Here is a 144,179-nt window from a genome sequence, read left to right on the forward strand (position 1 = left end):
ACTTCTCAGCATGGTGTCAAAGTTTCTGTTTGATCTTGGCCCGTATTTCCAATCTCCTTTTCCTCCACTCTCAACCAGTTCTAACAGATATCTTCTATTTTATTTAGCAGATACACCATACTTATTTCTCACTTTTGCACTGAATGAGAGGAATAGACTAGGTTATGCTACCATAACAAACAACTCCAAAATCTTAGTGACCTGAGAAAAAAAACAGATTTCTCACTCATCTTACATGTGTATCAGGGTTAATGAAGTACTGTGCTCATCATGGTCACTCAGGGACCAAGAATGACAGAATTATCACCAGGTCTGACATTGCTGGTTGTGTTCTGGGAAGAGCTCTAGAAAGTCTTGAACAAGCTATTAAAAGCTTTGGCCCAGGAGTCATATTTCACTGGTTTCCAACTCATTAGCCTGAAGAACTAGTCAAATGGCTCAACCAAAGTAAAAAGGAGTGTAGTGTTACCATGCCTAGAACGCACTGACTACCACGTGCACTCTGCATGTTCATACCTCTGCCTTTGTCCATGCCCTTCTCTATGCCTGGAACATCCTCCCATGCCTTGAACATCTAAAAAGCTCATGTTTCAAGACCTATCTTATCTGACACCTTCTTCATCCACTGGTCATCATACCACCAGGTTTACCTTGCCTTTGTTTCCATAAACCTTTATACATGTATTCATTAAAACACCCAACATGCATTATATTATATTATCATATGTCTATCTCACTAGCTAGACAAAGAAACCCTCGATGGCAAAGAATACATCTAAGCACCTTGGTACTCCCAGTATTTAGCATGGTACCTGATACACAGATGAGGAAGAGAAAGTTAGGTGCTATGAAATGAAAGATAATACTCAGACACTAATTCGGTGACCATGCAATCATTTACACAATTTATTACAGAAGACGTTTATTGAGCAATTTAAAAGCACTGCCAATTTACTATCCAAAAGCACCATTATTATCCTCTCATCAGGGAAAAAGTACGCCAGAGAGGGATAAATTTTTTTCACAGGTAGTCAATTTCAGAAGTAGGATTTCTGGGGTACAGACTCTGGCCTCTCTCAATATTTCCTCCAACAATAAGGGCATTTCAGTTGCAAAAAGGAAAATTTACGCCAAGTACAAAACATGTTCTGTCACTAGGAAGAAGGGTATCGTCTCCATAACCTTGTCGTGGACTTCTTCAGTCATTTTCCCACATACTCCCTATGGAGCAATATGGAAAAAAAAAAAACTGGGATAAGATCAAATCCTAAAGAATCTTGGGAAGTATAAAACCTCTTTCTGATCAGCAGTCTCTGGACATGGACAGGACTCCTATGCTGGGCAGGGTTTGGCTTTGATGGCATCTAAGGTCACTTTTACAGTAATGATTCTGGGACTCTTCTATGCCTCCTTGAGAACTCATTGAAGTGAAATCTATTTCTTTTGACATAAACTATAACCTCAGGAGAAAAAGAATACCATCTGGCATGATCCAAAGAGGCAGGGCCTAAGGGCAAAAGTATATTTTATAGGAAAATGGATCCTGAACATGTCCCTCCTTTATTCTTTAGGTAACCTACAGCCCTGATATCTCTCTACTGTGCATCAGCAGAAGTTTAATCTGGTTCTGTTTTTACAAAAGATCCATCATGTTGGCCTGGCTTACCAGCTAAGTCAGGCCCAACTTTTCCTGCTCTGCAAGCTAGATGTATTGACATTCAGATCTGTGTACTTCCCATCAAACTGCCTCTATAAATCCAGCCTGGTAAGACCTCTGAGATGGATGGGCCAGCAATCATTCCTTAAGCTCCCCTAATATTTTGGAAAGCCATAGGGACTATGGTTATTACTCAGGAAGGTGAGATTAGAGTGCAACTTTGAGAAGAGTGAAGCCCAGAGAATGGCAGGTTTGCCCAAGGTCATGTGTCAAGCTTTCCTCTCCTATTAATGGACTACAGAAAAACAGGTGTTTGGAAACCCAGTTTAACTTTATGAATGGGAGTATAGACAAGTGAAGCTCTTATATTTCTATACAGAAGAAGCTTAAAGATATTAGGGAAGGCAATCTCATCAGAAGAGGGGTACAGAGTGGGGGATGTCTTAAAGCTGCATTTACCATAGAGAGTTCACTGATTTATGGGGATCTTAGGGAGAAAACAATGGAGATTATGGGAATACTTTTCAAAAATCCTCAATTTTCCTCAGGGCCCAACACTCCCTTCATTTTCTACCCTTCTCTGGGAAACACAGCTCTTCAATCATACTCTGCTCTCAGACAGGTTCCAGGGCCTCTGTTCACCTGAGGCTGTGGTGTACATCATGGCAGTTTGGGTCTCCCCCACCCCTGAACCACTGTCCGATGTTCTAATGTGTTACTGTTCACAAGCATCTGGTGGCCCTCCCTGGAGGAGGATTATATTTTGGACTCCCACAAAAGTATATGCTTTTCAACTTCTGTGTGGCCCTGTGACTCACTTTGACCAATGAAATACAAGCAAAAGTAGGAGGCACTGTTTTCATGGTGAAGCTTTCAAAACCAGTTCATACTTTGCCCTGCTTTCTTTTTCCCTCTTCCATGCTGATTGGCAATGTTCCAGATAGAGGCAGCTCTGTGAGCCTGTGTTATGGGAAGTTCTGGAGGGAAGAAAATGTTGAGCAGAGCTACAACCAGCCTTCATGGACATACCATGTGAGTGAGGAATAAACTTTGTGGATTTAAGCCACTGAGCTTTTGGGGTCATTTGTTACTGCAGCGTAATTTAGCTTTATCAGGCCAACTCAGATATATAGATTACCATACCCACCAACACATCTCATAGATAGTACTAGTTATCTATGCTGCATAACACATTACCCCAACATTTAGTGGCTGAAGACAACATGTCTTTATCATCTCACCATTTCCGTGGGTCAAGAATCCAGGCATGGCTTAGCTAGATCATCTCTTTCAGCATCAGCACAAGACTGTAATCAGAAGGTGTGATCATAAGGTGTAAGATGACTGGGGCTGCAGTCAACACAAGGTCCAACTGAAGCAGGATCCACCTCCAAGATAACTCAGTGGGTATTGGCAAGGTGTCAGAGAAGTGACCTCTCATCACTTTTGCCACATTCTATTCACTGGATCCTGCCCACACTGAAGGGCAGGCAATGCCATGAGGCATGGATATCAGGAGGCAGGGATTAATGGGAATGTATTCGAAACTGTATCACAATGATTGCCAAAAAACGTAAAATTAAATGAACAAGCATTGAGCAAGAACCTAAGCTTGAGTGGTGAGACAAGAAAGAGAACTGTGGAATTTTATCACTGCGGCTCTGAAGCCCAGGAATGTTAACTATCTTGCCTAGGATATGTAGTTAGCAGTAAAGCCAGAATGAAAATTCAGATCAGCGCTCTTTCCACTAGACAGTCGTAAGTGAAAAATTAAATAGCAATACAAGACAAATTGCATTCAACTGAAACAGAAGCTAGGCCATCAGTTGCTAACTGAATTGTCACATAAATCATCCAGACAATGAGTGAATTAAAAGTGCAGAAAGACAGGCTCTTTCAGCTAGGGGCAATCAAAGGTAGGTCATAATATGAGCTAGACTTTGAAGGGTAGAATTGTTTGAGCAGAAAAGAAGGGAAAAGTGTTCTTGGCAATAAATGGCCAAGCTGGGAGTTCTTCAGGGGAACACTTGGGCATCACACAGAAATGCTGACATCTCTACTTTCTCTGTCTTCAGTCTTAACTCATCAGGTGACAGATATTTTCCAAACAGACTATCTCTGGAACATTGTGCATCAGAGGTGAGGCCACAAAGAGGGAACCTTCAATTTACCCTTAGGTAAGTGGTACCCAACCTCAGGAAAAAGGATCAGAATCAACTAGAAATTTTTGCTTGGGAAACTATGTATGCTTATACCCCCCCCCCAAAACCTGAGGCACCAGAATGTCTGTGGAGGGGGGCAGTGGAGCTCAGGTAGCTCGAAAAAGTCATCCCAAGTGATTCTGATATAACCCCCTGGTTAGAGAGTACAGCTGCGGGGCTTTTTGCAGCATCTGGTGAGGTCTCAGGGTGTACACTTTGCCCTACAAAGAACTCCAAGGCCAGGTCTTTTCAGGATGCCAATACACTCCCTCATAAAACATGAGCAGCTCGATAGCTGAACCAGGATGGATTGCTGTCCCCTCAATTAAGGGCTTTCCAAGAGTGCTTGATGTACAAGGATAAGCCCCCAAAACAGTAACCTTAATAGTAATTTAACTTTGGTGAAAGACTCATTTTTACCCACCTTGGGCAGATATTATATTTCCCATTCTATAGGTGATAAAACTGATAATTTAAGTAACTGGATCCAGGTCTGCAGGCCAGTGGGAAGGAAGTTGGGCCAAATTGTTTACTTTATCAAGTTTATCATTGTTTGAGAAAAGGAGGTGTGAAAAGAGGGAGCAAAATAGAAAATAGAACAAAATCTAAAAAAATTTTCAAATATCATAAAAAGATATAACATGATGTCAAAATCCCTATGGTTCCCTGACAAACCATGTCCATTTTTATTGGAAACTGCAAAAATGTCAGGCTGAGTCTCCAAGTGCAAGCTTTGACCTTCCCAATGTGAATGGAACTCTGTTTCATGAGGCAGACCATCAATTTTGCACTGAGGTCCTCCTGTATGCCCCGCCAAAGCTCTCCCAGGAAATCGAAGAAGCCTGTAAGGGCGCTTTGGCTAATGGAAGAACAAAGATCTCACCCTGCGCAGACACAAACCTACCATGCTTCACTGACAAGAAGAGACCCTGACAAGGCATAGCTATTAGCATTTATAATGCATCTTGCCCAGATGCAAATGTCATTTTCTGCCATTTGCACTGCTGACTAGGGTCGCCCCAGACGAAGGCATTGCTGATGGACACAGCCTTTACCCCGTGCCCTGCAGGGGGTTTGGAATGGACTGTAACTGTAGCTTTGCCCATGGCAGCCGTCAGATACCCACAGAGACCAATCTCTCCCAGTGCTTGCTAATGAAATTTCTCCTCGGGAGATGAAAAAGTCTTCAAATGAACCTGTCAAGTTTGTTTTATTTATTTATTTTTTTATCATTACGCTTTCATTCTAGAGCAAGGGTGTACAAAAAAGAGCAAGTAGCCTCCAGATGCCATCACCTGTTTCGCAGGAATCTTAAAATTTGCCGTATGATAATCTAGAGGTCCAAGCATTTCAAAGGGAAACTTTGAAATAATGCTTTGTTCCTTTCTTGTCTATTCTTTCTCCAGGATTCTGCAAAAACACATCTTAGCTCCAGAGGTGTGGACATAGAAGTCCTAAAAGCCCAGTTACATGGGAGTAAATAAGGGTAAGTGAAGGGGCTGCCCAAAAGGGGCTAGGAGACAGGTGGAAACCAATTTTGCATTCAAGACTTCATAGCCCATTTCTCTGACACAGACCCAAGGTTCTAGTGTTATTTACGTGGAAACCCTAAATAAAGTTTCTTAACTGGGCTGCACATTAGAACCACCTTGGGAGCTTTTCAAACAATACCCAGCATCAGCAATTCTGATTCGGTTGTCTGGGGTGGTGCCCAGGCAATGTCCTTTCAAAGCTCCCCAGGTGGGGGGCGCCTGGGTGGCTCAGTCGTTAAGCGTCTGCCTTCGGCTCGGTTAATGATCCTGGGGTCCTGGGATCGAGCCCCGCATCAGGTTCCCTGCTAAGTGGGAAGCCTGCTTCTCCCTCTCCCACTCCCCCTGCTTGTGTTCCCTCTCTCACTGTCTCTGTCTGTCAAATAAATAAAAGCTTTAAAAAAAAAAAAAAAGCTCCCCAGGTGGAAGATGGAAGGCTCTCACTCTCCATGAGCAGAAAGGCCCACCTGGGGCCTAATGCACTGAACTGAGCATTTGGATCTGTTTCCTTGGTTCTAGCCTAGCGGTTGTAAATCCAGCTATCTGTGGGGGCCAGCAAGTAAGGTAAGGCCCAGATACAAGGCAACAGACAGTGGTAGAGCGTCTAGCTTTTCAAGAGGAGATAAAAATTTGGACTTTTACATGAAACTTCCTGATTTTAAAATGTTGACAACTGATTTAAAATGGAACTCTTTGAAGGTGCGTAAGGCAGGAGCCTTGGTTTCCACCCACAGCATTTCCTACACTGGGTCCTCAGGTGACCTGGGGCGGGGCGGGGGAGGGGGATCTCTTTCTTTCTGGGATCAACTAGCAAAACTGAAAAAAAAAAAAGCACATCTGCAGAGCTTGAATTCATGTCCTGGTAAACACTAGCCTCCTGTCAGTTGGCCTTCATCATCATTTACACATGAGTCTTTAACTGACAGACTTGGGTTGTAGGGAGGGCAAGGGAAATCCCTATAAATAAGATGGGTGACCCTGACCCTGAGAGGCTTCACTAGGCCTTAGACAAGAATGTGCCCCTGGGAGGGGCACCTGGGGGGCTCAGTTGGTTGGGCATCTGCCTTCGGCTCAGGTCACAATCCCAGGGTCCTGGGATGGAGTCTCAGACTCCCTGCTTCTCCCTCTGCCTGCCGCTCCCCCTGCTCGTGCTCTCTCAATCTATCTGTCTCTCTCTTTCTCCCTCTCTCAAGTAAATGAAGTCTTTTTTTTTTAAAGTGTGCCACTGGGTCGAGGACTTTGGAGGCAACTCGACAAAAATAAGGAGGGGAATAAGTGAACCCTCAAAAGATCATTGTTGAGGCTTTTCGTTAAGATCACCAATCAAGAAGTATGGTGTACGGAAAAGAGCAAAGGCACCGAAGCCAGACGCTTCCCTGCTGCACAGGTGCAAGCCCCTGTCCTGGCCAACCACAGCGTCTTCCGAGCCCCGGATTCTACATCCATCAAACGGACATAAAAATACCTTCCCCATAACTACAGCATGGAGGTTCCAAAAATAAATAAATAAATAAAACTACCCTATGATCTAGTAATTGCCCTACTGGGTATCTACCCAAAGAATACAAAAACACTAGAAGAATGTAGCAGGAGGGGAAGAATGAAGGGGGGGAAATCGGAGGGGGAGACGAACCATGAGAGACGATGGACTCTGAAAAACAAACTGAGGGTTCTAGAGGGGAGGGGGGTGGGAGGATGGGTTAGCCTGGTGATGGGTATTGAGGAGGGCACGTTCTGCATGGAGCACTGGGTGTTATGCACAAACAATGAATCATGGAACACTATATCTAAAACTAATGATGTAATGTATGGGGATTAACATAACAAAAAATTTAAAAAAATACAAAAACACTGATTCAAAAAGATATATGCACCCCTCTGTTTATTGCAGCCTTATCTACAATAGCCAGATTATGGAAGCAGCCCAAGGGGCCATCTATAAATGAAGAGATAAAGAAGATGTGGTACACACACACACACACACACACACAGGAATATTATTCAGCCATAAAAATGAATGAAATCTTGCCATTTGCAACAAAACATGGATGGAGCTAAAGAGTATAAGGCTAAGCTAAATAAGTCAGTCAGAGAAAGACAAATACTGTATGATTTCACTCACAGGTGGAATTTAAGAAACAAAAAAACAAGGGGAAAAGAGAGACAAACCAAGAAACAGACTCTTAACTCTAGAGAACAAACTGATGGTTACCAGAGGGGAGGTAGGTGGGGGGATGGATGAAATAGGTGATGGGGATAAAGAGTACACTTATCTTGATGAGCACTGAGTAATGTATACAATTGTGGTGGGTTTTTTTTTTTTTAAGACTCTATTTGAGATAGAGAGTTAGAGAGAGAGCATGCATGGGGGGCAGAGGGAGAGAGAGAAGAAAACTCCCCAGTGAGCATGGAGCCGACATGGGGCTCAATCCCAGGACCCCGGGATCATGACCTGAGCCAAAGGCAGACGCTTAACTAACTGAGCCACCCAGGCGCCCCTGTTTACAATTGTTGAATGACTATACTGTACACCTGAAACTAGTATAACACTGTACGTTAAGTATACTGAAATTAAAATTTAAAACTTAGTTAAAAAAAAAAAAAACCTTCCCCATAGAGTTGGAATGGTGAGACAGGATGAATCTGAAGCACCCAACACATGGAATGCACTAAATTCCCAATCAGAAAAGGCATCCGTTTTCATGCCTTGATAATCGAATTAAAACATCTCAGAATTCCTACTGTTGAAAGTTCTTCCAAATAGACGATTTAATTCTAAATTCCCTTTGTTTATCTGCAACAGCAGCAAGCACACTTTCCTTCCACATGTGTGCACACAGGTGACAAATGCCTCCTTCCATCAGAGCTCTTCCTTCCTCCCAGGATTTCAGTACGTGGTCCCCGTCACCCTCTGAATTCTGCCCACCCTTCCACGATACTTCAAGTCGCAGTACTACTAGATCACCTGCCACTCAGCATGTCACAATGCAGAAACACCATGACAGAGTGGTCTGCATATGGTCACCTGACATAGTTACCCTTGGGGCACATGCTACGTGTTATGCATCTTTTCATCTTCTTCAAATATAGAAATGTCACCCAGGAGACCAAAATGTCACTCAAGGCACTTTCTCCCAGCCTCTTTGTGCCAAGCCTCATCTTGCCTCCAGCATCTGCTGCCAGTTCTGAAATCACCTTTCCCATCTCGGTGAGCTTTGCACCTAAAAAGTAGCTCCAGTCATGGCTTACCTTCCTCCACATCATCTGTCTATGTTCAATTTAATTCCACAAACATGCAGGGACTTCTATCTCCAACCACTCTACTAAGGCCCTGAGGAGGAAGAACTGAGCAATACACAGCCCTTTGCCGGAGCTTCCCACAGTATTAAGGTTGTATATCAAGTTTGCTTGAAGGGATGATGACAGCCCATCCATGGTTAGGCTGCTTTTTATTAATATTTCTCTGTTCTGCATCTTTTTACCAAGATATCCACCTGTGATTCTGATTCCCTGGCCCAGGAATGGAGCAGGAATGGCTACTAACTCATTAACTGATTATTTTATACAAAGAGTTTTTATGTCTACATGGATCTCAAAGGAGATTAGGATATGCTACCCCAAAATGTGCCATTCTGGCATAAAGATTATTCAGATAAGACTTTGAGCTGAAAGCAACTGAGAATCAATAGATATAGGATACATCTGCTTAAAAGCAAAGCACAAATTTCCCTTTGTGAAGGTGTCCCCCACCCCCTCCTGTCAGGAAGAGGAGAGTGACCCGTATCATCAAAGATGGAGAGCCAGCAACAACATGAACCTGCAGAAACAAACCTTAATAACATAGCCCTCACCTTGCATTAGTTTCCCCCATGTACTCCCTAGTTGCTTCCACACAATTTATTGTCTGTTGAAACCCACACCCTCTTTCCTTTGGTAAGAAGGTAGATAAGCTCCTGAGTCTAAAGGATTCTTTGAGTTTCATTTTTCTGTGAATTCCCATGCAAGTAAATATTCATAAAAATTGTGTGCCTTTTCTCCTGTTGATCTGTCTATGGTCACATTTGCAGGCCCCCACTCACTGAACCTAAGAGGGTAAAAGAAAATTTTTTCCTCCCTCACGATTCTCTTCAAAGCAGACATTCTCAGGGATGGTATACTAATACTCGAAACTTAAGGGCCTGCAGCCCTTTCTTGAAAGGTTCGCTATAGTTTATCTAACCGTAAACGACTGAACCCTATGCATGCAGGGTTGTTGACTGAGAACTGCCAACACTTATTTGCCCTTAAGCAAGGACTACGTTGCTGGGAGTGGGATGAGGGGACATCAAACTATGACAATCAGTGTGAGATGAGCTTACAGAGGAGGAAAACACACAACTCCCCACACTGGAACTCACAAGCTGGGCTTCTAGTCCCCTTTAAATCCCATTCTCCAATATGGCAGCCACTTAGATCTTTTTTTACATATGAATTGAGTCTTCTTGTTCCCTACTTAAATCTCTGGAAGCCTTAACTTTGCACTCAGAACAATTCCTAATTCCCTTCATGGCCCACAAGATGCACCTGGTCTTGCCACCCTCCCCATCCTCCAGCACTTGTTTTTTTTTTTTTTTTTAAATTTTTTTATTGTTATGTTAATCCCCATACATTACATCATTAGTTTTCGATATAGTGTTCCATGATTCATTGTTTGTGCATAACACCCAGTGCTCCATGCAGAACGTGCCCTCCTCAATACCCATCACCAGGCTAACCCATCCTCCCAACCCCCTCCCCTCTAGAACCCTCAGTTTGTTTTTCAGAGTCCATTGTCTCTCATGGTTCTTCTCCCCCTCCGATTTCCCCCCCTTCATTCTTCCCCTGCTGCTACATTCTTCTTCTTCTTTTTTTCTTTCTTAACATATATTGCATTATTTGTTTCAGAGGTACAGATCTGAGATTCAACAGTCTTGCACAATTCACAGCGCTTACCAGAACACATACCCTCCCCAGTGTCCATCACCCAGTCACCCCATCCCTCCCACCCCACCCCCCACTCCAGCAACCCTCAGTTTGTTTCCTGAGATTAAGAATTCCTCATATCAGTGAGGTTATATGATACATGTCTTTCTCTGTTTGACTTATTTCGCTCAGCATAATACCCTCCAGTTCCATCCACGTCGTTGCAAATGGCAAGATCTTATTCCTTTTGATGGCTGCATAATATTCCATTGTATATATATACCACATCTTCTTTATCCATTCATCTGTTGATGGACATCTTGGTTCTTTCCACAGTTTGGCTATTGTGGACATTGCTGCTATAAACATCGGGGTGCACGTAGCCTTTCGGGTCCCTACTTTTGTATCTTTGGGGTAAATACCCAGTAGTGCAATTCCTCCAGCACTTGTTTTATGAGCATCTGCTAGGCCGCAGATCTCCACTAATCTCATCTGCCCCCCCTGGGCCCCCACCTACTCCCACACGTTTCTTCTCATCTTCTAGATCTTTTGCTCTAATGCCACCTCATCCAGTCCTTCTCCAGCCACTCAAAATAGCTGCCTTTGTTATTCTTTATCACAGAATTCCAGTTCTGGACATGAACAGACATTTCTGCAAAGAAGACATCCAAATGGCCAACAGACACATGAAAAGGTGCTCAACATCACTCGGCATCAGGGAAATCCAAATCAAAACCACAATGAGATACCACCTCACACCAGTCAGAATGGCTAAAATTAACAAGTCAGGAAATGACAGATGTTGGTGAGGCTGCAGAGAAAGTGGGAATACAAGCTGGTGCAGCCACTCTGGAAAACAGTATGGAGGGTCCTCAAAAAGTTGAAGATAGAGCTACCCTATGACCCAGCAATTGCACTACTGGGTATTTACCCCAAAGGTACAAATGTAGTGATCCGAAGGGACACCTGCACCCCAATGTTTATAGCAGCAATGCCCACAATAGCCAAACTATGGAAAGAGCCCAGATGTCCATCAACAGATGAATGGATAAAGATGTGGTATATATCTACAATGGAATATTATGCAGCCATCAAAAATGAAATCTTGCCACTTGCAATGACGTGAATGGAACTAGAGGGTATTATGCTAAGCGAAATAAGTCAATCAGAGGAAAACAATTATCATATGATCTCACTGATATGAGGAATTTGAGAAACAAGGCAGAGGATCATAGGGGAAGGGAGGGAAAAATGAAACAAGACGAAACCAGAGAGGGAGACAAACCATAAGAGACTCTTAATCTCAGGAAACAAACTGAGGGTTGCTGGAGTGGTGGGGGGTGGCAGGGGCGGGGCTGGGTGATGGACATTGGGAGGGTATGTGCTATGGTGAGCGCTGTGAATTGGGTAAGCCTGATGAATCACAGACCTGTACCCCTGAAACAAATAATACAGTATATGTTAATAAAAAAAAAAAAATTCCAGTTCTGTCCCAGCACTTATCACTACCTTGAAAGTGACTCATTTGTTTCCTTGTTAGTTGTTTATCATCCCCCTTAGACTGGAAACTCAGTGAGGGCAAGGATCTGAGCTGAGGAGAACAGCACCAGGCACAGAGTGTCCTGGGAATGAACAGTTGTGAGTGAGGAAATGAGCAGGAGGTCAACCTTCGGGGCAGGCCCACCCCACCTGTCCCTTCATCTGACATGCCGGGCTTGTATCATCTGCACCCAGCCACCCCTCACCTGCTCATGGCTCAGCAGGTGCACATGCTCCCACAGACCCCGGGCTTGTCCAGCGGTGTCTCAGGGTCAACCCCTAGGCAGCTGCATTCCTGGTTCCCCTCCCTTCTCCAGGAAAGCCTGTGGGAAGCCTACTGGGTAGAAATACAAGTCTGTCCCTCCCCCTCCCTCCTCATCCCTACACACACACACACACACACACACACACACACACACACACACACGAAGCACATCTAGGGTTCCACAGAGAGAGACTCAAACTGCCCAAGAACATCTTCTGTGTGGGACAATTTGGCTTTATTTTAAGATCTTGAACTCCTGGTCCTTCATGCCCAAGCTGTTTCCCAAAGGAGTCTATGCTGGGCCTTTGCTCTGGGGCACAAGTCAGGCCCAGGGATGGCCTTGCCACTGCCACCCAGGACATCAGACGTGACCGGAGTGCCCAACAGTGTCAGCGAATGACCGTGGACCACTGGGTGACATCATACATGACCAGCACCGGACTTTCAATGTGGCACATCACAGGCTTAATCATAAGATCCGGAAAATACAGACTTCATGCCTCCAGAACGAAATGGCTAAGATTTCTTTTCCTAGGGATCAGACAGATTGAGCTGAAATGGGTGTTGATAATACCCCCTGATTGCATCTCAAAGATCATTTCCCCGAACTAAGCCCGGGCCTTGCCGTCAGAGAGCTTATTCCTTTATAGCTGCATCCACTGGGGAAATTTTTGTTCTAAGATATATAGCACTGGAGAAATGGAAAAAACCTTTTACTATTGTATAGTGAAGAGGTGAGGGGGTGTGGGGATAGTAACCTCATTAATTTTTAGGATAGCCAAGAGCTTCTTATTCAACAGCAGCCCTGAAGAAAAGATACATTAGTGCTCTTGGAGGGGATGCATTCAATGGATGTGGGCATCAGAACCCAGTTATGGACACTAATAACAGAAGCCAACAGAGCCCCTTACTCTGGGGCAGGCACGGAGCAAAGCAGCTGATAGGCACTTCTCATTTAAAATGGGGGTCAGGAATTATTCTCCCATTTTTACATAAGGAAACTAAGGCTCAGAGAGGTTAAGTAGCCACACAGCTTTGCCACATGCCTCCATCAGTTCTTGCCACCATCACTAGGCTTTTGAACTAGGGGATCAGTGAGAAATCCAGCAAAAGTGACAAGCTTAAAATCCACTATTCACCATCCACTGCCATGTGGTTTTCCCCTGCCCCCATCCAGGTTGCTCTCAAGATTGCTGCTTCAAACTAACATTTGCAGAAGCAGTGAGGGAAGTAAAGAGCAGGAAGGCAAAGCCCCAAGACCCTCAGCTGCTTCCTACTCACACTGCCCCAAGCGACTCCCATCACACAGGACACCCATGGCTTGGCTTGGCTTTGAAACATTAACAGCACTCAGCGTTAGTCACCACATTTTCACTGAACCTGAAAACAACATACTTTTAAAAAGCTGCTCTCTTTCAAAGCTCTACACACAGAACTGAATCTAGTCAGTGTCCTTTAAATACAATTTAGCACAGGTGTCTTTTGTGATAGAAATATTGAATGGCTACCATTTACTATTTACTAGGTGTCAGATGCTTTACACAGATATTTCTCTTAAAAGTTGTATCACAAATAATGTACACTATACCAATATTTTAATAGCTATTAACTTAATAGTTAATGTTATTAATTGTGAATACACCATTCAAGTATTTTATTTATCCATTTTAAATTATTAGCAAAAAAAACAATTTAATTCTTTGACTTTTTAGCAATTACAGTTCAGTATGGGGCCAGGCCCTACTGAGATTAATTGGTTTAGTCCTCCTAACAACGCTATGTTATTATCTCATTTTTTTGAAGATGAGGAAACAAAGGCCCAGAGAGCTTAAGTAACTTGGTCAAGGTCACACAGCAAATAGGTCGCAGAGCTGAGATTTGAACCCTAGCAATCTGATTTCGGAGTCCAAGCTTATGACCTCCGTGCTCTGCTGCTTCAAGTCCTCCATAATCCCAGTGGTTCTTAAGGGAGAAAATGATAACTGCACAAAACTAGTAATTACCAAAAAAAAAAAAAAAAAAAGAAAGAATTAGCAGATTCAGAGAAGAGTCCACCCTTGTGACAGAGTCAAAATCATACACAATTCATAGAAACATACACTGTGTTGAGATCAAAATAAATGATACGTGCTTAATGTTACATATCATAGAGATACTAATTTTTTTAAGATCAAGTAAATACTTAGAAATGTTTACAACACTGACAAGCATTCTTACCTGTAATTTGATAGTGCTGCCATTTATAAATCAACAGGAATGGTTTATAATGGATGTTTATGCAGGCAGTAACCGATCAGCTAAAACCCACATGTAGATGAGTCTTGGGGGAACAGACAATAGCTACATAATTGTGTGTGCGTGTGTGTCTGCCTGCCCCCCCCCACTCTCTCTCTCACACACACACACACACACAGGGGAGGGAGGACACTCAGGTAGAACACATAGTGTGTCTGCTGTCCCAATTAAGCAAGCAGCACAGCCAGGATTTGAAGCAGATCTGATCCAAAGCCCACATGCTTGCTGCCCCCTCCCTGCCTTTCTGAAAGAATGTATGAGAAAGGTTTTCAGTTATGTTTTCCTATAAAACCTAAAATTTAGGTTGAAAGCTATTTCATCAAGAGGAGATAAACGGACCTAAGACTCCTAAAGTATAATTTATCTGTCATTCTTTGATTCATTTTCTATCCTTCAGAAACTTTCTATTCCTAGGATCTTTCATTTATCACCCTATTATTAAAAGGATTATCTATTTAACTGGTTGTTTTTAGTGTAAAATTCTGTGAAGTTTGCTCGAAGTTTGGAATTCACATCTTACATTATTTCTTTTTAGTTTACTGTAAACTAACTATTCCTTTCTCCCTTTTTCTAAATGACTTATTTTAAACCAAAGTATATAGCAAAAGAAACCAAGGAGTTTTGTGGGAAACCTATCTACGGATATTGTTATGAATTTATTGTCTATTGTTAGTCTCTGAAATCATGATCCTGACCACAATAGTGATGGACAGGACCATTCTGGATAAGCACTGTCTACAAAGCAGGCGAGACAGAAGAGGCAGGGAGGAGGAAAATTGTTAGACTTCATCGCAACTGGGTCATAAAGCAGAATAAAATGCCTGTAAGCTGTGTGTCTCCCTTAAGATGCTTTGTTAAAAAGCACATTCTGCATTTCTTTGCCTTTAACCATATCTTCAAGACAAGTTTCTGCCCTCTGCTTTGTTTCAATTGGCTGGCTAACCCTGAGGTCAGTCAAGCTAACCTCCCAAATGTCAGGCACACCAAGAAAAGAATACCGGCGGTTAGGGTAGAGACGTGGTTGCTCCTGCCCAGAACTGACCCGCCTGGAGGGTCGCCTCCATCCCCCACCAACTCGAAAGAGTAAGAGACCCACTTAGTGGGAATGCTTACTCTATTCTTGGTTTTCTATGAATGTCTCGATCTCAAACTACTTTAGAGACTAAGGTTAAGTTTAGGGTTAGGGTCAGGAATAGGGTGAGCCAAAGCAATGCCCTGAATTTTCCGAAGCTAGAGCTACTTCCCTCTTCCTCTGCATATTTTAGTGTTCTTCAGGCATCCCGAGAAACCATAATGGGGTGGGATCTGCCGGACACTGCACTGAGCCTTACCCACATTGCATGGCAACTCTATGCAGGGAGTGATGTCATTTGCACCTTTGCCCAGATAAGAAAAGGAGGTGCAGGCTGGGACTACACAACCAGGCAAGCTGACTCCCGGGCCAACTACCAAGGACACAGTTTTGCCCGCTGAGAACTCTAGCACCCCTGCAGGAGTCTTGGAACAGTTGGCCGAATAATGAGGAAGGGACCTGAGAAGAGAAGAGGAAGGCTAAGCAGGGAACTGAGTGCCAAGGAAAAGGCTCACAGTCTGTGCCATCCTTTCTGCCCTTGGACCTTGAAAGGCAAACGTAAACTTCTGGAACCAACTTCAAGACTGCCATCTGGGTCCTCAGAGGCCTGAAGAGGAGGAAATGGGGCTAAACTTGAATTTCCAGATCTTTTTGAGCCTGCTGAAAGCTAAGAAAGGTCTGCTTGAAGGAGATTGCAGAGTCTCTGTGTCCCTGGAAATGGACTTTAAAGAGAGGACAGTCCTCTCTCCTGGGTATTGGACTTGGTTCCATCAAACCAGGATGTTCTGCTATTGCCCCACCCCCACCACCAGTGAAATCCTCTTTTCCCGTCTGTCCCTTTCTTCCCCCTTCTCTACAACTCTTCACTAATTTGACATTTTGAAATACTCCACCACTTATCTAAAACTCAGTCACGCCATCCAGTAATCCTTGAGTGCTTTGATATACAGACAATTAAATGGTTCTTGGCTCAGTAATAAGACTTACTATGTCAGAATGAAAAAGAAATAATGTTTCAAAACTTCTTGTCCCCACAAATCACCACTCTTTCAAGTCTGCAACAAATGTCTACAATTAAATGCCCATTAAATAGATAAAAATTTTAAAGTTTTTTCTAATAAACCCTTATTCCTGGAGCAATACAAACTGTTCGTGTGGACAATATCCCTGTAAATATTTTTTTCCCTGTTGGTCTTCAAATGTATCACTTTCAATTAAATGCTCAATGTGGGTTCATTTACAGAGTGAGAAGATTTTAACGTCTCCTCTGCCGAAAGACCCTCTGGATGGCTGCTATCTCTCAGGGACAATGTTCATCTCTGGGGAATTTTTCCATTAGCCATGGGTCATCACTACTCTCGAAATTTATTAAGTTTATTTGTTACGTGTGTACGTACATAATGCAGTGCTTTGGCATTAAACAGACGAGTTCAATCCCAACCCAGCGATTCTATTCTTCCACATGTGCATAAAGAGCCATGTACACAGAAGAATATTACACTAGTTTTTTAATAGAAAAGCCATAGGAAATAACCTAAATATCCACCCCTAAGGAAATGCATTGATATGGTGGAATATTACACAATATTTCTGTTCTATAGTTAACAATTTCAAATCAACTCCCATGTCGCAATGTTGGTAATGCTTGCTTGAGAACACAAGAGGGATTCAGTGGAAATCTGTATTACCAAAAAAACAGCTCAACACCTTTGTCTTAGAAATAGATGGCCAGGGGCATCTTTAATAACAGCAGCAACAACAAATGGTGGTTATCCAGCACTTTCCACGTCAGGCACTGTTCTAAGTGCTTTACGTATTTTAGCCCAACATATCCTCCCAACAACCCAATAAAGTTAAGACTATTAGAACCCACATTTCACAGATAAAGAAATTAAGGCACCAAGAAGACAGGAAAGTTGCCCAACGTCACACAACTAGGAATGGCAGGACTGGAATTCAACCCAGCCAGTCTGATTCTAGATGCTGTGATCCTGCCCATTTTGCTGTCTGTTTCTCTATTGGAATCAAAATGGACAGATGCCAAAACAAAATGTGAGTGGAAAAGGAGGAGGATACAAAATTTTCTGTAAGACATCATTTATGGAAACTTTAAGAGCACACATATAATAATACCTATTATTGGCTACTAATACACAAATATACTATGTTAAAGTATCTTTAAGTGGACTGGAAGAAGATACACCTAACTCCTGAAAGTGGTTCATTAGGGAAAGAGGGGAGGAAACAAGTCATGCGGAGGTGGAAATGAGGAAAAAGGTTGAACTTAGTCTCTAATATTTTATTTCTTTAAAAAGATCTCCTCAATTTCGATGAGTATATGAAGTCAATGCATCGCCCTTTCACTTGTCCCAGGAGTCCAACAAAAGGTACCTATTTTCCCCCCATCATTCATATTTGCAAAACCCAGAATCCACAAACATGCTTTAATCTATTAGCATTTGCATTACTAAGATACAGTTTAAATGACATTTACTTTTAAACAAATTTTATTAAGCTGTGCATTTTAATGGTGTGAGTCCATTAGAAGGAAAAAGCCAAATAGGTTAAAACAAACACATTTTACTTTCTTCTGGTAAAAGTGATGCAGGTTCATTTTAGCAACTTCAGAAAATTCTAATATATGCAAAAAGAAGACACTTCACTGATACACCACTGTTTATGTTCTCAGGTCTATTGTTCCAGGGTTCTTCTGTGATTTTTTTTTTTTTTAAGATTTTATTTATTCATTTGAGACACAGAGAGAGAGGGAGAGAGAGAGCATGAGCAGGGAGAGAGGCAGAGGGAGAGGGAGAAGCAGACTCCTTGCTGAGCCAGGAGCCCGATGTGGGGCTCGATCCCAGGACCCTGGGATCATGACCTGAGCCGAAGGCAGACGCTTAACCATCTGAGCCACCCAGGTGCCCCTTCTTCTGTGATTAAATACACACAGAATTTTGATACAAAAATGACACTATGTGATATCCATCTCCATAAACTATTTTCCGCTAATACAGACCAAATGTCTTTACATTTTTTCTGCATTATTTTAAACAGTCGCCTATATTTTATTCTCTCAATGCCTATATTTATCCAACAGTTATTGCCCCCCCAAAAAAGATTAAAGACATTTGCAGAAAAATGAAAGCTAGAACACTCTGTTGCTAGCAGACCCATATGACCAAAAAAAAATGTTAAGGAAGTTCTGTGGCTGAAGGAAAATCATTCCAGATGGAAACTCAGATGTACACAAAGGAAGGAAGAGCATCAGATGGTAAATATGTGGATAAACAACTTTTCTGTTGTTTTTTATAGACATGTAAAAAAAAAAAACCTTAAAATTTAAAGCCAAAAGGAGTAACAATGTACTGTGGGCTTTATAACAGATGTAAAATTAAAAGGTATGACATTAATACCACAAAAGATGGCAGGAGAGAATGGGAGCAAACTGGAGTAGCTTTCTTACGTTAGTCATGAAGAGCTTTAATGTTACTGGTAGAAAAATGTGACAAGATGTGCACAGTAAACCCTAGAACCACTAAATTTAAAACAAAAAATAGTAAATGACAGCAAGTACACAATTCAAAACAACAACTGGTGTGTCGAGGATGGAAGGACCCATTACTGAGAGGTCCAGGCAGACTTCTCCACTACTTTCAACTGCTATTCTTCCAGAAATAAAAATACCCTTAAACAATTCGACTCTGGTCTAATTCCTTCCTCCTACCTTTCAACTCAAAATAGAGAGGAATCCAAATCCACCTGAACCAACTGCTAAAGAAACTGGACATAGACAAATAGTCCACAGAGAGAACTGTACTGGATCCAATCCAAGTACTCTCCTTACAAACATAAGACCTAGCCAGAGAAGATTGGATCCTGACGCTTTGACATTAATCACCCTGATTTCCATTGTAAACATTATCGCTACCAAAGGGACATTTTCAGGGTCACTTTTTAATAAGGTTTGATGTTAAAAAAAATAATAAGATTTGAGGCATAATAACCAAAGTGGAACTACACTGGCATTTCCAATACCAAGGGATCAATCTTTCTAAGACCCAGTTCCTTTTTGCATCTGTGCGTCCACAGACATAGAAGGACAGTGACTTGAGCTTGAATGAGCCCTTTAGGGAACATCCAGCTGTTGATGCCAAATACACATCAGAGTTCCAGCAACAGAAATCAAACCGACTTTCTGAATCATCCCATCCTGCTGCCTGGATACAGCATAGCTCTGAGTGTCTCTTGGCAAGTCCTCTTGCTCAGGGAGATGAAGCCAGTTGCTGAAGGCCTCTGGCAGCTGGGATTTTTAAAACAGTCCTTGAATCTCAACATATACAGTTATCATTCTTAGACCCCACCCCAGACTTCCTTTGTGGCTTTGAGCAAGCCACCTTTCCTAAAATCTTACCTTAGCCACCTGGTAATTATTCTATCACTATCTGACACTTAAGGCTTACTATGTGCCCTCTATGGGCTCTAAATGACTATATGAAGTACATATATATAACATATAACAAAAAATGTTATAAATAAAAGGCAATAATATACATATTCACTTAATACTAACAACAGATAATAAAACAGAGGCAGAATTTGAATAATGTGCCCCCAAATTGTAAAACTAACAAGTGACCGAGCCCAAGACCCAGCTCCAGCTTTTCGCCTCCATACTCTACTCTTGGGAGAGGAATGGTGGGGGACTAAGTCCTTACAACATTAACTTTCTTCCAGGAACAATATCAAGTCACTGGGACAGAACATAATAACCTCACTCCTTGCTCCTAACCCACCGTCCATCTGCTGCCCTCACACACTCCCCCTGACTGCCCCAAATCTTCATCTTGCAAGGGTTTCACCCAAGGGATGGCTGGAGATAGACAGCTCCCCTACAACCACCCTGGAGAGGTCCATCTGCGTGCCAGGTCCCGTTCGAAGTGCTGACGTGTCCAGCCAAGTTGACTTCCTTACCCTTAAGGAATGCATTCATTTGTCCATTCAACAAATATCTATCAAGCACCTATTTTGTGCCCGGCCAGATACTGTGCCAGAGAATGGGAATACAGTGATGAACAAAGAGGTATAGTCCTAGCCCTTGCAGAACATACAACCACGTAAAGAGACAGACGGTGTCTACTTGGAGAGGGGAAGTTAGAGGAAATGTAATGGGAGAGCTCACATTTGAACAAAGTTTCGAGGAAGAAATTAGTTTGTCAGTCAGACAAGGAGAATAAAATGTCAGGCAGAGGGAGAACATGTGCAAAGGAGCGAAAGCGGGAAACAGACCATAGGGTTACCGGTGAGTGACAGCAGAACAGGAAAGCCAGGTACAAACATCAGGCAGACTTCTACTGAAGAGCGGCCAGGGAAGCCAGGAAAAGCACCTCCTCACCCCCGCACACCAATAAGACGAGACGAAGGAGCACGAAAGGAAGAAACCGACAACCACAGAGGTTGTCAATGGATGTGCCAAAGCACTCACGGAGGACAAAAGCGCTGCACAGAATGCTGACCATCACGATGAAGTGGAGCGAGGAAGCCACGCTCTGCGCAGAGTGCTACCAAGGACAGAACCCTTGCCAGCCGGCTTAGCTTGGAGTTTCCCAAAGCAGACCCCGAGGCAAAGACTCGTGTGCAGGGAGTTTATTTGGGAGGTGATCCCAAAATAGCAGAATGACAGAGCGGGCAAAGTGAGATGGGACAGAAAGGGAGAAAAGCCCATCAAGTGCAGTTAATACGAAAGTTCCTGCTGTGGGCCACTGGGGCTCTATCCCGGTGGGGACAAAGGGAAGACTTCAGAGCTGAAGATGTTTATCAAAACAACTCCATCCCCCCCCGGTAGAAGGCTGCCCCTGCAGCAGTAAGTCACCAGCACGTTCAGGCTGCCCTGCACGCTGAGCAAAGCTCCACCAAGCAGAGCCACACAGGTGCCTGAGGGACGAAGTTGTCGGGATCTACAGGAACTGGAACTACAGCAAACTTTGAGGCGGGTTGCGGGGCTGTGGTGCCGGGCATCAGCAGCTTGGCTGCAAAAGGCTCCGCACTCAGTCCCCAGAATGTGTGCAGGATAGCGGCAAGGGGGCAAAGATCAACTGGGGATCAACTCAAATTCAGTTCACCAAGCAAACAATCTCCCATGCATGGTGGACTCTCCAGCCAGAGGATTACCCTTCTCTTGCTCTATTATTTAACCAAAACTGAAACTCAAACATATTCTCTCCAAAATTCAAAAAGGCCTACCAGGGATTATGCCTCCTTTTATTGGTAGACAACGAAAGACACAGCAATCTATTTTTCACCTTGCAGGAGCTGTCTCAGCTGGACGCCTCCCACCCTCACCAAAACGTCACTAAGGAGACAGACCTATCAGTGTTCATAGTCTGGATCTCTCACCCTGTGGTTCACTTATGTCTCATTAAGGCATCTTAAGTCCTTGCTCCTTCTGGCTCATCAGATCTAACTAACATAGTCATCAAAATAGTGATCCAATGGGGCGCCTGGGTGGCTCAGTTGGTTAAGCGTCTGCCTTCAGCGCAGGTCATGATCTCGGGGTCCCGGGATCGAGCCCTACGTGGGCTCCTTGCTCAGTGGGGAGTCGCTTGCCTCTCCCCCTGCTCACTCTGTCTCTGTTTCTTTCTCAAATAAATAAAATCTTTTTTAAAAAAATAGTGATCCATTGTAACCTTGTATGTCAAAATGTCCAAAGTTTTTGTGGACTTATGATAGAAGGCAGGACAGCTGGTATAGTCCTGAGGCAAGATTGAAAACACACTGTTGGTTGTGCTAGGTAAAAGCAAATTGCTTCTGCATGCTCCTGGGTGGCTCAGTCAGTTAAGCATCTGACTCTTGATCTCAGCTCAGGTCTTGATCTCAGGGTCATGAGTTTAAACTCCGCACTGGGCTCCATGCTGGGCATGGAGCCTACTTAAAAAAAAAAAAAAAAGGGCAAATTGCTTCTGGATACTGTTGGTTGCACTAGATGAAAGCAAACTGCTTCTGGGGATACTTACAAATTGGTAAAGAGTAAAAAACATTTTCTGAGCCAGGATCTGCATACAGGTACCAGGGGCTACATTCCTCTGCAGTATTAGCTATTTCCTCCCTCACTTTTTACTGCCACAGTTTGTGCTTCTCTCCCTCATTATGGGTCTAGTGACAACAGGAAGAGACTGGAGTGAGTCTTGAGGACAATAGGCATCCTTTTATTCAGGCAATTTCCCCAACTAAGATGATTAGTCTTCAAGCCAGAGGCTGGTCTACCCAGATGAAGAAAAATAGACTTCTTCTACCACCAAGGCAAGTTCTGAGTAATCGGGGATTCAACACTGTCAGCTCTATCCGAGCCCATTGGATGTCCCCATTCTAAGACTTCCGGTCCCATTCTTTCTCAATGTTCTAACTCTCACAAGAGAGTCATGGCAAGGCTATGAATTCAGTGAAAGTTTGAGTTTGACTTTCAGCAAGATTGCCTCTGTAGCTATAAGAAATAAATTATTTTACGGCTACTGCAGAAGCTCTCTGGGTCTCTATAACTAGAGCTTAGAAAGGAAACATCCTGTCTTGTTTTCTTTCTCTGCATGATCCAAAGTACCCAGAAGAATCCATCCCAGGCTACTGTCCTTTTTTGTCATCAATGTTGCCACAGTGGTCAAGTACGGCAGCCACGCACTCTCCAAAGGTATTGGCTTCAGTGGATACTTCGTCACTATAAACCATACGTGAGAGAGTTTAGAGAATTTGCCACCAAATGGATTTTGACACCAAACTTTCAAAAACAAAGAAAAAAAGTCCTCAGATTTCACAGCGTTGTGATTTTTTAAACTGTAGATACAAGATTATGAGCCTGTGGGGAGAAGGGGAGAGAAACTATATTGAGGAGAGAAGAGGCTGTGTAAGCGAGCTAAAATTTTGATTTCTTAGAGCAAGAATTAAATAGACTATTTCTAAGGTTGAAAAGAAATCATAATGCAAGCACTTATATAGGGATATCACCAAAAGAACAAAACAGAATTGCTTACAAGTGGCTGTCTCTGTGGATAAGGGATGGATGACAAATGTGAATCAGGGGACTATGATGAGCCTGTTCGTTCTATTTCTTTTTTAACCCCTTCTGAATACTATTTGGATTTTTTTTTTTTAATTCTAAAAAATTTAAGCCAGGCCCAGAACACTCAGGGATGCCAAGGAAAGACATTTAAATTTCAAGCCTAAGTGATAGAGAACCAATACTTAGAAGACTGGTATGATCAAAAAGTGTTTTGTTTTTTTTTTTTAAAGATTTGTATTTATTTGAGAGAGAGCACGCACGCACATGAGCAGGGAAGAGGGGCAGAGGGAGAAGAAGACTCCCTGCTGAGCACAAGGTACTCAATCCCAGGACCCTGGGATCATGACCTGAGCTGAAGGCAGAAAGCCAACTGAGCCACCCAGGTGCCCCCAAAAAGTGTTTTTTAAAAAAGGTCAGGGGAGGGACGCCTGGGTGACTCAGTCAGTTAAGCATCTGCCTTCAGCTCAGGTCATGATCCCACGGTCCTGGGATCGAGCCCCGCATCGGGCTCCCTGCTCAGCGGGGAGCCTGCTTCTCCTTCTCCCTCTGCCTGCCGTTCTCCCTGCTTTTGTGCTCTCTCTCTCTAGCAAATAAATAAAATCTTAAAAAAAAAAAAAGGTCAGGGGAGTTGGCTAAGTCAAGAGTGTACAGGACTCTTTAGATCCTATGTGGAATCCAAAAAAGTTGAACTCATAAAAAAAGGAGAATGGTGGTTACCAGGGGCTGAGGGTGGCAGGGAAATGGGGAGACCTTGGTCAAAGGGCACAGATTTTCAGTGAGAAATAAAGACACTCTGGAGACCCCATGTATAGCATTGCAGTCATAGTTAATAATGATGAATTTTATTCCTGAAAATCACTAATAGTAAATCTTAAGTGCTCTCACCTACAAAAGAAAGGAAATAATAACTATGTGAGGTAGTGGATATTAGTTTTTGATAGTGGTAATCATCCCGACAGTATACACATTTATCAAAACATGCTGTACACCTTCAATATATACAATTTTTTGTCAACCATACCAATAAAACTGGAAAAAGATTTTTTTTTTTTTAAGTGTATATCAGAGGCCTACAGGAGAGGTGGGGCACAGGGTTGTATGGAGACCAGTCAGAGGGAAACTTGCCACACTCATGGTTTCCATAGCAGCACAGTTCAGAATCTAGTTCACCTGCAATTTCAAGTTCCAGCAGTGAGGCTACGTAAGCTAATCCCTCACCCAAGTGGACAGCACGCTAATACAGGCCTACTACACTGAGGCCCAATCCGGATGAATCAAGGAGAGAAACTTCCACCGTGAACCAGAGAGACAGGTCAGACAGCTGGGGTTTAACAGCCATGTGACAGGGTCTGAATGGCCAGCACCGGTCTCGTCTGGCACACTGCAGACACCTGCATGCCCACTTCCCTGCTGACACGCACAGGTGAGACTTGCAAGGGAGGTAATCAAAGTTTAACATACTCAGTCTTTGAAATGATCCTGAATTTGCAAATCCTATTTAAAAATAGTCCCTGTTAAATTTTATTCCGCACGTTTATGAAGAATGTATGAATGCAGACAGGAAGGAACAACTTCAAAATGGTGGTTCTGCGTCTTGATGACATGACCAAGGACCCAGACCCTCTCATGGTGCCCTGGTACCTTCAATGTCAGCTTCATCCTCTGACAGACAGCAGCAAGGCTCCGTAGACCCAGAGTCTCATCCCCACATGACAAGATCCAGAAGAACTAAGAGATCAAATGTTCTGGCTTTTCCCTGGGACAAAGAATTATCTCCTAGAAACACCCTTCAACAGATTTCCTCCCATCCCAACCCCTGCGCTCATCCCTGGGAAAGAGAACAAGAAACCTTTAAACCAATCAGGCCCACCCAGAGCTGCGGGCTGATGGCTTCCCTGAAGCACATGGATGCATTTGTAAGTATGAATAACTGAAGAACAAAAAAATTAGAGTTCTGTAGGAGAGACAACAGGGGAACAGATGCTGGACAGATATCCAGTAGCATCCATTATGACACCTAAATTGAACAATTTCCAGACTTATGGAGTCAGGAAATCAAATTATATTAAATTAAAATTGTGGTCAAAAGAAGTAGAGAAAATATTTAGCTCCTGATGTGGGGAGGTGAGGGTAAGGGAAAAAAAGCCAGGTCAACTAATCTTAGACAAAGCAGGAAAGAATATCCAATCGAAAAAAGACAGTCTCTTCAACAAATGGTGTTGGGAAAATTGGACAGCCACATGGAGTAAAATGAAATTGGACCAGTTTCTTATACCATACACAAAAATAAACTCAAAATAGATTAAAGTCCTAAATATGAGACAGGAATCCATCAAAATCCTAGAGGAGAACACAGGCAGCAACCTCTTTAACCTAAGTCACAGCAACTTCTTGCTAGACACGTCTCCAAAGGCAAGGGAAACAAAAGCAAAAACGAACTATTGGGACTTCTTCAGGATAAAAAGTTCCTGCACAGCAAAGGAAACAGTTGACAAAACTAAATGACAACCTACAGAATGGAAGAAGATATTTGCAAATGACATATCAGATAAAGGGCTAGTATCCAAAATCTATTGATAATTTATCAAACTTACCAAAAAAATTAAAAATCCAGTTAAGAAATGGACAGAAGACATGAACAGACATTTCTCCAAAGACATAAAAATGGCCAAGAGACACATGAAAAAATGCTCACCATCACTTGGCATCAGGAAAATACAAATCAAAACCTCAATGAGATACCACCTCACACCAGTCAGAATGGCTAAAATTAACAAGTCAGGAAACAACAGATGTTGGTGAGGATGCAGAGAAAGGGGAACTCTCCTACACTGTTGGTGGGAATGCAAGCTGGTGCAGCCACTCTGGAAAACAGTATGGAGGGTCCTCAAAAAGTTAAAAATACAACTACCCTATGACCCAGCAGTTGTATCCAAAGGATACAAAAATAGTCATTTGAGGGACACCTGGGTGGCTCAGTCAGTTAAGCATCTGCCTTGGCCTCAGGTCATGATCCCAGAGTCCTGGGATCGAGCCCTACATCAGGCTCGATGCATTTGTAAGTATGAATAACTGACTTGCTCCGTGGGAAGCCTGCTTCTCCCTCTCCCACTTCCCCTGCTTATGTTCCTGCTTTCGCTCTCTCTGTTAAATAAATCAATAAAATCTTTAAAAACAAAAATAGTGATTTGAAGGGGCACATGCACCCTAATATTTACAGCAACAATGTTCACAATAGCCAAACTATGGAAAGAGCCCAGATGTCCATCAACAGATGAATGGATAAAGAAGATACATACATACAGTGGAATACTACTCAGCCATCAAAAAAATGAAAACTTGCCATTTGCAATGACACGGATGGAACCAGAATCTATTATGCTAAGTGAACTCAGTCAGAGAAAGACAAATACCATATGATTTCACTCATATGTGGAATTTAAGAAATGAAACAGATGAATATAGGGGAAGGGAAAAATAAAGTAAGATGAAAACCAAGAGGGAGGCAAAACGGAAGAGACTCTTATCTTTAGGGAACAAACTGAGGGTTGCTGGTGGGGGTGAGGTGGGAGGGATGGGGTAACTGGGTGATGGGCATTGAGTAGGGCACGTGATGTAATGAGCACTGGTGTTAAATGCAACTGATGAATCACTGAACTCTACTTCTGAAACGAAGACTACACTATATGTTAATTAACTTGAATTTAAAGAAAAGCTTGATAGGAAAAAAATGCCAAGAGGAAAGACCTGAGACCCACACAAGAAGTATTTCCAGTGATCTCACCAAAATCTGGAGAGAATGCCGGCACTGTGAGAACTCACGGGCAGGCTCTATGACATTTGCAGAGCTCTCAGGAATCCTCCAAAGATACAGGAGTTGTAGGAAGGATACCAGTGCATGCTTCAATGTGTAAATTAATGAAAATAATCATGGACAGCACCTATCAAGTACGTGCTCTCCATTAAGCACTTTACATACATTAAATGCTCATAAATTCCCAGTGAGAGGTTATTAGAAATGAGGAAAATGAGGTGCAGATAGGTTATTTGCCTGATTTCTGACCCTACGAATGGAGAAAGCAAGACATAAACCTAAGTTGATGTGATTCTGAAGCTCATGCTCTTGATCACTCATCTGTAATACCTAGTTTCTAGAGAAATCTAAGAATTAACTAAAGAAATGAAATCACATTCCACATCATGAGTTCAGAAGGATTCCAGTGTAGTTCTGGTAATTTCTTTTCTCCATCATCAACTGATCAACCTTTGCTGGATACCCACTTGGACCTGAGAGATCACCTAGGTCATCTGGCCAACCCCTACAGCCTCTGCCCAAGTGTGGTCCACAGACCAGAAGCACTAGCATCAGTGCAAGCCCATTAGAAATGCAGAATCTCAGGCCTTACCCTAAACCTAGTAGATTAGCATCTGCATTTTCATCTCCCCGTAGTCCCCTATTTCATCTCCCCATAGTCCTCTCAAAGCTAAATACCCACTTCCTCCAGTTATTTCCTAGATCATGCTGTTTGTGTCTCCCATCTCAGTGGTACCCAACCTAAGATGTGCATTAGAGTGACTTGAAAATATCCAAGGGTGGATCCCAGGAATCTGTATTTTTCACATACTTCCCAAGTATAGCCAAGGCCCAGATCTCAGGGCTCAGAATCAATGCCCCGCATGCCCTCTAGTTTCTTAATATTTTTCACGGAGTGCAGCTTGTCTTCATAGAGCTGAAGATGAGGATCAGGCCAAAGTATATGCATTATTATGGCCTGTGGTCAGAGCACACTATTTTAATTAGTGCAACCTAAAATGTGGCGAGCACTTATAAGAGTCTCATCACAGTGAGCGTATATTAAGCTTGTTGATAACCAAAATTCCAGCATCTCCCCCCCCCCCCAACCATATGAGCTGTTTCAAAGTCAGGCTTCCCTAGATCTATACATAAGCACTCTATTTTCCTGAATTTAGATGTAAGACTCTATACTTCTTCCTCTTAAAATTCCACTTGTTGTTTTGAACCCTTGATTTCATCTGCCAAAAGCTCTGAATCTTTATTCCACCCTTTATTGGAAAGCAATGAATGGACTAGGAAAAGTTAGACCCTAGAATCAGACATGCTTAGGTACCATGAGATTTACTGGAGACAAATGGCTCAAATGGTTATGCCCACGACTTAAGAGGTCAGCTCAGTGCTGACAAGAAATGTTCATGTAACAGAATACCTGTTGAATGAATTAATGAAATAATGCCTGATGGCCGGGATACTGGCAAGGAGACTGGCTAGATACTTCTCCATGTGAGAACAGATGGAGGTCTGAACTGAGACTGATTCAGTGATAAAAAAGGAAGATTTAGGGGGCTCTTTGAAAGGTAGAAACAATAAAATGTATTGGGCAATTGCATGTCAGGGTAAAGAAGAATAAAGAGTCACAAGGACACCCACGTCTCCGGGCTAAGCAAGTAGGAGGATGTGGTTGCTGAGAGCAGGACCAAGGGCAAACCACCTCAGCCCACCCATAGGAAAGCCTGAGGGCTCCAGGGAGATAGGAGTGCCCTCCAACACCTGTGTGTAACTGAAACAGGACCGATACCTTTATGGACCTAACTCAATTGTGACAGATATCGTCCCATCAGTAATAATCTCTGGATGAACCTTGAGGACATTATGCTAAGTGAAATAAGCCAGACAAAAATGGATAAATATTTTATGATTCCACTTACATAAGATACCAGATCAGACAAATTCATAGAGACAGAAAGTAGAATAGTGTTGCCAGGAGCTGGGGAAAGGGAAGAATGGGGAGTTAGTGTTTAAGGAGTATAGAGTTTCAGTTTGGGATAGTAAGTTCTGGAGCTGGGTGGTGGTGATGGTTGCACAGCAGTGGGAATGTACTTAATGCCATTGAACTGTATACTTGAGAATGGTTAAAATGGAAATTTTTATGTTCTATTTTGCCACAATAACAAAAATGTTTTCAATGTAATCTCAAGTTATCAACCATCTATGTTGATAATTATTCCCCTTTCTGTCTGGTTAAGCTTGATTGGGACTGAGGAACTGACAAGTCCTCAGAGACTTAAATGCTCTGTTTAATCCACTGAAAAGTTACAGCAAAAGCACCAGGGCATAAAGAGATGATTCAGAAACCAATTCTGTGGAAACAAAATGTCAGGTGCTATTATGGCCCGTTACGTAAAAATAATTTTCCTGCTTTTGCTTCTGTGAATGTTTTTGCTCTGATCTCATTTCTTTCCATCACCTTGGATAAATCTCATTAGAAACTTCTGTTTAAGTACTTTCAGCAGCTAACCTAAAATGAGGCACATACAGAAGTCAAAATAAGGCAAATCTTCAAGGGAGCTGTGAACTGTACCTTCAAAAAATATTTATACAACCTAAAATTTAAGATTTTAAATCCATGCAAGAGTCTTGAAATGAGCGGTTGCTCCATTTTGAAATCCCCTGATGTAGCCTCACCCTGTGAAGAGACCCTCAGCTTTGACTGTACACTGGAATCACTTAAAGGAGCTTTAAAAATTACTGAGAACTGCATCCTAACCTTAGAGTCTGATTTAGTTATGTGGAGTCCCGTGTGGGCATCAGGATTTTTTGTAAGCGAAGTTCCTCAGGTGATTCTCATGTTCAGCCTTGGCTGTGAACCAGTGACCAAGAAGTTAAGACAAATTCATCCCACCCTGAAAATGAGGGAGAAAGACAAATATGTAATGACCTAAGCAAAAATATACAAAAGTGATGCTATCACCAAAGCAGAAATTGATCTTAGAACCCTAACATTTCAGAGCTAAGAAGAAACTTCAAGACCATCTAGAGCCGTTAGTGGTTCTCAAAGCATGATCCCTGAACCGTCAGCGTCAGCTGGAAACATGTGAGAAATGTAGATTCTGGGGCCCCCTCCAGACGGTAGAATCAGAATTTGAGGTAGAGCCCAGCAATCGGGGTTTTATTTATTTATTTTTCTGGCAATCTGTGTTTTAAGAAGCCCTCCAGGAGATTTTGATAGCAGCTGAATTTTGAGAACCATTGTTCTAGAGCAGTGATGGGGAGATTTAAAAAATATCCCAGCACTCTACAAAGATTCTCATTCAGCCTTTTTTTTTTTTTTTTTAACCTCTTCAGCTGATTCTAATGTGAAACCAGGGTAGAAAACTAGTCAAGTCCCACCCTGTATTGAGACAAGGAAAGACCAGCCCAAGGTGAGACAAGTAGTTAGTACCACCATCTGAACAAGAACCCAAATCCCTTGATTCCAAATTGAGCTCGATGTCCAGTAAGCAATTCTAATTCTCGTACTGTGGATACTAAATCCATTCTAGTATGGATTTAAATTATGACTCAGTTCAAAAACTGCATTGTTCTTTTACTTATAGTGCTGTGGTCTAGGAACTTGATCCTCTGGTTCCCTTTCCTATATCCCTCATGTTGGAGAGAGGAGGTTAGAAGACAAGCCACATCAACATCAAGACAAAGCAAAAATAAAAATGCCAATTGCTCCAAAATAAAAACAGAAGCCTCACAAGTACTTGCAAACATCCACAGAATACATGCAATTTGTTAACATTTCAAATGAGATTATAGAAAATATTTTGCATTCCTATGAGAAGGAAGCTACCCAACAGGTCACAAAGGTACCTAAGAAATCCCTCAGTTGGGCCTTCTGGCTCTTGGAACGGCTGTTTTTACATTATCCCCAGTGGAAGACTGTCAGATTTTTTAGCCAGATTTCAATTAAAAGTAACCTAAAATCTTGCTCAGTGACACATTTCAATGATCAAAAGGTTGCAATAAGTTGAGTTTCCCTTGTAGCAATTTTAACGCTCGATCCATCCTCGTTGTGCTGGGAAGGCACGTCCTTCCTTTGAATGTGCCGCTTATTGGAAAGGCAATACCCTCCGTTTAATGTTCAGTGTACATGATATGCTTCACTTAATTTCAGTGTCCCATTGGTTTCATTTCTGAAAAGTCTTCTTTAAAATGTTGGCAATAAAGCTTTCATCATTTTTGCAAATAGAGAGGAACTTATTTTACCCTTGGTCTTGCAGGACATGACACCAGTTAGTATTTGTTGCTACAAGCACGGGGCCTGACTCTGGCAAGTTTATTTTAAAAGGATTGCTGGAAGAATCCAAGATGCCAGGACACCTCACATCCACAGTCTTAGTAACCAGGGTGGTGCCAAGGACACAGAGCAAGAACGAACCAACAGCCTCTAACAGTCCACGGAACAACTCAGGGCCGGCTGTCTCCCATGTCTCTCTCTCTGCTCGAGAATCAAACAGCTTAAGTCAGCCCTACCTCTCCGCTAGGGACCAGGGATCTTCGCTCGACACTCTCCAAGACTGCACAAAACAGGAGAGGGGTAGTTCCCCAAGGAGTACGAGGGGGGCACTTTACTGAAAGACAATGGAGGGGGACTGAGCGGGTGAAAATACCCACCAAGTCACTGACCCATGGCTACGCCAGGAAGGGGCCATGCCGTAGTTGTTTAAGTATTAACTACCCTATTTACTCTGTATTCTATCCCAAAGCCAGACACACCATAGGCCTTCAGTAAATGTTTGTTCATTTGAAAAAAATAAACTCTGACAAAGCTCAAGAACACAACCACCTGGCAAGTGGTCTCCACCTCAGTCTTACCAAGCCAGCTGGCGCATACTTATGTGCAGAATGATGATGATGATGATGATGATGATGATAGGGGCACCTGGGTGGCTCAGTCAGTGAAGTGTCTACCTCTGGCTCAGGTCATAATCCCAGGATCCTGGGATGGAGCCCGCATCGGGCTCCCTGCTCAGTGGGGAGCCTGCTTCTCCCTTTGTCTCTGCCCCTCCCCCAGCTCATGCTCTCTCTTGCTCACTCTCTCACAAATAAGTAAAATCTTTAATAATAATAAAATAGTAATAATCATTCTTAACATACCCTATTTTTTTCTCCAACTTACTTCTAACAAGTAGGTGTGGTTCTGTTTTCTCTTTAAGTTCTCTATTAAATCCCCACCTTCAAAGACCTTTCCCTGCCTCCAATCCTCACCCCTCTCAGGCCACTTGCCCCCATAAGTAGCAGAAATAAAGGGGATCTGGGGAAGTGGAAAGAAAACTTGACTAACTAGACAGAGAGAAGGAAACAACTACTAGGTCAGAGAGGCTGAACTTGGTTCCCGCCCATCTTCAAGTTCACATAGCTTTTTGGTAGCAGAACTAGGGGTTAACTGGCCTTCTCCCCATCTTTCCCAGTCCCTCCACAACCATGATGCCACCCACGCATTTTGTTGAGTCTTCACAACTTGTTCCTAACGTGACATTGTTACCTAGACACAACTTTTATTTATTTTTAAAAATTTTATTTATTTGACAGAGAGAGACACAGCGAGAGAGGGAACACAAGCAGGGGGAGTGGGAGAGGGAGAAGCAGGCTCCCCGCGGAGCAGGGAGTCCAATGCGGGGCTCGATCCCAGGACCCTGGGATCACGACCTGAGCCGAAGGCAGACGCTTAACGACTGAGCCACCCAGGCGCCCCAGACACAACTTTTAAAAATTAACAAGAACACTAGTTTCCTAAACAATTAAATTCTACTGGAAGTTACTGCAGCATCTGAAAGCACCAGAGTCAGCATTACAAATGCAGCAATACTTGTATCATAAACATATGTTTATAGAACAGAATTTAGCAATAGGTCTTAAAAGCCCACATACACTTTGATCCAACAATCTCACTTCTAGGAATTTATACTAATAATCACAGTTATGTAAAGACACTACAAGATATTTACTGCAGCATTATCTGTAATAGTGAGAAGCCAGAGACAACCTAAATATCCAAAAGCAGGGGAGTGGTTAAATCAAATAGGATGGCCATACAATGTAGTATTGTGCAACATCACAATTGTTGTAAATACAGTAGCACATGACATGGAAACATGCCAAGGCATTTACAGGACATTAAGTGAAAATAAAGGTAACAGAGTAACTTTTTTTGTGGAAAAAAATCCCACAGATAGAAAAAAGAATAATACAGTCGATATATGAAATTAGTAATAGTAGCAGCTATCTCTGGGTGGTGAAATTATGGAGAGAGTAAAGAAAGTGAAAATTCTCCAAGTTTTCTAAAAAAAACCACTGTTGGATTTTAAATTATAATTTTAAAACAAATGTCATTTTTAATTATCTTACAACATAGGAGTACGATAAAGCTATTGAAAAATGTACATTTCCTACAGAAACCTCTTGAAAGTAGCCCTAGCATTCCAAAACTGTAACTTTTCACTTATAATTAACACTTGCTGAATTACACATTAAATTTTTGATTTCTCCACCTTATTTTTTTTAATTTTTTTATTGTTATGTTAATCCCCATACATTACATCATTAGTTTTAGATATAGTGTTCCATGATTCATTGTTTGTGCATAACACCCAGTGCTCCATGCAGAACGTGCCCTTCTCAATACCCATCACCAGGCTAACCCATCCTCCCACCGCCCTCCCCTCTAGAACCCTCAGTTTGTTTTTCAGAGTCCATTGTCTCTCATGGTTCTTCTCCCCCTCCGATTTCCCCCCCTTCATTCTTCCCCTCCTGCTACATTCTTCTTCTTTTTTTCTTTCTTAACATATATTGCATTATTTTCCACCTTACTTTTAACAAGTAGTTCTGGTCATGTTCTCTCTTCAGTCAGTTCTCTGTTATATCACAACCTTCTAAGACTTTGTTCTCCCTCAGACAATTTTTTTAAAGATTTTGTCTATTACTTATCATTTATTTATTTATTTGTTTATTGAGAGAGAGAGAGAATCTTAAGCAGGCTCCGTGCAGGCCTCAATTTGAAGACCCTGAGATCATGACCTGCGATGAAATCAAGAGTCGGAAGCTTAATCATCTCAGCCACCCAGGCGCCCCAACCCTTCTCTCTCTTAACCTAAGGAGTAGCATAAACCTGTGATTTGGGTCACCGTTGTAAAAGGAAAAGCAGCAAGACACACTGACATGCTGGGTGCTACAGAAAATTGCCCCTGCCTTGTGGTAAACTCTCCTCCTGAGCCGATTAAATGGCTCTCTAGAATGCTAACACATATCATGTGTTTGATATAATGCTGAAATCCACAATCAAAGTTACAAAGCAGGCAGGCGACCTCTAGAAGCTGAAAAAGACAAGGGAACGGATTTTCCCTTCAGTCTCCAGAGTGAACACAGCCCTGCCAATATCTTGATTCTAGACTTCTGGCCTCCACAACTAGAACAGAATAAACTTGTATTGTTTTTTGTTTGTTTGTTTTTGTTGTTGTTTTTAAGCCACGAAAACGTTACAAAGCAGGTATCTGGAAGAGTGGCTTTTAAGAGGTATCAAAACCTGACATCCATCGGTCCTCCGTGATAATCAACTAGAGAGAGAGCGGAGGTCCCAATCTGCTCACACCTGTTCCCCAGTGTAATTCACAGCAGGGCCTGTTCCCTCCCAAGTATCCCAGAGTGGATCATCAATTAGCTTGATTACAAACCTCACTTGGAATGTACATTTGCCTAGAAAGGTCAGTAGATAGAAATTTCATTTAGCTCCAAGAGCAACTTTATCCTTAGCATTCTGATTCTATATAACAAGAGAATTTGAGGCACATTAAATTTTTTAAAAAATATATTTTTAAGTGTTTGGTGGTATGACCTTTTGTTAAAACAATAATAACCTGGCATTATTAGATACTAATTGTAATTTCTAACATTTGCAAAGAAATGTCATAAATAACCAGAGACCATGATTATCTAGTTCATTCTCTTGCAGTTTTTCTAAATACTGAATTTCAGAACCAGTAATTAAGATTTGTAAGAAATTGGCTTTGGCCAGAATAATCAATCATCATTCCAGGACACCAACGAACACATTTCAGAACCAACAAGGACCATGTGGCCTCTCCCCAAAAAAGTCTTATTAAATCATGGAAAAAGCTGCCATTACCTACCCTTGTAAAGGTCATACCAGCCTCTCTAGTTGTGCCTTACGCATGAACATGCACATCTGGCAAATGATAATTTTACTTGCACATTCAACAACATTCCGCAACGCCTTCTGGTAGTGTAAAAAAATATTTCAACAAATTCTTAATTGAAATTTTTTTCCTGAAAACTGAAAAATACAATTAATTTTGTCTCTTTTATTCTCGAAGTACCCAGAGTGGCTAATTTAGATTAATTTGCTGCATACTTAAGATTCTAAGTTACTCCTATTATCCTGGCTGCAATTCTCATTTCTAAGAACTGAGATGTAGAAAAAAAAAAATATTCTCCCTACCAAACAAAAAGTTCTGTGAGGTGAATGTGTTAAGTAACCACATTGTGGTAAACATTTCACAATATAAGTGTATCAAGTCACACTGTACACCTTCAACTTCCATGGGATATGTCAGTTATGTCTCAGTAAAGTTAGGAAGGGGCAAACGAAAAATGCTGCCTGTTTTGATAAAACAATTTTTTTGTATTGGCTTGACTATGTAACATAATTTAACTATTTTAAGTGTGGTGCTCATGATGATGGTGATCTTTTTAGAGAGAACAATTTCTTTAGAGAGGTAAAAACAGTCCTAAAAAATTCATCAATCTTTGACTTGTTGAGGATTCATAGCAAAGCAGTATTACCTACACTTGATTTTTTTAAAAATTTTTGTTTTCTGACATGGATGTAAACTTTAACTGAAACTTTAATATAATTTACTATTTTAAAATGCTTACCGTGTCCCCTTTGTTGGTTCGAAAACTGGCCCCAGAACAGGGAGGCCAAGGGAGAGATGGGAGAGAGAAGGCGACTCCGCGTTGGTATGCGAGGGAATGCACTTCTGAGCGTGGCCTGCATCCGCCACAACACGAGATCATCTCCACACCCACGAGCCAGAATCTTATTTATAAAGAAGCCTTAACTGGGTTCAGATGGTCTCAACAACACCTTCCTCTCTCAAGGCTATGTTCTTGAAATGGCTCCCCCTACAGGAACAGTGGGTGGGGGAACTTTCCAAGGAAAGGGGAGGGGATGTCCTCTCAGTGACTTTGTCCCACATCCTTCTGAAAATGCAGCCCACGTCTGAACTGTGAGCATTTATCTGTACACATCTCAAAAAATTAAACTGATTTCTGATACACAAATGCTGCCTAAAATTTTTTTTTAAGGTTTTATTTACTTATTTGACAGAGACACAGTGAGAGAGGGAATACAAGCAGGGGGAGGGGGAGAGGGAGAAGCAGGCTTCCCGCTGAGCAGGGAGCCTGATGCGGGGCTCGATCCCAGGACCCCGGGATCATGACCCGAGCCGAAGGCAGACGCTTAATGACTGAGCCACCCAGGTGCCCCAAATGCTGCGTAAATTGAACATGACACACAAAGTTTGAAGTATTAATTTTATTAGGAAAGCACTGAATAGTTGTATTAGATCACATAATCAGTCACTTAATTGTAATGTGGTCTGAAGACATCAATTAAAACATGGATTTCTCATTCACTCAACAAATACGTACGCACCTACAAGTGCTAGGGCCTGCAGGTGCAGGCTGAACAGGATATCCTTGCTCTCAGAGCTTACATTCTAGCAGGAGGGCAATATTAAAGAAATGTTTAGGTTTCTCATAAATATGTAAGACAGAGAAGAAAGTGGCTGCGGCTTTACAAGAGCACAGTGTCTAACCCAAACCAGGGAAGTCACAGAGACAAAAAGGTAAGTGTTTAAGGGAAGGTAGGATGGTACAGGCAGAGGGAACCTTGGGTGGTGGACCCTAAGGTGGGGAGGACTCTACAGGTTCAAGGAACAAGAAATCTGTAACAGCTGGAGCACCGAGCGTGAGGAAGAGTCAAGGAGATGAGGCAGAAGAGGGGATGTGATGGTCACAGTCCTGGAGAGCATGACGGGTCTGGCACTTCGACAGGGAACCAGTGAGACATTGGAGCAAAGGAACAGCATGACCAGATGCACACTTAGAATGGCCATCTTCATCTCACAGTGATGGGGAAGCAGTACTAGCTAAGACTGGATGCAGATAGACCACTTCTAAAGCCCGTGGTGGTGAAAGATGGAAATAATGGGGAATCCAAAAGACAGGAGGCAAAATCAATAGACCTTGATGATTGAATCTGAGATTCCTATAAGACCATCAGTGCAGACATCCAGTAGACCCATTAGATACACAGGTCTGGAGCTCAGGGAGAACAGCCTCAATGCAGGAATCATCCACATTCAGATGGCCACCGAAGCCATAAGGCCTGAAATGACCCAGCGAGAATAAACCAAACCATGAGAAACACCTACATTTAAGAATGAGGAGAGGGCCAGGGGCTGGGGGGAGAGGGAATGGGGAGCTGCTATTGTTTGGAATGATGAAAAGTTCTGGAGCTGGATGGTGGCCATGGTTGCACGACCGTGTGAATGGACTTCATGCCACAGAACTGTGCAGCTAAAAATGGTTAAAATGGTACATTTTATGTTATATATATTTTACCACAATTTTTCAAAAAGAATGAGGAGATACTTTCATGTTATTTTTGTATCTTTCAGAATCAGAATCTATTCATGTTTTACTAATGAAAAATCAGGACAAATGGTGAAGGGAGTGGGAGAGAAATGCATAGAGGAACAGAGCCTGACAAAGGAGACGGAACAAGAAGGGCCAAAGAGGTTGGTGGAAAACCTAGAGTTACAGTCTGAAAGCTAAGGATAGCACTGCTAGGAACAAGTGTTTGACTGCTCTTAATGCCACAGAAAATTCAGTCCAGTAACATCGGGAAAGAACCCACTGGCTTCAGCAACATGGAGGCCAACCTTGGAGAGGGCTGTTGGCAGTGGAAGCCGATGAGGTGTAGGCTGAAGAGAGAATGGGGAGGAAACAGAGCCCCGAGTGCAGACAGCAACAAGTCTGACTGTTACAGGAAGGAGTAGGATGGTGGCTGAAAGGCAAAGTAATAGATGCTTCTAAAAATTATGTGTGTTAAAATAGCATCGTGCATAATCAGCAAAGCAATCATTTCCGTGGAAAAACAACTTTCTGTGAATAATCTCAATCATACCTGGGATTTATAGGTTATGGAACTTTTCATACTTCACGTGGGTTAGAAAGGCTAACTATAAGTTATTCTCTTCATTTTATGGGTGGTAAAGTGGAGCCACAGAAAAATTTCTCTAAGAAAATGGACAAGGAATTGAAGTTCATCAAATAAATATCTTTACTGATTTTTTTTTTTTTTTTTTTTAAAGATTTTATTTATTTGAGAGAGAGAGAATGAGAGAGAGAGAGCACATGAGAGGGGGGAGGGTCAGAGGGAGAAGCAGACTCCCTGCGGAGTAGGGAGCCCGATGCGGGACTTGATCCCAGGACTCCAGGATCATGACCTGAGCCGAAGGCAGTCGCTTAACCAACTGAGCCACCCAGGCGCCCCTTACTGATTTTTTTTTAAGGTAGAAAAGTACAATGCACTGTGTTGAGAAAACAATTTTACCATAATAGCCACATGTTGGAAAAGTCTAAAATTTTAAGGCTACCAGTACATTAATTTTTGGTACACGTCCTATGGAAGACGCCTTATATTCCAGTTACATCCTCAAGATGCCGAAGTCAGTCTTCTGGATTGGTGCGTTGAGGGCCGCACTAAGACTGAGACCCAGCACCAGTCTGGTGTCCACTGGATCAATAATCCCATCATCCCATAGCCTGATAAAAGAACAAAACACAAGTTATTAGGATTCCATCACCGAACAACCATTTACACAATTTATGTCCAGAAACGCTGGGGTTTTTCCTCAGGTCCTAGAGGGATTGACTGATGAGCTTCTGTGCACTACATTCTCACAAAAGAAACCACCTTCAGAGGAGGGGAAAAGAGAGAAAGAAAAACGACAGGACTTTCATCCCAGGCCCTCAGAGAATGTCAGAGTGAGCTTATGGCTTTGGGAACTGCTTCTAGAAACCTCAGAATAATCCTTGATTTTAACATATTTTTATGTATTTCAGGAAAATGTTTCCTGTTCCTCTTCTGCCCACATCCAAATGTACAAGTTGATGTGTCCCTGTTATTAATATGGAGAGAGGCCCATGAACCCAGGTAATAATCTCAAACCAAAGTCTCTACCGGAAAAGGTGTATTCCCCCAAACTCCCAAACTTTCAAGAAACGATGACAATTACTGAAGAGACTTCACTACATTTGGTTAATAAAATACCTTCAATATAAGCTCTTTATTTTTTGCTACAATAGGAAAATAAGTAATTGTTTTAAGCTGCCTACAAAAGAAACTTTGAAGTAGGAATGTGTTTGCTTTTCACTGACAACCTCAATTTTATAAAGAAAAACGAAAGAGAAATACTGTTTTTTAAAGGTCATTAGTAGGTGGCAGTTTGGCTTTCTTTAAACAAACTGCCTTCGGTATCTGGACAATAGCATCAATTATTAAACCATACTTACATCGACAGGCCATGAATCAAATCTTTGCTCATAAAACATTCATAACAGGGACCCTGACGTATCAACAGCCAATAAGGAAAAGGCCACTCTTGTCATGCGTAACCAGGTCAATTGATTACACTCCCTTCTGAAGCCTCCAGCAGAAGAATCCAGCGAGCTCGGCAAAGCCAGGGCCCCTTTGTGATGGTCATGAAAATGACCATTCCAGGTAAGAGGCCCTGATCAAATGCCTGGAAAAGTTCTGATTGTAAAAAGAAGTGAGCAGAAGAAAACAGGCAGGCTGTACCTCTAAAATGAGGGATTAGGAGAAACACAGGTTACAGCAGTGCATAATGAAAGAGCTCTCTGAAAAGACAGGTCCAACCATGGTAGAGCTGAAACAGACCACAGAAGGTTACTGTTAAGCTGAGATTTACTAAACCTGAGGAAGGAACCATAAATTGGCTTGAAAATCCTTTCATCTTTGAAAGAAAATTGCTGTCCCCCTGCCACCAAGTGTTTCAACAGAAGGGTTAAGCATCCTCAGATTAAGAGGAAAACCTTCGTGTCTTACAATATTTATTTCCAAAGATAAATCTATCTGGGCCATTTGCTCTCCTGCCTTGAGTACAGTCCATTAAAATAATAATACTAATGTAAGCATGAAAATAATAAGGGATTCAGTCTTTCTCAAAAGATGACTTAGCCAGGGCTGAAAAACTTATTAATGGCTCACACAAGATACACTATTTTTCAAAGTTTAATATTTCAACCATCCTCGTGAATTTCACTCAAAATCTTACGGAGAAACAAAAAACTGTAGGGGAGCTTACAATTTATTATTTTCTCTTAAGCCTTTTTTTTAGGGTTTTCTATTTCCTCTTTGCTTTTACTGGCTACTATAGAAGTCTGTTTAAGTGATGGTAAACAAGAACATGTTTAGGTCTCAAAAACTATAAAATACGTTGGTCTTAACTAAATCAATCAATGACCCACAACAACAAAATATACCTGCGAATTTGCTGGCGAAAATACGTATTAACAAGAAAAGAAATGGGCCTTTTAAAGATGCCAAATGATGTTATTTTCATCCTGAAATTAAATATGCTCTTGAAAATAAGTATATTCAGCCCTTGTACCCCCAGTGCTAGGAGCAGCACCTGCCACAAAAGTTGTGTTCAGATGACTGAATGAATTCTAATTTATTTTCTTTTCTCCTTCCTCTCCAGCTTACCTTCACCAGTAAATGACATAAATCACAGCATAACCTAATTTTGAAAGACACAAATAGCTATTTTCTTTATTCCATCTGCCCAAGGGATAAGATGAAGATAGGAAGCTTAGATTATTCTTCCGAATGAAGAACATTAAAGTTGCTGAAAACAGAGATCTTAATGCACACACGCCAGCCAGCCTCCAGCCCGGGCAGGCCATGATAATTTATTACCTCATTAAGCGGTGTAAGAAACAAACAGAACCAAGAGCTGCAATGGCGTGTGGGGTGATTACTTGGTGTTGACACATAGACCCTGGCTGTGAGCAATCACCTTCTGAATGCACAAGCACGCTTGTTAGAAGTGCCCACAAATATCCAGCCAATCTCGTGTTTAAAATGGGGTAAACAGGAAATAATCAAAGAGTGATAGGACAAGAATCCACATGTTGAAGCAAAACATTATAAAAGAACGAATTCCTGAAAACAACACAGCCAGGATAACTCTTAACTCTTAAACTTTTCAGCCTCTGTAGGCCCAGACACCTCACCTATAAGTGGGATAAGGAAGAAGGGGGGGAGGGCTGCAGAATCAGACCAATGGTGGTGGGTGCACAGCCCAGCCTGGGAGAAGGGGGTGGTGTTTCAGCAGACATTCCCATTATAGACAGAACAATATGAAATTAAGTGTGTCCAAACGTTCCTTTGTGGTTCCCATGAAGGCTGGACCAACCCAACTGTCCAGATCTCTGTAAAGCTGCCGCCCTGACAGCCCAGATGCACCCATCAGGGAGATGGTTATTCCTTGGCTCCCACCTTGCACTGGAGTAGTAAGGGTCTCCTTCCTCTTCAAACCTCTTAATGATGGGCTCTTTTAAGGCTGCTTCATCAGCACTGGAGAACTGAAAGAAAAAGGACCATGAGTCAGTCCACTGCAATAAAACAACAGATCCACTCAAGAGAACCTCAAGAAAAAAGGGGCAAGCATTTCATGAATAATAATGTTACAACCAACATCTGCACAGTGATATATAGAGATTACAAGTGATGCTTTCACACACAAGATCTCACCTGAGACATGAGTGCCATTGGTGCATCATTACATCTCCCTTATCAGAGAACATCCTGAAGCTGTTTAGTGTAAAGTTCAAAACCAAGGGTATCACATATTCTAGCAGGCTCCAACAATGGATGTGAATTATACAATGTAGTGAGAGGGCAACCTTACATTTAGCAGCTTCTGTTAAAAGTGGACAAGTAGGGAATTTTCATTCAAAAGAGCCAAATTCAAAAAATTTTAAAGCTTAAAGGGATAAAACAACAACCACAACTTGAATAAGTTCAAATAGCTGAGAGATATTTTTCCCTAATTAAAAATTTAGTGGCGGGGCGCCTGGGTGGCTCAGTCGGTTAAGCGTCTGCCTTCGGCTCAGGTCATGATCCCAGGGTCCTGGGATCGAGCCCCGCATCGGGCTCCCTGCTCGGCGGGGAGCCTGCTTCTCCCTCTCTCTCTGCTGCTCCCCCGCTTGTGCTCTATCCCTCTCTCTCTCTCAAATAAATAATAAAATCTTAAAAAAAATTAAAAAAAAAAAAAAATTTAGTGGCTTGCCCACCCGTATTGCCAGAAACAAGTGATAATTAATTCAGTTGTAAAAATCTTTATGCAAACTAATTTTGAAACCCTGAAAAATATTTTCAACTTAAAAAGTATTTCACACCAAAAACAAATGATAAATGATAAATAAATCCAACCTTCTTTTATGTACTTTCATAGTTTAATATAATTTTATGTCAAGAATTTGGAGGGAGAACCACTAAAATCCTGTACTTTCCTTTCATATATAAAAAGAGACAAATCCATAGATTTGTATGTCAAATTAATCAAAGAACAACTATCTAGTAAGAGACTACTGAGCTACGGTTTAAGATAAGTCTTCAAAATATCAGGTAGAGGGGCGCCTGGGTGGCTCAGCTGCTTAAGCATCTGACTCTTGATTTTGACTCAGGTCCTGGTCTCAGGGTTGTGAAATTAAGCTCCACGTGGGGCCCCATGCTCAGCGTGGAGTCTGCTTGAGGATTCTCTCCCTCTGCCCCTCCCCTGACACCCACTCTCTCCCTCTCTAAATAAATAAAATCTTTAAAAAAATATGTATCAGGTGGACTTTATACCCCCACCATCACACACACACATAAACACACACAAATAAACATTTCATTTTGCTTGGATACTAATCAGCACTGAAGTGAATATGAAACCTCAGTTTTAAGTGTGCGGAGTTCCTGCTGCTTAGAAAAGACGACTGAGGATGTGGGGCATGTTTGGGATGCATTCAGGGAGCTAGGGCCCACCCTCCATGCTTATCTTATCCCCATCCCACCACTAGACAGTTGACCAGATGACCCCTAAATAGCAGGAATGAGAGCCTTCAAGGCAAGGCCTCCTCCATGTTATGCCCTGTTATGATAAAACAGCACACTTGAACAATTCCAAGAACATGCATCAATCATTTGAAGGCTTGGTGCTTACACAAAATAGCTGTAAGTTCTAACTAACAAAAATTAGTGAGGGGGCCTCTGGGTGGCTCAGTCAGTTAAGCCTCCCACTCTTGATTTCGGCTCAGGTCATGATCTCAGGGTCATAGAATCGAGCCCTGAATCGGACCTGCTGAGATTCTCTCTCCCTCTGCCCCATCACCACCTCTGCGCTGCTCCCCACCACCCACTCATGCACGTGTGCGCTCTCTCAAAAAAAAAAAATTAATGCAAAACTTCAGAAGAATCTCTGAGACACAAACAAAAGAATCCACTTTAAAAACCTGCAGTGAAGGGGCGCCTGGGTGGCTCAGTTGGTTAAGCGACTGCCTTCAGCTCAGGTCATGATCCCAGGGTTCTGGGATCGAGCCCCGCATCGGGCTCCCTGCTCAGCCGGAAGCCTGCTTCTTCCTCTCCCACTCCCCCTGCTTGTGTTCCCTCTCACGCTGTATCTCTCTCTCTCTCTCCCTGTCAATTAAATAAATAAATAAAATCTAAAAAAAAAAAAACAAACCTGCAGTGAAGAACCTGCCTTAATAAATTACCTTGTTGTTCACTCAACCCTTAGACTGTGAGTTGTCAGCCCCCAGAATGTCAGCTCCTTAAGGGGCAAGAACCACATTTTCTCTGAGTCATGTAAATTTTCTAAGGTGCTTGGGAGCACACTGTACCCTGTGGAGTCCTCAGTACCTTTTGTTTGATGTTGCTGACGAGACCTAAATAATAATCCCTTAAAGTACCTTCTATTAACATGCAGCAAAACTAAAAGCAGCCCCTTGCTGATCTGCCTTTCATCAAGCTGCCAGTGACCTCTCCGTTTTCCTTCATTTATCCATGCACAGTATAATGTTACTCATTCCTCAGTTAGATGACTGAGCCCTCCCACTCAAACACAATCTAAGGCAGAAACTGAAAAAACAAAATTCTGCTGCTTTCAGTCATAAAATCAAAGAAGTAAATCACATTTCTTTAAATCTCACTAATGGCAAATGACTAAGAGCCAAACATCTTTATGCCTCAGGCACTCACAGGCACAGTTTCTGAAGAGTTTTCTTGGAGAGTCGGAAAAATTACAAGAAGGGACCTCAAATAAAGTGACTCTAAGAAGAGAGACACAGCATATGTAAGTCGGTATTTCTCAAAGTCAGCATCTTCTAAATGAAGCCAGGCCCTGGGGTGAGACCCTGACCCATGAACACTGAGAGGTTCTGGGCAAGCTGCTCCCTGCCTCCAGAGTGTTCAGTGGTAAAAGCCAAACCCAGAGAGGCAGAAGAAATGGCATTTACTTGTTTCCCTTCACGTGCTCTTTGGTCCTTTGCTACTGTAGCCAACACATTGGCTGCCTGCTCTCCTCCCATCACTGAGATGCGAGCGTTTGGCCACAGGTAGAGGAATCTTGGGCTGTGCGGGTAGAAGAGAAAAAATGATGAAGTTAATTCACTGTACAACACAGCAATTTTCACAGGCCTGTGTTTACCTTCTAAATTAGTGGTTCTTCATTCTAGCTGTGCATTACAAGGGGAAAACCAGGCTTGGAACCCACCCCAGGCTAATCTCCAGAGGTGTGGCCTGAATGGAGTAGGATTTCTAAGTTCTCCAGGTGATTGTGATGTCTGTTCCGATCAATTTTATTTTTGCATCTCATGTCAATTTACTGGGCATAAAAACATTCAAAATATCCCCTTATTATCTGTGGTCATGTCCTGTTTTCCATTCCTGATATAAAATAAAGCCTTTCTGCTTTATTTTTTAGTTTTACTAGGAGATTATCAAATTTGTTAACCTTTTTTAAACAAAAACAACTCTGGCCTTCCCTGATTCTTCTATCTTTATAATGTCCTGTTTTCTATTTTTCTTGTGTTTAATATGCTGTTCTGCGAACTTCCTGAGCTGGCTCATTGATTTCCGGCCTTACTTCTTTTCCAATATATATATATATTTACGTCTACTACACACGTTCCTCAAAGCAAGACTTCAGCTGCATCACATAAGTTATGATATGTAGTATTTTCATCATCAGCCATTTCAAAATATTTCCTGATTCCCATTGTGGATTTCTTCCAAGTAGCACATTTAGCCTTACACTTCATTTCACTCCTCCAGATGATACAAATTACGGTATCACTGACCAAGATCTGCAAATGTCATTCTGTGTTTCAAATAAACCCGTAACGAACTGACCATTTATAATTATACTTGAAGTGTAATTCTTTGTTGCGGAGAAAACCACGACAACCACCTACCTATATGCTCTGCCACACATCCCATAGTTTCCGGCCCCGTAAGATCCCCCAATGATGACAGTTATCTTGGGCACTTTGGCACAGGCTACGGCAGCCACCATCTTGGCACCATCCTTGGCAATTCCTTCAGCTTCATATTCTCTACCAACCATAAATCCTACAAGAAAGGAAAGAAAAAAAGCCTCTGGATGATGGGATTTATGTGCAGAAGTCAATTCCAACATGGTATTTGAAGGACATCTTACCAACTATATTTTACTACAAGGCCTCTCACTGTAATGAAATATTCATACATGAAATATATCCCCCAAAAAAGTGTGCTGTAAAAGAGAAAATACAATTTTTTAATCATTTCTAAAATTTTCCTTAGAATGGTTCATCTGGATGCACACAAAGATCTTCAAGCGAGATAAGGATGCAAGAAACTTATCTTCAAGAAATTCTCTCAGGACAGCGGCTTGGTGATGAAAGAACGTGACCCGGCAGGCTAAGGACAAAGGGCTGTGGCAAGGCGCGCTGTGAGGCCTCCGGTACTCACGGACCTGCTTCAATACAGAAACTGCTCCTTCGGAAATGCTGCTTTACAACTCGGAAGAAATAAAGATGAATGTTTCATCGATGCTGAGAGCGCCTGCCAGTGACTCAATAGCGAGGTAGAAGGATTTTCCACAATTAACAGGATTCCTCGACTGCCTCAAGCTCCCAGCTCTGCTGAAACTGCTCGGCAGTCACCCTGGGCCTTCCGGGCCTTCCGGGCGCGTTCCTCCTCCCCTCACAGAACCCAAGTCAGGCTTCATGTGGCTCCCTCCCCACCCACCCACTCACTCGCCTGACTGCCACTGTTTTTGCTTTGCAAGTCCCCAGCCACGGAGTCCTCCGATTCCACTCAGTTTCCCTGAGACGCCTGTACGAGCTGCGGCTACAACAGTACCGACGGGCCAGCCCTCCCCTCGCCGGCGCGATGGGCTTCCCTGGGACCCCCGAGCAGGGCCCTCACTATAGGTCGCAGCTCCTCTTTCTGCCTTGTCTGGACTCCCGGAAACATTCCACAGCAGCCGTCTCAAGCAGCAGCCATCTTCAAGCTCTGCTCCCTGAGCCGGCGCCCCACCGCCTCTCTAGTCCCTATAGATTTTGCCTTGAGAAAGATTATGCCGCCCCACTTGCCTTTCCCCAATCCTTCCCAGCATGAAAAACAACATCTTCGTGCTCCCTTCCTTCCTCTACTCTCATCTCTGTGGAAGAAATCAGAGTTACTCAAAGACTGTCCCTGAGCCCTCTTCTCTTCTCTAGGGGTGTTCTCATCTCTTCCCACAGCTTCAAATAACATCTACCTATTCTGAGGACGCCTACATTTTCACCTACAGCTAACACATGTCTTCTGTGCTCAAGATTTATTCAACTGCCCTCTGCATGTATGTTATCTCCATGAGTGTCACACAAGTATCTCAAATGCAAGGTTGCAAAACCAAACTCAACCTCTGCTCTCTGCCCCCAACCCAACTAAATACCAAAGAACAAAAACGTAGGTATATCTTCCAGGAAGAAGGTTTACTTTACTAATGGTTAAGAAACCACGAACCATTATTAGAAACAAGGTTCCTGGACTAGTGAAGCCTCAGAATCCTTTTCATTTGCCCTATTACCAGGTTTGCCACATAGGACCCCCTCAGGCTTCTGTCTGGATAGAATGCCTCTCAAAACTCATCTAACCAAGTATCATAAACTTAAGAGCAGCACCAGATAAAGATGTTTTAGCACCAGGACTATTTAAAGCCCTGCTGACCACCATGAGCCAAGCTCCTTTTTCTTGTGAAGACTTGCCTGATTCTAACAACTAATTGAGAGCCCTCCTTCCTTTGACCCTGAGATAACCACAGATCACAGAAGATGGGGGGGGGGGCGCTTTCAGCTAACCAACATATCTAAGTGCAACATACAATATAAATAATAGAATCCTAGAATTCTAAGAAAAAGAAATCTACAACCAGAAAACCTTACAAATCATTTCATCCACCCTATTAAGATCATTTGTGAAACATGAAATCCAGAGAGGTGATACTGATCACACCATTCTTTGGAATCTAAACTCAAATCCCCAGACTATTGTTCAGGATGTGCACAGACCTTTTATAATATGTCGCTTCAGGCAGAATTAACTACACAAGAAAAGATGAGGCAAAGGGTGAACCACAGAATGTGCATGAAGTCCTTTAAGGAAAACAAAGTGTTAGCTCAGAGACGATGGGACAGACAACGCCCTCAGAGTGAGATCAGAGTGTTCCTGGTAGAGAACACAGCCCTGCTGCTGCTGGAGGGGTAGGTATGCGTGTGGATGGGGAAAGGGAAGCCGTCTGACGGTGATACGGGTAACTCAGAAACTGCTTTATCCAAATATGGATAAACTTCTCATATATTAGGGTTAAGCCTAAAAGAGACTCTACAAAGAGTATCCAATAGAACTTTCTGCTATGACAGAAGTGTTCTAGGTCTACACTGTCCAATACTGGAGTCATACTGGACAATGAGGCTCTGGAATAATGCAACAAGACTGATTAAGCTATTTTCTTACCGGTAATGTTTTGAAGGAACAGCAGAGGAGTATTCCTTTGGCAGCATATCTGGATGAAGTGAGCCCCCTAAGAGCAAAGAAGATAATATTTTTAAAGAGGGGGTTAAGGGGCGCCTGGGTGGCTCAGTCGTTAAGTGTCTGCCTTTGGCTCAGGTCATGATCCCAGGGTCCTGGGATCGAGCCCCGCGTCGGGCTCCCCGCTCTGTGGGAAGCTGGCTTCTCCCTCTCCCACTCCCCCTGCTTGTGTTCCTGCTCTCACTCTCTCTCTCTCTCTGTCAAATAAATAAATAAAATCTTAAAAAAATAAATAAAAAAAATAAAGAGGGGGTTAAGAAATCTGCGTCCCTCATGTATCCTGCAAACACCATACTCGGGTCAGCAGTCAGAAAGAGCGCCCTGTGACTGGCTAGTAACAATACCACCGAGCGCGCCCACGGCCAACAGGACGTGTGACTGGGCTGGCACCGCATGCGTTCTGCAGTCGCCCATGTGATCGCTGGCACACAGCTGTAGGGTGACATCAATCACGAACAGTCTGAACAGCAAGTGAAACTCAAGAAATGAAGAGAAGAACTGCTTGTCAGCAGGAATTCCTGAGCCTCGCCATAAGAGAATTCCTCAGTTTTCTACTTTAAAAGAAAACAATATAAACACTCCCAAGACAAGGATTCTCAAGAGTCTTAGGCTATGTACATGTCATCCACAGCATTTATAATTCATGTATCTTATAAGAACTTTTTAAAACATTGGATTTTTTAAATAGTGCTCTAGTTGGGATGCCTGGGTGGCTCAGTGGGTTAAGCGTCTGCCTTCGGCTCAGGTCATGATCCCAGGGTCCTGGGATCGAGTCCCACATCCGGCTCCTTGCTCAGCCAGGAGCCTGCTTCTCCTTCTACCTACTGCTCCCCCTGCTTGTGCTCACACTCTCTCTCTCTCTGACAAATAAATAAATAAAACCTTAAAAAAAAAAATAAAAATAAAATAAAAATAGTGCTCTAGATAAAACAGGTTAATGTAAAGCTCCGTAAAAACTGTTCAAGCACTAACACACACACACACACACACACACACGTTCACATGCACGTACACATAGTGTTCTGCCTACTAAGGCATCTGGTCAAATATTTTAAAGCTTTTAAATATTTCAAAGTTTTTATGTAATAAACTTTCATTCACTACTTGACCTTCAAAGCAAATTATGTTTAAATTAAAACAGAAAATCTTGAAACATGTTTAACACCACTTGCCTTTTTTGCAGATTCAGAAAAGAGAACTCCATTATTTCCAACGATACCTATGGGGTATCCAAATATTCTAGCAAATCCTCAAAAGAAAATTAAAAAAAGATTTATGTATTTCAGAGGGCTTTTAATTCACAGCTAACAGACATAGTTATACATTCCTTAATTTCAAATCAAAGTTTAAAATGTAGAGATTTTGTCCAGGGTACAGAACAGCTCGTGTCACAGTGTTTTATTTCTAAGGTATTGGAGTCTGGGTGTTTTGCTTCCCTGACAGTGCTCCGTGTAAAGCTGTCACTCGTCTGGTTGGTTTGGTTAGATGATGGGGTTAGGGTGTCAGCCATTTGTTCGTGTAATGTATGTCCGAGTGCCCACTAGGTACCAGACAGAGGATATTCTGAAATGGAAAGAATCACAGAGAGAGAACCCTTTAAAGGCCCATGTTCGGAGCTCTCCACCGGTTTCAGGTGACTGGCTTGCCTGAAAATGCCTGTGGCGATGACAGGCCCTCAAGGTAAAGGGGATAAACTCAGCAAAGGCAGACTTGCTTTCAAAAGCAGGAACACAGTCAAGCGCGGGGATCGTGAGTTTCCAGTAACAAATGCAGCTAAGCTCAGAAGATGGAATCTCACCGCCACTCCCACTCCCACTGCAGACACCCACTGTCCATACACACAGTAAGGGAGAAGGAAGGGAGAAGGAAAAGGAGGATAACAGTATGTGAGGGAGACACCTGAGGTGACTTCAGGAGGTTTTTGTAAACCTGAAAAACTTGGCTAGAGAAAGCTTCCCAAGAGTGAACTTCAACAAGCCTACTTAAGACTCTAAATAGGTGTCAAAGACTTGGAACCCAAGAGTCAACAAACTGCTTGTTGAAGTGGGTCAAAGAAAGCACGCGACCAAAGTGCCCAGAACCAGGCTCTGTCTTCAAGCTCAAGATGCACAGGCCGTGGCGGAGACATCTCTGGTTCTGTGACATAAAGCAGGTACTTGAAAAATTGTTGAAGAAAAATTAATGGATAAGAGAGAATGTCCACCCACGGATACACCAGAACACTGAACGGTTAAAAATTTGTTTTCGTTCTTTACTCTGGCTTTGTCTTGGTTTTCTTGGTCTTTCAGTCCTAAAACCCCGGCCCAAAGCCTATGCTGTCCATCTTAAATGGCACTACCACTTGCGGAGGCAATGCCGAGGGGTAACCTTCCCCAAAGGTCTAGCAATCCACTCAGGAGTTCAGCCTCACCCCACAAAAACAGCGAGGAATCCTGCACATCTCTCGGCAGTGTGGTACTGCCCCTAAGGTATAGCGCCCCGTGAGCTATTTAGACTTTCACCCTTAGCCTGGCCTGGGATCTCCAGGCACAGGACCTGCTAAGTAGGGCACATGCCCCACCGTATTAGGGACACAGAGGAAGTGTCTTCACCAAATTCCTTCGGGCCAAACAGGAAAGCAAAATGTCCAAGAAACTACTAGGGCCTATATAAGGCAAGTACAGAGGCAGGAGGAAACTCTTCAGAGCTGCCAGAGACACCTGATCCTCAGAAAAATCTGTCCTTCTCCCACCCCCGCCAATACTTCCTCATCTCACCACTCCCCATGCCCCTCTTCTTCTTCTCACACCCCTTCTCTTTCCCCAATCTTATTTGAATTCCAGTACAGTCAAGAAGAGATAGAGGAACTACATATATCCTTAGTATTCTAGGGGACAAAGGTACCACAAGTCTTTCAGCAAGTAAGGGGCAAATTCTTAAAAACAGATGACCAAGACAGCCCATCTATCTTTGGGGAGAGAAGGAGAAACAGCTCTGACCTGTTTCAAACTGCTGCACAAGAGGTTACATCCTGAACTATTTGGTCACAAATCCTAAATATATATCAAACAAAAAGCTCTTAATCACTTAAACACCTCAATACAAAAGCATAAATTCCATTCCCACTATGAACCCTTTTGTTGCTCATAAATCAAACCAGGAGAAAAGTGTTGTGATTTATCCTTAAGCCTCAACGTATATTTGCAATTTGGATTTTTGTAGTGAGTTATATCTTTTTTTCCTCTGATATGTTGTCTCCAGGTTACTTACTACATTTTCTAGTTTTCATAAGACCAAAAAAAATTCACAGAATTACTTCTGTCATTTGTCCAAGATAGATTATTATGGGTCTAGCATCTATGTTTCAAATACTTTTCTTCAAAAGCCTACAAACTCAACATTTCAGATGAACGGATGAACTTTTATAAACAGCCTTATTTTGTTTTTTTCAGATTTGGTTTTCTGTCCTGTAGTCTCAATCTAGTGTTTGCATGATTCAATGTTAGACCTACACAGAGGCTATGAGAAGGTGTAACTTACTTAATGTCCTTCTAGGAAGCTCAACATCATATAAAACCTGCTAGTAGAATTAAAGACTAAAGAACCAAGAAAACAGTGCTGAAATTTTCAAAATTATTACAAATTATCCAGAGAAACAAAAAGAACTACAAATATTTCTGCTAACTTTGCTTTGATAAGAAGCTTTTTTTTTTTAAGAGAAGGGGAGAGAAGTGGGGTGAGGGGCAGATAGAGAGGGAGGGAGAGAATCTTAAGCAGGCTCCATGCCCAGTGCAGAGCCTGACGTGGGGCTCGATCCCCCAACCCTGAGATCATGACCTGAGCCAAAATCAAGAGTTGGATGCTGAACCGACTGAGCCACCCAGGTGCCCCAATAAGAAGTTTTTTATACAGTGAAGACCACCAAGCCTTGGACAAGGTCCTATCCAATAGCATCTAGCTGTCGTCATCGTAAACTCAGGACCTATGAAGCTACTCAGCTACACATGACCTTCACAAAACAACTCCTTTTGAACACAGACCCACATACTTGTACCACTCTAAATAACAAAGCTCACGCCAAGTACGTCAATACCTTGAGACAAGAGATCACTTATTTTCAAAGCAATAGAAAATGTTCAAGGGTGCCTCACTGGCTCAGTCGGGAGAACATAGGACTCTTGATCTCAGGGTGGTGAGGTCAAGCCCAACATCAGGTGTAGAGATTACTAAAAAATAAAATCTTTAAGGGGCGCCTGGGTGGCTCAGTCATTAAACATCTGCCTTCGGCTCAGGTCATGATCCCAGGGTCCTGGGATTGAGCCCCGCATCGGGCTCCCTGCTCAGCGGGAAGCCTGCTTCTCCCTCTCCCACTCCCTCTGCTTGTGTTCCCTCTCTCGCTGTGTCTCTCTCTGTCAAATAAATAAATAAAATCTTTAAATAAAAGAAAATCTTAAAAAAAAAAGAAAAATGTTCATATTTTTAATTCTTTGCCTTTTTACCTGTAACTAATGTGTCTCCATATAAGGCTTTGAACTCGTTGAATCTGCTTCCATCCACGATTCTAGCAATGACCTAAGAAGACAAATAACAATGCCCCAGGGAGATTATATTACAAAAGAATTTTTACATTAAAGTTATTCATAAGGAAAACAAGTTCAGCGTTAACTTGTCACTTTCACAGAATTTCACCCTACAGAGTGAGCCTTCTCAGCAGAATTCCACTTTGTATGCAGGGGGAAGGCCCTGACGTCACTCTGGACCCCGGTTTTATACCACACTGTAAGAGCCACAGCACCACGGTACAGACCAGAAAAGCAGAGAGACTGTGAGGACTGGAAGCTGGACTCAGAGCTTCAGGAGCTGCTCAAAATTATTGGCAAAGGGTCAGGGATTCAATCACAAAGCATGATATAGGCTCAGAGTCAGGAGACTTAGCCTCCCAACAAAGGGATCGCACAGGATTTGCGTGTCCTGGATAAAGTCTCAGTTCTCACTTTTGCAAAGTTGGGACAAAGTTGTGAGTATGTGATGAACCTAAAAAAATAATGCTGAGATGAAGACCCAGCTATGACTCCCAGGTCTACTGCTGAGAAACTAGAGTCATAAGCTGGTTACCTAAAATCCTAAGCCTCAGTTTTTTCATCTGATTAAAAAAAAAAAAGATAAGGAGAACCCTCTTGCACCACTGATGGAAATGCAAACTGGTGCAGCCACTCTGGAAAACAGTATGGAGCTTACTCAAAAAGTTAAAAAAAAATGAACTACCCTACAACCCAGCAATTGCACTACTAGGTATTTACCCCAAGGATACAAAAACATTGATTCAGAGGGATACATGCACCCTGATGTTTATAGCAGCATTATCTACAGTAGCCAAACTATGGAGGGAGCCCAAATGTCCATCGACTGATGAATGGATAAAGATGTGATACACACACACACACACACACACACACACACACACACACACAGGAATATTACTCAGCCATCAAAAATAATGAAATATTGCCATTTGCCACAACGTGGATGGAGCTAGAGTGTATTATGCTAAGTGAATTAGTCAGAGAAAGACAAATGTCATATGACTTCACTTAAATGAGGAATTTAAGAAACAAAACAGATGAACATAGGGGGAGGGGAAAAAAGAGAGGGAAACAAACCATAAGAGACTCTTAACAACAGAGAGAACAAACTGAGGGTTGATGGAGGGAGATGGGTGGGGGGATGGACCAGATGGGTGATGGGGATTAAGGAGGGCATTTGTGATGAGCACTGGGTATTGTAGGGAAGTGATGAAACATTGGATTCTACACCTGAAACTAATATTGCACTGTGTGTTAACTAGCTGGAATTTAAATCAAAACCTAAAAAGTTAAAAACAAAAAAAAAAGATAATACTTAAAAAGTGCTAACTAAAGCACACTGCCTAGCCCTCACTGAAAAGTAGCTATTATTATTAAGACTTCAATAAAGGTTCCTTGATTCTGAATCTGATCCCACATATATATACATATTTAATCTAAAAGAAGTAATTACTAAATAGTTTATCCTTGGGACTCATCATATACATCAAGACTATTTCAAAGAGTTCCAAACATATTCCAAATTTCTTCAGAAACTGTTTTAGATGATACACACCATTCTTCTTTCTAGTCCAAACTTCCTTTTTCCTGTTTACCACATCAAAGCCTTGTTTTGTAACATGCAAAGGCTGAAAAATGAGTGAATGCTTCCCAGTATCATTCCTTCCAAAAAGTAAGAGCATACTTGGAATTATTTTTCACTTTCCTAAAAGGTCCGATAATGTAATGGGAATATAAGTTATCTGTTCTAAATGCTATGTAGCTCCAAAACTGTACCTTCTAAAACACAATCAACATACAACCACCACCATTCTTTCACACAAAAATAAAGCCCCTCAAAGAGCACAGCAAACTAGGGCCACTTAGTATGAAGCTATCTCCTATTTGCTTTACGACGACCACCACCCAGCCACATAAGACATATTAACTCATCTTCACAAAGACTCACACTTCAGGAAGCAGACATATCATTTGGTACTATGGCTATTTCTAGAAGTGGAAAGCGATACTCAGAGAGGTCCAATCCAGTACCACTGACGAGGGAAACAAGGACTACAAGCCAGATTTTCCAATGAACATTCCGGTGCTGTCCCCCAGCTCCATATACTAGTAAGACCTCCATATAAGACTTACTTGAAATTATAGAAAAGCATAATACATGATCATCACAATGATGAATCTGAATCAGCAAAAGGTAGAAAGTCCAGGAAACTATTTAAGAAGGTAAAAGTCTATCTTTATAAAAAGACCTCCATTTAAATGAAATGGAACTATCATGAAGGCATGGATGTGCATCTGCTTCACTCATTTCTGTACCCTTGGTGCCTCAAACAGCATCTTCAGAGAGCAAGCATTCAATAAACACTGTTGAATAGATGAAAAAAAGTGGTTATGTTTAACAGGATGAATTCTTAGCCATCTAGAACACTTGGCTATCCACAACTCATTTCTCAAGCATATCAGATTGTTAAGTATCAAATTTTATATGCCTGTAATTAATGAAAAAGGCAAGCTAAAATCCTAATTCTATAACTTACAGTTAACCAAGTCACCTTGCTAAAGTGAAATACCAGTTGGAGTTCCATAAAAATCCAGAATGTTAAGACCCTCCAATATAGGGTATTGCCTCAATAAATAACTGTGCACATCCACAGGTGGGATAGTACATTCATCAATTCATTCAAAAAAATATTTACTGAGGGACACTGGGTTAAGCCTTCAGCTCAGGTCACGATCCCAGAGTCCTGGGATTGAGTTCCGCATTGGGCTCCTTGCTCAGCGGGGAGCCTGCTTCTCCCTCTGCCTGCTGCTCCCCCCACCTGTGCGTGCATGCTCTCTCTGACAAATAAATAAAATCTTTAAAATATATATATATATATTTACTGAGTGCCTACCATGTCACCAGGTATTATTATAGCAAATAGGACCTAGCCATGGAAATGGTTTCAAGAAGAACTTATAAATATTGGAGAAATGTTTATAATTTAAACTGGAGAATTTAAAAATATACATGTGTATGTTTGCATGTACAGACGATCACAGCTACATAAAAATGTATATATATATATATACAAATTACATTAAGCTGAAACACCAAAATATTCACTGCTTTCTCTGGATGGTAGAATTATAAGCAATCTTCTGTTTTTCTGCATTTTCTACAATTTTTCACAATTAGCACACAATAGTTTTATAGTCAAAAGGAAAACTAACAAATATGAAGGCAGAGAAACTGACAGTAAGGTTATTTCTTAATTTAAAAAGTATTCTGTCATATATGGATAGTGAACAAAATAAGCCTACATGCTATATGCAAGCACTAAAAATTATCAATCGAGACCAAAGAAGACCATGTCAGCAATCTGTAACCATAGCAACAGCTTCGAATGTAATCAAAAGTCTAATCTCTGCTAAGGTCATATTGATCTAAAAGGGTATGTTTTTCCTTTCACAACCTGACATTTCCTCCACTTCCCAAAATAAGAGCACTAAAAAGAAATAGATGAAATTTATGAAGCTGCCTACATCATTCCTAACGTCCACAGATATAGGCAGTCCTATTTATGAACAAAGCAAGCTTCATCATTGTGCAATGAAAACTTTCCAACCATTAAGAGGTTTTTATCCCCCTCGCCCTTCTAGTAAGAGATCTTTCCCTTTTATGTCACACCCTACTGAAATCCACAAGAGGCTCTACGCAGGAAGGTATCTGAACAGATTTCACCTTAAAAATGGATACAATCTTAACTCTAGGAAACAAACTGAGATTGCTGGATGGGAGGGGGGTGGGGGGATGGGGTAACTAGGTGATGGGCATTAAGGAGGGCACGTGATGTAATGAGCGCTGAGTATTATATAAGACTGATGAATCACTGACCACTACCTCTGAAACCAATAAATATTAATTAATTGAATTTAAATTTAAAAAATAAACTAAAAAATGGATACACATACAACGAGACTGACAGCATGGTTTATAGCTCGCAGCCCCACTCTACACACCTCTCGAATATCAAAGTGCCTCTTAAGGTTAGTACCAACTATTCCATACAATTCATCAGCAGGAAATAAAGGATCTTCAGAAGGTTCTACAGTAACCTGCAGAAATATAAAACAACCATATTAACCTATTTAAAGATATTATTCAAGGTTACATAAGCCAAAATGCTTTTGAAGAAAATAAAAGATGTAAGAACATAACCAACTCACATCCAATTTCTTCTGATAATTTAAATTCCTCACAATCATCCTAGTTAGGTGAAGGGCATGATGATCATCCAAAGCGTAGTAGTCGGATACTCCAGACTTTCTACAGAGTAAAGCACACTAAAATAATCAGAACAGGGAAAAGGAAAATAAATATCTTAAACCCTAAAGATCTTCTCTCATCTAAGGATGACATCATTCTTACTTCCAAAATACTTTAATCAATGTCATCCAACTTGATTCTCATAATGTCCCCAGCAGAACAGTATTATCCTTATTTTACAAACAGGAAAAACTGAGGTCTACCTATATTAAGTACCCTGCCCTAGGACCACCAGTATAAGTATCCACATGTTCTATTTCTCAATCTTGACCTTCTTCTACTGGACCAGAGAGCCTTGCTGATGAGGACTTCTATTTAATGCTCATCCCATGCACCTCAAACAAAACTGTATATGATAAAGTTCAACAACCGCAGATGTAGTCCATAACAACGAAGTGTCTGTAACTCACTGAGCTCCTAATGAAGATGCCAACTACTGCAGGGAGACTGCTGAGGCCCCAACCTTACAAAGTCACACCTTAAGAGTAAGCATGACGACCCTGTCCCTCAGATCAATGGGAAAAATTAGTATTGATAAAACAGAACTGCGATAAGGGCCACAGAAATTCCTGCTCAATCTCAAGTTCAATGTGAATGAAGCATGGGCTTGCTCTGTTTATTAGCTTTGTTCTGATTAGATGACTTTTTATCTCATATGTAGATATACTCATTCTAGAATATAGTATTTAAAAAAAACCGTGCCTGGGTGGTGCAGCTGGTTGAGCCTTGGACTCTTGGTTTCAGCTCAGGTCGTGATCGTGGGATTGAGCCCCGCAATGGGCTCCACGCTCAGCAGAGAGTCTGTTTAGGACTCTCTCTCCCTCTGCCCCTTCCCCCTTTGTGCGCGCATGCGCATGCATGCTCACTCTCTCTCTCTCTAAAATCAATCAATCAATCAATCAATAACTGTAGGGGTGCTTGACTGGCTCAGTCGGTGGAGCGTGGAACTCTTGATCTCAGGGTTGTAAGTTCGAGCCCCACGATGGGTGTAAAGATTGCTTAAAAATAAAAATTTTTTTAAAAATAAATAAATAAAATAACTATAAAGACAGACAAAAATATGTACCTGAAGAAAATAGAATTTTGGTTCATTTTATGAGTAAGGGCTAATCTGCTGCAATCTAAATTGTGATGTCTTGTCTAGGAAAATGCCAAACCCTTAGCAGGTATTTCTTAGAACTGGGTTCTCAGGGTGGTTTCAGGGCACTCTCCACCTCTGGATTGGCTATTTCTAAATGAGAATAGAGACCGTGTTTACTCCTTGCTATAGCCCCGCAACACTTCGCAAATGGTAGACCCTTCAGTTTTTTTTAACTTAATATGACATTTTATAACTAACCATATCTTTTAAATGCTTCATACATCATACCAGCTAGAACTGCTGACTTCTAGCTACACTGCAGTAATTCAGAAAGCAAAGAGAAGCAGAAGGAACTACTTCCAAATCAGTAAATATTTAAAATAAAATGCTTTCTTTTTTTTTTTTTTTAAAGATTTTATTTATTTATTTGACAGAGAGAGGCACAGCGAGAGAGGGAACACAAGCAGGGGGAGTGGGAGAGGGAGAAGCAGGCTTCCCGCCGAGCAGGGAGCCTGATGTGGGGCTTGATCCCAGGACCCTGAGATCATGACCTGAGCCGAAGGCAGATGCTTAATGACTGAGCCACCCAGGCGCCCCTAAAATGCTTTCTTTTAAAAACTGCCTAATATTTACCAAAACAGCAGGAAAGGGAAACCTTTGATGAGACACTGTATTATAGAAGACTTTGTGTCAAAGTAATTCCTCAGGATGGCTAATCAGAGAGGTTTAAGATATGTATTTACAAAGACCGAAGAAACCCAAAGCAATTTGTGACTAGTAAATTTTATCACACTGTTCCAAAAAAAAGCCATCACCACCTAATCACTGTCCCATGATTTTAAACAGGTTATTATGAATAATCATAACTAGTAGTAATAGGGCACTTACCAGGTACCAGACACTGTGCTATGAGGTGGGATCTATTCTTATCTTCACTTTACATGTGAAGACAAGAGGCTCAATGAAGTTAACTAGTTTGTCCTGTCCAGTCACAAGGGTGGTAAGTCAGGCAAACAGAAGATGAATTCTAGAACCTACACCCCTAACTTGGTATATACTGCCTACAGCTTTTATGGGCACCAGATAACTTTTTTTAAATAGTCAAAATTTTTTAAATTAATGCTCCTCAAATACTATCTTCATCTCCTTGTTAATCATCCACAAACAGTGGCAGCCCACTTTGTCCTGTACCCCACTCACCTTATTCTACCTGCGGCCGCCTCTCTCCAGGCTGACACACCCACGCCAGTCTCCCTGCCACGGTCAGTGCGATCAGAGAGGAACGCAGCGTGGCCACTCACACGCTTGTGCTCACCGTAAATAAACAAGTGTTCTGTTCCACACACACAGAAACTCAGGCTCGTGCTAAGCTTTTCTCCACCAACCTCAACACCACTCCCTTAACCACTCCTCCCTTCGCCTCTAGTTGGAAATCGGAAGCATGCTAGCATATTCATTTTGTAATTGTTTTTAGTTCTTTTCATTTCTCTTTTTACATAATGAGATTATTAATCCTTGAGGGCAGGAACCAGGCCTGAAATTGTTCTGTGTTACTCACAACACTTAGCGCCATCAATCTACCCACAATAAGCACTCAGTGAGAAAAGGAATGAAGGGAAAACTGGGGCAAATGTGGGTCCCTCACATAAGTTTTCTAAAGGCGCAGCAGTGTTTGACAGGAAAGTAGAAATGTTACACCTGTCTCTCCTTTCCTACCTACTAGACTGCTCCCATAGCCACCTGCCCCCCTGGGTATGAGGCCTGGCAGCACAAAGAGAGGTTTATGCACCTGCCAGGCCACAGAGCTCAGTGAGTAGATCGACTTGCCATCTATGCCTGGCTTCCCTGGGTATGGTCCAGGGCCCTCCTCTTTATCTACACTCACCTCGAGTTGAGCTAGCTCATCTATTCCCATCGTTTTAAATTCTAGTTCTATGCTGATGACTCCCCAACACTGATCTGGGCTGCAGACTCTTTACCAGTTAACTGCCTACTCAGCCAGTGTGCCTACTTGGATGTCTCAAGCACCTCTAACTTATCGGGTCCAAAAGGATCCCCCTGCCCCGTTCCCAGATCTCCTCCTCCTCCCATCTTCCCAGTCTCAGGAAGTCATACCTTTTCCACTCATCATCTTTGTCACCTCACTTTCCTAAACCCCTTGGATGAAATCCAAAAGCAAGTCCTTCAAACCTGTCTCTACAGCAGAGCTTGAACCTGGTCACTCCCTCTACCTGCACTACCACCAGAACCATCTAAGCCACCAGCATCTCTCACCTGCTGTTCCTGATAAAACCCCCTGACTGGACAGACTCAGGCCAACCCCCTAAATGTTCTGTTTAGCAGCCAGAGTGACTTTTTCTAATGAAATATTTGATAACAGCATCTCTCTCCTTAAAACTCTTCAATGGTTTCCTAACTGCTCTTAAAAAAAAAAAAAAGTCCACTCTTTAATGACCAGTTATGATAAACAACAACAATAAAAATAATGGCAGTTAATATTTACAGGTACTTATTTAAAGCAGGTACTGTTTCAAGCAATTTACACGTATCATCTCATTTCATTCTCACAAAACTCTAGGAGGTAGGCGGTCTTCTTACCCCTGAACTCTAACCTGAAATGACTGGACCAGTGACGTGATGGAGCCAGACAGAGCCAAGTGTGTACAACCTCTTCCTGCTTCCACACTCCCTGGTCCTGTTGGGACCCTGTCATCAGCCTCAGTGGGATACTTTACACCAGAAGCATTGGCAGATGCCACAAAGCCGGACTTTTCCCCTCCCCAGAGAACCAGCTGTTCTTGAGAGTTGAGCTAAGCTCCTCCATAGTCTGGCTGCCTCTGCATCTACTTTGTGTGGCTGAGTGGACTGCAGGAACCTGAAACCGCCTCCAGCCCGCTTGGGCAAGCGCAGGCGCCAGAGAGCAGCCACAGACTCACAAGCACATCCTCAGTCCCGATGGGACTTCCCCAACAAGCCCTGTGATCAACAGTCTCCTCTGCCTCCCAGCTCCTTCCTGTATGCCTTGCGTGCACTAGACCCACATGCATAAGACCCAGTGTGGAACTGAACGAAACGCCAATCTTTTGGTTTGAATTGACTAAACTAGCCTTAGCCTAGGAACCCCCAAGTGCTCCAATCATGGACCCTAAGAAAAAAATGTGCTCAGGCTCTGCCTCTGTCTGCACTCTGCCTTGAGCTCCCAGCGTGGCCCCTCAAGGCATGCCATGTACTTCCTCCAGGTTCTGTGAGTAATGAACTTGTCCATTTCAATTTCTCCTGTGGTCTGTTGTTGAACCACAGCTCGCCATCCAGCACTCTGTGCTCCACTTAACAAATACTAATTTAACAATGTCATGGGGCGCCTGGATGGCTCAGTCGGTAAAACATCTGACTTCTTGATTTCAGCTCAGGTCATGATCTCAGGGTTGTGAGATCGAGCCCTGAGTCAGGCTCCATGCTGAGCGTGCAGCCTGCTTGGGATTCTCTCTCTCTCCCTCTGCCCCTCCCCACTCGTGCGCTCTCTCTCTCTCTCTAAAAATAAAATCTTTAAAAAAAAAAAACCCGGGGCGCCTGGGTGGCTCAGATGGTTAAGCATCTGCCTTCGGCTCAGGTCATGATCCCAGGGTCCTGGGATCGAGCCCCGCATCGGGCTCCCTGCTTGGCGAGGAGCCTGCTTCTCCCTCACCTGCCTACTGTTCCCCCAGCTTGTGCTGTCTTGCTCTCTCTGTCAAATAAATAAATAAAAATCTTAAAAAAAAAAATTTAAAAAATTTAAAAAATTTAAAAAAAAACCCACAAAGTCATAACACCTGCACACCAGTGGGTTGGATCAACCTATATGCTCTCCCTATACTTCTTTACAGGCCTTATCACACATACACATTAAATCATTTTTTGGTAATAACTTATCACCCATCTCCCTGACTAGAATGTTACGCTCCTTGAGGTCAAAGACAATGTCTATCTCATAATCTTCAATACCTATAACAGTGTCTGCCACACAACAGGTGCTGGACGGATGTTTGTTAAAGAAATGAGAAACCTGTTCTCCAGTCTATCTAGGCAATAACGAACAAGCTGACGTTCTAGCTTAGGAATGCAACCCTACAGTTCAAAGAACTGAACCCTGAAACAGCAGCTCAAGAACAGATCAACTGTGGTTGGATCTGGCAAGTTTAACTCTTAGAAAAAATAATTAAATTTTCTCTTCAACAGACAGACAACAATGAATCCTGGAAAGCAACAAGTGCTTCTGTCTCACCTGCAATGCAGATCAGCACCGCCAAGATCCTCGGCCAACACTTCCTCTCCAGTGGCGGCTTTCACCTACAGCAAGGAGGAAAGTCGGTGGTGAGTTCTGCCCATCAGAGAAATAAAAATGCTTACCTAACATGCATGTCTTCTAACCCGACTATGCCTACCACTCTTTCTTCCACACAGCTAAAGATTTTTGGTTTTTTTCTTTCTTTTTTTTTTTTGTAAAGATTTTATTTATTTATTTGAGAGAGAGAGAGAGAGAATGAGAGACAGAGAGCATGACAGGAAGGAGGGTCAGAGGGAGAAGCAGACTCCCCGCTGAGCAGGGAGCCCGATATGGGACTCGATCCCGGGACTCCAGGATCATGACCTGAGCCGAAGGCAGTCGCTTAACCAACTGAGCCACCCAGGTGCCCCTCTTTCTTTTTTTTTTTTTTTTCATTTTTTAAGTAGACCTCACACCCAGCATGGAGCCCAGTGCAGGGCTCGAACTCAAGACCCTGAGATCAAGACCTGAGCTGAGATCAAGAGTCGGACACTTAACCAACTGAGACACCCAATCGCCCCAAGATTGTTTTCTTATTCCACCCATCCAGCAAACCTAGAAAAAACTGTCTCTGGTTTACAGATGAAAAATCTGAACCCAAAGCCACTAAGGAATTTCCCCACAGTCCCTGAGCAAGTGATGGAACCTGAGTTGAATTGAGGTATTTCTGGTCTGCAAGCCCGCTCTCCTTCTCCTACCTTCTGCACAGTAAAGCATTTGTGTCTGTGTATATGCTGTTCCCACTGCCTGGGCTCCCTGCTCTCTGTCACCCACCTGGGGAATCCCTCCTGATCCTTTAGGCCCCATCTGCTCTATGTGGTTTTCCCTGACCTGCGCAGGCCCTTTCGTCATTAATGACACTCTAGAGCAATACTAGAACAACACCTGCTCATCTGTGGTCCAAGAATACTCCTTGTACACCTCCAACAGGGCACCTGCCAGACTGCGCATGTCAGTGATCTGCAGGTGTCTGTCTCTCTTGTCTCTATACTGGGAGGGCTTGATGGCAGCAACTGTGATGTATTCGTCTTTGAACGCTCAGTAAATTTAATGAATTAATGCCTTTTGTGGCCTATCCTGAAAAACTGCAGTAACTATCACAAACTCTTAAAAGTGCAATACCTTCAAGAGGCCAAAAAAAATCTCTAAGATTACCCACATCTAAGATTCAGCCAAATATGACCAAAAAGAAAGAAACCTCAAGTAATAAACTAAGAATGACTTAACTATTGCCTGAGAAATTCTAATAAGAAAACAGAAAAATCATTTAGTGCCAAATGTCAAACTGACCCCTTAGGAATTGCTAACTGATTCCTACTTCTTTGGGTTGACTGATTTCTTTTTCTTCAAATAGGAAAAACTGTTATTAGAGCAATGAACATTTATCTAAATTGCAGCATAGAAAGGACTTATTATTCACTACATCAAAAGTTGTCTTAAACAAAATATTACTGCACAGAGAAAAGTAATTAAAATTTTCACTTCCAATTTTTCCACCCACAGAACTAAGTTCTCTTCTTCCCAAAATATTCAATGTAAAATAGCATTCAGCCCAGACAATAACTAATTATAAGAGGTGTCTGGATATTTAAAGTTGTAAAAAGGAATAAACAACCGATATACTCTGTTTATTTCCAGGGATCTGACTAATACCAACTGATAAAATAAGGGTTCGTCATTGGTTAATATTTAGTGAACACCCACAACATGGCTGATACTTTGACATGTGCAAGGATGATAAAAATTAAAAACAGCTCATTCTACTAAATATCAAGCTCAGAAGACAGAAGAACAAAAAGCTCCTTCAAAAACTTGTCTTACTATTAGGCATTCTTCCAACCACTTTAAGCAACTGAAAGCTGTAGCAACTCAACTGCACATTATGCATGGAATCTTTTTTCAATTTTCAGTAAAACAAGGGTCAAAATTTAGAACCCTCAAGCAGATGAGACTGCTGCTGCTTCCTTTTTTTTTTTTAAGCTGTAAATATGGTCTTTCAGTGGTAGACAACAGAGCAGAGTTCAGTTCTCTAACAGGACTGCCGACTTCAGCTGCTAAATTGCTCCTAGCTGAGGTACAAGGTAAATCCGCACCAATGACTGGACATTTTGCAACTGCACCCTTCAGACAAGCTCTTCTCTTGGAAACAGCTAGTGTTATGTCAGTATTATGATTCTGCCTACAGTCCCAAAAAGGTGTTTTCAAATTTTAGTCCTATCTTCACTCATTCTTTAAGGAAAAACACCTACAAACTACTGAAAGTTTGTACCCTTCACTTGACAAAGGTAAATTCTAAATGAATTCTCCTCTCATTTACCAATGATAAGTATCACTTATAGCTAGAAATAAGTGTCAAAGAATAATTGACAACACAGGCCTTTTGAATAATGCCTTCAGACTTTCAGGGCATTTAAAACGGCGGCTCTTCAGGCTTACCTGATCTTCAATAAAATTTATTAAAAATAAACACAATCATTTGCAAAATACACATATTTCACATCAAAGCAAGAATAAGCTCTTTTTAACGTACTCTTTTTAATAAATTCGTGTTATTATTCCAAAACCAAAGATGATTTTTTTGACAGACTTTTGAAGCAACAACCTTACTTTTTGAGATAGAATTCACTACCATAAAATTCACATTTAAAGAATATAATTCAGTGTTTTTCAGTATATTCACATGGTTGTGGAACCATCAACACCACCTAATTCCAGAAGTTTCATCACTCCCAAAAGGAAGCCCATACTCATTACAGTCACTCCCCATTCTACCTTCCTCTTGGTCCCGGGCAACCACTAATCTCCTTGCTGCCTCTAGGAATTTGTTTATTCTAAATATTTCATAGAGGCAGAATTATACAGTATTTTTCCTTTTGTGTCAAATTTTTCCTTTTGTGACATAATGTTTTCAAGTTCCATCCATGTTGTAGCATGTGTCAGAACTTCATTCTTTTTCATGGCTGAATCATATTCCATTGGATGTATATTATAGTTTTATAGTATTGTTGACATTCTCCTTACCTAGATAATATTCTTAGATTTCACTTAAGTAAGGGGATATTTTGTTGTAAGATGTAGTCATTACCTGTGTCTTCCCCTACGCTCTCTTTATCCCTCTGGAGCCTGGGCCCAGATTGTGACACACGCATAGCAGAGTGAAGGCTGCACTACTGAACATCACTGGAATGGAGCCGAGCAAAGAGGAGATGGGAAGAGCCTGCATTACATAATCCACTCCTCAGTCCTGCAACACAGGCAGCTCACCAGTGAGGGTGCACAAGGTCCCACTCTCAGAACGGCCCTGTGCTTGGAGTTTGATGCTCAGTGGTTACCCTACTGAAATTCTCATCTTATCTTTGAATATGTGTTCTGCAAATGAAGTCTGATGGGACAATGTGTGTTGGGGTTCAGAGCCTCAGCTCTTAGCTGGTCTGCCTCCCACCATCTTTCTGGAAAGGGTTCTTGGCTCCCTGCTTCCCTGCTAACTGGTACATAGGCCCTGGGCTCTGCCCTATTTGCTCCTCCCCACTCCTGCCTAGGGACTATAACACCTGTCCCCACTGGGGACCTGGCATGGGCAAAGGGAAGATCAGGGCTCAGGCATGCACCCCCTGGTGTCTCAGGGTGGAGCACAGCAGCACCGTCACTATGCTGGGCTGGCGGTGCTGAGGTGTATTCTCCAGCAGATGACGCAGTGGAGGGGAGGTGGTGCTAAAGGATTGCTTTTCGCCCCTCACCCATCCGGATACCAAGCACATCCTGGCATGGAGGCTGCATACCCCTGGGGGGTCATAGGTCCACCAGGAGTTGAACAGTGGGCCCACTGGAAGCACAGATGCCTGAGAAGGGGAGTATTCTATGCTTGAAGGAACATGCCCTTAAATATTTAGCAAATAAGAAACACCAAGACAGTTTAAGGTACCACAGAAGGAAAAGGTTTTATATTTTAGTACCTTTAACAGTACTTGTTCCTCCTTTTTGAACAAGGGGTCTCGTATCTTCAGTTTGCACTGGGGCCTGCAATTATGTAGCTAGCCCTACCAGTGATTCGTAACAATGCTAGGATTAGAAATTTAGAGCACCTCTCATAAATATTCTAACTTGTTCCTTTTTTTTTTTTAACTTAACCTTTTTGAAAAGGTAATGTTTTCACGAGACTCACAAAGTCAAAGGTCTCAAAATGTTTATGTTCAGCACACACATACACACACACACACAAAAGTCAAAGGTCTCTCTCTTGCCCTGTTTCATCTCCTCTGCATTAAAACTATGTTTGCTGTACCTTTTCCAGAGTTTCTTTATGCATATACAAGCTTACAAATGTATAATTTGCCCTGTCTTACAAAAAAGTTGACCTATTATGTGCAAGCACCTTGTTTATCAACTTCTAGAGACCCTGAGACAAACAAGAATGCAACTGAGGTAGAAGAAAAAATAAGTAGAAGTTTATTTCATCAGCCATTCAACAAATGATGCTGGGCCAACTACATATCACATACAAAACGATGTGGGATTCCTTCCTTAAATCCTACCCAAACTAACTCAAAATGGATTACGAACCTGTAAGTAAGAGCTCAAACTACAAAACTTAGAAGAAACCCAAGTATTAAATCTTCACGATCCTGCAACAGGCAAAACCTTCACAGATATGACACCAAAAGCACAGCAAAGAGAGAAAAAAAATGCATAAACTGACCTTTATCAAAATCAAACATTTCCATGCTTCAGAGGAAGACACCACCAAGAAAGTGAAGACAATCCATAGAAAGAAAATATTTGTATCCAGAACATACAAAGAAGTCTCACAACTCAATAAAGACAGAAAGCCCAATTTAAAAAGTGGGCAAAAGGATCTGAATAGAGATCTCTCCAAAGAAGATATACAAATGACCAACCAGCACATGGAAGATGCTCAGCATCATCAGCCATTAGGGAAATGCAAGTCAAAACCTGAATGAGGTACCATCCACTAGGATGGATATCATCATACAGACGCTCAATAACAACTGTCAGCAAGGAAATGGGAAAATCAGAACCCTCACACATAGCTGGCAGGAATGTAAAATATGCTGTGGGCAGTTTGGCAGGTCCTCAAAATGTGAAACTTAGCATTGCCATGTGACCCAGCAATTGTACTCACAGGTCTATAAACCTTATAAAGGTTTATGTAATATGGTTTAGTATACACACACACACACATATATAAACCTACATATAAGCCTTGTAAAGGTTTATATAAAAACTTGGATATGAAGGTGCATAGCAGCGTTATTCGTAATATCCAAACACTGGAAACAACCCAAATGACTATCAGCTGATAAATGGATAAACAAAATGCTGCCTATCCATACAATGAAATATTATTCCGCAAAAAAAAGAAATAAAGTGGTTTCTCAAAAAATTAAACACATAATTATCACATGATCTGGCAATTCTATGTCCGACCATATGCCCAAAAGAAATGAAAGCAGGGACTCAAACAGATATATTCATATACTCATATTAACAGCAGCATCATTCATAATAGCGCCAAACTGGAAGCAACTCAAAGGTCCATTGATGAATGAGTTAATAAACAAAATGTGATACGTACATGCAATGGAGTATTATTCAGCCTTTAAAAGGAAGTTCTGACATACGCAACAACATGGTGAATCCTGAGGACATCATCCTAAGTGAAATATGCCAATCACAAAAGGACAGATACTGTATGATTCCACTTATACAACGTACCTACAGTAGTCAGCTTCATAGAAAAAGGAGAATCATGATAGCCAGGAGCAGTGGAGGTCGGGGAGAACAGGAAGTTAATGTTTAATGGGTACAGATTTTCAGTTGGAGCAGATGAGGAAGTTCTGGAGATGGCTGGTGGTGACAGTTGCACAACAATGTGAATATATTTAATGCCACAGAACTACGCACTTAAAAATGGTTAGAATGGGGGCGCCTGGCTGGCTCAAGCACCTGACTCTCGGTTTCGGCTCAGGTCATGATCTCAGGGTGGTGAGATCAAGCCCCGCATCAGGCTCTGCACTCAGCTGGGAGTCCGCTTGAGGATTCTCTCCCTCTGCCTCTCCCCCTGCTCGTGCTCTAAAATAAATAAATAAATCTTTGAAAAAAATGGTTAGAAAGGTTTAAAAACTGGTTAGAATGATAAATTTTATATTATATACGTATATTTTACTTCAATCAATCAATCAATCAATCAAGTCTATGTTCTTACCAATGGGGGTCCTGCCAAGAAAATGGTACCCTGCTTGCGTACAATGATGTTTTCATCAGCCATTGCAGGCACGTAAGCACCACCTGCCGTACAGGAGCCCATGACCACCGCAATCTGGAATCCAAGCATATAAGACACCCATGAGGTGAGGTTCAGTTAGTTATAGTCTCTGGATCTACAGACCCATAAATGTCGCAGTACCAGAAGACATTACTAGCTGGTCCCTATGCTTCCTTTTAAAAATGGTCCTCTAGGGCGCCTGGGTGACTCAGTCATTAAGCGTCTGCCTTCAGCTCAGGTCATGATCTCAGGGTCCTGGGATCGAGTCCCGCATCGGGCTCCCTGCTCAGCTGGAAGCCTGCTTCTCCCTCTCCCGCTACCCCCGCTTGTGTTCCCTCTCTCGCTGTCAAATAAATAAAAAAAATCTTTAAAAAAAAAAAAGGTCCTCTAAGTGTTTGGAATTGTTCCTTAACTACTTCTATCAAAGCCTTTTGAAGGGCTTAGGTCACATTTTTACAAAAATTTATGGACATTCTCCCTGTTGGAGAGAAGACTGGCCATTTAGAACATTAGCCTGATCGACTAATGGAGAAGAAACTCCACAATCCACGCACAGGTCAGCAAAACTGTGTTGAAACTAATAATAAGTCTTTTCAACAATTGCCACTTACCTCGTGATGGGAATGCTGAAATAATTCTCCAAATGAGTGTTAATACTCGGTGTTACCCTGAATATGGTATGTTCTAAATATAAAACTAACGTTAGCATCGCAGTTGAAAATCGTGTTCAAAAGCAAGTTAACTGTGTGGAACCAGGGTGATGCATGTGTTTAGAGTCCACAGTGCTGTTTTCCCTACTTTTATATGTGTTTAAAATGTTCCATAATAAAGCTTTAAAAAAAAAAACAACACTCCTGCCTAGAGATTAGTAAGACACAGAGAATAATGAATATGGGTTTGGCTGATTACCCCTAGGTAGGAATAAATAATATCAGAGTAAAACAAGAAAAACATGTAACGGACATTTTCTTAAGTTACCACATGAAGGCACTTTTTGCTACTAATTCCAATATTCCATCAGTTTCCTTAGAGTCATTACAAATTCCCTTTCTGAAATAAAAATGCTACACTAGTATTCATCCAAAGATGCAAGGCAGCGTGAGTTAACATTTTCCCATCTAAATGGCCATCACAAAAAGCATTTTTCCCTATTTCATGTATGTTATTAAAAATGGCTGCAACATTTCACTGTCAACATATTACAAAAGTGTTTATCACATATTGTTTTTGCTTACCAATCACCCAGAAGTTTATTTTCAAAATATCTATGGCTAGAAAAACTCTTGTACAAGGGAAGGAGCACAGGAAACATTCATTGTAACAGTGTTCACAATAGTGAAGATATGCAAATAATCAAAATACCCATCAACACTGCATTTTGAGTGGATAAATGAATTGTGAGTAAGCTCTTTAAAAATCTGAGGGAAAGAAACAAATGAAATGCTAACACTTTATAAATCCAAGTGGAGGGTCCATAGTGTTCCATTGTTATTGCACTATTCTCTGTACTTTCTGCATGTTTGAAATATTTAATGGGCTTTTTCTGTAAGGCTTTAGGAATAAAGGACATGATTTCAACTTACCAACCTGTTCTGTGTACAAGAACAGCAGATACAGCTCAAACTATTTCACTACCAAAAAAAAAAAAAAGGCAAGGAAGTAGAGAAGAGTCACAGTGAAGTAAAAATCTAAAAAGGCACAAATTTCAAAAGTAAGATCTACAGAACTAAACAGGCATAGCAGGGTTTCATAACAGCAAATTGAAAGAAAAAGAAAAAAACAGCAAATATTCAGAGACCAAGGATGGGAGGTGAGGTGAGTGGGGGACAAAGAAAGAAGAATTTCAGTGTCGAAAGTCAGGAAGACAAAAATGAGGGTAATGAAGCTGAATGCCATCATGCCATCTCAGGGGGAGAAAACATCTACCAATTTAGTAGAAAAGTTTTACAAGTGAATAGCGAACAAATTATTAGTGCATCTACACCAGGGAATTTTACCATATTCCTAAGGGCACTTCAGATGTGTGGTTTTTTTTTTTTGTCCCCACAGTACTTCCAAAACCAAGGTAATCGGCAATCCACTTCTCTCACATGAACTGAGAGTGGCCCCCGATGACTCCGGGCTCTTGTGATTCACGTCCTGTATATCCCATCCCCTTACTGTGTGGTGGATCTGGTAACATGCTTCTAACACAAAGATTATAACAAGTGTCACTCTTGTGATCCAGTTCGGAGAGACCATGTCTTCCCCTCCCCTCACCCCCGCCAGCCCCCTCTCTTGTCCATTTGCTTGTTCACTCTGATGCAGCCAGCTAACATGTGGAGACTTGCTCTCTACAGCTGCCCACTTGGGAAGGAACCTAGAGATGCTTCCTGCCAACAGCTCCCAAGGAAGTAAGTGAGGCCTGCAGAGAACTGAATCATGCCACGACCACGTGAGAAAGCTGGGGCAGATCCTTTCCAGTCCAGCCTAGAGAGGACTGTAGCCACCTGAGCTCAGCACTGGGGGATCCAGCTGGGGGATCCCAGTCCTGACCACTGGGGGATCCGAGTCCTGACCCACAGACACTGCGGGGTAATAAATGGTGCTTTAAACTACCAAGTTTGGGGTTAATCTGTTCTGCAGTGATAAATAATACAGAGATCAAAAACCATCTACCTTAAGTAACTGCAATGGAGGCACATCTGAAGCCTTGGGACAATCTATGTTTTGGAGTACTCTGTTGTTGCTGGTCTGCAACCTGTCTATAAACCATTCCTCTATTCCAGAGGTGGGAGATAAACCATAAAGAGAATTCTGTACCATCCCAGACAGTAATGAAAAACCAAAAGACATGGGTAAACCTTGAAACCATCATGCTAAATGAAAGAAACCACTTATTATACAATCCCTTTCAAATGAAATGTGTCATAGGCAAATCCATAGAGATAGAAAGCAGATGAGTGGTTGCCAGGGGCTGGAGAGATTGGATAGAAATGGGGAGTAAATGTTAATGGATATGGCATTTCCTTTTGGAGTGATGAAAATGTTCTAAGACTGACTAAACTCTGTGACTATCCTAAAAACCAATGAACTGTACATATCAAATGGGTACACTGTATGGTATGTGAATTGTATCTTAATAAAGCTGTTATAAAACTTAAGAAACAAGAGCTGGAATTATTAAGTATGTAAGATTCAAACTTCTCAAGCTTTTCATCAAGAAGAAACAGGCTACTCTAGTCACAAGTACCTCACAGACACTAAACAATATCTCTAAAGCAAATTCTGATAATAGAATAGAAATAGGATAGAAAAATGAAATTTAAAAGTGAATAAAATAGAAATCGAATAGAAAAATGAAATAAAAGAACAGAGATTAGTGGAGTCACTACTGTCAAAGAATCTCCTCTTCTCATCACTTACTTCTTTTTTTATTATTACGTTATGTTAGTCCCCATACATTACATCATTAGTTTTTGATGTAGTGTTCCATGATTCATTGTTTGTGCATAACACCCAGTGCTCCATGCAGAGCGTGCCCTCTTTAATACCCATCACCAGGCTAGCCCATCCCCCACCCCCCTCCCCTCTAGAACCCTCAGTTTGTTTCTCAGAGTCCATAGTCTCTCATGGTTCGTCTCCCCCTCCAATTTCCCCCCTTCCTTTTTCCCTTCCTGCTATCATCTTCTTTTTTTTTTTTTTACATATAATGTATTATTTGTTTCAGAGGTACAGGTCTGTGATTCATCAGTCTTACGCAATTCACAGCACTCACCATAGCACATACCCTCCCCAATGTCTATCACTCAGCCACCCCACCCCTCCCACTCCCCACCACTCCAGCAACCCTCAGTTTGTTTCCTCATCATTTACTTCTAAGCCACGCACTCACTCATGAAACAGGGTGAATATGCACCAACAAGAGCCCTGCCCCTGTGTCTGCTCCTTCTTATCACAAAGCACAGGAACCCCTGGGCCAAACACCTCCAACAACCTTCCGTGTCCCCAAGCATTCGTCTATGGTACAACAAAGATCTTATATTGAGCCACGCTGGACAAGGGATATGGAACCCCAGAGAGAAAATTCTGCTTTCTCTACTAAGAGGACATTAGAATGACATAAGTAAGATGCAGGAGCATAAACTGTTCTGCACGCACTCAGGGTACAGATTTGGCTTGCACTGAGGCCCAACACGGGCACCAAAGCAGGGGAGACGGGACAGTGACTCTCTTCTGCATCAGAACAAAGAACTCCCAAGAACTCCACTGAGAGGCTAGAGTCCACCCAGTCATCCGTGAGGAGGGCTTCCTGTGACACGGATAAACCAAGAGATCCCTCTTACAGGGTTGATGAGGGAAACAAAGGCAAGAGAAACGTAGCTTAAATTAAATCTCCTTACAGCTTGCAGCCCACTGAGAGATACCTGAGACATGCAGAGTGTGAACTTCCTCAAAGAACTCGTGGCCGCCTCAGTGCCTTAATGTTTATGTTTATTAAAGACTACAAGGAACCTTATCTTAATAGCAGCTAGCCCTCAAGGTGCTGAAAGCCTTGCTTCCCAATTCCTTAGAGACTTACACTATCCTTAAACCCTACTAATTAAAAAGTATATAATCAGTTAGTCCTCACAATCCCAGTGCAGCTCTTTCTGCCCACAGGTCCTGTCCCCGTGCTTTCATAAAACCACCTTTTTAATGAAAGAAGACGAAGCCAGAGAGGGAGACAAATCATAAGAGACTCTTAATCTCAGCAAACAAACTGAGGGTTGCTGGAGTGGTGGGGGGTGGGAGGGATGGGGTGGCTGGGTGATAGACATTGGGGAGGGTATGTGCTATGGTGAGTGCTGTGAATTGCGTAAGACTGATGAATCACAGACCTGTACCCCTGAAACAAATAATACATTATATGTTCATAAAAAAAAAAAAAAAAAGATAGCAGGAAGGGAAAAATGAAGAGAGGGGAATCGGAGGGGGAGACGAACCATGAGAGACTATGGACTCTGAGAAACAAACTGAGGGTTCTAGAGGGGAGGGGGGTGGGGGGATGGGCTAGCCTGGTGATGGGTATTAAAGAGGGCACGAACTGCGTGGAGCACTGGGTGTTATACGCAAACAATGAATCATGGAACACTACATCAAAAACTAATGATGTAATGTATGGTGATTAACATAACATAATAAAATTAATTAAAAAATTAAAAATAAAAAAAATTTAAAAATTTTTGAAGAATCACCTTTTTATACCAAAAAATCTCCAGAATTCTTTCTTGGCTGACGAACCCAAAAACTTCCAAATTTCATCAGGGTGAGGAGGTAAATGGTGATTCAAGACTTGAATCAAAACCAAGAAAGCAGCAAGAAGGCAAAGAATAATGTGTAACTGACCATTACACTGCTTGCCATCACTACCACAGAAGGCACAAGCAGAAATTTTGAGTAAAAGGAAATGAGATGCTATAAAACAGAGTGAAGAGTCTGTGAAAACTTCAGACAAAATTTCATTACCCTCCAGGTCCTGCCTGAACAGAGACTGGCTCTCATTGCACCAAAACCAAATTACATATTGTAGGTCAGCAGCCTGCCCTACAGAAAGGGTCTCTGAGAGAGAGTCAAGAGGTTTTATACCTAATTCTGAAAAGCTGTGTGAACTCTTGACCTCCATCCTTCCACTGAAAAATTGCACTAGACTATCCAGTTCAAAGGCACACTGTGATAAATGTAATATAACTTGGGGGGGGGGGTAGTTTCAGTTGCTTGATGGAAAAGCCATTAAAAATATAGTATGTTTTGGGGTACCTGGGTGGTTCAGTGGGTTCAGTGTCTGCCTTTCAACTAAGGTCATGATCCTAGGGTCCTGGGATCGAGCCCCACACCAGGCTCCCTGCTCAGCGGAGAGTCTGCTTCTCCCTCCCTTGCTCTCTCACTTGCTTGCCCTGTCTCAAGAAAATAAATAAAATCTTTTTAAAAAATTTATACAGCACGGGCGCCTGAGTGGCTCAGTCGGTTAAGCATCTGCCTTCAGCTCACGGCATGATCTCAGGGTCCTGGGATGGAGCGCCACACCCAGCAGGGAGCCTGCTTCTCCCTCTCCCCTGCACTCCCCCTGCTTGTGCTCTCTCTGTCAAAAAAATAAAATCTTTTTTAAAAAGTTTATATAGTATGTTTTTAGGGGCACCTGGGTGGCTCAGTTGGTTAAGCATCTGACTCTTGATTTCACCTCAGGTCATGATCTCAGAGTCATGAGATGGAGCCCTGCACTGGGCTTGGCACTCAGTTGGGGAGTCTGATTGAGTCCCTCTCTCTCTCTTCCCCTCTGTCCCTCCCCTCACTCACTCTCTCCCTCTCTCTCTAAAATAAATAAATAAATCTTAAAAAAAAAAAGTAGGGGGTGCCTGGGTGGCTCAGTTGGCTAAGCGTCTACCTTTGGCTCAGGTCATAATCCCAGGGTCCTAGGATTGAGCCCCACATCAGGCTCCGTCCTCAATGGGGAGTCTGCTTCTCCCTCTCCCTATTCCCCTCCCCCCACTCCTGCTCTCTCTCTCTCTCTCAAATAAATAAAATCTTTTTTAAAAAAAGTAAATGTGGAAAGCAAATATTATCTGTATCATTGTTTCCTTCCTCTACCTATAGAGCCTCCATTAAAAAATAAAAGCCACAAAATACACACATCAACTCAATAGCTGTCCAAAATTTAAGAACATTATCAATTATACTGACTGATCACACTACTGATTCTGGAGTACTCATGCTTATCTGTGCTAAACAGGCTGAAATGTGCAGAGAAAACAAAACATTCACCTTACCCAGAATGACCTGTTTCTTCCTCAATCTTTTTATCAGCCTCAAAGCCATCAGAGTGTTTTCATCTCCCCCAGGCCTTATCTGACTTCATAGACAGGTTGAAGTGCATTTAAAAATAATGAGCAGCTCTTTCTGCCCACGGGTCCTGTCCCCATGCTTTAATAAAACCATTTTTTTGCACACAAACACACCAAAAAAAATAGGGGTGCCTGGGTGGCACAGTCAGTTGAGCATCCAACTCTTGATTTCAGCTTAGGTATAATCTCAGGGTGGTGAGGTTGAGCCCCATTTCGAGCTCCATACTCAGCAGAGAGTCTGCTTGAGTTTCTCTCTCTCCCTCTGCCCCTTGCCCCTGCGCGCTCACTCTAAAATAAATAACTCTTTAAAAAAAAAAGTGATATGCAGTGCGTGTCCTAACTAAGCCCCTCAAAACAATAAACATGCTCTGAAGCAAAGAAAATAAATTTCAAAAATAATGAGCTAAACCAAGAGGGGGGAAGTGAGGGGAGAGAAGGAAAGAAGAAAGCAAGGACACCTGAAATAATTTTAAGTACCTCACCAAAAAGAAGAACAAACAGGCAGAGATGCAAAGAAAACTCAAAAGAAAGGCCCAAGGTGCTGAACCCCCACACGGCTGGATGAATAATGCCTATTTCAGAAGAAATGCACTGTTAGTCACAGCGGAAACATTCTCTTCCTGGTACACTAAAGGATTACCATCTAACAGGACAAGAGGTGATGCAGCAGAGCAAAGATCCATCTAGACCAGGCCACCGCTAATTTTATTTTTTTAATTTTATTATGTTATGTTAATCACCATACATTACATCGTTAGTTTTTGATGTAGTGTTCCATGATTCATTGTTTGCGTATAACACCCAGTGCTCCATGCAGAACATGCCTCCTTAACACCCATCACCGGGTTAACCCATCCTCCCACCCCCCTCCCCTCTAGAACCTTCAGTTTGTTTCTCAGAGTCCATAGACTCTCATGGCTCGTCTCCCCCTCCGATTTCCCCCCTTCATTTTAACCTTCCTACTATCTTCTTCTTTTAACATATAATGTATTGTTTGTTTCAGAGGTACAGGTCTGTGATTCAACAGTCTTACACAATTCACAGCACTCACCATAGCACATACCCTCCCCAATGTCCATCACCCAGCCACCCCATCCCTCCCACCCCCCACCACTCCAGCAACCCTTAGTTTGTTTCCTGAGATTAAGAATTCCTCGTATCAGTGAGGTCATATGATACATGTCTTTCTCGGATTGACTTATTTCGCTCAGCATAATACCCTCCAGTTCCATCCATGTCGTTGCAAATGACAAGATTTCATTCCTTTTGATGGCTGCATAATATTCCTGTGTGTGTGTGTGTGTGTGTGTGTGTGTGTGTGTGTGTGTGTACACACACCATTCATCTGTCGATGGACATCCTGGCTCTTTCCACAATTTGGCTATTGTGGACATTGCTGCTATAAACATCGGGGTGCACGTACCCCTTCGGATCACTACATTTGTATCTTTGGGGTAAATACCCAGTAGTGCAATTGCTGGATCGTATGGTAGCTCTATTTTCAACTTTTTAGGAACGTCCATACTGTTTTCCAGAGTGGCTGCACCAGCTTGCATTCCCACCAACAGTGTAGGAGGGTTCCCCTTTCTCCGCATCCCTGCCAACATCCGTCGTTTCCTGACTTGTTAATTTTAGCCATTCTGACAGGTGTGAGGTGGTATCTCATTGAGGTTTTGATTTGGATTTCCCTGATCAGGCCACCACTAATTTTAAAAATTAATGGTGATGGGAGACCTAAAGAAGACAAAGGTCCCACCTCTGAAGAGAATTAGAAGTCTCCCATTTCAAAAAACAGCAACATGGAGCCAAAATCCAGAAAATAAAAGCATGTTCCCAAGATCATCAAGACATCAGGCACGGATTGCAGAAAGCCCAGGAAAGGTATCCTCAGGACATGAAACTAAGCAAGACCGCCGGACACCAGTATGCCAAGTCTTTAAACATCATAAACAAAAAACAGGTCCTAAAGCATACCAGAAAGGAAGGAAAGATGAAACAGAAGAGAGTACAGAGGCAGGTACCTCATGTAACTGTCTTTTCTCCTTGCAAAAACAAAATTTTAAACCTTCTAGGTCTGTAGGAAGCCATCCACATTTTTACCACTGCAAAGATACAGGAAACAACAGAGATATGATTGTCAAGAGACATGTATCTTAGAAAAAAGTGGATAAGTGGATTTACAGTGTGCAAGGTTAATAACATTAACTAAAGAACAACCTTGGGAAAGAAGGCAGGAACTGAAGGAGTAAGGCAGCTAGTGCTCCCTATCAAAATGTACACATACCGGGCCTCCCTCTTTCGTCTGGGCTGCCGACATGCCATCTGGACTGAGGAAGACCCAGAGACTTCGGGGACACGTGAGCCGTGGCCACAGCTGCATTGGCAAGCACACAGGAGGCCGGAGTCATGCTGGTGGCATGTGTCACCACAGGAACAACTGAGACACATATCACCCAGGTTACTCCAGAACAGTTGGTATGAGACATTACCACTTAAAGAGGAACCAGAGCTTCTGCCCAACTGTCAACCTTGATAAGCTGTGGGCCTTTATCAGTGAGCAGACACAGGGAAATGCCGCCAAAAACAAGAATGGAGCTGCTCTTATCACTGATGTGGTGCGATCAGGCTACTGCAGAGTTTTAGGAAAAGCATTTCTTCCAGCCTGTCATCATGAAGGCCAAATTCTTCAGTAGAAGAGCTGAGGAGAAGATTAAGGGTGTGTGTCCTAGTAGCTTGAAGCCACATGGAGGGAGGGTCATTAAATGTTAACAAGTGCTTTTCCAAAACAAACAAACAAACAAAAAAAACAAAAAAACCCAAAATGCACACATAACATAACTAGAGTTACAAGTGATTGCTTTATATAATAAAGTATATAAACAAAAACTTAAAAAATGAAAATAAAGTATAAAACTTGTTTTCATCAGTCCATCTAAGCCAAAGTTTTAAGTAAATAATAAAGCATACATTAAAATTTAAGAACCAGTACTCAGGGCACCTGGGTGGCTCAGTCGGTTAAGCGTCTGCCTTCGGCTCGGGTCATGGTCCCAGGGTCCTGGGATCAAGCCCCGCATCGGGCTCCCTGCTCGGCGGGGAGCCTGCTTCTCCCTCTCCCTCTGCCTGCCTCTCTGCCTACTTGTTCTTTCTCTCTCTCTGTCAAATAAATAAATAAAATCTTTAAAAAAAAAAGAACCAGTACTCAGTATGTCAGATATCACTTAAATAGTTACGAAGAATTTCACTTTTTTAATAAATATTGAGGTAAGTACCTTCTCAGGGAAATGTATGAGGATATAAACATTAATCTGATATTGTCTCTAATCTCAAGTGGCTTAGAGTCTAGTGAGGGAAATTAGTCAGGATAAATCTAGATAAAAGGAATAAACACCATTAGTAAGGTATAGCTCAAAAATTATGGGAGTTGGGGGGCCTGGGTGGCTCAGTCGTTAAGTGTCTGCCTTCGGCTCAGGTCATGATCCCAGGGTCCTGGGATCGAGCCCTGCATCAGGCTCCCGGCTCGGCGGGAAGACTGCTTCTCCCTCTCCCACTCCCCCTGCTTGTGTTCCCTCTCTCACTGTGTCTCTTTCTATCAAATAAATAAATAAAATCTTTAAAAAAAAAAAAAATTGGGGGAGTTGGGAGGAAAAGATTACTTCCAGGAAGGGATTCTGGGAAGCCTTCCTAGGAAAGACGTCCAATTTGAGCCTGTAAGTACTAATGGGAAATCCACGCAGACGGCGGAACACCCAAGGGTAAGCAGAGGTGCAGCGGGAGGTCAGGAAAGATCATGGAGATGAAAGGTATGTCATGAGCATTTATGAAACCATTAAAGACAAGTTCCTGGGTGGGATTGGGAGGATTACATGGAGAGAGTGGGGGAACAAGGAAAAGCCAGAGGCAAGAAGCCTAAAGAGGATTTCAGGGAAGGGAACAAATGATAAGACCAAGGGGTCATACAGAGTGAGAATCTGGTCTCTCGGAGGCTAGCAGGACCTCCGAGGGCAGTGGGTTTAATGGAGAGTGAGCAGTCGGGAACGGAGGTCCTGAGGCAGTTCTTAAGGAGTCTGCTGATCAGAGGAAGGAGAGAAGCTTCGGGGAACAGGAGAAGCTAGAAAAGGTCCTTTTGCCATTGCTTTTGGTGCTTTTTCTTTTTCCTTTAAAAACAGAAGTCAACATGGTTATTGGCTGTGAGAAAAAAGAAAGTAGATGAGAAAATGTTAAAGTAAGAGAAAAGGGATAGATGATGAGGCACAAAGGAGGGGTTGGCGTGAGGATTATAAATGACAAGTTTAGCTTTGGAGAGGAAGAGGGACAGTGGTTTCTGGGATAAAAGAAGGCAAAGTCGCAGTGTGTTTAGTACAACAGTGCTCACAAACAGCCTGATTTCTTCAATGAAGTATGAAACAACAGCTTCAGTGCAGACGTGGGGTTTAGAGTTCACTTACTGGGGAAAAGATCAGAATAAGCACTATAGAGACTGGTACACAATAGCAGTTAGAAATTTTTCTCCAATTCCAAGAGATTCATAAGAATAGAGGAAGGTTAACCTTTCCCCTAAACTTCCTACTGGAGTGAAATAGAAAAAAGATATGCTAAGAGAAGCGGCTAAGTTAAAGAAATATTGATGTTAAAACTTTTAAGAAACAAAAATAAATAGGAAAAGGGAAAGCATTCAAATGCCCTTCAGACATTTTAGATTTTTTTTTTTTAATCATAGGCAGGTACTACCTATTCAAAAATATGGACACTTTTAATTTTAAAAAGACCTGTTTTTTAAAGCACTTTAAGCTTTAGGTTCCACAGGAGCAGAGACCCTACCTGGTTTAGGTGCTTGGTTTACAGTAGGTCCTCCATAAATGTTTGTTACATGTTGATTGTTAAAAGCTACACGAACAGAAAGAAAGGGCAAATAAGCATGCAAGGGGCACCTGGGTGGCTCAGTCGTTAAGCGTCTGCCTTCGGCTCAGGTCATGATCCCAGGGTCCTGGGATTGAGCCCTGCATTGGGCTCCCTGCTCAGTGGGAAGCCTGCTTCTGCTTCTCCTATTCCCCCTGCTTGTGTTCCCTCTCTCACTGTGTCTCTATCAAATAAATTAAAAAATCTTAAAAAAAAAAAAAGTTTAACAACAACAACAAAAAAAGAATAAGCATGCAAGGTGACAGGTCTATAGTGGGTTGAATGAAGGCCCCCAAAAAATATGCCCACACCTGAATCCCTAGAACCTTTGATTATGACCTTATTTGGAAAAAGAGTCTCTGCAAATGTAATGAAAGTAAGGATCTTCAGATAAGATCATTCTGGATTATATGGGCAGGCCCGAAATCCAATGACAAGTGTCCTTGTGAGAGAGAGAAGAAAAGACACAGACACACAGGGGAGAAGGCTGACAAGGCAGAGATCAGAGTCACAGAGCCACAAATCAAATGAGCACCTGCAGCCATGAGAAGCTGGCAGAGGCAAGGAACAGAGTCTGCCTTAAAGCCTTTTGAGAGAGCCTGGTGCTGTTGCTACCTCAATTTCAGACTTCTAGCCTCCAGAACTTGAGAGAATAAATTTGTTATTTTCAGCCCCCCAGTTTGTGGTAATTTGTTATGGTAGCCCTAGGAAACTAATACAACTAATACAAGGTTAGTACAACTATACAAATTATAATACCAGATTAAATGGGCTGGTTTCCCCTATAAAACAAAAGATCACAGGGTGCCTGGCTAGCTCAGTTGGTTAAGCGCCTGCCTTCGGCTCAGGTTATGATTCTGGAGTCCCAGGATTGAGTCCCACATCAGGCTCCCCGTTCAGCAGGGAGTCTCTTCTCCCTCTGACCCTCCCCCCTCTCATGTGCTCTCTCTCTCTCTCATTCTCTCTCTCAAATAAATAAAATCTTTAAAAAAAAAGATCACAGTAAGAATTTCATTACCAGGTAATGGAAGGACTCTGTGTGCAAAAGTGAGCAAAGCTGAAGTTTCTATTTAGATAAATAAAGCACAGATGGGCAAAGTCACTATATAATAATAAGATACAAAATAAATAACATCTATATCAATAGAAAATAAAGATAAGACACAATAATTGCAAGTGAAGGCTAATTCATTAGACTATTACTAAAAACAGTACAAACTTAAGAAATCCAGTAACAAAACATAAACAAAGGAGAAGCATTAGTATTATGAAATATTTCAAACATGCCAAAAAAAGATTACAGAATAACAAAATAAATATCCTTTAACCTAACACCCAGTCTTAACAAATATTGACATTTGGCCAAATTCACTTTAGCTTTTTTTTTTTTTGAAGATTTTATTTATTTAATTGTCAGAGAGAGTACAAGCAGGGGGAGCGGCAGACAGAGGGAGAAGCAGGCTCCCCACCGAGCAAGAAGCCCGATGTGGGACTTGATCTGAGGACCCAGGGATCATGACCTGAGCTGAAGGCAGCCGCTCAACCGACTGAGCTACCCAGGCATCCCCACTTCAGTTTTTTTTTTTTTTTTTTTAAAGAAATAAAACATTTCAGGTATAGGTGAAGCCTCCTGCCTGGCCCCTTCCTCCTGCCTCCCACCTCAAAGGTAACCACTGTTCTAAAGCTGAGTGTATTATTCCCACGTACATGTTTAAGACATAAGTAACAGATTGTTTCATGTATTTAACATTTACAAACAAAGCAAGTGACTATGCATTTATTCTACTATTTTTACTCAACTTATTTCCTGAGAATTATTTATGTTGATGCATGTAATTCTAGTTCATTCATTTGAACAGCTAAAAATCGTTACTACTCATCTCCCAATAATGGTCACTTAGGTTGTTTGTTAACTTTTGCTATGTTGATGCTACAACAATCTTCCTCGCACCTGTCTCCTCATCTAGACACCAAAGTGCCTCAGAACATAAGTCCTAAAAAAGCAATTACTCAGTGATGGGTATTAAGGAGGGCATGTTCTGCATGGAGCACTGGGAGTCATATGCAAACAATGAATCATGGAACACTACATCAAAAACTAATGATGTAATGTATGGTGACTAACATAATTTAAAAAAAAAGCAATTACTCAGTGCCCTTTCTTTTCAAAAACTCTTTTCCTTTGGTGAACAGCCTTTATGACAGTATAAAACTATGCCAATAATTAAGAGAAAAATATGAATGGAGATAACCTTAAGGCACTTTCTGTGGGGAAAAACCTAAATTCTGTATTAAGTTGCATTTTAAGTCATCTCAGCATACCTAGTTAGCAATGGCATTTGGAGCAAAAAGCAGTACATTTCATTAATGAGCAATTACCTGTGCAATATTTTGAGAAGACATAATTGCCTGGTTATAGAATATACGGCCAAAGTGATCTCGATCTGGAAATATGTCTGCTTGTCGAGGTAAGTTTGCCCCTCCTGAGTCAACTGAAGACAAGGGAAATAACAGAAGTAAGTACATTTGAATGAACAAAATACCCTGCACACAGAGAGACTTGTACCAATGACAACAACAGTTCTTAATCACATTCACAAAAAACTTGCCCTACCGTTCTAAACTATTCTACAGCATCTTTCTCCAGTCCCCCAACATAGCCAAAAAAAATTCACTGTTTTCCTCAAATCCATTAGGATCTCCTCCCTGTGCAAAATTCCACTTGAAACGTTTAGGACATTCTCTCCTTTGAGGACAAGCTAAAGCCCCAGAAACACTGTAAATTCTTAACCAGTTCAGCTAAAAAAAAAAAAAAGAGAGAGGGAAGGGGGCAAGGGGCAAAGGGCGGGGAGGGTGGGGGTGGCGGTGAAGCAGCAGGGCTCAATCCCAGGACCCTGAGATCATGACCTGAGCCAAAGGCAGATGCTTAACCATCTGAGCCACCCAGGTGCCCACAGGACTGATGACTCTAAAAATTAAGAATGAGTTTGTAAAGTTGTTCAGCTTGTGCATGCTCTCTCTCTCTCTCTCTCTCCCCTTCCCTCTCTCTCTTTTAAACCAATACAGAACCATCTACAGAATTCATGTGACAATTCATCACAGACTGCTTGGGGGACTGTTTTTACTGCAGAGCGGAGTGGGGGCTAAGAATGTCCACTGAATGTGGAACAGAGTTTGATGACTTCAGATTGTGTGATTACTGGTGTGTTTCCTAGCCATTCTATGCCTCGCTCTCCTCACCTGTGAAATGAAGGGGACAACAGCAGCTCTCCTAAGGAGCTGTTCCTGGGATGACATGAAATAAGGTATATAAGGTATGTAAGGTATTAGTTCAGCACAGTGTGAGTGCATATAGCAGTGTTACATTAAGTTCCTTCATTGTTCTTTAATACATGACATCCTGTCTCCAATTCATTCAAGCTTGCCCAAGACAGGGACAACATAATACTCTTCACTCCATCCCCTATGGTGTTTGGCATAGCACCTGGAAGCAGTTGGGCCTCATTTGCTGTTTTCTACATACGCAAAAAAAAAGTTCATACTGTGAGTCAAACAAGTAAATTCACTTTTGCAGGAAAAAAAAAATCTCTACATCAGTACCTGTTCAAATACCCACATAAATAAACAATATACATATGCTGGCATTTCACCAAACTAAACCAAAATCCAGGCAGTGCCAATTTTAAACTGCCTTGCTTTTATGTTTCTTTTGAAATATCCTTAGATTTAAATGTATTTTAATTTCAAATATAAATTTACTTGAAGAATTCAATTACTTTAAACTGTATTTGCTGAAATTATTCAAGCATTTAACAAAGTACCTAGCACTCAAGAGATCCATAAATATCAGCTATTATTTTTTCATAGTTTGAACTCATTAAGGTTAAGACAAAAGGAAATACATAGAAGGAAAAAATCCACACGCATGAAGAGGAAAAAAACTGGCATATATGAAAATACTGTCAGAGGTTATTCCTCAGTGATGTTATTATAGGTAGTTCTTGTTTACTTTTTCTTCCAGAGTTTTTAGCAAAGAACACGCATTTTGTAATTACAGGAAAAACCAACAGATTTTAAAAATACCCATTGATAATGTCATATATAATATGACAATACTTCTAAACAGTATTGTATTTTACCAGCTAAAAATAGTTCATTTTATGACTCTTGTGACTTGCCCAAGTAAATGCAGGGGAGTCTGTTTTGCATTGCAATTTCTTGCGCCCGTAAGTGTTTCTTCACAGTCACTGGGTAGTAGGAACCTCCTTTGATGGTGGCATCATTGGCAACAATAATGCATTCCACCCTGAAAGGGAGAAATTTCATTACAAAGAGAATATGAGAGATTCTTCAAAGTTAAAAGGCCAATTACGTCTCCTTATAAGACACTCCAATGCAACCTTCGACTTCTAGTACCTTTCACCACTGACAGTCATTAGCAATCTCATGATACAAAACCAAGCTTTAATCACAGTTCACATACTCACTTATATAATGATCACTATGAACAACTTTACAAACTCATTCTTAATTTTTAAAGTCATCAGTCCTGTGGGCACCTGGGTGGCTCAGATGGTTAAGCATCTGCCTTTGGCTCAGGTCATGGTCTCAGGGTCCTGGGATTGAGCCCTGCTGCTTCACCGCCACCCCCACCCTTCCTCCCCGCCCTTTGCCCCTCCCCCTGCTTGTGCATGCTCTCTCTCTCCCTCTCTCCCCTTCCCTCTCTCAAATAAATAAAATAATCCTTAAAAAAACAGTCATCAGTCCTGTATTAGCAGTGAAAAACTAACAACCTCAGCCACACTTCATAAAGGGTCTTCCAATGAAATGATCCTAGCAAGATAATAATAATACAAAAAAAAAAAAAAATCCTACTCTCAAGGGTGAGAAAATCTCTCCTAATAAACCACCAAGTTTCCTTGTAGAAGGTAATTTGCAAAAAGGAAAACTGACCCACCAAGAGAATTTATTTTCTACATTTTCAAAAGTTCTTCAATGTTATTACCACATGCTTTTTTATAAAACTAAAAGAAGTTTAAAATACGGTATCTATCTTGCTTAAAGTAACAACAGATACAAACTATAAAATAGTATATTGAAAACATAGACTATAATGCATTATCAATGGTACCCTTTCTCATCAAAACCAGTTGGTTGGATGCCATGACCACAAGTAACACACAAAGAGCAGGGTAGTGAAGGCAGAGTACCTGTAAGGGAAACTGCCTGATATTGCCAGGGAGCCTGAAGGTCAGGGGCTGACTTGAAACTTGAGTGAACAAGAGTGTGCTCTTTACCAAACTTTATCTCCTTTATGTTTATGATATTATTATTATTATTTAAGATTTTATTTTTAAGTACTCTCTACACCCAATGTGGGGCTCGAACTTACAACCCCAAGATCAAGAGTCATACTGCTCCACCAACTGAGCCAGCCAGGTACCCCTATTTATGATATTTTTTAAAATCTCAGTTTAGGGGGCGCCTAGGTGGCTCAGTCGTTAAGCATCTGCCTTCGGCTCGGGTCATGATCCCAGGGTCCTGGGATCGAGCCCCACATCGGGCTCCCTGCTCAGCGGGAAGCCTGCTTCTCCCTCTCCCACCCCCCCTGCTTGTGTTCCCTCTCTCGCTGTGTCTCTCTCTGTCAAATAAGTAAAATCTTTAAAAAAAATAAAATACAAAAATAAATAAAATCTCAGTTTAGGGGCGCCTGGGGGGCTCAGTCGGCTTTCGGCTCAGGTCATGAGCCCAGGGTCCTGGGATCGAGCCCTGCATCGGGCTCCCTGCTCCACCGGGAGCCTGCTTCTCCCTCTCCCACCCACCCCCCCGCTTGTGTTCCCTCTCTCACGGTCTCTCTCTGTCAAAAAATAAATTTAAAAATCTTAAAAAAAAAATCTTACTTTATATTCCTTATAATTCTAAAAAGTAAGTCACTGAGTCCCTGTTGAAAATAAAGTAGGGAAGAGCCTCGGAGCAGTGGCCTCAGGTACTGCTGTGCTGCTCACATTAAGGGATGTGGCCAGCAGTGCTCACAAGATAAAAGGGCTCGTCTCCTTAGAGCATCGATCTTATTGCTAGAAAGCACTTTTCCATATTACAGTTAGCATTTTAAAGTGGGATGCCAATTCTTCGTGACTTTAGTAAATAAACCAGACTTCAAAGGGAATTTCAGCTTCTGGCAGGATGGTGGGGCTATGATCTCACACCCCCGGAGTCTATTCATCCTCCCCTGCCCTGGGGGTGCTGCCCTAGAAAAGCTGAAGAAGCTCCCATAGGGGAAAGGGGCTATGGAGTCAGACAAGCTATGGTGAAATTCTGGCTCTGCCGCTTGCTAGACCTTCCACAAGAGACAGAGCCACTTGCTTATTAAAAGGTCAGAGACATGATACAGAATGAAAAATAAAATTAGTCCACAAAAAGACTGCATTGTACATCTATTGGTTCTGCCTACTCAGAATCTATTATTTTGGCAATGGAATTCAACTTTCAGAAAATGACTCTTACCTAATCCATGTGGTTCAAGTGGGACTGACCCCCAAACCTATCTTCAAAGGTGTACATAGGAAGCAGGACTTTCTACCTGGAGTCCACATCGTGGCTCAGTAATGGGCTTGGACTCCAAGCCTAACCCCATAGGAGCTCCATGCCCTCTCTAGGTGCACTACTCTGCCCACATCCCCATGTGTCCACCAACCAGGAAGCTCTCAGAACCCAGTCCTCTTGGGTTTTATGTAGGCTTCACTGCACAGCCACGACTGATGAATTCACTGCCTGATTCAACCTCCAGCCCCTCTCCCCTCCCCAAAGGTGGGGACTGGGGAAGTCGGTAGGATAGAAAAGTTCCAACCCTCTAATAACATGGTCAGTTCTCCTGACAACCAGCCCCTGGCCTTGATTGGGGTCCAAAAGCCACCTTCGTTGATATAACAAAAGACACCATGACCATTCTCAACACTTCAAGGGTGTGGGGAGCTGTGAGCCAGAAACTGTGGACAAAGACCGAAAATCTATGAGGAATAAATTTTGGTCATCTGAATGACCAAATATATCTATCTTACAAATCACAGTATCATAGTAATACAATATATAATTATTATGTATTATTAGTTACTAAGACAAGGTAAAATATATAATTAAAAAAAAGTAATTGTGATGGTCCTATGTTAAGATACAATGGTCAAGGGATGGTAAAAATAACAATAACAGCCCATACTAACATGGCACTTAACAATACACTAGGTGTCATTATAAGGCTTTAGATAATGAGGTATCCCATTTTACAGATGGGAAAACAGGCACAGTAAAGTTAAGTAACTAGCCCAAGAGTACCAACCAACAAGTGGTAAAGCCAGCATTTGAGTCTAGGCAGCCTGGCTCTCGAGTGCATGCTCCTAAACACTGCACCGGGGGAAATATGAATGGAGACCTGAAAGATGAGAAGGAGCCAGCCATTCAAAGAAACCAGGTGAAGAACACCTGATGCAGAGCAAACGGCTCGAGTATAGGCCCTAAAGCAAAAATGAGTTTAGTGCGTTCACGGAACAGCAAGACCAGGATGGCTAAAGTGTTAAGTACAAAGGTAAGGTGAGGAAAGCAGGCAGGGACCATACCACATAGGACATGATAAAAAAAAAAAAATGCGAATTTGCCAGAGAGAAAGACTGCAGCTCAGTTATTCTTCAGCCAGTTACTATTTCAGGCAAGGAGTCCCTGATTCTAAGCTGGTTTATAAATTCAATACAAAAAGGTTTCTCATGGAATTTCTTGGGGTCTATTCCGAACTTACCATGGAGCCTCTCTCAATATACCCAGCACTACTCAAAAATATACAAAAGGAATAAAGGTATAAAAGCTTTTAATGACTTCGCGAATGACTTCGGCTCTGAAGAGATTCCAGACCCTCAACTCTGCCGCCCACAACTGCTACTCTCAGTGGCAAGAGTATCAATTGTATTGTGTATCTCTTAAGGAAGGGAGGATTTCTCTTCCTTTTCTTGTTTCTTCCTCTTGTTTCATGACAACCCTCTCTGTAGCTACTAGGATCATTCCATTTGATCATGAATCATATTTTCCCGATGAAAAAAACCAAGGTACCGAGTGGTCAAGCAATTTGCTAAAAGTCAAACAGCTATAAAATGCTGAAGCCAGGATTCTAATTGAGGCTGACAACTGAACCCATACAATTCCTACATGCAATTCAATTTCCTTCCAAGCTGAGAACTTTATAAACTGAGAACAAGGCACAAAGAAAGAAAATGAAAACGAAAAATACAAAAGCATAAATAAGAATAAAATATTAGTATGTGCACAGGAAAGGTGGAAAGGAATGCTCCAACGTGGTGACCATCATTATCACTGGAGATGAGTTAATGGTAACTGTCCTACTTAATTAGGTTATTTCATGATTATGAATTCAGTTTAGCTCTGCATGAAGTTTCTCATTTTTTTAAAGGTTTATTTTTAAGCATCCCCTAAGACTCCAAGAAAAAAATGTCTTCACACTGGGTGAATATTAAGCAAATCATAGCTGGCAAAGAGCTGTGGAGAAGTGTTGGGGGTACAGGAGGGAAGAAGCAACGATGGCTAATGGCTATAGGTGCACCGAAGGCACGAATCATGGGGAGAAGGTGGAGGAAAACACACCATAAACCATTATGTGAGTCAAATGCAACTGTATCAGGCTCAGAGTCCAACCACCTAAGGTCCAAGCACAGCTTTGCCAGTGGCTTGATCTTAGGCAAGTTATTTACCTTGCTAAGCAGGCTTCCTGACCTGCCTTAATGGTGATGATGACAATTATACCCATTCTCACAGAGCTGTGGTGACGATTAAAACAACTAATCAGTGGGAAGTGTTTACTACAATGCCTGGCAAGCTAACCTGACATGGCAAATGTGAGGCCATACATAAATATACACAAGTAAATTTAACTTCTACCAATCTAAGATTTCCTAAGTCCGGAGTGGTTCTCAAATGTTAGCATTCGAGAAGCTTGAAGGGCTTACTAAAAAAACACTGACTGCCGGGCCCCACCCTCAAAATTTGATTTAGTTACCTTTTTTTTTTTTTTTTTAAGTAAGCTCCATGCCCAGCATGGAGCTCAATGTGGGGCTTGAACTCAAGACCCTGAGATCAAGACCTGAACCAAGATCAAGAGTAGGGCGCTTAACCAACTGTGCCACCCAGGTGCCCCTGATTTGGTTACTTTGTAGGAAGACCTAGTCATCTATGTTTCTAACAAGTTCTCAGGTGATGCTGAGGCTACCTGGGGAGCACACTTGGAGAACGACTCCTCTAGGACACTGGTCTTCCCCCTATATGTGCAAGAGCCCACCTACGGAGCCTTGGAAAATGACATAAACCAAGCCCACACCTGACAGTCGGATTAAGCAGGAACGTTTGGATTCAAGCCCCAGGATTTGTGCTATGGTTTCCCCTCCCCCCCCCTTTGATCTTTGTCTCTAAAGCTCCACAGATAAATCTAATACATGTCGGGGTAGGAAGCCTCAGTCCTAAACAATACAAATAGCATAAAACTTGCATATTCGCCCACAAAGCAGTGATGGCCCATGCCTGTCAGTCTTCTTCCTGACCCACATTATCGAGTGTAAGTAGAATACTCACCCTGATACTCTGCCAATGCCTGTAATAATGCCACCGGCCGGGACCTCCTCATTCATATATAACTGGTAACCTGCAAACTGAGATAATTCCAGAAACGGAGATCTGAAGGGAAGAAAGGATATCACTTGAATTAAAGTCATTTCTTTTTTTAAAACAAGCATATTTAAACAGTTAAATATGGAAAAGATTAATGAGCCAATGTTTCAAGTATGCATGCTGTATATATATAAAATCTACTAAAAAAAAATTTAACCAAAATCTGGGGTGGATATTTTGAGGAATTACACATTATAGCCATGCAATAGAATACTAGGTACCTATTTTAAGAGATGTTGTAGAAACACGTTTATTAGTAGAGAAAGAGACTAGCACCTAACACTAATGTAAGGCCCCATCCTGCGCCAGGCTCTCTTTTTGGAGCTCCAGAAACCTAACTCATTTGTTCCTCAGAACCACCTCCTGAGGTGGATCCTATTATGACCCCATTGACTGATGATGAAACTAAAACACAGAAATTAAGTCACTTGTCTAAGGTCACACAACTAGTAAGGGGCAGAGCTAGGTTTTAAAAAGCAATCTAATCCCAGGGACCAGGCTCTTCACCACTCTATTTATTACTCTACCTTTCACTTACTTAAATGTTCAGGATCCAGTAAGTGGAGGGGGGAAGGGTGGTATAAAACACCACATTTAGGGCACCTGGGTGGCTCAGTCGTTAAGCGTCTGCCTTCAGCTCAGGTCATGATCCCAGGGTCCTGGGATGGAGCCCCACATCGGGCTCCCTGCTCAGCGGAAAGCCTGCTTCTCCCTCTCCCCCTGCTTGTGTTCCCTCTCTCGCTGTCTCTCTCTCTGTCAAATAAATAAATAAATAATCTTAAAAAAAAACACACATTTAGTATGATTCGTTTCTCTTGTAAAAAAAAAAAAAAGTGGCTAAGGAGCACCTGGGTGGCTTAGTCGGTTAAGCATCCAACTCTTGGTTTTGGCTCAGGTAATGATCTCAGGGTCATAAGCATGAGGTCGAGCCCCGAGGCAGGTTCCCCACTCAGCAGGGAGTCTGCCTACCCTCTCTCTCCCTCTGCCTCTGCCCCTCCCCCCTGCTCATGCTCTCTCTCTCTCAATATATAAATCTTAAAAAAAAAAAAAGTGTCTAATATGCATATGCACAAGAACATTCTAGAAGGATATACAATTGGTGTTAACAGTGTTTGTCTCCAGGTTGGGGGTACAGGTGCATGTCATAAAAAATACTTTTGGAGTCCTCGTTCCCTTCTCTCCACCTGCACTCCCAGCCTCCCACGCCAATCCTTCGGGAAATCCTGATGGGTTAGCTCTGTCTTGACAACATGCCTAGAACCTGACATTCTCATCACCTCCACTACACTATCCTAGTCCAAGTCACCACCATATCTCCCTTGAATCACTGCCACATTCCTCTAACTCCTCTTGGTGCTTCTACCCTTGCTGCCCCCAGGCTACTCACAAAACAGCAGCTAGAATGACTCTTTTCAAATCTAAGTCAGATAGATCATAAGTCTTCTGTTCAAAACCCTCCAAAGTCTCCTCACTTCTCTCAGATAAAAGCCAAAATTCTTACACTGATCTACAAGGTCTTATGGAATTGAACCCCATCTCTACTACTCTCCCCTTCGTGCCTTCTTACCCCTAACACACTAGCATCCGGGGTTCTTGGGCGTATCAACACATCCCGCACATTCCCACCCCAGGGCCTTTGCACTGGCCATTCCTTCTGTCTGTAACACTCTTTCACCAGTATCTTCAGGGCTCTCTCTCTTCACTCCTTCAAATCTTCGCTAAGATATCACCTTCTCAAAGAGGCCTACCCTAACCACCTTATTTAAAACTACAACTTGACCCTCATCTTCTCCCTTACTCTCATCTACTTCCTTTTTTCCCATAACATTTATCACCTTCTAATATACTATAATAACTTACCACATTTATCATTTATTTTCCATCTCCTCCTCCTACAATGTAAACTCCAGTTGAGTAAGGATCTTTGTCTGTTTTGTTCACTGATGTATCACTATCACCTAGAACAGTGCCCGACACTTAGTAGCGTCTCAATAAAGATTTGCCGTTGAATATACAGAAGTCGCACGGTTCTTCTAGGCTTCAACTTACACAGGTAAATATTGCCAACTCAGTCTTGGGAAGGACCATCTCTGTACTTTTCTTGCTATGATTGAATTATGTCTGTATCTGCTTGCCTCCTTCTCTAGACTTTTCCATTCTGCATTCTCAGCTCACTTTCTCCTTTCTCATTTGTGACCAAAACATTTATAGAACTACATAATGGTATCCATTCTTATTATGAGATAGTGTGAATTTTACCTAGAAGTCTTTAACACTTTCTGTGGTTCTAAAATTACTGTCGACAATAAACATAACCCTAGAAGGAGTCCTTCCTTCAATATTTTTAGTGTTTCCCCCAGTTATAAAAGCGTTCCTTTATGAGGCCTAACACATTAGCCCCCACAGAGTTTGTAAAAAGCCAGCTGCTCTAGAATATAGATTACTCTTATGGGAGAACTACCAAGAGTTCTGATTAATGGCTACGTGGCCTATATGCTGTACAGAACGTCCCAGTGATTTAAGGGCTTTTTGAAACTATTAATTATGACTATAATTTATATCCTTTTGCTTACCTGATGAAACTTTGTTCTTTGTATATAATAAAATATGTATATGTAAAAAAAAAATTTGTTGTTGAATCTTAGGGTAAGAATTAGAATTTAAAATCATTTATTTATAAAACTGTCTAAGAGAGTACCACAGACTAGAGAACACTGAGTTAGCACTTGGGATATACGAACCCTGGGTCTATAAGACTGTCCACTCTTTCTCTGGCTAAAAGTTTTCCTCTTGATTTGTGGAGTTCTCGGGCTTTCTCATTGCCTCCTAAGATAAAAACATGATTAGGTTAGACTGACATCATGTAACGTCTCCAATTAATTTAAGGCTAGAAAAACATAAAACAGTCCAAAATATAGTGCTTTTAAAAGTTCAATGTATCTTCTGAGAAACAGCTAATTTTCAGATCATTCACTTAACTTACAAGCTTTATTTTCTGAAGTAAATAAACTAGAATTAAAAAAAAATCGATCCCTGATTTCATAGCATATCATACATTTTCTGAATTCGATGGTAATTACTTAAATAACCTAGTATCTTCTCTGCAACTCATACACTATAAATACTGCCTCACCTCCACCACATTTATTAAATACCTGCCACAAATACCCAGCACTCTGCTACATACTATGTGAAATTTGAAAAATTCCTACCTTCATTTGTTCCAGGTAAAAAGCACTACTTTAGAAATGACCTCCATGATGAGCACAGCAAGACCTACCTAAAGGTAAGTGACCCCTAACTTTTTACACTGTCACCAAAGGGGAGAGAGTTGCACACCTAATGTATCAGTTAAAAAGTCCAGTTTTGTTAGCATCTTCAGAGATTGTCTTCGATGTTTCCTGATGTTGTTCTAGACCAAGAAAATTACAGTTGTTGAAGAGTCCATGAGGTCACCAGATGAGGCTGCTTGAGGTGCGCAGCACACCAAACCTCCCCCAGACTGACAGCGGCCGGGCTCGGTGTCTCAGGAATATTGATAAGCCACTTCTCAGAAAGCCAAGGTATCAGATCAGAAACAGAAGGCTCACACAGTACCTTAATATGTTTAGTTTCACTGCTGCCTACGAATTTCATCTTAATTTGCTCTCAAGTTAATGAAGTGTTCAGCTATTTAAGAAAGCTATTTCTTTGGGGTTTTTTTTTTTTTTTAGGTGAGAAAACAAGGTCTTGTCTACTTCAAGCTTCCAAGTATTATTTTTCAAACCAGGCCTCTTTACTCTAGGGGATTTTTTTTTTTTTTCTGAAGGGACGGATGGCATATTTCTAAGATTATAGCTGCCTTAAGCTTACCGAGAAAATTTTATCACATATCTAACCTTCTTTTAAAATGAAAATAATTCTGGGAGGCAAAGATTTAGTTCCAAAACAGTGTAATTAGGTCAAATCACTGTTCTCTTTCTCCCAACCACTCAGAGGAACTGGGCTCCTCTACTGAGGTGGGTTTGGGTGTAGGAGGCGAGGGTATAGGAAAGGAGGGGAGATACAGGTTACCAAGGGACAGAGGAAACTTCTGGAGGAAGCACATTCATTATCTTTATTGTGGTGATCATTTCACAGGTTATGTCCATATGTCTAAACTCAAATTGTACATTTTAAATAATGCAGTTTATTGTATGTCAATTATACCTTAATAATATTGTTTAAAAATAAATATTAAAAGAAAAATGAGCCTAAGGCACTGAAAGGAAAGCCAGGCCTTGCTGAGGGTCTTTAGAGAGTCAGGGGACATAAGTGCCTGCGAAGAGGCTAGCAGGGGAGGGGTGGCCAGAGGGTCTGGAATGACACAGAGGTGGTAAGATATATGCATATTCTTTCGCTAGGACTTAAGAGAAAACCGCTCTTTCTTAATTCTGCCTAGAGTTTGAATTTGCAATGTGGAACAGCTACTGAATTCCGATTTTGTTAGGAAAACCCAGAAAGAGGGCTATCCTTGATGCAGATCCTCAGATCACAGAATTAAGCTCCTCGGGCATTTAAACTAGCCTGTGACAGGACACCTGGGTGGCTCGGTGGATTAAGTGTCTGCCTTTGGCTCAGGTCATGATCTCAGGGTCCTGGAATGGAGTCCCACATCGGGCTCCTTGCTTGGCGGGGAGTCTGCTTCTCCCTCTCCCTCTGCCTGCTGGCCGCCCCCCCACTTGTGCGCGCTCTCTCTCTCTTGCTCTCTGACAAATATATAAATAAAAATCTTCAAAAATAAAAAAATTAAATAAACTAGCCTAGGATATGTGGGCAGCCACAGAAACAATGTGACACCGCACATTAGTTTTCCAAAGATTATTATTAAAAATTCTGTGCTATCTCCGTTCCCACAAACTCTGAGATAAAAAAGCCTGTTTCCTTCAGTCTCGTATACCATATGGCACTGATTCTAATCTACACATTTTGTTCACATTTTAACATCCCTGAAATCAGGAAGCATTTTACAGTTTACAGGATCTTTTAATCGCTGTCACCTGTGGACATCACAACACATCTGTCTGCCCGTGCCTGCACAGCACAAATGTCACTTCAACTGTGCTACATGCACTGTTCGAACTACGTGCATCGAGGGGCGCCTGGGTGGCTCAGTCGGGTAAGCGTCTGCCTTCGGCTCAGGTCATGATCCTAGGGTCCTGGGATCTAGTCCTGCATCGGGCTCCCTGCTCGGCGGGAAGCCTGCTTCTCCCTCTGCCTGCCGCTCCCCCTGCTTGCGCTCTCTCTCTCTCCCACAAAAATAAATAAAATCTTAAAAAAAAAAAAAAAAGAATCTTATTTTGGAAATGGCTTTCAGTTTCAAGTCACCCAGCCTTCTAAAGTAAATTGTCACACTGACCAATAATGGCACAGTAGAATTCAACGTGGTATTTGTTTATACATTAATATTTTACATTCCCCACACGATGCAATTTCTTCCAAGCAAAAGGATGTCTATTATGTCCACAACTTAACAGAAAAAAATGACAATCTGCAAAGTTCTTAGGAAATCTCATTTAATTAGCTATAAACCCACATAGAAATTACTTCCAAGTTATATAACAAATTGCATAATTATGCAAAATAAGTTTATAGGATGAATATAACGAACAGAAAATGTTTCAGATGCTTCAGGCAAAACAGAAATTTCAGTGGATGCTGTGGCTAAAATAAAACCATAAGAAGCAATGCTTTAAAAATTGATGAATCTGAAATTTAACTGTTGCCCAGACAGCTGGCAGTGCTATAGGAGCAGAAAAACTGGCCAAGTAAGAGGAAAAAAAAAAATGTCAGCACACCAACAAACACAGTCTTAAAGAGTCAAAGCTTGCTGCTACTAGTTTTTCCTAGAACCATAACTATCAAGGATCATCTTCATTAACAGCATAAAATGAAGAATAAATGAATGTTTACCTAATCTTATTTCCTGCGCTCGTTCACGGAGTTGATTTACTAGTGCTTTCATCTGTTCATAGTTTTCCTAAAACAGAAAAAAAGAAAGGGAGAGTAATATTAGAAAACAATTATTATTATTTTTTTAGCCAAAGTAAGAGTTGATGAGAACATCACATGCCAACCCCATGTGGCTTCACACAGGGCCACCCCCCACCCATGCGGCCTCTGTGTTGTGTCACTCCATCGGATGGAAAAGATGAATTCCTGCCTGTCCATCTTTGCCCAAGCTCCTCTTCCCGCCGTCCCTCTCTGGTCCACGTATCCAAATCTTACCCTTCTTTAAAGCATAGATCATGTTCCCTCTCCTCTCTAACCCCATTTCTGGTCACTCCTACTCATTTTAGCATCTTTCTTCCATAAGCATCAACTGAACTTCATTGATTTCTATTTGTTTCCCTATTTTAAGGAATATAAGCCCTTTGAGAGTTAGAAAGCCATCTTACTTTTCATGTCCCTTCAATCCCTGCCCCAAGGAGTTTCTAACCAATGCAGAAATACTTGCTTACTGACAAATTACCCTTAAAAGCAGAACCCAGGGGAAAAAAAGGTCCTATTTTGTTTTAAAAGGGAACAAAACTCTATGTTTGTGCGTCTTTAGAAATTCTCTAGAGTAATATACAGGAGAATATAAACTGTGAGAGGTGGATAAAGGGTAGAGGGCCTAACTTTTTGCTGTTCTGTAAATTTTGTCTGATCATCTCATTACTTTAGACCAATAAGTAGCAAGTTATTTTTGAAAATTCCGAGTTGAACCACTAACACATTTTGCTCCCCACAATGTCTTTAACATCTCTGATTTAATTCCTTTTCCATGACACAGTACTACACAGCTTTCCAGCTGTTCAAAATTAGATGAATTTACAGACTTTATAGAACTCTAGTATTTCTTATTTTCTACAGCTCTAAGAGCTCCCAAGGCCAAGGTTTCTGCTACATTCTCTTGCTCTGCAAGAAACAGAAGGCAAAAAAGAGAGAAGCAGCATACTGCTAGGAAAGAACCTTTGCCCTGGGGTAGGGAGGTCCCAATCACGGTCTACTAGCCCTGTGACTACCTCCCTTTGAGGCCCACCAAGTCCTGTCTGTCCAAGGGCAGACAACCTGCCAGCAACGAACTCCAGAATCTGCCTAGAACGTTGTTTCCCAACCTGGGCTGGACACTGGAATCAATGGGAAGCTTTGAAAAATAAAAACAAAAATAAACCCCCAGAGATTCTGATGTCATTGGTTGCCGGTATGGCCTGGGCATTAATCACTTTAAAAGTTCCCCAAGGATTCAAATGTCCAACCAAAAGTAGAGCAACGCTGGCCCACAGTCTCCATTTCTGAGCTCCACTCCAGGCAAACTGGAAACCTACCAAAAAAGGGGATTTGGTAATAGGCAGAGTTCTTTAATCACCAGAACTTCTTCAGATTTCCATAGTGTTTGTTGATATGAATAGCATGAGGCAGTGAAAGCCAAGACTTTTGCTCTTCTCTTAAGCCCAGGTTACAGATCCTGTTTACTCACATTTAGGCAATTCAGAAACTCCTAACTCTATAAACTGCCTCAGACCGAAACAGCGCTCTGCACCAGAGCACGTCTGTCCCGCCCGTCACCGAGGGGTGGCATGGCAGCAACGTGTATAATGCCACTTGAAGGGTATGAAGAGATTTTCAGCAGCCTTTCAAAACCTAACATCCCAAGCGTAAAGGGAGCTACCTCTGTCCCGAGAGCCTCCTGGGCTGAGAACGAGTCCTAGTAAGCAGGGGCTGTGTCCTGAACTCCTTCGTCATCTGTGAGAGATCCAGCAGATGGGAGGGAGTTTGTAAGGAGAAGGCCTCCTTGGATAAACAAAACGGGGAGGCAGAGAAGAGCTCTGGGAGATGGAGTTGGTGGCCAACTCCCATCTGGAGCCGAAGGCCTTCTTCTTTGTGCGGCTTTCTCACCTGACCCTGGGCTGCAGCTGCCACCCTGGGGCTCAGAGATGGGTGCTACTCTGGCCTCAGGCCCTGGGCTCCCTCTACCTGCTGCTCACCCCACAGGGTGAGGAAAAGATCGGATTACTATGTTGCTAAGTAGAAAGGAAAGCAGATTATTTCACTGCACAGGCAAAGTTATTATTTTTTGCTTGTTTTCTGCTTCAAGTCTATCTTACCAACTTCTACCTTTATTCTAAGGTTAAAAATCCACCTCATAGGTGGCTTAGTGTTTCAGAGACCTTCCCCCCCCTTTTTTTTTAAGTGAGCTCTAGGCCCAACGTGGGGCTCAAACTCATGACCCCGGAGAGCAAGAGTCGCGTGCTGTACTGAGTGAGCCAGCAGGGCACACCTCAGAAACCCTGCTCTTAAGAATCCCCATGGATGATGAAGTGCCTTCATCAGGGCAGGCAGCCTTCCCAAATGCGCCACTGTTTGGAATTCCACTTCCAATCTCTGCCACTCACAGCCCAGCAATTTCTCCAATTCACAGACTGACTGATTCTGTGGTTTTTAACAAAAGACTTGCTCATTTTGAGTTTATGGCATTTCTGGAAAGGAACCTCATCCAAACTGTTAACCCTTGTATCTCTTCACTTTTTAGTAATCATTAAAAGATAATCTGAAAAATGCACTGTAGGAAAAGAGAGGCCACGTATGTTGTTCCACATGTGACTCCAAGTTCAATAAAAGGAATTTAATGAGGCGCCTGGGTGGCTCAGTCGGTTAAGCATCCAACTCAACTTCTGCTCCGGTCATGATCTCAGGATTGTAAGATTAAGCCCCGCATTGGGCATGCTGGGCATGGAGCCTGCTTAAGATTCTCTCTCTCCATTTAAGAAAGAAAACAGATGAACCTAGGGGAAGGGAGGGAAAAATAAAATAAGGTGAAATCAGAGAGGGAGACAAACCGTAAGAGACTCTTAACTATAGGGAACAACCTGAGGGTTGCTGGAGGGGAGGGAGTGGGGAGATGGGGTAACTGGGTGATAAGCAATAAGGAGGGCACATGATGTAATGAGCACTGGGTGTTGTATGCAACTGATGAATCACTAAACTCCACCTCTGAAACTAATAATATACTATATGTTAATTAACTGATTTTAAATTTAAAAAATATAAATTTTAAAAAAGATTCTCTCTCTCCCTCTCCCTCTGCCCCTCCCCACCCCGCCCTGCATTCACTCTCTCTAACATAAATAAGTAAATGAATGAAGGAAGGAAGGAAGGAATGAAAGGAATTCAGTGCCAATGCAGAAAAAACCTGAATACCTATTATCGCAGCAAGGTATGTGAAAGGTTAATACATTTACCTAGGAATAATCCTATTTTGTTAGTTTAAAATTGATAAAATGATGGGAAGCCTAGGTGGTTCAGCGGTTAAGTCTCTGTCTTCAGCTCAGGTCATGATCCCAAGGTCCCGGGATGGAGTCCCACATCGGGCTCCTTGCTCAGCGGGGAGTGAGCTTCTCCCTCTGCCTGCTGCTCCCCCTGCTTGAGTTCTCTCCCTCTCTCTCACAAATAAATAAAATCTTTAAAAATAAATAAATAAATAAAATTGATAAGATGAAGAAAAAATGTTCTTTTTTCTTCATCCCACTTTTATTCAAGAAAAAATGTTTTTTTCCAGTGACATTATATGGGGCTAATTCTCAAGCAAGTCCATCCACTCATTATGACATACTATCTTCTGCTCAGTCTCCCTTAGCTCAACAGCACTAGGATACGAATGGACAAGTTAGAGCATGGCAAAGTGAAAAGGTAGGGGTTTCATTAACATTTTCAGCTCCCCTTAAATGGGGTTTGTCATTGTTGTTAATGGAAGAAAACTGGGGCGCTGGGTGGCTCAGTCGGTTAAGCATCTGCCTTCAGCTCAGGTCATGATCTCAGGGTCCTGGGATCAAGTCCCGAATCAGGCTCCCTGCTCAGCGAGGCATCTGCTTCTCCCTCTGCCTCTGCCCCTCCCCTACCCCCCAACTCCCGCTCATGCTTGTGAGCTCGCTCTCTCAAATAAATAAATAATAAAAAAAGTTAACTTTCTTCCATGGAAATTTTCAAACACATACAAAAACAAAAAGACTAGCATAATGAAATGTAGCCTATGTCCTTCAACAATTAATTATCCATATATGGCCAAAGTTGTTTCCTTCTTGCCCAGCACCCCCACCCTGAATTATTTTGAAGAAAATCCTAGACATAGCACTCCTTCTGTAGCCAGTATTTCCAAATCTCCAAAAGATGAGGACCATTCCTGAATATCAATAATCTGTTAAAAACAGCAAATATCCAGGGGCACCTGGGTGGCTCAGTCGGTTAAGTGTCTGCCTTCAGCTCAGGTCATGGTCTCAGGGTCCTGGGATCGAGCCCCACATCGGGTTCCCTGCTCAGCGGGGAGCCTGCTTTTCCCTCTCCCTCTGCCTGCCACTCTGCCTTCCTATGATTCCTCGTGTGTGTGTGTGTGTGTCAAATAAATAAATAAAATCTTAAAAAAAAAAAACAGCAAATATCCGATTAGTGAAGACATTTCCTCAACTGGCGGATAGATGTTTTTTAAAGTTTGCTTATTTAAATAGGACTCTATGGAAGGTCTGTATAGCCACAGTTGGCTGATGTTTCTTAAGTCTTTTCTGAAATGTAAGTTCTCCCATCTTTTTTTTGTCTTGATATGTTCTGTTTGTCCCATAGACTTTTTCCCACAATGCTAAGTGTATCCTCCCAGTGTCCTTTAACAAGTTCTCATTCCCTTGAAGATTGAGAGGCTGATGGGATTCTGCTGTGCCTTTAGTTTCTTCCCCCACCCAGCTCATCAAGAATTAGCTGACCTCCCTCCACCTGCACTCTACCTCCCAGTCTCCTGTCAACTTTGCAAAACACAGGCATCAAAGTTTAGAAGTGATGAAAAATAGTTCCCACATGCACAGAGAAAACAAGTAACTCTCTACTAAAGTGTACTCAAACCCAAGATACAATCACTACAGCCTCTGACATCGCCCAATTTAGAACAAAGTCAATCAGAACTAAAGCTAGTTATATGAGGGGTCTTTACCCTAGCTAAGCCAGCCTCCCAGTTAAGAAATAAAGGACCCTCTCCCACTCCCCCAGCTTGTGTTCCCTCTTTCGCTGTCTCCCTCTCTCTCTCTGTCAAAAATAAAATAAAAAAAAAAAAAAAAAGAAAAGAAATAAAGGAAACTGTCTCTAATTGCCAAGGCTTTCTGAAGCACATGGCCATAAGAAGGGACAGCAAACAGGGCGCCTGGGTGGCTCAGTTGGTTAAGCGACTGCCTTCGGCTCAGGTCATGATCCTGGAGTCCCGGGATCGAGTCCCACATCGGGCTCCCTGCTCAGCGGGGGGTCTGCTTCTCCCTCTGACCCTCGTCCCTCTCGTGCTCTCTCTCATTCTCTCTCTCAAATAAATAAATAAAATCTTTAAAAAAAAGAAGTGACAGCAAATAGTACATATTCCTAGCTACTAAGAAAATTGTGCAGAGAAACCGAACCGTGGCCAGGGCTCCCATGTGCCACCTCCCATCCAAGGCATGGCTTTATCTTTTATTCCCCTCTTGTGGGTTGTTTGCATCAAAGTTTACTACTTGTAGGGGTGGCTGGGTGGCTCAGACGGTTAAGCGTCTGCCTTCGGCTCAGGTCATAATCCCAGGGTCCTGGGATCGAGCCTCACATCGGGCTCCTGGCTCAGCGGGGAGCCTGCTTCTCCCTCTGCCTCTGCCTCTCCCCCTGCTCAGCCTCTCTCTCTCTCTCTCTCTCTGTACCTCTCTGTCTCAAATGAATAAATAAAATCTTAAAAAAAAAAAAAAGTTTACTACTTGTAGGTAGAGGTCCCAGAAGATAAGGGTACACCTAAGTGAAATCTTTTAACATCCAACATATGAAGAACACATCCAATCTCTCCATACTATTTATTATCTGTGGCAGGCACTGAGAGCTGCTTATCCATATCCATTCTTCCCATCTTTCTTGATGATGAAATCCCACTTTTATTCAAGGTGACAACATGCCCCCGCTGAAAAACTAACATCCTAGCCTCCTTTTGTAGACAGGTGTGGCCCTGGGACTTAATTCTAACCAAGGAAATACAGGCAGAAGTTGTTAGGCATGACTTCTAGAAAGGCTTCTTAAAAAGAGAACAAGCAAGGTGAGGGTGTCCTTTTGCCTACTCACCCTTCCTCCTCCTTTACCTGAACTCATACATAATAGGTGGAACTTAAGCAGCCACCTCTAGAGCATAAGGCAGATTGTACTATGTGTTCAAAATTCTTCTGTCCCTCTGGACTATTATTGAATATCAATAATCTGTTAATAACAGCAAGGTTCAGTGTGAGATTATAGTTCCCCACCCACACTCCATGAATCTGTCCATTTTACTTGCTTTGACCAGTGGAATGTAGGCAAAAGTGAAGTGTATCAACTGCAAGCAGAGGCTTTAAGAGGGACAGTGTTTCCATACTCTCCTCCTGTGCCCCGGCCTTCCATTAGGACAGGAGCATCTCTCAGTAGCCACTGTCCCTTCTGCCTGGGTGCTGGAATCAAAAACAAATAGCGCAGACCTGCATCGGACGCACTGCCCGGGCAAGAACTGCCACAACGAACCCATAGATCCCAGAGCAAAAAATAAATATTTGTTCTTTTGGACACAGAGATCTTGGGACTGTCTGCTATTCAGCATTACTGAAGCAAAAGCTGGCTAAACAGATCCTGAGATGACGATGTGGAAAGAAGGAAAAGTTGCGAGTGCTAATATTTCTTGAGGGCTTATTATATCCCAGGCCATGTTGTAAGTGGTCACTAACTGTCCTGATGACTCTATGACATATGCAATTATTAATGCTACCGTACAGCTGAGGTAACTGAGGCACAGCCTGCCTCTGAGGCACAGAGAGGTTAAGTAACTAGCCCCAAATCACTCAGCTAACAAGTAGTAGAGCTGGAATTTAAACCAAGGCATGCTAGCTCCAGACCCTTGCTCTTACACCAATATGTTACACTGTATCTGCCCACTCATAAGGACCCCTGTTAACACTTTCGCCTATTTCCCTTCAGGTTTCTTTTTTTTTCCTCCATGGAAATATGTGGTTAGTTTTTAAGACACATGAAAGACTAGACCAGTGCCTTTTGCATCCTACCACAACTACTTCCCTAATTACTAGTGCACAGACTAGACCAGAACATTAAACACCTGACACAGAGAAAGGAGTTATATGCTCAGGCCCACACTCCCTACCCCCTAGCTAACAGCCACCATCAAAAACATAGGCCTGAACCTAAAGCCGAAAAAGATGGTAGACCAGGAAGCTCCAGGCCTTCATTCTCCACAGAGACACCCCAAAATGACCCAAAACTGGCTAAAATAACCTTATAGAAGCTCCAGAAAATAGTCAAAGGCCTACAGCAACCAGAACACCCAGCCAAGAAGCCATATTCCAAATGGGAGGAAATCTAGCCTCTGTACTGCCACCGCGCTGATGATTCTACCAGGACCGTAGGATCTTGCGGCTTCTCCACCTAAGTTTCTTAGCAGACAGCCAGCAAAATGAAACGTGAATGTGGCTTCTGCATGCAAGGGCCTCCACTACTCTCATCTACTCCATGAATTCCATACCCTAGTCATGACTTCGAAGTCCTCATACCCACTATACTCTTTCATAACTTGCTTATCTATGTTCTCATAACTCCCTTAGTTTGTAGAGTCTTGCCTTTCCTCCTCAGCCCTGAACCTGGCCAGCTCTCACCCAGCGATCAAGATCCAACTCACTCATCGCTTCCTACCTGCAGCTTTCTGTAACTACCTTTTCAAGCTTTAGACACCACTTATCATAATGCACTACAGTTACACGCTTTCTTGTCCATCTTGCCCACAAAATTATGATTCCATTCCTACACACCTATACCAAATACCTAAAATACTACCTAGACCACAGAAACCACTTAATATTTCTGAATTAAACATTCTTTCCTGACCCCAGAAAAATCTAGACTCTTGGAAGACTCTTATTGGCTATTGTTTCTGACTCAGCCTGCTTATTTTTTTTCAATTCAAAATGTCTTTTCTGAAAGTTATCTGTACAATTTAAACGTTATCTGTATAAGCTCAGAAACCATGGAACAGGGTGAAATTTTCCGGCTCTGATACTTCACAAGCTGTTTCTTTGACCTTGCTATATCTCCCAATTCCAAAAAAGGCCATTCAAGATAGTGTGCGATAAGTACGTTCTATTAACAACTATTCAACTAAAGTCTGTTAAGCACAACCCAGGGTTATCTGTTGTAGGCCAGTGGTTCCCAAAGCTGGCCACCGCCAAGTCCTGAGGATTTCATTAGCAATGCAAATACCAAGACCCCACCCCAGAGCCCCCAAAGGTCCAGCGTGGGGCTTAAAGCAGCTGTACATTGAACAAGTTCCTCAGCTGACAATGCTGACTCAGGTTTTGAGAACCACTGATTTCAAAGATACAATGCACAGTGCCAGGGCTAAAAGTGAACTAAGACGTATTTTATTTGGAATTATCTTCTTTTGCAAACTTCACGACCTACACTGCGTCCCAGAATCAGGACTGGGGGTTCCAGAGAAAACAAAAGAGCTGTTAAAGTGTGCCCACCCTCCACCTGCTTCCTAGTCGGGCCGGCACTGGCGGACAGGTGGAAGAGGACTCACAGGCTCAGTCAGGGGATTCCAGGCCCCGGGCCGCCGGGGCGCTCACCCAGCCTACCTGGTAGATGGCAGAGCCCGAGTCTGGCTGGGTGCCCAGCGTGGCCACCAAGTCCCCGTGATAAGCGCGCAGCCCGGGGACAAAGGCGCGGGCGCTGGGCCGCAGGGCTAACCTCAGGGCAGCCCACATGACAGCCGGCAGGGAGCGAAGGACCAGCGCCAGAGAGGGGCCCGGGCACGCTCAGAGTCGGTTCTTTCCCCTCCGGATTCCCGGATTCAGACTACCGCTCCGCTCTCCTTGCAGCCCCAAACCTCCCGAAACCTCCCAGATTCTCAGGCCAGCCGAGACACGTGTCCGCGCACGCCGGCCGTAACAGGTCGTCGCTGCGCACCACGCCCCCTGAACTCAGCCAATCAGGGCAGAGGCGCAGCCCCGCGAGGTCCTGTCACCTCGCGAGCTCGGGAGCTCCGCGATCCAGAGGCGGAGCTACCTTGGTTACCACCCCTCCTCTCTCGGGGCTGAGCTGGCCCGGTAAGGTTCGGTTTCTCTGGGATCCGTCTCAGTTCATTTTCTACGTGCTGTTTTCTTCTTCCCCTGTTAATAGAAAGGGACATGAAAAATCGTATCCTTATATGAGAGCTGGAAACTGAACAGGCATTAAGCTGCCCTAAGAAACAAAACTCTTTAGAGGAGATACATATTTATTCATTCAACAAATATTTCTTCAGTGTCTCCCTGTGTCCATTGCTTTTCTGGCGCTGGGTCTTACAACTTCGTGAGTCTTCCAGCTTTGTCTTCTTTTTCATGTTTTCTCGTTTCGTTTTGTTTTTGTTTTTGGCTATTTAGGGCCAGTTTCTTGAGATTCCGTATTATTTTTAGTATGGGTTTTTCTGTTTCTGCAAAAAAAAAAAAAAATGTCATTGGGGTTTTGGTAGGAATTATATTGAATCTGTTGCTCACCTTTGCATAGTATTGACATTTTAACAGTATTAAGTTTTACGATCCATGGACATGGATGTGTTCCCATGTATTTGTGTCTTCCTTAATTTCTTTTAGCAATGTTTTGTAGTTTTCATTGTGCAAGTCTTTTTTTTTTTTTAAGATTTTATTTATTTATTTGAGAGAGAGAGAGAATGAGAGAGACAGAGCATGAGAGGGGGGAGGGTCAGAGGGAGAAGCAGACTCCCCGCGGAGCAGGGAGCCCAATGTGGGACTCGGTCCTGAGACTCCAGGATCATGACCTGAGCGGAAGGCAGTCGCCCAACCAACTGAGCCACCCAGGCGCCCTTCATTGTGCAAGCCTTACACCTCCTTAATTCCTATTTTATTCTTTTTAATACTATTATAAATGGAATTGTCTTTGTAACTTCCTTTTCAACTTGTTCATTATTAGTGTATAAAAGTGCAACTGATTTTTGTGTGTTGACTTTGTATCCTGTTACTTTGTTGAATTCATTTATTCTAACAATTTTTTCGTGTGTGGGGGGGGGATCTGTAGGGTTTTCTACATATTCATTATCTGCAAAATAATAATTTTACTTCTTTCCTTCCAGTTTGAATGCCTTTTATTTCTCAGTCTTGCCTAATTTCTCTGGCTAGGACTTCCAGTACTATGTTGACTAGCAGTGACAAAAGTGAACATTCTTTCCTTGTTCCTGATCTTCAAAGGAAAGGCTTTCAGTCTTTCACCACTGAGTATGATGTTTGCTGTGCATTTTTCATATGTGACCTTTATGATGTTAAGGTAGTTTTCTTCTATTCCTAGTTGGTTTTTTTTTATCATGAAAGAGTGTTGACTTTTGTCAAATGCTTTTTCTGCATCAATTGAGACGATCATGTGTACCTTTTTTCTTCTTTATTCTGTTAATGTGGTATATTTCAGTTATCATTCAGCATTTAATATGCTGCTGAATTCATTTCACCAGTATTTTCTTGAGGATTTTTGCATCAACATGCATTAGGGATATTGATCCATAAGGTTCTTGTATCTTTGTCTGGCTTTGGTATCAGGATTATGATGGCCTCAGAACGGGTCAGGAAGTGTTATCAATTTTTTGTGAAAGATTGATGTTAGTTCTTTAAATGTTTGGTAGAATTTACCAGTGAAGCCATGAAGTCCAGTGCTTTTCTTTGTCTGGAGGTTTTTGTTTTGTTTTAGTTTGGGTTTGATTTTTTTTTTTTTAATTACTGATTCAGTCTTCTCACTATAGATCTATTCAAGTTTACTGTTTCTTTGTGATGTAGTCTTGGTAGGTTTTGTGTTGGTAGGAATTTGTCCATTTCATCTAGTTATCCAGTTTGTTGATGTCCATTTGTTCATAGTGTTCAGTTTACTTTTTACTTTAGGGAATACAATATTTCAACTTTCATGATGGAAATAAAGATGTTTTTACTTCTTTCTCTCATAAATGATCCCAAGGCAACAAAGGAACACCAAAAAAGAATTCATATCCCACCTTCAATTAAAGTAGGAGATATGGGGCACCTGGATGGCTCAGTCAGTTAAGCCACCAACTGACTCTAGATTTCGGCTCGGGTCACGACCTCAGGGTGGTAAGATCGAGCCCCACGTCAGGCTCTGCACTGGGTGTGGAGCCTGCTTGGGATTCTCCCTCCTTCTCTCCCTGCACCCCTCCCCTTGCATGTGCACTCTGCCTCTCTAAAAACCAAAATAAAGTAGGAGACATATGAAGACAGTAGGCAAATATAGGAATAATTTAGCAGGAAAAAAGGAAGCTGAAATCTAAGTGCTTGCAGTGGAAGATAAAAACAAGTAACAAGTCGATTTGCCTCCCAGAAATCCCTGCAAGGCTCAGGAATTGGTGGTACTGAGAACAGAGGAAAGTGTGGGTAGGTGTGGGGAGAGGTGGGAGAGACCAAGAGACAGTGAAACTACTTGAAAATCTGTATAAGCAGTAGTTAGAATCCTAGGTTTCCACTCCCACTTTGCCCAGGAGATAGGAGATATATAGTATCTGAAGAAACTGAATCACAGATGTTCCAAATATCGGGGCACTAGGCAAGAGTGAAGTGCCAGATTGAAACCAACAAGATTAACTGAAAGTCTGGAGGCCAATTCAAGAAATTCCATTCCCCAACTCCCTTTTTCCTCCAAGTTCTAAAATGCTGGCTACCAGGTTTATATAGGAAGGAATCTAGAGACACCTTACCACTTCACAGAAAGGGTAGAGTGACATTTGAGGTTTCCCAGTGGAAAAGCTCCTTGGAAAATAATGCACCTACAGTGTAACCTACAAATTGACATATCCTATCTACACTTCAGTAAGCTTGTAAAAGTTCCCAATCAACTTTTTAGAAAATTTCTCTAACAGATGCATGGATAGCCAAGGATCAACAGGCATTTGAGGAAAGTTTTCAAAATGAAAAAAAGACCCCCACCGCAACCAAGAAAACCTCAGAAGAAACCAGCAGTACAAGGAACAGAAGAAACTAACTTCCTTAGAGAAATGAAAAAACATTGCATTCATGAGACAAGAACAGGATTATGAAAAAAAATTAAGATTTTGGAAATAAAAATATGAGACCAAGAATTTTAAAAATCTGTAGAAGGGAAGGAAATGTGGAAATAAAATTTTAGCCTCGTTTCCAATTTAAACCTTGGCTATAAAATGTAATCAAAGCCAGAGATTATAAACTTTGTAGCCATTTAATGAGAAATTATTAGGATGGGAAAACAGATGTTATAAGGAGACTAGGTAACTCTGCTAGCCGCTAAATTTATTAAGATAAATGAGAGGTTAGCAATTGTTTCCTGGTTGGCACTTAAATTTAAGTTCATACTTGGGGTGCTTGGGTGGCTCAGTCAGTTGGGCATCCGCCTTCTGCTCGGGGCATGATCTCGTCGGGGTCCTAGGATCCTAGGATCCTAGGATCGAGCCCTGTGTTGGGCTCCCTGCTCAGTGGGGTGTTGGCTTCTCCCTCTCGCTCTGCCCCTCCCCCTGCTTGTGTGCTCTTTCTCTCTCTCGGACGCTGTCTCTCTCAAATAAATAAAATCTTTAAACAGTTTAAGTTCATACTTAATGTTATACTTATTTAAAATTTTAGTAGTTTATACTTACCCTGTGTATCTTATCATTATAATTGAGTTTCTGTCTGTTGTGGTAAGATAGCATTCTATAATATTGAAAGGCTTGCTTTAATATCTCCGAGGCTTGGTTTGAAACCTTAAGACTGGGCACCTGGGTGGCTCAGTTGGTCATGATCTCGGGGTACTGGGATCAAGCCCCACATCTCTCAAATAAAGTCTTAAAAAAAAAACCAAAAACCTTAAGACTAGAATATGAATGGATGTTATAGAAAATGCCATTGTTAAAATCTTAATTGTAATACAAAAATCAGTTGTTTTTGAATATTTCAGCAATAAACAATTAGAAAAGAACATTTTAAAATCCATTTATAATGGTATCAAAGAACACCAAGTACTAGGGAGCCTTGGTGGCTCAGATGATAGAGCAATGCAACTCTTGATCTTGGGGTTGTGAGTTTGAGCCCCATGTTGGGTGTAGAGATTACTTAAAATCTTAAAAAAAAAAGAGTACTTAAAAGTGTATCTAACGAATGAGGTGATATTGCTGTGTATTTACAATACAAACATGTCTACAAATAGATTTGTACAGGAGTATTTACATAGCTTTATTGAAAACAGCCAAAATTTGCAAATAATCCTGTAGGAAAATGGACAAAATTAGGGTGTATTCATATAATGTGGTATACTCATAAAATGGAATACAACTCAGCAACAAAAGCAAACAACTACTAACAGGGATGAATCCCAAAAACATATTGAGCAAAAATAACTAAATACAAAAAAAAAAAAAAAAAAAATGCATGGTATGTGATTGTGGTCCACAAAGTTTAAGAACAGGCTAACCTACCCTTTGTGGATGAGAGGGGAAGGGGCTTAAGGGAACTTCTTAGGGTGATGGAAATGTTTTGTGGGGTGGTTACAGAGGCGTATGTATTGTCAGTACTCAAACTGAGTATGTAAGATCTATTTATTTTATTAAATGCAAACTATGCGTTAAAAACATTAACTGAAGAAAACAGTGTTGACTCAAAATTATGAACCAAGTCAAAGGATGATAGTTTTACCTGATGACTCACATTCTGTGATTTGATTCTATAAATTTGTTAGAAGCATCAAGACTGTCTTGGCCTTCTACCAATTTTGTGACTAACAAAGTCACTTCTAAAAAGAAAGAGATGCTTAAATTTTTCTCCAGAAGTCAAAATTGAGACAATCTCCCCCTCCCCAAAACAGGAACAAAACAACAAAAATGAAGAAAAGAAAGAGGAGGGAAGAAAAGAAATGGAAAACTTAGAGAGCCAACAGAAGTGGTAAAAAAGATTAATAGAAATTGCAGATATGAGAACAGTGAAAATGGAAGGGACAAAATTATCAAAAACAATAATTCAAGAACATTTCCCAGGCAAAATTATCAAAACAATAATACAAGAACATTTTCCAGAAGGGAAATAAATGAGTTTCCCTATTAAAAAGGTCCATTAAGTGTCCAACAGCATGAATGTAGGGGCAGGAAAGGAGGGCAGGCTTACACCAAAGCTCATTATTGTGCAGAATACCAGGTCAAAAAACTGTAAATAGGCAAGCCACATTCAGAGGATAGGGAATCAGAATGGCACCAAACTTAAAAACACTGAAAACTGGAAGACAATGGAGCATGCCTTCAAAATGATGTAAAAATTATTTTCAAATTATTCAGGAATTCTATTCATAGCCCCACTGAGAGTAGAATAAAGAAATTTCAGACACAAAGTTTTAAATAATGTTATCACCCATGTACCCTTTTGCAGTAAACAGTGGAAGATGTGCCTTCCAAAACAAATCAAGAAAGACAATGGCATGGGCTCAAGAAACAGAATCTAAACCAGGAAAGAGAGGTAGGAAGTTCACACAGTAATGGCCGAGGGAAGTCTCATGTGGACAGCTGTACTGCACATAGAGATCTGTAAAGCCCCTAGTCCAGTTTACAACAGGAAGAAAGAGCTCCAGAAAGTTTTCCATGAAAAAAAAGAAGAAAACACTTTATCTGATGGTTTGGCCATGTGGAAAATTATATGCAGAGGCATTTTACACACTTGCTGGAGGGTGTGGAAAGTTAAAACAAAACCCAAAGCAAATGAAAAAGTGAAGCAATTAACTCCAAGAAAAACAAAAGCTTCTACCATGTCACCTTAGTACATAAAGTGGTACAGCACTGAATAATTACAATTAATGCAATAACAATACTAAATATGGACTAAACCTTATGATTAACATATTAAGAGGGAAGCAAGGAGGGGAGTTTTAAGAAAGCTAAATTTTTTTTTTTTTTTTTTTTTAAGATTTTATTTACCTGACAGAGAGAGAGACAAGTAGGGGGAGCAGCAGGCAGAGGGAGAAGGAGAGGCAGGCTCCTCACTGAGTGGGAAGCCCAGAGGGGCTTGATCCCAGGACCCTGGGATCATGACCTGAGCCCAAGGCAAATGCTTAACTGACTCAACCACCCAGGTGCCCCAAGAAAACTAAAATTCTTAAGTACCATGACAGAAAGTCAGTTAACAATGTCTAACATTGTAAATTCTGTAAATAACAGAATAACCATATTTAGAAATAGGTAGTAACAGAAGAAACAGCTTGTCTGAAATATAGCACTACTTGACTTTTTAAGCCATGTATAATAATTTTTAAAAATATGAAATAATGCATACTAAAAGGTTAGTACTGTGTCTAGCATAAGAAATAGTAGCCTGTTGTTTTAAAAAAGTGAGAGTTTTTAAAAATCTGGGGGAGTAGAAATGAGGGTAAAAAAATAGAATGAGTTTAGTACATAACTCATGTGATGTGAAGTATTTTATCTTGCTATAGGTTGACCCTAAATTTAGCTTTGCATTGAAAAATAAAATATTACAAGGATTCACACAGCCCATATTAAAAAAAAAAAAATCAGACCAGTTGAACAGAAGCCCAATTATTCCTGGCACTGAAGCCAAAGGAGAAATTCTCATAGGTAGAATATTGGGTGATATGATTTCTTAAAACTCTGTAATATCATTACAGTAAAAATATGAATTTCTTGAGGCTTTTATTCTATTTCACATAATGTCTCTAAACACAAGCAGACAAAGTAGGCAGTTCATATATATAGCTCTGATGATATGACCAAATTCAAGATAAAAATTCTGTCCTGGACTTCAGAAGTCCAGGATTATATTATGCACAGGACTAAAGTTTCCCATTTGTCTTTCTCTACAGAGAAAACAAAGTAGGAAGAAAAAAGAGTAAAAGAGATTGAGTTCTTATAATCTAAAAATTCATTATATCAGGAATAAATGAACAAGAAAGCAACTCTTCACATGTCCTGAATGGGAGGGAGGGGGAAGTCTATTCTTTATTCTTACAAGATCAAAAAAATATCCTTCACAGCATGCATATAAGACAAAAGATTAATTCTTCCAGTTATATTTTTATAGAAGGAAGGAAGTATACGCTGTAGGTGAAAAACTGACAAGTTTTGGTTAAACAGTAGTATCTTTAAGTCATTTGAAAAGAAAAAAACACAACAAAAATAGTATAAAATAACTTTTATTTACATAATTTATATCTATAGAACATAACTGTTTTCTTTAGAACAAGAAAATTTACGAATGACAGATATTGCTTTTTTGTCAAAAACTCCTTCAAGCAAGAGAGTATACATGGTCACTTCTATTTCGAATAACATGGTGGTAAACAGTGGATATTCATATTTTTAACTGTGCCTTAATCATTTACTAACAATTAGGCTTTTAAAACCATCATGTTGACCACTTGCTAAGACATAAGTATTCAGGAAGAAAAGTCAAGAAAACAAAGACCATTATTCATACCACCTTTAAGATTTACAAAATAATTCTTCACAACATCATCTTTACATGAATATAAACAAAGGGTGTGACTAATTCTTTCCACCTTGTAAGGTAAATACAATGATTAAGTTTCTTACTTTCCCAGATTAGTTTTAAGGATGTAATAGTAGGATAATTTAGCTTGGCTGACTTGATTCTCTTACGCAATGAATGCCCAAAGATAAAATTATTTCATATATAGTAAGAAGTTACATCTTCCATAAAATGAATTCATTATAGATGAACAAGAGACAGATGTTAACAAAGTTAAAAAATAAATATTACACAAGGGATAAAATAATAGTTTAACTGTGGCAACTTAACATCCAAACTAACATTAATTAAATGAAAGAAACTTTCAGAATATGAGACTTTAAAAAATTTATAAAAACAGGGCATTAAAATAGCAATGTGATTTACTACCATGATTTTTGTGACATATTAATCCCATGAAATAAATTAATGCATACCTATTGAGAATTTTCACTCAGATTTATAGATCCTCCTTTATGACAAAAAAAAGTTAAATTGTAAATTTCACTATAAAGCAATGAATAAGAAATGCTCTAATAGCAATTTTAGGATTATTTTAACACTTGCTGAGCCATATCCTATTTTACTAATGAACTTGAAATTTGGCCACTATTTTTTTCAATATATAAACACAATTATCTAGACATTAAATATCTTCCCAGTTGAAATACTGATCATTTTGTAATGCAATCAACACAGTTTTGTGATGCACAACTTACAACTTGAATGACAAATATGTATGTCGTAGATAAAATGTCAGCACCTGAAGGTAAGAAAATTACTGTCTAATGTAGGGGTCAAACTAAAAGCCCATTCCAGCCATTGTCAATCCCTTCAGTATTGTTTGTGGCTGTTTTCAGCAGCACTGAAACAGCAGAATTGAACAGTTGCCACAGGGGCCATGTGGCCCGCAAATTCAAGAATATTTTGCAGAAAATGTTTCTGACTCCTGCTCTGAGGCTTTTCAAATAAAAGAAGAAATCTGTTTTTGAGAAGTTTGATTTGAACCACCAAAGATCTGCTTGGGTGGATAATGGAATTACATATGTAAATAACAAAATTTCAAAATTAAAAACAACCCTTAATATTGATGATAATCACTGACTAAATAAAGTCTTATTATGTTATTTTCTGTTTTAACATCACAATTATGTTCTGTGCTTAAAGGCCTAAGTGTTCCTTAAGCAAAATTTAATGGGGAAAAAACTACCAAGAAATTAGTTTTTAAAAAAAGGAATGTGTGTGAGTGTGTGTGTGTGTGTGTGTGTGTAAAAGGGACTGAGTTTTGAATGTAAATCTCCCTCATAAATTAAGGGTTTTTTTTCCCCATACAAATCCTGAGATTATCCAAAAAATAAGAAAAACAAAAACTTCACAGTACAAATTCAATATACTAAACTATGAGAAAAAAATGTATTCAAAACATATCTACTATCCAAATACTTTTAGTGATATAACTTTAAATATCTTTAAAATTAAAGAGGGAAATGGGACACACATAAATTTGTCAATGTCTTCTTTACCCATAATCTGAGTGGTGAAAATAATTAAAACTGAATATTCTTTTAAATAAAAAATTTAAAAATAAATAAACTTTTTGATGTTTCATCTTTATAAATAAGTTTAAATACTACTTGTTCAATTAGGACTAATGTTAACATCAACATGAAATTAGAAAAATACATATTTTCCAGTCAAATAGCTGATAATAGAAAAGTTTTTAACATTTACCATTCTAAAGTGGAGTTTCACAATATGCTTTCATATACTTAGAGGCAACTGTAAAGGCCTTCAGCAAAACAAATAAAAAACAAAAAACAAAACCCAAAAAAACCCAGAAAAAAACCTTTACAAAAGAAGTTCGCTAAATGCTAAATACAATCCACCTCCAAATACATCGGCACTGTGATTTATACAGAGACATTTATCCACAACATTCCAAAATGTCCATGGTGTGTTCAGCACAGGAGAGTCAAAATGTAAACAAGAGAAGCTATTTCTCTCTCAGAAGCAGTCTCAATTGCTTTGTATTTCCAAAATGCTGAATCAGTCAGAATGAAAGGAACCTCAGCAATGTTTTCCACTGATTATAAGAGCTTCAAATCAAGCTCATTAGATATTCAAAATCAATCTAAAGAAAAATAGCCAGTGATGCATTTTCTAAATACTGCTTAGTTGATATTTGACTCTGGAAATCCTAGACTTAAAAAAAATTAAAAAAAAAAAAAAAGACTTTTATTCTGTTTCATCTACTTCGATAAAGATATCACTAAAGAAATATTCAGAGACTGTGGTTGGCTCCTCTTCAGGTACCCGGTTTTGGCCACTTTTACATTCTTCTTTTGGTAAGGGAGGATCACAAGAAACCTAAAAAGATAATATTAATAAGTATGCAATATAACATTTATATATTGGTAGTGGTCATCTAAATTGCTATCTCTTTGAAAAGCAATATAATAATAAATATTAAGGGCTTTAAATATGTTCATACTCTTTGACCCAATAATTTCATTTCTGTGCTATTATATTAGGGAAATAATACTAAACAGAGTAAGAATTTTATGAGTAAGATAACCTTTGAAGCATTAGTTAAAATAATAAAACTGGACACAACAAACACACAACAGTGGGCATGATTAGATTAATTACAGTGTACACACGATCCATTATTTTACCCTAATTCCCATGAAAAAATTTTAATACAGAAAAGCATAACATCAAATCTATTATGAAACATTTTAATAATCTGCATAAGAATACAGACCCACAAAACAGAACAGTACCCCAAGGCAACTACAAATTAAAGCAATCCTATCGGGGTGCCTGGGTGGCTCAGTGGGTTAAGCTTCTGCCTTCGGCTCAGGTCATGATCCCAGGGTCCTGGGATCAAGCCCCACATCAGGCTCCCTGCTCAGTAGAAAGCCTGCTTCTCCCTCTCCCTCTGCTGTTCCCCCTGCTTGTGTGCTCTCTCTCTTGCTGTGTCTCTGTCAAATAAATAAAAAAAATTTTTTTAAGATTTTATTTATTTATCTGACAGAGAGAGACACAGCGAGAGAGGGAACACAAGCAGGGGGAGTGGGAGGGGGAGAAGCAGGCTTCCCGCCAAGCAGGGAGCCTGATGCGGGGCTCAATCGCAGGACCCTGGGACCATGACCTGAGCCGAAGGCAGACGCTTAATGACTGAGCCACCCAGGCGCCCTAAATAAAATCTTGAAAAAAAAATATTTAAAGCAATCCTATCAAAAGTTAGCATACTTAGAAATTTATAAAAAATTAAGACAACATGGTATTGTCATTGGAACAGACATAGATCAATGAAAAAGACTAGAAATATCCCCAACACATATACTGCAAAATTTAGTATGAGACAAGTTGGATTATTTAATAAATGATGTTGGACAACTATATAACCATCTCAGAAAAAAAAGAAGTCAAACCAAAATTCTAGATGAATCAAATGATTTAAATGTAAAAACATTTTTTTAAAAAATCTACTCTAGGGGTACCTGGGTGGTTCAGTCTGTTAAGCATCTGCATTCAGCTCAGGTCATGATCTCAGGGTCCTGAGATTGAGCCCTACGTCAGGCCCCTTCCTGCCCAACCTCCCCCCACCCCGCCCCAGCCCCTGCTCATGCTCTCTCCCCCAAATAAATAAATCTTAAAAAAAAAATCTACTCTAAAATACCATGGGAAAACACTTTAATAATCCTGGACTGGAGGAAAGGGAGTATCTTTTTAAATGACCTGAAAGGCAGAAGTCATAAAAGACTGATAAATTCACCTATGTAAAAATTTTAAAAATGTCCACATGGCAAAAACTACTGGACACAAAATCAAAGGACAAATGACATATAGGTTTAAAAAAATATATACGTATGTATATATATACATATATATATATATATGTATATATATAAAAAACACCATTATCATAAAGGGTTTTCTTTATTTTTTTTTAAGATTTTTATTTATTTATTTGACAGAGAGAGAGATTGCGAGAGCAGGAACACAAGCAGGGGGAGTGGGACAGGGAGAAGCAGGCTTCCCACGGAGCAGGGAGCCCAATGCGGGGCTCAATCCCAGGACCCCGGGATCATGACCTGAGCCGAAGGCAGATGCTTAACTGAGCCACCCAGGCACCCCAAAGGGTTTTCTTTTCTTTTCTTTTTTTTTTTTTTTTTAAGATTTTATTTATTTATTTGACAGAGAAAGACACAGCGAGAGCAGGAACACAAGCGGGGGGAGTGGGAGAGGTAGAAGCAGGCCTCCCTCTGAGCAGGGAGCCCGATGAAGGGCTCAACCCCAGGACCCTGGGATCATGACCTGAGCCGAAGGCAGACGCTTAATGACTGAGCCACCCAGGCGCCCCAGGGTTTTCTTTAATGTAAGAGCTTCTACAATTTAATATGAAAAATACTAATGATGCAATTTTTTAAAAAAAATCAAACATGGAGCACCTGGATGGCTTAGTTGGTTAAGCATCTGTCTTCAGCTCAGGTCATGATCCCAGGGTCCTGGGATGAAGCCCCACATCAGGCTCCCTGCTCCTCGGGCAGCCTGCTTCTCCCTCTCCCTCTGCTGCTCCCCCTGCTTGTGCTTGCTCGCTCGCTCTCTCTCTCAAATAAATAAATAAAATCTTAAAAAAAGAATCAAACATATGAACAGATGTTTCACGAAGAAAGCATAAATGATTCAAATACATGAAGAAGTACTCAACCTCACTCATATGCTCATTAAATCTATGAAGAATTCCAAAAGTGAAAAAAATTGATTACATGCTAGTGTGAGGAAAAAGGCCCTCTCCTATACTGCTGCTAAGAATAGAAACTGATATATTCCCTATGGAAGACAATCAAGCAATATCTCTCAATATAATAATCATTCCTTTTGATCCAACAATTCTATTTCTAGGAATTCAACCTATAGATAAATGTGCAAAATCACTCATTTATAAGTTAACTATTACCATATTATTTGAAACAGCAAATCATTAGGAATAACCTAAATGCCTACCAGTGCGAGACCACTATTGTTCTATGGTACATCAAAACAGTGGGATATGATATAGTCATTAAAAATAATGAGGGCATGCTTGGGCACTTATTCCTGAAAAATGAATTTATGTTCACACAAGAACTTAGATATGAATGTTCACAGCAGCTTTATTCATAACAGCCAAAAACTGAAAATAACCCATATGCCCTTCAATTGGTGAAAGGATAAACATGACTGATAACATACTATGGAATACTATTCAATAATAAAAAGGAATAAATACATAAAACCATCTGGATGACTTTCTAGGGAACTATGCTGAGTGGAAAAAAAGTGAATTCTAAATGTATGATTCCATTTACACACTGTATACAATATTCCACTGACATAACATTCTCAGAATGACAAATTTAATGGTGTAGAACAGGTTGCCAGAAGTTAAGGAGAGTGTGGGGGTGCAACGTAAGTGCGTGTGTCTATAAAAGACAACACACAGGATCACTGTGGTGATAGAATCCTGTATCTTGACTGTGGCAATGTCGATATTCTGGTTGTGATTTTGTACCACAGTTTTGTAAGATGTTAACAGTGGGGAAAACTGGATGGAGGGTACATGGGATCTCTCTGTATTGTTTTTCACAACTGCATGTGAATCTACAATTATCCCATAATAAAAAGTTTAATTTAAATTTAATTTAAAAAAAAAAAAGAGAGGGGCACCTGGGTGTCTCAGATGGTGGAGTGTCAGACCCTTCATTTCGGCTCAAGTCGTGGTCTCAGGGTGGTGAGATCCAGCTGGAGTTGGGCTCCATGCTTAGAACAGTATGCTTAGGATTCTCTCTCTCCCTCTGCCCCTCCCCCTGCCACACTCACACTCTTTCTCTCTCTCAAATAAATAAAATCTTTTTTTTTTTAAGATTTTATTTATTTATTAGAGAGAGAGAGAGAGTGAGAATGAGCACAAGCAGGAGGGCGGGGAGGAGAAGCAGACTTAACCAACTGAGCCACCCAGGCGCCCCTAAACAAAGTTAGTTTTAAAACTGCTTACTGAACGTTTTATACCTATGGAGAAAAACTTCCGAATCATAAAAGCAATTTAAGAAATTGTAAAGAAAAAACTGATTTGACTAAACATTTAAAGCTTATGTGTATATTAAAAACCCTACAGGGCGCCTGGGTGGCTCAGTTGGTTAAGCGACTGCCTTCGGCTCAGGTCATGATCCTGGAGTCCCTGGATCGAGTCCCGCATCGGGCTCCCTGCTCGGCAGGGAGTCTGCTTCTCCCTCTGACCCTCCTCCCTCTCATGCTCTCTGTCTCTCATTCTCTCTCTCTCAAATAAATAAAATCTTTAAAAAAATAAAAATAAAAATAAAAACCCTACAAAATTTTAAAAAGTAAATGAATTTGAAAAAATTACTTGCAGTAAAGAACTAAAAGGTATGTGGCTTTCTTACATGAGGATCTCACATAAGTTGGTAAGAAAACCACCTAGATCCCAAAAGCTATAAATCAGCAAACAATAGGAACAAAAAAGAAAAAAAAGAGAAAAAAATCTAGTAGATGTATGGGAAAAAAGCCAAGCCACTAATAATGAAAGAAATGCAAATTAAACAGATGAAATTACATTTCTACCCTCTACTATTATATTAAAAAAAAAATTATTTTGAAAAGTTAATATCTAAAGCTGGCAAGAATGTGACTTAACTGACATAGTTACATTGCTGGTAATTGTGACAACTGTTCTCCACAATAATTTGGCAATAGTAAAGAGTCATAAAATACTGGTTCCAGAAAATAATTCTAGGAAATATAAAGTATTTAAAAAAATTTTAAAGACAGTCTTTACAAAAGTACTCCTTTTGAGACTCATGCTATCCAAAAGGTCACCAGCCTTTTCTGTGTTGAAATCCTAAGTAACCAACCCCAATGCTCTTCAAAAGTTTTGGATACAAGTTCATTTATTTTTCCATCCCAGGACTTGCCATATGAACATCTACAGCATGTAGAGAAATGAAACATGCAAACAAATTCTAATTTTACCATTCCTTGAATTCTTATGGGTGTCAGGACATTTCCCCAAAAGCAAATAAAACATCAGCACTGCTTTGTTTTGCTTCCACAGGTCAGAAAGCTCTTTGCATTAAAGGAATGGCAATTAAGTGTCCATGTATGGCCAGCTTAAATGGCTCTGTACTAAAGGAGCTGTAACTTCCTAATTCAACACCTGATCTTCTTCTCTCATAGTGTGAGGTATGATGGGGAGAAGATAGACAAGAGATGCTCTGAAATAATTTCTAACATCCAAATGAAAATACCAATCGCCATGTTTTTCCTAGTTGAATCTGATTTCTAACCCATTCTATACAAACAATAAAATATAACAGTTATCACGTACCTGAGTTGCTGAACTGCCAGTACTCTCAGATGGAGTATCAACAACCCTTGGAGATGGAAGCTGATCAGAGGACTCTTGGATTTTTTTCTGGCTTTCAGTGAGTGGATTTGATCTTTTCAAATTCTTTCTTGGTATAGGTATAAGAGGTTTTAGACGTTTCTTATTATAAACCTGAGTAGGTTCATCAGACTCCAAACTATTCTTTGAACATATTAAAGACAAAAATCCCAGGGGTCTTCTGCCAGGTCTAGAAATGCAAATGTAAAGATATTCAAGAATATCGAGGAAGATACACTCCTAATACCAACTTCTTTCCATGAATGCTAAAATGGCACAGGTGATACCACATTAGTGGTATCAGCATATCTACTAAGTATCATTATTATTTTGATCATTATATACCAGTAGCTGGTATACCATCATACCAGCAGATGCCAATGCAGATTTTCTACGTAAAAAGTTAGTTTCGGCGCTTAAAGTTAAGCTCTTGTTATACGGAATGTGTACTTATCTGAAGAGTCCTAAAAAAATGTTGACTACTGAATTTCCTTTGATAAAACTCCTTCCCTTTACATTACTGACAAAGGGATATGTTTATAAAACATCATCCTTAGTAGTGAACTTAGTCTTTACATATATGTTATATCCGTTGCATATAGGTTACTTCTACCCTTTGAGAAAGAGAAATGGAGAGAAACATTTGTTAAAGATCATCTCACGGTACCTGGATAATGGGGTTTTTGAAGATGATGGGATGCTATCCATTTGTTCAGACTTCGAAGCAGCACAAGTTCTCTCCTCCTTATCAGACACAATCCTCTCATCCTGAGGTAACTGAGATATACTTTTTCCTATATGTGTATCTGTTACTTTATCAAGAGATCCAGATCCTATACTCTGAAAAGTTGGTTCAAGTTGCTCTTTCTGAGGTCCTGGAGTTGTATGTGTGCTTCCTGAGGTAGGGAAGATACCTTGTTCCTTGTAAGACTCCCCTTCAAAAAACAAAGAGAAATCATAAGCACAGAGAACACATATTGAAATTTATATATCTGACTGAACTGCAGTATTTGAAGGAAAGAAATCATGACATTCTATCATAAACCTACTCTAATAAGAGTAAGCTAAATTATAAATTATTAATATGTAAGTCATCTAGATTGTAGCTGGTAAAAAAAGTATGGTTAGAATACTTTTTTCATTCAGATACAAAATAGTCCTATCAACATATTTTGACCTAGAAAATCTTTCTCGGTAAATATATCTTCAACTAGCAAAATGAGAGTTATCACTTTCTAATCTCTGGGTAAACTTAAGGAACTATAAAAACTCTTTTATGCTCAGCTTTCTAATTCCTAAAATATAATTATTAAGCTTTTACAGGAAATCCTGTAGCCACATGGTTTTCTATTAATTACAGGAATAAAGTAGCTTCGTATGGCTATAGGAGTGCCAAATCCAAGATCTCAGCTGGAGAGAAAAACTTCTAATAATAAAAGCAAGATTCTTAGAGAAAGTGAACAATACTCTTCTCTAATTCCAAATTTGAATAGATGCATCAAAAACAGCAAAATGTAATCCCATTAAAATTTATTTCACTCACCTCTTTCCTCAGAAACATTTATCATTTCCTTTGAACACACCTGTTTTAAGAAAATTAACAAAAAAAATTAAAAATCCATTTATCAAGTAAATCTTTCTTTCTTCCTTTTTTTTTTTAATAAAGAAAGCATGTACCTCCCAGAAACCCCTAGCATAAAAGATGTCTTATGGAAATTCTACCAACATTTATGAAAAAGACATTGCTACTGTTACTTAAAATGTTCCAGAGCACAGTAAAAGAGGAAAAGTTTTCAAATGCTTTTTATAAACCAATATTAATATTAATTCCAATTCCGGGGCGCCTGGGTGGCTCAGTCATTAAGTGTCTGCCTTCGGCTCAGGTCATGATCCCAGGGTCCTGGGATCGAGCCCCGCATTGGGCTCCCTGCTCCACGGGAAGCCTGCTTCTCCCTCTCCCACTCCCCCTGCTTATGTTCCCTCTCTCGCTGTGTCTCTGTCAAATAAATAAATAAAATCTTTAAAATATATATATATATTAATTGCAATTCCAATTATAACCAGTACAAAAATATCAAATATAATAGTACAAGCATAATTCAGCAACACATCAAAAGACTAACATAATCAAGCAGAGTTTGTCTCAGGAATGTAAAGATAATTCAATATGTGAACTAATATAATTCAACTGAACTGAGGAGAAAAATAATACCCCATCTCTCTGTTTATGGGGAAAGTGTCCAATAATATTTATGCTTAAAAAAAAAGACATTTTCTTAACACCATAAACTATAATTACTGCAATTCAAAACCAGCATCCCACTTCATAAACACTGGAAATATTTGCATTTAAATCAGGGATAAGAAAAATATGTCTACTATCAGGACTATTTTCTGATATTTCTTGAGTTTTATTGGCTTATATAGAAAAGAAAGAAATTAAAGGTATACCAAGTATATGAGAAGAATTAAAATTGTATTTACAGATGATATGACTGTTTACTTAGAAAACCCAACAGAATCAAGTGAAAAATTACTGTATATGATAAGGGGAATTGAGTAAGCTCTCTACATAGAAAAGAATTCAATGATAACGGCAACAAACAAGATAAAATTCTTAGGGGATAACCTAATAAGAAATGGACCAGAATTTAAATGAAGAAGAACTAAAAATACCACGGAGACATAAAAGAATAATTAAACAAATGGAAAGACATACTATGTTTTGGGATAAAAAGAAAATCCAACATGACAATTCTGACATCAACTTTCCCTGTTAACTGGTCAAGTTAATATGATCCTAATTTAAGTATCAGTATCAATAGTTTTTTTTTAAGCTCTGAACAAGCAAATTCTAAAATTAACATAAACTTTAGGACATATACCCAACTAGGAAAAACTTGAAAAAAAAGTAAGAAAATTATGTGCAGGGGAGAGAGAAACTTTCCATTTAAGACAGCAAAGCATTTAAAAACTACAGTAATTTAAAACACTGGGACACTGGCCCCAGAACAAATAGGTGAATCTCAAAGGAGAAGAAAATTCAGGAGTATACCCAAATACATATGGGACTTAATATCCAGTAAGTGGAATTTTAAATCAGTGGAGAAAAAATGAATTATTCAACAAATGGTGCTGGGACAACTAGGTAGGCACCTGGAGAACATGAAGTTGGTTGCACTCTTCCTAACACCAAAATAAATTCTAAACAAATCATTAATGTTAACTCTTAAAAATTTATACTAAATCTCAAGGTAGACTTTCAATGTATAACACAGTCCCCAGAAGCCATACATAAAAAGACTGATAAATGGGATTACATAAAAATAAAAAATGTTTGCATGTCTATGTGAATGCAGCATGTGTACATTCTAGAATTTACAATTATAACTTCAACATTTTATAAGCATTTTTTATTGTTAGAATGCTGAAAACAAAGTTTAAAAAATAAAAATCACAAATAAGCTCAAAGACATTATACTGTTCTTACAGTCACATCAATGTACATCTATCATTTTTTTTTTAAAGATTTTTTATTTATTTGACAGAGAGATACACAGCAAGAGAGGGAACACAAGCAGGGGGAGTGGGAGAGGAAGAAGCAGTCTTCCCGCTGAGCCATCTGAGCCACCCAGGTGCCCCTACATCTATCATTTTTAAATGGCGTATTATAAACTGGTGGCCTAGTTTTGCATATAATAACATCACTGAACATACTTTTAAAACAGAACAATGTTTGGGGCGCCTGGGTGGCTCAGTCGTTAAAGCATCTGCCTTTGGCTCAGGTCCTGATCCCGGGGTCCTGGGATCGAGCCCCACATCGGGCTCTCTGCTCAGTGGGGAGCCTGTTTCTCCCTCTCCCTCGCCTGCCACTCCCCCTGCTTGTGTGCTCTGTCAAATAAATAAGTAAAATCTTTAAATAAATAAATAAACACAATAGAACAATGTTTGCAAGGAATGCTGATAAATTGATGAAATTGGGTGACTGATACAGAGGGATGCGTTATACTTCCCTGTGTATCTTTTTAAAAAATGCTTGAAAATTTTCATATTAAAAAATCAGGGCACCTGGTTGGCTCAGTGGATAGAGCATCTGACTCTTGATCTTGGGGCTGTAAATTTAAGCCCTGCGTTGGGTGTAAAGAGTACTTAAAAATAAAATCTTAACCGCACCCCCCCCCCCCCGCCAAAATCAACCAAAAAAAGTCTGCAAGAAAAAAAAACACAAAAAGTAGAGTCAAAAGACAAAGTAGGAAAAAATATATGCAACTCATTCATGGACATACATAACACAGAGTTCCTCCAAATCTCTATGTAAAAGATTAGCAACACAACTGAAAAATGGCTAAAGAATACAAAGTCATTTCACAGAGAAAGGAATACAAAAGACTCCTAAGCATATGAAAGACGTTCAGCCTTACTCATAATAAGAAAAATTAAAACCATCCTGGGATACCATCTTCTACCTATCAGATATACAAGGATACACTGCCTCTGTTGTCTGCTCTCACCGAAGGACTACTGGTTTTCAACTGTCCCTTTGAGACTATAGATTCTAAATCAACTTTTCCAAAAATAAATTAACTAATTAATTAATTAACTCTTCCACAGTGTAGCTACACAGTGAGATAAATTATCATGAGTATTGGAAACAAAAACAAGTGGGTGCTAAGAAACCTTTAACATTGTGGCTATTGATCAAATCTGCATACGATCTTCAGGCTTCCCTGAGGTAGTGATGACTGAGATAAAGACGTTTGTATGTTTGGCAAGAAAATGTTTCATAAAAAGGTAATAAAAAAAATGCCCTGGGACATGAAGAAATATGGTGCATTCTAGAAACTGAAAGACGGCCAATATGGTTAGAGAGTGAGGCACAAGGTGAGATCAGAGACAGAAATGGGCCAGACAAATAGAGGGCCTTTAAGGTTCTGGTTTTTCTTCCTAAGAGCAATGATAGCTTTAAGTATTATGATAATAGTGATGATACTACTATTACTATTTTACACAACAGGAAACTCATTCACAGAGACAACATATCCTGACTCAGGTCCCACAGCTGTTAAAGGGTACAGCCAGGATCCAGATCTACAAGATGCTTTTGGCCTTTTTTGAGCCAATAACAAAGAACTAGGAATGGGTTTCCTAATTAACGTCCATCAATTTTCACCTAGAACTAGTTGAAAATGAGAATCCAAAATCAGTTTTAGCTGGATTATTTATGGTGAAAAGTATCAGAACTATCTTTATATAAAGAGTCTAAAGGAAGAAACAGAAATGTATCTGTTGTAATAGGACCATCTTATTTGCTTGATGATTCTATCTTACCTCAGAGGTATAATTTTGACAATCATCTCCTGAAGTGAGCAAACTTTTTTTGGCAGGAGGAACATGGTTACTTTCATCAAGCATATAGTGAAATCTCTTCCTAGATATAAGATCCAAATTAGCAGGAGGAGGCTTTTCAGAACCATCTTTTCCAGAATCAGATAAACACATGGTATCCTGACCAACTGAAGTTACTGGAAAACTAATAGAAAATGCAAACATATGAAATTAGCAAATTAGAAGCTACTTAATGAGGTAAAAGGCTCAGCTATTCCAATGAAAACTGCCAAAAACACTTCCAAGTAACTAATATATACATGGCCAAGGTCACAAAAATGTTAGTTTTGAGATCCATTCATACTTAAAAACTTGCAACTTAAATTCTGTAATACTGAATTAAATCCAAGGTATAAAAATACCGTTCTCCTTGTCTATAAAGTTAAAATTTTAATCTAAAATGCCTCTTACTAATATAAAAGGCTTCAACATCTAATGCTACTTGACAGAGAATTAAGCATCTTAACCAGTGACTGTTAAAATACAACAATTCTATAGTAAGGAATTTAAAAAGCAGTATTAAAATATACAGAAATGGGGCGCCTGGGTGGCTCAGTTGGTTAAGTGTCTGACTCTTGATCTCAGGTCTTGCTTGATCTCAGGGGTTGTGAGTTCAAGCCCCATGTTGGGCTCCACGCTGCGCATGGAAGCCTACTTAAAAAAAAAAAAAATACACACACACACACACACAGAAATGTTATCCTTCTTGCAACTTCTGTGAATGAATATTGATTTCAGACTTTAAAATATATAAGCTTACAAAGTAACCACACACCTTTGATAGAGGACATTTTATAATCCAAATTGCTAAGTTTTTTTAGCTTTCAAAATACTTAAGATACCAAACAAGTTTCATACAAAAGTATTATATTATACATTTAAATGGCAGCTTTATCAGGTATAAAATCAACAATTTCTTCTCTAACTTACCACATAATTATTAAATAAGATCTTCGGGACAATTACAAATAATGCTGGTGAACGGCTTATTCAGTCAATACTATTCAATTCATAAAGCACCTTTCCTCCTAGCAAAAATAGTTTAGATCCCAGGTGATGTATGGAAGTGCTGAATCACTATACTGTACACCAGAAACTAATATTGCACTGTATTTAACTAACTGGAATTTAAATAAACAGGTTAGCTCATTCATTACCTCATGTCACTCCTTTCTTCTGTATTCACGGATTTGATCAATATGGGTGCTGGCAGTAAAGGGTTTGGCATTAACTGTGCAGTGGTATCACTAAATTCTTCTACAGCATTGGTTGGGATTTCCACCAGAGTTAAAATGAATGCTTGTTCATCCTCACCATCTTGATGTACATTAGCAACTAGATTCACTATCAAAGTTTAAAAGTTAATAATGAAAAGCTGAACTATGAAAATCATTAATTTATTACATTTCTAAAGTCTCACTACAACTTATCCCCACGAATAAAAAGCAAATTACACCCACAAAAGTAAAAAGTAATTTCAAAAAGGATAAAGACGGTTCACTATAGAGAGGATGTATAATTCTGAATAACAAACTTGTCCATAAAATACTTCAAGTTTTTTTGTTTTTAATTTAAGACTGTCATAGACTAAAAAACTGTTTTGTTTTTCCATAGTCAAATGAGGGAGGGGAGTAAAAGATGTACTATTCGGTTCTGTGGTACTTTATCAAAGCACATTATCATACCTGTTAAGTCTTGAGAACTGATTACATTCTCTTGTTGGACTTCCGGCATACTAGTTGGTGTACCCTAAGAAAATTTAAAAAATTAAAATGCAAAATGAGGTTGACCAAATTTTAGTTTTAAAAAATTTTCCAGACAACTGGATATAATAAGAATTATTTCAAAACTCAACTTTTTAACCATATATAATTTTTCAAACGTTTTGAAACTTTTAGTTGTACCAATAACTTTTGAGTTATTTATATAAGTTATTTATATAAGTCATTTATTGAGTTATTTATATGAGTCATTTATATAAACATATATGCACCAAGAAATTCCGGCTAAATTGTTAAATATGTGAATTTTATGAAATTATTTTTGAAGTAACAGGAAAGGGAGATTCAAACCCCTCAATCTTCCCTTTACCCCATTACAGCAGATCTTGTACTATTAGTAGGTGACATCTGAATGGAAGCAAACTGCCTGTCTCCTTGCCTCCAGCATGGCTCCTTCCAATCTGTTTTCCACAAATTGCCAACACTGTATTCTCTAAAATGCAATTCTTATTGTAATTCTCTACTGCTTAAAATCTTCAAACTTTCAGGGGCGCCTGGGTGGCTCAATCGTTAAGCGTCTGCCTTCGGCTCAGATCATGATCCCAGAGTCCTGGGATTGAGCCCCGCATTGGGTTCGTTGCTCGGCAGGGAGCCTGTTTCTCCCTCTCCCACTCCCCCTGCTTGTGTTCCCTCCCTAGCTGTCTCTGTCTCTCTCTGTGTCAAATAAATAAAATCTTTAAAAAAAAAAAAAACACTTCAAACTTTCATTTTGTAACCAACAATGTCAGTAATTGATTCAGGCAAGTATCACCAATGGATACTAAAACTTCTGGGTATGGGGCACCTGGGTGGCTCAGTCGGTTAGAGGCTGCTTTCAGCTCGGGTTATGATCCCAGGGTCCTGGGATCGAGCCCCGCATTGGGCTCCCTGCTCAGAGGGAAGCCTGCTTCTCCCTCTCCCTCTGCCTGCCGCTCCCTGCTTGTGCTCTCTCTCTGTGTCAAATAAATAAAATCTTTAAAAACAACAACAACAACAAAAAACTACTGGGTAGAAAGTTGCTGGGTCTAAAATAACTTACTAACACAATGTGCAAAAGATTCTGTTAAAGGGGCGCCTGGGTGGCTCAGTCGTTAAGCGTCTGCCTTCAGCTCAAGTCATGGTCCCAGGGTCCTGGGATCGAGCCCCACATCGGGACTCAGCAGGAGGCCTGCTTCTCCCTCTCCCACTCCCCCTGCTTGTGTTCCCTCTCTCACTGTTTCTCTCTGTCAAATAAATAAATAAAATCTTAAAAAAAAAAAGCTTCTGTTAAATGGAGAAATCTGGCAGGCACCATGCTTGCCAAGTAATTAGTGAACATCACCAATAATGAGACAAACTGACATTACATGCCTACTGAGGTGATAAAAGAAGAACACAACAACACCTAGGTAGTAATTGTGCCAAACACTGTTCAATCTGAATCTAATAATGGGGAAGAAGAACAAAAATCCAGATTGTGAATTAGCCTGCAATGTCAAGTTCACAGAAGAGGGAAAAGGAGAACTACTCTAGATGAAAAGAGAATATGGAGAATGACAACTAAATGCAGTATGAGAGCCCTGATTGAAACTGTGCATTACGTATTATTTTTAAATCAGTATTAGATAGTATGGTAATACTGACTGTGATAACAGTATCATCATTTCTGTATTAGAAACATCCTTAGTATCAAATTCAAGCTGGAATATGTATGGGTGAAGGCTCATGTCTGCAACTTTCAAATGGTTCAGTTTCTTAAAAAGTATCTATCTACAGAGATGGAGAGCATGACAAAATAAGCAAATGAAGCAAAATGTTAATAATTAATGAATCTATGTAAAGGATCTATGAGAATTCTATTGAAGATTTTTGCAGGGGCGCCTGGATGGCTCAGTTATTAAGCGTCTGCCTTTGGCTCAAGTCATGGTCCCAGGGTTCTGGGATCGAGCCCCGCATTGGGCTCCTTGCTCAGCAGGAAGCCTGCTTCTCAGCCTCCCCCTCCCCCTGCTTGTGTTCCCTCTCTCGCTGTGCCTCTCTGTCAAATAAATAAATAAAACCCTAAAAAAAAAAAAAAATCTTTGCAACTCTTCAATGAGTTTGAAATTTTTTCAAAATAAAAAGTAAAAATAGGGGCGCCTGGGTGGCTCAGTCGTTAAGCGTCTGCCTTCGGCTCGGGTCATGATCCCAGGGTCCTGGGATCGAGCCCCGCATCGGGCTCCCTGCTCCGCGGGAAGCCTGCTTCTCTCTCTCTCCTACTCCCCCTGCTTGTGTTCCCTCTCTCGCTGTGTCTGTCTCTGTCAAATAAATAAATAAAATCTTAAAAAAAAAAAAAAAAAAGTAAAAATAAACAAGCTGGAGGTTAGGGAAAATCCCATAAATTTTGATATAGCCCAAACTCTAGCAAATCATAAAAAGTTTTATGATCTGCTCCCGGGATACCTAGCTCACTCATCTTTAACTACTTCTTCATTTATATCCTACTCATAACTACTTAGTCCCTGAATATGAAATGCTGTTTCACACTTATTCTTTACACATGTTCCTCTCCCTTTAACTGGTTAATTTACCTGTTCTTGTAGATTGAGGACTTTTTCAGTCCTGGCTACACATTAGAATAACCTGAGGAATTTATTTATTTATTTATTTATTTATTTCAAAGATTTTATTTTTTATTTATTTATTTGACAGAAAGAGACACAGTGAGAGAGGGAACACAAGCAGGGGGAGTGGGAGAGGGAAAAGCAGGCTTCCTGCTGAGCAGGGAGCCCGATGCGGGGCTCGATCCCAGGACCCTGGGATCATGACCTGAGCTGAAGGCAGACGCTTAATGACTGAGCCACCCAGGCACCCCAACCTGAGGAATTTTAACAACAACAACAGAAAGTAAATGTCTACACCCTATTTCCAGAGACTGATTTTACTGGATTGGGTTGAGGACCACTCCTTTATTGAGAGTCTTGTGCAACTTGCCTTCATAGCACCTATCAAAATGTAACCATTCATATCCTCAACTGTTTCCCACAACTTTGTCCCCCCAGTACCTTACACAGTATTGAACATGTAGTAAGAAAAGTACCTGCAATGTGAAAGTATTTCTCAGATTCAGTGGCCAGCAAGCAAGAGGTAAATACTCTGTACAAAACACTTCCTTTTTCAAAACTTTCACAGCAAAGCTACGTATTGGCTGTTTTATCTATGCTCCAAAGACTAAAAACACACTCAATAAATAATTCTATCATAATACATTATTGCAAAGGCAAAACTATAGGGAAAGAAAACAGATCAGGGATTGCCAAGCAGTCGGGGTGGTAAGGGTGGGGGGGGTGACTAAAAAAGGGCCCTGGGGAATCTGGGGGATGATGGAACTCTTTATGTGTTGCTTACATGACTATATATGTTTGTCACAACTTGTAGAAGTACACACTGAAAAAGGTGAAGTTTATTGTATGTAAATGCTACCTTAATTTTTTTTAAACGGGGAATAAACACCCAGCCACCCCATGTTATATTTTATATTCTTTTACCTCTGACACATGAAGTGCAAGCACACTGTCTCCATTAGAGTCCTTTCTCTGGGGCTCTTTGATGGAACTCTCACTGAGAACCATATCTGAACCAAGTGTATGGGGCCTTGTCTCAAAGGAAACAACTGGGGCAACTGACGGTATCTGGACCTTTTGAGATTCTTCTTCTTGATCATCATTTCTGAAAAAGAAATGAGTATATATTCAAGTTTCAGAGTATGTATTAAAATTCTGTACTGAAACCAAGTGGACAACTACAGAGTAATGTTTAGAGCTAAGTGAGTCAAAGATTTAATGGTGTTCAAATTTCTAAAATATATTTAATGCAAAAGAACCCCCTTTTTCCAATCAAATTCTTAGTTATAGCTAATGACTATAGTTGAAACAGAATATAACCCAAATCCCAGAATCTCTCTTTTACCTTTCAGTTAGATTTGCTTCTTGAGAAATAGTCTCTTCAATACCATGTTCACAAGCCAATTTGCTCTGCTCCTTATTCTCTGCTGTTGTAAGTGATCCAAGGTTTTCATCTCGTAATTCCGTTGCTTCAGAAGCATTTTCCTCAGTTTCTTAAACAAAGAACACACTTAAGATATAGTCCAAAACAGTACAGCTAAAACTGCTATATTAGAAATATGTTCTCTCTTCAAAGACAGATCACTATATAGTGGCTCTTCCAAATTTCTCTTAATCCAAAAATCAAGCTTATTCACATGGCAGAAGAGTGGTCCTGGCCAATGAGATTTTTGATACAAATGATTAACAAATCCTACACTGCACATATTTCACTTGTGGCTGCCACAGTTTTATGTCCACTCTATGGTGACAGCAGTGTAATTACAAACCCATATACAAATAAAGTTTAGAAGTGGGTACACATGAGGTCTGGCTAGTTCCACCTTGGGCAAAGTTGGGGAGGGAGCTATTCTAAAAAGAGTATCACAAAGAAGTAAAAAATGACTTCTACATAAAAGAGTTACCTTCAAATCGCTATCAAAATACCAACAGCATTTATCACAAAACTAGACCAAATAATACTAAAATTTGTATGGAACCACCAAAAGACTCTGAAGAGTCAAAGTAATCTTGAGAAAGAAAAACAAAGGTAAGAGGTATCACAATTCCAGATTTCAAGATCTACTACAAAGCTACAGTAATCAAAACAATACTGTACTGGCACAAAAATAGATCAATGGAAGAAAATAGAGTCCAGAAATAAGTCCACACTTATATGGTCAATTAATCTAAGACAAAGGAGGCAAGAATAAACAATGGGTAAAAGACATTCTCTTCATTAAATGGTGCTGGGAAAACTGGACAGCTACATGCCAAAGAATGAAACTGGACCACTTTCTAACTCCATATACAAAAAATAAACTCAATATGGATTAGAGATCTTAATGTGAGACCAAACCATAAAAATCCTAGAAAAAAACACAGGCAATAATTTCTCTGACATCAGCTGTAGCAACATGTTTCTAGATATGTCTCCAGAGGCAAGAGAAACAAAAGCAAAAATAAACTATTGGGACTACATCAAAATAAAAAGCTTTACACAGCAAAGGAAACGATCCACAAAATGAAAAGGCCACCTACTGATTAGGAGAAAATATTTGCAAATGATACATCTGATAAGGAGTTTGTACCCAAAATATATAAAGAACTTATATAACTCAACACCAAAAAAACAAAACAATCCTATTAAAAAATGGGCACAGATGGGGTGCCTGGGTGGCTCAGTTAGTTAAATGTCTGACTCCTGATCTCAGTTCAGGTCTTGATCTCAGGGTCATGAATTCAAGCCCTGCACTGGGCTCCATGCTGGGCCCGGAGCCTATTTAAAAAAAACAAAAACAAGGGCGCCTGGGTGGCTCAGTTGGTTAAGCGACTGCCTTCGGCTCAGGTCATGATCCTGGAGTCCCAGGATCGAGTCCCGCATCGGGCTCCCTGCTCGGCAGGGAGTCTGCTTCTCCCTCTGACCCTCCTCCCTCTCATGCTCTCTGTCTCTCATTCTCTCTCTCTCAAATAAATAAATAAAATCTTTTAAAAAAAAAACAAAAAAAAAAAAAACAAAAAAAGGGGCATAGGACCTGCATAGACATTCTTCAAAAGAAGATATACAGATGAAAAATAGACATATGAAAAGATGCTCAACATAACTAATCATCAGAGAAATGCAAATCAAAACCACAAGATATCACAACCAAAATGGCTAAATACAAAACAAAAGAAAAAGAAAAAGAAATAACAAGTGTTAATAAGGATATAGAGAAAAAGGAACCCTTGTGCACTAATGGTAGGAATGTAAATTAGTGCAGCCACTGTGGAAAATAGTAGGGATGTTTTTCCAAAAATTAAAAATAAAAATACCATATGGTTGGAAAAAAAAAAAAAAAAACCATATGGTTGAATAAATTCCAGTACTAGGTATTCACAAAAAAAAATGAAAACACTAATCCAAAAGATATATGTACCACCCCAATATTTACTGCAGCATTATTTACAACAGCCAAGATATGGAAGCAACCTAAGTGTCCATCAGTACATGAATGGATAAGGAAGATGTGATACACACAATGGAATATGACAAAGCCATTAAAAGGTTGAGATTGGGCTGTTTGTGACAACACAGATGGACCTAGAAGGTATTATGTTAAGTGAAGTAAGTCAAACTGAGAGAGACAAATACCATATGATTTCACTCATATATGGAATCTTAAGAAAGCAAATGAATAAACAAATGAAGAGCATAATCAGACCTATAAATACAAAGAACAAACTGATGGCTTCCAGAGGGGAGGGAGTAGGAGGACAGACAAAGTGGGAGGAGAGTGGGAGATACACGCTTCCAGTTATGGAATGAATAAGTCATGGGAATAAAAGGCACAGCATAAGGAATAGTCAATGGTATTGTAACAGCATTATATAGTGACAAATGGCAGCTCTACTTGTGGTGAGCATAGCACAATGTACAAACTTGTTGAATCACTATGTTGTATACCTGAAACTAATGTAACATTGTGTGTCAACCACACTCAAATAAAAACAAATTTTTAATAAAAATAAAAGAGGTAACTTCAGCCTGCACACTGAAATAGCTTCTGGGTATTTCTGAACTCAGAGTAAATTAACTAACTGAATCATAAGCATTGCTGGTTGAAAGGAAATCCCGGAAATCAGGAACCCCAAAACACGGCAAAGATGATGCTAACTATCCAGATCATCTACCTATAGGGCTTAAGACAATCTAGACAGCCTACTACATACACTGTTTTTCCTGCTCTTACTAGCATGTGAAGGGGCTGGGCCCTTAACAGGGAGGGGAGGTGGAAAAGGAAGTAGGAGTAGGATTCAACATGTATAGCACAATCTAGTGAGGCCACCATTAAAAAAATGAAAGAGAACACTATGTAATCATATAGAAAGATTTTTTTCAATATACTAATCTTTAAAAACAGAGTACTACTGGGGCACCTAGATGGCTCAGTCCGTTAAGTGTCTGTCTTTGGCTCAGGTCATAATCTCTGGGTCCTGGGATTGAGTCCCATGTCAGGCTCTCTGCTCAGCAGGGAGTCTGCTTCTCCCTCTGTACTCTCTCTCCCTCCCTCACTGTCTCTCAAATAAATAAATGAAATCTTTAAAAACCGAGTGCTACTATATAAAGAACTCAATAATAAAAAAACCAGTATCCCAATTTAAAAATGAGCACAGATTGGGGCACCTGGGTGGCTCAGTCGGTTAAGCATCCGACTCTTGATCTCAGCTCAGGTCTTGATCTCAGGGTCGTGAGTTCAAGCCCCGCGTTGGGCTCCACGCTGGGCGTGGAGCCTACTTAGAAAAAAAAAACAAAATTAAAAAAAATGAGCACAGACGTGAACACATATCTCTAAAGAAAATATATAAATAAGCACATGAAAAGATACTCAGTATCATTGGTCATGAAAGAAATCCAAATCCAAATCAGGAGATACCACTTCAAGCTAACTAAACTATCTAATAACAAGTGTCAGAGAGGATATAGAGAAATTAAAACCCTCACAGAATGTTGGTGAAAAGACACAACGCTGGACCGCCTGGATGGCTCAGTTGGTAGAGCATGTGACTCTTAATCTCAGGGTTGTAAATTCAAGCCCCACATTGGGTACAGAGATTACTTAAAAGTAAAACAAAAAATCTTAAAAAAGAAAAAAAGAAAAAAAAAGAAAATACAAAATGTTGCTACCACTTTTGAAACAGTTTGGAAGTTCCTCAAAAAGTTAAACACAGAATTACCATATATTCCAGCAATTCCACTTGTAAATGTAAATCCAAAACAGATGAAAACTTACGTCCACACAAAATCTTACATATGAATGTTCTTAGCACCGTTACTTAAAACAGCCAAAAAACAGAAAACAGCCTAAATGCCCTGAATGGATAAACAAAATGTAGTATGATGGAATATTTGGAAAGAAAAAGAAGTATTTGACACATGCTACAACATAGATGAGCCTTGAAAACATGCTAAAAGAAACCAGACACAAAAGGCCACATATTATATGATTCCATCTATATGAAACGTCCAAAATAGGCAAAGCTACAGAGACGAAAGTAGATTAGTGGTTGCCTAGGGCTGGGAAGGGTTGAAGGATGTGGGGAGTGGCTACTCATGGTGAAGGTTACACAACTTGAGGAATATACTAAATGCCACTCAAGTATACACTTCAAATGGGTTAACTGTATGGTATAGAATTATTTCAGTAAAACTGTAATTTTTAAAAGTACTGAACAAGGGGCGCCTACTTAACGCAGTAGGTTAAGCATCCGACTCTTGGGTTTCAGCCCAGGTCATGATCTCAGGGTCATGGAATTGAGCCCTGCGTGGGGCTCCGGGCTCAGCCCAGAGTCTGCTTGCAACTCTCTCTTCCTCTCCCTCTCCACCAGGCACTCTCTCTCTCTCTCAAACAAATAATCTTAAAAAATAAGTAAATAAGTAAATAAATAAATGTGCTAAACAGTATATATGATATAGTTTGCTTATAATTTTGTTCTTTCTGAAAGGAATAACATGTATTTATATACGTGTGTGTGTGTGTACTGATATATCTATGTACACACACAGCCCCACATTTAGATGCTTATGTGTATAAAACACTTCTGGAAATCCACAATAAAAACTTAATGGCAGTTTACCACTAGACATGAGATTAGGGGACTGGGAATCAAAGAAGTTTATTAAATTTTATACCTTATGGGCAATGTCTTATTTTTTGCCACATGCATGTATAGCTTTCTAAAAAATGTTTGCTTGAATATTCATGTACACAGACACACATAAAAAATACCTATGAAGAAAACACTGATTAAGTAAATACAGTTAACCCTTGAACAACATGGGGGTTAAGGGCACAAACCTCCCATGCAGTAGAAATTCTGCATATCTGATTTCCAAAAAAACCTAACTACTAGTAGTCTACTGTTGACCAGATGCCCTACTGGTGACATAAACAGATTAACATATATTTTCTAAGTTATATGTATCAGATACTGTATTCTTACAATAAAGTAAGCTAGAACAAATAAAACGTTATTAAGAAAATCATAAGAGATGCCTGAGTGGCTCAGTCGGTTAAGCGTCTGCCTTTGGCTCAGGTCATGATCTCAGGGTCCTGGGATTGAGCCCTGCATGGGGCTACCTGCTCAGCAGGGAGTCTGCTTCTCCCTCTCATTCTCCCTCTGTGCTCTCCCTCTCTCTCAAATAAATATTTTAAAAAAAGAAAAGAAAATCATAAGGAAGAGAAAATACATCTATAGGACTGTACTATGTTTATAAAAAAAATTCCATGTATAATTAAGTGTAAGCTTATATACAAGAGGTATCTGGATGTTCTTTGTACTATTTCTTATTCTTGTAAGTCTTCTGTAACTTTGAAATTATTTCCAAATAAAACATATTTTAAAAGTTAAAAAGAAAAAAAATCCATTGTATAGAGGCACCTGGGTGGCTCAGTCGGTGAAGCATCCAACCCTTGATTTCAGCTTGGGTCATGATCTCAGGGTGAATATCAAGCCCCACATCAAGCTCCACGCTCAGCACAGAGTCAGCTTGGAATTCTCGCTCTCCCTCCCCACTCGCCACCCCCCCGCCACCTCTTAATTAATTAATTCTTTTTTAAAAATCCATGTATAGTGGACCCATGCAGTTCAAACCCATGTTATTTTGGGTCAACTAAACAGAAAATAATAATGATGACTGAAGCTAGTTGATGGATTTATTAGTATTTCTTTTATAGCTCATTCTACTTTTTGAAACTCTTTAATACTAAATTAAAACAATTTTAACTGAATATTCCATTTGAAATGCTAATGCAACTTCTCCTGTAAAAGTAATTTTGTAGCTGTTTAAGAGAACATAATTTACCTCTTTGACTTTCTACAACTACTTCTTTGTTTACAAACAAATTGGGAACTTCCTGATGAACACCAAACCTGCTGGTCCCAAAAGTCTTAAGATTTGGTTTAGGCTTGGCAAATCTACTTCTCATTCTCAAATTACCGGTCACTTCAAAAGTTGTATTCCTAGAAAAAGATAGGAAGAAAGAAATTCATCAACCATGTAATCACTCTCTCTCTCACCTTCATACATTCTGATACAGTTATGTGCCACCTTCTTAGGTGCCACAATATCTGTAAGTGTTCATTTTTTAATGCTGAAAACACAGAGTGGTAAATTTTACTGACAGTCTACAGAAGGGAAGAGAATCTGGGCCATGTTTGTAAAATAGAGACCATATTTACATAAAAAACTATTTCATTAAAGCTTCAAAGATGCACATATTACATTTACTTTAATATGCAAACCATTAGGGGCACCTGGCTGGCTCAGTGAGTAGAGGATGTGGCTCTTGATCTCAGGGTCCTCAGTTCAAGCCCCATGCTGGATGTTGAGTGTACATTAAAAAAATAAATTAAAAAAAAATGCAAACCACGGGCAACTTGGAGGCTCAGTCAGTTAAGCGTCTGCCTTTAGCTCAGGTCATGATCCCAGGGTCCTAGGATCGAGCCTCATGTCAGGCTCTCTGCTCAGTGGGGAGTCTGCTTATCCCTCTTCCTCTGCCCCTCCCCCCCCCCGCTCATGCTCACTCTCTATCTCAAATAAATAAATAAAATCTTTAAAAAAAAAAAAGCAAACCATTAAACTAAAATCAAACCAGCCTATCCTCACTTTGAAGGCTGAGAAACTGGAACACCTGGGTGGCTCAGTCAGTTAAGTGTCAGCCTTCTGCTGAGGTCATGATCCCGGAGTCCCAGGATTGAGCCCCATGTCAGGCTCCCTGCTCAGCAGGGAATCTGCTTCTCCCTCTCCCTCTGCCCTCCCCCTGCTCCTTCTCTCTCTCTCTTGCTCACACTCTCTCTCTCAAATAAATAAATAAAATCTTTAAAAAAATAAAGGCTGAGGGCGCCTGGGTGGCTCAGTCGGTTAAGCGACTGTCTTCGGCTCAGGTCATAATCCTGGAGTCCCGGGATTGAGTCCCGCATCGGGCTCCCTGCTCAGCGGGGAGTCTGCTTCTCCCTCTGACCCTCCTCCCTCTCGTGCTCTCTGTCTCTCATTCTGTCTCTCACAAGTAAATAAATAAAATCTTTAAAAAAATAAATAAATAAATAAATAAATAAATAAATAAAGGCTGAGAAATTAGCAGTGCCTACTTTACACTTACACAAGTATTACTCAAAAGCTATCAACTAAATTGATAGTTGGTTTAAATGTATTTATTAATTGAATACTATAAAACTCAAGAGTTTAATAAAGCAAAATAAACCTGGTTGATACAGCGTTTTCCTTTACTTTCTCCACTAAACCAATTTCTTCTTTAGTACTTTGCTCTTCCAATACAATCTTGTTTTCTTCTAATGAAGAAGGAGATGTACTATTGACAGGTGAAGAAAGTTCCTGACATTCACGAACAATTTTGTGATTTACATTATCTGGGCTAAAAGGAACACAGCTTTTATCCTTTGAATGAACATCAAGAAGTACACATACTCCTATTACAGAAAAGAACAGAAAATTAAAATTGACCCAATACAAGTAGATGTCCAAAGAAAATAAATCCCTCAACATTAAAGCAATTGTAAAATTCTATATTATTTTTAAAGTTTACTCTTTTTGGTTTTGAATTTCAATATATGATCAGGGCGCCTGGATGGCTCAGTTGGTTAAAGGTCATGATCTCAGGGTCCTGGTATCGAGCCCCACAGTGGGCTCCCTGCCCAGCAGAGAGTCTGCTTCTCCCTCTGCCCCTCCCCCCCAACTCATATGTGCGCTCTCTCTCTCTCAAAAATCTTAAAAAAAAAAAAAATAAATATATAATCATATAGTTTATGCCAGAGATTTGACTTGTTCTAAGCCTAATAATTCTTACAGACTAGAATTTTTCTGCTATTAGAAATAAAAATGAGGGATGCCTGGGTGGCTCAGTCAGCTGGACATCTGCCTTTGGCCCAAGTCATGATCCCAGAGTCCTAGGATCATGTCCCGCTTCGGGCTCCCTGCTCAGCGGGGAGCCTGCCTCTCCCTCTGCCTGTGCTCTCCCTGCTTGTGCTCTCTCTGACAAATACATAAATAAAATCTTAAAAAAAAAAAAAAAGTAAAAATGAATCTGTTACCTTGACTAACTACATAGCCTCAAATGAGTTTCAAGATAGGATCACCTTCATTTACAAATTTTTAAAACCCGTTTTTATGTACTAGAGATTTATGACAGGCTCCAAAGCAATCCTCTGCCGTTGAGAAAGGAGCCGTATACAGGCACCTGCCTGGCTCAGTCAGTAGAACATGACTCTTGATCTTGGGGTCATGAGTTCAAGCCCCCCATTGGGTATATATTTTACTCAAAAAAAAAAAAGAGAGTGAGAGAGAGAGAGAGAGAGAAATGAGACTGTGTAAGGAACACAGACCAGAAAATTTACTGTATATATTACTACTGTATATATTACTAATATAATAAAAAAAAAAAATTCCTGATAAATATATAGTTATGGGCCTAGAAGTCTAACACCTAAAATAAATGGCAGGCCACTCATCTCCAGACAAAATAATTAACAGGAATATAATTAACTATCCATTTAGTAGACTTAAAATAGAAGGTATTCCATAAGGTCAGCCTAAAATACTGTGAAAATCTAGGCTGACCTATCTTTTGGCTCAGTCCAAACTAACAGAATAGTCGCAATTAAATTATTTCAATGACTGCTATTGTCCCTTCATACTATATGCGATTATCAGGTTAACTATGAAGATAATCCAAAGCAGAAGCTCCTTTGCTAAAGAAATATATGTCAAGTGATCAGTGACCAATGAGCTCAGTTAACCAATGTTTATGATGAGAAAAGTAGAGGACTCACTAGATTATTCCAGGAAAACAAAGTTTTCTTAATAAACCAAGTGCACTATTTTGAAATGGTGGCCACTACATCTAAAGGGACTAAGTTAGACGGATCAATGCACACGTTACCTTTTTCTGGAAAAAAACAAAGTTCGCAATGCCTACTTCAAATGTAAAAGGCAGGTACTGACTTATTACTCAACTATGGGTATAATTTCTTAAAAGTTTTATTTTAAGAGGCTTTTCTCAGTAGGACTTAACTTTCATTCTTACCATCACTCTGTTCTGTACCGATCTCTGATTGCAACACTAGATCTCCCATTGTAAGTAAAGTTATAGCAGCTTCAGTGCTTCCATCATTGGTACCTTGTGAGGAAATATACCAACATTAAAACAGAAAAATGAAGCTGGAAATTGAAGTTTTCTTACTTAGAAAACATTTTTAATTCAAGTATTTATCCTTTGGAACAAGTTTCAATGTCCTGCATACCACTAATTCCTCACTAGAGCAGTGTTTGGTTACTACAAAAAAAAGAAATCATTAATTGTTAGCTTTTACTCATTGAAAATGCCTCCCTCCTGGGGCGCCTGGGTGGCTCAGTCGGTTAGGCGACTGCCTTCGGCTCAGGTCATGATCCCAGGGTCCTGGGATCGAGCCCCGCATCGGGCTCCCTGCTCGGCGGGATGCCTGCTTCTCCCTCTCCCACTCCCCCTGCTTGTGTTCCCTCTCTCTCTGTGTCAAATAAAATAAATAAAATCTTTAAAAAAAAAAAAAAAGAAAAAGAAAATGCCTCCCTCCTATTAGATAACTTAATACCTTCAAAGAAAATATATCTGTGCAGATCAGAGGAGAGGAAATAAGTAATATTTCTTTATTAAACATTTAACTCTTAACTCACTTCATAAGGTAATTATTCCAAGTTTCTCCTGGAGATAACACATTCAACAGTTAAAACTTTTTGTTCAACTCTCCAGTGAAATTACTCATTCGCTAACTAACACCAATACTGAATCACTTTGTTAGTGTTAACTAAGGAGTTTTAGCAGTTTCCTTATTAACAGTTACCTGTTTCATCTTGGGCATGTTCACCTGTGTTCATTTCCTAAAAGAGGAAAAATAAGCAATGTCTTATGTATTTTCCCAAATATATGTTCTGTGTCTCAAAAACCATGATGTTTTACAGTTCCTCAATGTTCTGATTACAAAGGAGTGGAAACTGTTTTTTTCCCATACAATTATTCATTAATATTTCATACAGAAATAATTTAAAAGCCAAGTTATTTTGTCTCTTGCTCCTTATTTTACCTTTTCCTTGTATGACATGCAAATTTTTAACTCTAATCATATAGCATTTACCATGTGCACCTACCGTTCTTAATTAACTTCTTCACTTTCATAATCCTTCAACTTCAGTCATATCTGCCATAGTTTAAACCAGTGGAAACCAAAGACTGAAGAATACTGCCAATTTTTTACATTAGGTTGGTTAAAACTTAAATGAATTTTAACAAATGAAGAAGTTACAAGATTTATGTCCAATATGACATCATAAGGAGCTCTGCTGACCCTATTAAACACAAACATGTAAAGCCTCTGGAAATGGTCCTAGGGCGAAAGAAACATCTTTTTGAGAAAACTGATGAAAATACAGTAACAAAGCGGAGAGCCTGTGGTATTTGAACTAAGACTGCTCTCTCCCCCTCCTTCCTCTCAGCTCAGTGAAGCAGAGACCCCACCTCAGAACCTGCAACCAAGAAAATAGGGGCTTTTCTCCTTACAGGCCCCAGCTGGAGGGCTTTCTTCCTAGGAAGAACAGGACTTCAGCTCCTGACACCACAAGAATCTGGTGTCAGATTTGTAACAGAAAACAGAATTATTATGAACTTGCACACAAAAAAACCTCAATAAAATACCAGCAAACCAAATCCAGCAACATATAAAACTTGCAGGCCACAGCCAATTAGGATTTATCCCAGGGATGCAATTTTTTAACATCAAAATTCAATGTAATGCATCACATCAATACAATAAAAAGGTAAAATCACCTCATCATCTCAATAGATGCAGAAAAAGCATATGACAACTTCCAACACCCTTTCATGATAATACTGTCATGCAAACTAGGAAAAGACTAGAACTTCTTCAATTTGATAAAAATAAAACATCTATCTATGAAAAGTCCACAGCTAACATCAAACTTAATGGTGAAAGACTGGATACTTTCCTCTAAGACCAGTAATGAGACAAAAATGCTCACTCTTGCCACTTTTGTTCACCAGTGTACTGGAGGTTCTAGCAAGGGCAATTTGGTAAGCAATAGAAATAAAAGATATCCAGATTGAAAAGTATTATAAACTGGGGGGCCTGGGTGGCTCAGTCAGTTAAGCATCTGCCTTCGGCTCAGGTCATGATCCCAGGGTCCTGGGATCCAGCCCTGCATCAGGTTCCTTGCTAAGCGGGGAACCTGCTTCTCCCTCTCCCTCTGCCTGCTGCTCCCCCTGCTTGTGCTCTGTCAAATAAATAAAATCTTTATAAAAAAAAAAAAAAAAAAAGGAAAAGTGCTGTAAATTGAATTCTGTCACCCAGAAATATATGTTGAAGTCCTAACCCCAGTACCATGAATGTAACCTTATTTGGAAACAGGGCCTTTTTAGATGTAATAAAGTTAAGAGAAGGTCATACTGGATTAGGGTTGGCCCTATCCACTATGACAGGTGTCTTTAAAAGAAAAAAGTCACAGGGGCACCTGGGTGGCTCAGTCATTAAGCGTCTGCCTTCGGCTCAGGTCACGATCCCAGGGTCCTGGGATCGAGCCCCACATCGGGCTCCTCGCTCTGCGGGAGGCCTGCTTCCCCCTCTCCCACTCCCCCTGCTTTTATTCCCTCTCCCGCTATATCTATCTCTGTCAAATGAATAAATAAAATCTTAAAAAAAAAAAAAAAGAAAAAAGTCACCGAGACACACATACAGGGAGATCACCATGTGACAATGGAGGCAAAAATTAGGAATGTGCTGCCACAAGCCAAGGAATGACAAGGACTGCTGACAACTGCCAGAAGGTAGGAGAAAGGCCTGAATGGTTTTTCCCTAAGAGCCTCCAGAAGGTGGCACCTTGATTTTGGAATTCTAGCCTCCAGAACTATAAAAAAAAATAACTTTCTGTAATTTTGAGCCACCTAGTTTGTGGAATTTTGTTACAGCAGCACTGAGAAACTAATACAGAAAGGCAGAAGTAAAACTGTCTCTATTCACGTCATGATCTTATAGGTAGAAAATCCTAAGGAATCCACTAAAAAAAAAAAAAACTATTAGAACTAAAGAGCTCACAATTCAGTACCAGTTAGTTTGTAGATTTTAGAAGGCTTTTCACATTAACTGCCCATCTATATAATTTACAGTTTGACATGATGTGTTTGTTTAAAACAATTACAGAGTATAAACCCATTAAGGATCTGGGGGAAGAGAAGAAGCTTAATGTAGAACTAAGCTTTTAAAGTATGTTTTAGGGGCGCCTGGGTGGCTCAGTTGGTTAAGCGACTGCCTTCAGCTCAGGTCATGATCCTGGCGTCCC

General features: G+C 40.7%; 2 protein-coding genes and 1 pseudogene across 4 annotated transcripts in view; 1 reads left to right on the forward strand and 2 right to left on the reverse strand.

Moving 5' to 3' along the window:
• Nucleotides 1-38,930: 38,930 nt before the first annotated feature.
• On the reverse strand, nucleotides 38,931-105,570 carry MCCC2 (methylcrotonoyl-CoA carboxylase 2). 2 transcript variants are annotated; one of them, XM_032404249.1, is made up of 18 exons: nucleotides 105,267-105,570; nucleotides 96,547-96,613; nucleotides 93,357-93,441; nucleotides 90,520-90,621; nucleotides 85,074-85,201; nucleotides 83,275-83,387; nucleotides 69,080-69,193; nucleotides 62,815-62,879; nucleotides 57,373-57,472; nucleotides 57,166-57,261; nucleotides 53,080-53,152; nucleotides 49,774-49,850; nucleotides 48,527-48,593; nucleotides 45,958-46,114; nucleotides 45,001-45,115; nucleotides 41,999-42,084; nucleotides 40,277-40,364; nucleotides 39,165-39,240 (listed from the first exon to the last, which is right to left on the reverse strand). In XM_032404249.1, the coding sequence occupies exons 1-17, from the start codon at nucleotides 105,393-105,395 to the stop codon at nucleotides 40,292-40,294; spliced, it is 1,647 nt and encodes a 548-aa protein (XP_032260140.1). In that variant the 5' UTR covers nucleotides 105,396-105,570; the 3' UTR covers nucleotides 39,165-39,240; nucleotides 40,277-40,291. The 2 variants fall into 2 exon arrangements, with proteins under 2 accessions (XP_032260139.1, XP_032260140.1); XM_032404248.1 differs by lacking the exon at nucleotides 40,277-40,364 and having other exon boundaries at nucleotides 38,931-39,240.
• Nucleotides 77,655-78,916, forward strand: LOC116632344 (annotated as a pseudogene).
• A 7,245-nt stretch (nucleotides 105,571-112,815) lies between the features above and the next one.
• The window catches only part of BDP1 (B double prime 1, subunit of RNA polymerase III transcription initiation factor IIIB), an 89,480-nt gene continuing 58,116 nt past the window's right edge, over nucleotides 112,816-144,179 (reverse strand). For both annotated transcript variants that reach the window (XM_032404251.1, XM_032404250.1), the window contains exons 27-39: nucleotides 141,674-141,710; nucleotides 140,881-140,973; nucleotides 139,042-139,267; nucleotides 137,643-137,800; nucleotides 131,664-131,811; nucleotides 131,243-131,423; nucleotides 127,665-127,728; nucleotides 127,137-127,323; nucleotides 125,923-126,124; nucleotides 122,138-122,177; nucleotides 121,262-121,529; nucleotides 120,538-120,784; nucleotides 112,816-115,514 (exon numbers count right to left, since the gene is read on the reverse strand). In XM_032404251.1, the coding sequence (XP_032260142.1) occupies nucleotides 115,383-115,514; nucleotides 120,538-120,784; nucleotides 121,262-121,529; nucleotides 122,138-122,177; nucleotides 125,923-126,124; nucleotides 127,137-127,323; nucleotides 127,665-127,728; nucleotides 131,243-131,423; nucleotides 131,664-131,811; nucleotides 137,643-137,800; nucleotides 139,042-139,267; nucleotides 140,881-140,973; nucleotides 141,674-141,710 (1,983 nt within the window). In that variant the 3' untranslated portion in view covers nucleotides 112,816-115,382. The remainder of the gene's footprint in view (nucleotides 115,515-120,537; nucleotides 120,785-121,261; nucleotides 121,530-122,137; nucleotides 122,178-125,922; nucleotides 126,125-127,136; nucleotides 127,324-127,664; nucleotides 127,729-131,242; nucleotides 131,424-131,663; nucleotides 131,812-137,642; nucleotides 137,801-139,041; nucleotides 139,268-140,880; nucleotides 140,974-141,673; nucleotides 141,711-144,179) is intronic.

The sequence above is a fragment of the Phoca vitulina genome, unplaced genomic scaffold, assembly GCF_004348235.1.
Source record: "Phoca vitulina isolate PV1807 unplaced genomic scaffold, GSC_HSeal_1.0 scaffold6, whole genome shotgun sequence".
Lineage (NCBI taxonomy): Eukaryota > Metazoa > Chordata > Mammalia > Carnivora > Phocidae > Phoca > Phoca vitulina.

Coding starts and splice junctions, on each gene's coding strand:
- MCCC2 (XM_032404248.1), bottom strand. CDS start 105,395: ATGTGGGCTGCCCTGAGGTTAGCCCTGCGGCCCAGCGCCCGCGCCTTT. Junction 90,622..93,356: donor GACAGTCTTATAGACCCAGG/GTTCGTATATCC, acceptor TCTTCCCTTCAG/ATCTCCGTTTCTGGAATTAT. Junction 85,202..90,519: donor GGCATTGGCAGAGTATCAGG/GTGAGTATTCTA, acceptor TCTCCCTTTCAG/GGTGGAATGCATTATTGTTG.